The 137638-nt window shown below is 55.9% G+C and overlaps 4 protein-coding genes, 1 long non-coding RNA gene and 1 other non-coding gene across 9 annotated transcripts in view; 2 read left to right on the forward strand and 4 right to left on the reverse strand.

Annotated features, from left to right (window-relative positions):
- Window positions 1-20686: 20686 nt before the first annotated feature.
- Window positions 20687-51376, forward strand: CSF1R (colony stimulating factor 1 receptor). The gene is made up of 23 exons (XM_029051541.2): window positions 20687-20892; window positions 21191-21376; window positions 22290-22564; window positions 26766-27038; window positions 28149-28433; window positions 29509-29645; window positions 32201-32363; window positions 33560-33746; window positions 35046-35161; window positions 36255-36375; window positions 36869-37056; window positions 40897-41012; window positions 43827-43953; window positions 44421-44525; window positions 44995-45105; window positions 46074-46236; window positions 47273-47352; window positions 47455-47552; window positions 48436-48558; window positions 48756-48867; window positions 49023-49122; window positions 49421-49529; window positions 50297-51376. Exons 3-23 carry the CDS (start codon window positions 22516-22518, stop codon window positions 50438-50440), a joined length of 2907 nt encoding a protein of 968 aa, XP_028907374.1. The 5' UTR covers window positions 20687-20892; window positions 21191-21376; window positions 22290-22515; the 3' UTR covers window positions 50441-51376.
- LOC120638043 lies at window positions 37911-46139 on the reverse strand. Its single transcript, XR_005659500.1, has 3 exons — window positions 46051-46139; window positions 40353-40994; window positions 37911-38556 (listed from the first exon to the last, which is right to left on the reverse strand). It is a non-coding gene; the product is annotated as an uncharacterized LOC120638043 (long non-coding RNA).
- Window positions 51377-52115: 739 nt separating the features above from the next.
- On the reverse strand, window positions 52116-88399 carry HMGXB3 (HMG-box containing 3). Its single transcript, XM_039910230.1, has 20 exons — window positions 88165-88399; window positions 84291-84438; window positions 81258-81432; window positions 78685-79212; window positions 77685-77783; window positions 75264-75395; window positions 73443-73870; window positions 72391-72566; window positions 71785-71882; window positions 71332-71424; window positions 68429-68578; window positions 62166-62467; window positions 61115-61242; window positions 59915-60046; window positions 59045-59229; window positions 57424-57643; window positions 56530-56663; window positions 56079-56195; window positions 55451-55660; window positions 52116-53786 (listed from the first exon to the last, which is right to left on the reverse strand). The coding sequence occupies exons 2-20, from the start codon at window positions 84434-84436 to the stop codon at window positions 53292-53294; spliced, it is 3948 nt and encodes a 1315-aa protein (XP_039766164.1). The 5' UTR covers window positions 84437-84438; window positions 88165-88399; the 3' UTR covers window positions 52116-53291.
- MIR1413 (microRNA mir-1413) lies at window positions 53574-53664 on the reverse strand. The gene has a single exon (NR_034889.1). It is a non-coding gene; the product is annotated as a microRNA mir-1413 (primary transcript).
- A 16912-nt stretch (window positions 88400-105311) lies between the features above and the next one.
- LOC100087154 (neuropeptide Y receptor type 2-like) lies at window positions 105312-106484 on the reverse strand. The gene has a single exon (XM_007657670.2). It carries the CDS (start codon window positions 106482-106484, stop codon window positions 105312-105314), a length of 1173 nt encoding a protein of 390 aa, XP_007655860.2.
- Window positions 106485-129101: 22617 nt separating this feature from the next.
- Window positions 129102-137638, forward strand: part of LOC100092704 (zinc-binding protein A33-like) — an 11860-nt gene continuing 3323 nt past the window's right edge. For 2 of the 4 annotated variants that reach the window (XR_005659540.1, XM_001521207.5), the window contains exons 1-4: window positions 129102-129213; window positions 131478-131752; window positions 134372-134467; window positions 136912-137130. Coding sequence is in view for 1 of the 4 variants with exons in the window: in XM_001521207.5 (XP_001521257.2) it covers window positions 131480-131752; window positions 134372-134467; window positions 136912-137130 (588 nt within the window). In the remaining 3 variants the exon portion in view is untranslated. Of the gene's footprint in view, window positions 129214-131477; window positions 131753-132490; window positions 132714-134371; window positions 134468-136911; window positions 137131-137638 lie in introns of those variants that run through there. The other 2 variants (XR_005659541.1, XR_005659542.1) reach the window with 2 other exon arrangements.

Genomic DNA, 137638 nt, shown 5'->3' on the forward strand with positions numbered 1-137638 from the left:
GTTGGACCAATCTGGGACTCGGAGGAGTTTCAGGAAAGGCCCCGCCTCCGGGAAGTCCTGGTGCCTCCTGCCCTGGGCCTCTGGGAAAGGGACTAAAGCACTTGGGCTCCATGGACATTGTCCAGGGGTCCTGATCTTACCTCCAGCCTCCCCCTGACCCTCCAGGAGGCCCTGGAAGCAGCAGACATAGGACCCCGTCACACTGATTCGCTCACGCCGACCGCCGGCGGGCGACCCCACGGCCAACAAAGGTCTCGGCACCCCAGACGCCACCCTTCCAGGCCCTGCTAACCAGTGCTGAGCCATTGGGTGGGAGGAGCTTGGGGCCAGAACTGAGTTGTATGACACTAAGGTACCAAAGATGTACAGTTATCCTAGGTTTACGGATGTATTTTTAGGACTCACGTTAATTCGCATTTATACAACCGAGATATTATTTTTTACGCTGTAAACTTCATATACGTGTACTATTTTTTTTTAAAGGGAAAGATTTTAAAATTAAACGTGTCTCTTTTTATCCTCTGCTTTGCCTCCTCCTCAGCCCCCCGCTTCCACCCCTCCTCCCCTGGGGATTGCGGGAGGCAGGCGGGATCAGGAACGGCAGGGCCTGGAACGCCCAAGCGGCTTAGGCTCATCCTGGGCTGAGCCTGGGGATGAAGTCTAGACCCAGAGGCCTGTTTCCCGGCTCCTGCTCCAAGGGAAGGGGTCGAAGGCCACAGTCCCCTCCCGCTCCCTTGCATTCAATCAATCCTAATTATTGAGCGCTTACCGTGTGCAGAACACTACTAAGTGCTTGGGAGAGTACAACATAAGAGAGTCGAGAGACACGTTCCCCGCCCACAGCGAGCTGACGTTCCAAGAGGAATTCTCCATTCCAGGCAGGTTTGGGTAAGAAGGTGCCGCTTCCCCACATTTATTCATTCACTCGTTCATTCAGTTGCATTCTGTAAGCACTTACTGCATGCAGAGTGCAGTACTAAGCACTTGGGAGAGTACAATATAAACTGTACTCCGACAAATTCCCTGCCCACAGTGAGCTTACAGTCTAGACAGTCGGGGCAAAGACAGCAGAGATCCCATCCCTTTCTGCCCTCCGTGGCTTAGGGGGAAGGTCTTCTTTCCCCTCCCAGTACAGTCCCTTCCTCTCAGCTTCTCCCCTCCCCTGGGTCCCACAGACCATCCCTCCGGCGACCGCGTCCCGGGCCTGGCTCCCTCTGACCTCTCTGGACTGCTGCCCAGGTCCCCCTTCCAGCTGCCCTCTTGCCCCATCTGCCTGACCCCCGCCCACCAGGGTGGTTCCGGCTAACGCATCGGCCCGGTCACTCTGCCGGGGTGAAACCTCAACCTGCAATAGCCGGGCTGTCTTTGCCAAGTGGAACGGCAGCCAGCAAGGCGATCAAGGAGAGGCAGGGCCTCCTCTTCCTCCTCCTCCTCCTGGCCCTGCCCCAGCTAACCCTGCTAAGCTGGGAAGGCGCCACGGGGAGCGGTCAGCGGGCCTGACTGCGGCACCCCGTCCCCAGGGCCCCAACCGAGCGGGCAGCCCGACCAAGGAAGTGACCAGAGCTGGCCACCGCCCAAGGCTCTCCATCCTTGTGTGAGTAGGATGGGGCACGGGAGGGACCCAAGGCTCCTAGATTCGCTAGAATTTCACCAGGGGGCCGCCTGGGGAAGAGGGAGAACTGAAGGGATGAGGCGGGGCAGGAAAGGGTGGGTGAGGAGGGAGAGAACAGGAAGTAGAGGGCAAGGAGAGGGGCCAAGGTGAGCCACAGGGAGACGTGGAAGGCAATCACGGTGGTTACTGTTGGTGAGCCGTGCAGATACGGCGGGGCGAGTATCCAGAGGGGAGAGCCAGCTGGGTGGCCCCGGAGGGTGGATCCGCATGACTATATCCAAGGCGGAACCGACCCCAGAGGTCTAGGGCTGACTTGCCCGAGCCCACCGGCCTCCCCCGACCTGCAACCTGGCGGCGCGGCCAACGGTCGCCCACTGAGGGCTGGCAGGGGATGTGATCATCCAGCCAGACTGGGGAAGTGGGGCCCGGGACGTGATGCCAGGACGTGACGCTGGGCCTGCTGCTGTGCCACCGGGGATGGCCGTGTCCTCTGTGGCAGATGCGGGGAGAGCCCCGGCTCCCCTCCCTGCCAGCCCAGCAGAACCACAGCGACAGCCACAGGGCCAGCGTGGGGCTGAGCGCTTGGGGGAGGAGCGGGCACGGCTCCGGAACCTCAGCCACCGGGGTCTGTAGGCGGTGGGGTCGGCGGGAGGGGAGGGCCCAGACTAAGCTCGAGATGGTCCTGGAGGACCAGGGCCGGACGGTCCTCTAGACTGGAAGCTCGCCGCGGGCAGGGAAGGTGAATACGTACATCGTTGTATTGCACTCCCCCAAGCACTTAGTACAGCGTTCCGCTTCCGCTTCAATAAATACAACTGAATGAACGGACCCCGGGCCCACCAAGCCAGGGCTGAGGCTTCTACTGGCCCCCACAACCGCGGGAGAGAGAGCTGTTTCTTAGGGCCCATCCCAACCTGGGGGCAATGAAAGTGGAGCGGGGCCTAAGAAACAATTTCAGATCACTTGAAATGGGAAATGACTTGGAATCTCTGAGGGGCCGGGTTAGGAAATATCCAATCCGGCGGTCATAATAATACCAATAATAATACCACCACCACCTGTGGTATTTGCTAAGCACTTACTATGTGCCAGGCACTGTACTAAGTGAGGCTGCATTATTGTTGGTATTTGTTGCGCGCTTACGACGCGCCGGGGCAGATACAGGGTCAGCAGTTTGTCCCACGGGAGGCTCACGGCCTTCATCCCCATTTTACAGATGAGGTCACCGAGGCACAGAGAAGTGAAGTGACTTGCCCACAGTCACACAGCTGACAAGGGGCAGAGCCGGGATTCGAACCCATGACCTCTGACCCCCGAGCCCGGGCTCTTTCCACTGAGCCACGCCGTAAGCTCGTTGTGGGCAGGGAATGTGTCTGCTTATTGTTGTATTGTACTCTCCCAACCACCTAGTTCAGTACTCTGTACCCGGTAAACACTCAATGAATACGATTAACTGATTGGGGTGGATACAAGCAAATCAGGTTGAAAACGGTCGTTGTCCCACATGGGGCTGACAGTCTTAATCTCCATTTTACAGAAAAGGTAACTGAGCCACAGAGAAGTGAAGTGATTTGGCCAAGAACACACAGCAGACCAGTGATGATGATGACATTTGTTAAGCACTTACTGTGTGCAAAGCACTGTTCTAAGCACTGGGGGGGGGGAGGGATGCAAGGTCATCAGGTTGTCCCACGTGGGGCTCAGTCTTAATTTCCATTTTACAGATGAGGGAACTGAGGCACAGAGAGGCGACGTGACTTGCCCAAAGTCACACAGCTGACAAGCGGCGGAGCCGGAATTTGATCCCACGATCTCTGACTCCACGGCCCGGGCCCTTTCCACCGAGCCACGCCGCTTCTCCACAATACAAGTGGTGGAGCTGGGATCCGAACCCAAGTCCTTCTGACTCCAAGGCCTGTACTCTATCCACTAGTCCATGCTGCTTCTCAGCACCCCAAGGTTGCCCCCTGCCAAGCCCTGGCACAAATTAAACCGAGGTGGGGGGGGGGGGACCTTCAACGGCTCCAGCGGGGCCCGGGCCAGCGCCAACCCCAGATGGGGTCAGCAGATGGGTGTTCGTGCTGAGGGGGAGCCTCAGCTGACCGCCATCACCTAAGCAGCCCCACCGAGCGGGTGGTCCGCAGCGGGGCCTCGGCAGGGTGATGGTCGGGATGGGGACTGAGCGGCGGGCAGACCCAATCTGAGAGCTCGGAGCTTCCGACCGCGGCCCCCGAGGAGCGGGGAGCAGCTGCGTGTGAGGGGGTGTGATGATTCTGCAGAAATGCCACGGGGAAAGGGAAGTTTCCCGAGAAGGGGAGGTGTTCCTAGCCATCAGAGGAGCGGAGTGGGTCCGCGCACAACACGGGGCCCGGCACGGGGGGGGGGGGGGGGGGTACATTCCAAGGGTAATTTAAGCCAGGCCCCTGCCCTCAGACAGTTGCTAGTCCAGCTGGGGAGGCCAGTGAAATCTCCTCCTTCACTTACGGGCAGGCAAGTGAAAGGATTAGCACAGAGTGGGAGTGGTAGGAACCAAGGTGAACGTGCCGGGATGAAATATTCGACCGAAACATTATAAACAATTGAATGCCCCTTGGTAGCGGTACTGAGGTGATCAAGATGGCCGTTGGGTTGATAGGATAGAGGTGTGGGGATTTTTTTTTTAAGGGTATTTATGCGCTTACTATGTGCTGTACTAAGTGCTGGGGTAGATACAAGGTGAGGCACAGTTCACGTCCCCCATTAATAGAGTTGAGAAGACTTCCCGGCAGAGGTGGGATTTCTAAGTCTTTGAAGATGGGGAGGAAGGAGGTCCGGCCTAGGCAACGGGGGCTGGGCACATCTGTCCTAGGTGGGTTTGGATGGAGGATACAGAGAGGGAAGGGTGTGTACCTAGGGTTATTAAAACTGTGAACCCCATGTGCGACAGGGACCGTGTCCAACCTGATTTGCTCTCTTCCACCTCGGTGTTTAGCACACAAGAAGCACCTGAACACCACGGTTATCATCATCGTCATCATCGGCGTCCTAGGATTCCGTAAACCACCCACCCGGCAGGGCCGGACAGGCCTCGGGGAAGAGAGAGTGCAGGGTCGGGATTGATTTGTCATCTATAGTTGCTTGGCTGCAGCTGCCTCCCCTCCCCCTCATCCCTTTGAGCCAAAGCCTTTCCCGGAGAGTTTCAGGGTAGGGAGTGGGGTTTCGGTGGGGGCGGGGGGCTCGCCCAGACGGGGGTGTGACCCCAGGCACAGCGGGGACCTGCCGCCCACCCTGCGGCCGGGGGTCCCGGCGGACCTGGCTGGGGGAAGGGGGAGGGGGGAAGGGAGCGCAACGGTGGCATATGTGAGCGGGGGGTGCGGTGTCCAGGCCTGACTCACCGGGAGGCTTCAAACAGGGGCCGGCCGACTGAGTCAGTGACAGCTGAGCCTTCGGAGAAAAATATCCCCTTCCCGCCGCCCCCACCTCCCCCAGGAGGAAGCGAGCCAGGGAGCGGGGGGGGCGTGAGAGGAGGGATCCATCTGCCCGTGGTCTGCACCGTCTCCGGTTGCGGATTCGGTCCTCCCCCGACTCCCAAGCCCAGGGATAACTGGAAGACCACCAGGTGGGAGCCCAGCCCCAAGACCGTTCCGGGGGCCGAATCTTGGAGCCTCAACCCTTGGAGCCTCTGGCCTGGGTTGAGAGAGAACATACCTAGGAGAGGAGATGGATTCCGGGCCCAGAGTGCAGGGACGCGGGTCTGAGCCTCACCCCGCCGCCATCCTGACCAGCCCTGGAGGACTCCTTCCCAGCTCCCCGCCTCTGGAGACTCTGGCAGGGAAGATCCCTGCCCCGGGATTGAGCCCTCAACATCCCCAGCTGCAGGGCAGGAGAGAGAGACAGCTGTGGCCTAGTGGAAAGATGTCAGGCCTGGGAGGCAGAGGACCTGGGTTCGGATTCCCCCTCCGCCACGTGACCTTGGGCAAGTCACGTGGCGCTCAGTCCAGTCCCTGGCGCACAGTAAGCGCTTTACAAACACCACAGTTACTATCATCGACTTCTCTGCGTCTCGGTTACCTCATCTGCGAAACGGGATTTAAGACCGTGAGCCCCCGTGGGGTACCGGAGGGACTGTGTCTGACCTGAGCGCCCTGTATCTACCCCAGTGCTTAATACGGTGCCTGGCACACAGTAAGTGCTTAACGGATACCATTTTTTAAAAAAAGATGAGCCTGTACAGTCCCCTCTCTGACCCAGCCCTGCCCACGGCACCTCCCTCCTAGCACCTCCGGGACCGGCATCGGTCTGGGCTCTCCCCGCCCGGCCCGGAGACGGACCCCGGTGCGGCCCCGGGGAGGCGGCGGCCAGCCCTGCGGCCCGTGCGGCCAGTCGGGCGCCCCGACTCTGTCTGCCCAGATTCAGCCGCGAGGCGGCTTCCTCCCCAGTGCTGCCAGTGGCAAATGCAAACATCCTTGGAGCAGTTTTGCTACTTCCATGGCGCAGAACCGGAGAGGCGAGGGAGGGCGCGGGACCGTCCGACGGTGTCGCTTTTCCGGCGTGGGACGGCGGGGCCAGAGACAGATCGCCACTCCTGGGAAGGGTGACAGCCTTTGCGCCGGACCGCAGACACCGAGCGCCCAACCTTCGGCGCTCTGCCGCGGCCATCGTGCGGAGAACTACGGGCGCGTTTTTTTCCCTTCCCCGTGCCCCCCGGCCCCCACCTCCCCTGCCCCACCCTGACCGGTCATAGCCTCGCAGAGGCCGGGAGGGGGGGACTTCCCAAGAGCTCTTGGCCTGGGTAACAGAGCCGGCTCTCTGCTGAAATGGAGCTGGGAGAGTCCACGCCAGCCCTGCCGGCACAGACCTACCGGGGGGCACGTGGCGGGATGGCCCTGGGATCCACCCTTTCCGTCTACACAGCTTCAAATGGTGAATCAGGGTTCCCTTCCAGTCCCAAGGTGGCACCCCCTCTCTGCACCCGAGCCAGCGCCCGCTCCCCAAACCCCAGGCGGCACCCCGGGCTCCTCGGCCTAGCCTCAGACCTCGGCAACTCACCACGGAGCACTTCCTCCTGCGCTTAGTCCCCGTGGGCCTGGCCACATACCTCACCTAGCCCCCGCAGGACGAAGAGCCCCCCCCGGGGACCCGAGTCTCTTCCTGTCTCCAGCCCAGTCCCGGGGTCCTCAAGGAAGCGAGCCTTTCGGCCGGACAGGCCCCCGTCTCCCCAGGCGCCAGATCCAGGGTCCCTTGGCCCCGAGCTGACCCTCTGGGCCACCTGGCGCTCCCAGGGTGACCCCGCACATCTCAGAGAAGCCAGAGTTGGGAGATGCATCCCCTCAGAGCCACCGCAAACTCTCTGGGGCCCGGTGAAACTCCCGGCCCCGGGGAGGAGCGGTGTTGTTCTGCGGAGCTCTAGGAAAACGCGCCTTTTAAAAGGATTGAATTGTACAGCGGATTCCCCAGATGAACAGCATATTTCCATAAATGGAGGTCTTTTTCTTGCCGGAAGGAAGTTCATTTTAAAGTGGGTTGATTGTGGCGCAGTGCTGGATTCTATGCAAAACCACAGAGTCGGGCAGCAGCCTCCAGGATCTTCCAGCCAACTAAGCACCGGGACTAGGTAAAATGCCACCAGATCAGGTACAGTCCCCGTCCCTCCCGGGGCTCACAGTCAAAGCAGTAGGGAGAACAGAGATCTAATCCTCATCATACTGACGAAGAAGCTGTGCGGCGTGACCTAGTTAACAGAGTACAGGCCTGGGAGTCAGAAGGGCCTGGGTTCGAGTCCCCGCTCTGACCCCTGTCTGCTCTGTGATCTTGGGCAAGTCACTTAACTTCTCTGTGCCTCGTCTGTAAAATGGGGATTACGACTGTGAGCCCCAAGCGGGACCATGGATTGTGTCTAACTTGATTATCTTGTATCTACCCCAGCACTTAGAACAGTGCCTGGCACCTAGTAAGGGCTTAACAATAATCATAGATGATAATTTAAAAAAAAAAAGAAACTGAGACCCGGAGAAGTGAAGTGACTTGTTTGAGATCACCCGGCAGATAAGTGGAGGAGACAAGACCATAACCCAGGTCTCCTGATCCTCAGTGTCATGCGTGTTCCCCCAGACCACACTGACACGGTCAATCAGTCGTCTAGAGCGTCTGTACTGTGTGCAGAGTACAATATAACAATAAACGGGCACATTCCCTTCCCAGAACAAGCTTACAGTCTAATAATAATAATAACGTTGGTATCTGTTAAGCGCTTACTACGTGCAGAGCACTGTTCTAAGCGCTGGGGGAGACACGGGGTCATCAGGTTGTCCTACGTGAGACTCACGGTTAATCCCCATTTTACAGATGAGGGAACTGAGGCACAGAGAAGTGAAGTGACTTGCCCACAGTCACACAGCTGACGAGCGGCAGAGTCGGGATTCGAACCCATGAACTCCGACTCCCAAGCCCGGGCTCTTGGTGTTTCTTGCCGCCCCCATTTGCTTCTGGTTTCCTTCTGGGAATAGGCAGGTGTCATTCTGGACTCAGGCCTCACCTTTCCCCACTTCCATTTTGGCGGGCTCCAGGAGGGCAGCGGGAAAGCTGCCTCAGGTGGCAGAAGAGATTCCCCATAGCGCCCCCAGCCCCGGCTCCCAATTAATAATAATAATAATAATGATAATAGTGGTATTTGTTAAGCGCTTACTATGTGCAAAGCACCGTTCTAAGCACTGGGGTGATCAGGCTGTCCCATGTGGGGCTCACAGTTTGAATCCCCATTTTACAGATGAGGTAACTGAGGCACAGAGAAGTTAGGTGAGTCACCCAGAGTCACACAGCTGGCAAGGGGCTGAGCCGGGATTAGAATCTACGACCTCTGACTCCCAAGCCTGGGGTCTTTCCACTGAGCCACGCTGCTTCTCAATTCTCTCAGCAGCCCCCGGAGTGGGGGCTGGAGCTGTGAGCAGGCCCAGGGGATGGGCAGATTCTCCGAGCATCGGCCACGGTCGGGCCCGAGATGGCAGCCAGAAGGACACCCTGACCTGTACCTGACTAGCTGGGCTCCTGTCAATCAATCATATTTATTGAGCGCTCACTGTGTGCAGAGCACCGTACTTGGGAGAGTCCATTCCCTGCCCACGATGACCTTACAGTTTAGAGTGGGAGACAGACATTAATATAAATAAATTACAGATACGTAGATAAGCGCTGTGGAGCCGGGAGGGGCGGATGAATAAAGGGAACAAGTCAAGGAACGCAGAAGAGAGTGGAAGATAGGAAAGGAGGGCTTGGTCAGGGAAGGCCTCTTGGAGGATATGTGCCTTCATTAATAATAATAATAGTAATGGTATTTCTTAAGCACTTAACTACGTGCCAGGCACCGTACTAAGCGCTGGGGTGGACGCAAGCAGATCGGGTTGGACACAGTCCCTGTCCCACGTGGGGTTCACGGTCTCGATCCCCATCTTACAGATGAGGTAACTGAGGCCCAGAGAAATTAAGTGACTTGCCTAAAGTCCCACAGCTGACAAGTGGCCGAGCGGGGGTTAGAACCCACGACCTCTGACTCCCGAGCCCGGGCTCTTTCCACTAAGCCAAGCCGCTTCTCCTAAGACTTTGAAGATGGGCTCGCCAGCTGGAAGGGATCGAGTGCCCAGGGGCTACACTGCCCTGACATTACCGGCTCCCTCCCCTCCCCTGGAATGATAGGAGAGCCATTTGGAAGGCAGCTGCCCCCTCCCCGCCGGCCCCCAGCGGAAGGGTGGTTCATTTACCGGTTCTGCAGGGGAGGGGCCCAGGAGAGGAGAGAGAAGGGAAAATATCCCTTCCAGAGCGGTGCCTGTCCAACCCTTCATCTTCTAGACCGTGGGTCTCGATAACTGTTCCCTGGTCCCTCAGAGAACCCCATTTTCCCGGGCCACTTCCACTCCCCCCCGACTTTCCCAGGAGGCTTGCCCTCTAGGAAGCCAAGCAAGGAGTAGCAGCATGACCTAGTGGAAAGAGTACGGGCCTGGGAGTCAGAGAACCTGGGTTCTAATCCTGACTCCGCCACATACCTGCTGTGAGGCCTCGCCTGAGTCACTGAACTTCTCTGTGCTTCAGTTCCCCCATCCACCAAGTGGTGATTGATTCACTACCTGTCCTCCTGTGAGCCCCATGTGGGACCTGATTAACTTGAATCTACGCCAGCACTTAGTTGGGTGCTTGGCGCACAGCAAGAGCTAACGAATGCCGCAAGCGTCATCATCATTATTATCGTTACGATTCCGAAGCCATAAGGGAACGGAGCGGCCGACGGGAGGGGATTTTCCTTTTTCCAAAGATAAGCCTGAGTCAGTGCCCCCTGAGTATCCCCTGAGCGCTTGTTCCTGGAAAAAAGAATTAAAGGAGAGAAACAGAAAGGCTCAGTTAAAGGTCCCGCCAGCCTTCTCGGTACAGCCTCTGGACCTCGGGGACTGTGGGGGCGGGGGGAGAAATGGCTTCGGTCCTTACTGCTCCTGGGGACCAGGACCAAGAGTCTGACAAAGTGCCAAATATCATTTGAGGAAGAGCTCTTCCTTCCCTCCGGCTCCCACTCCCTCCAGCCCCCCCTTTTCTGTCCTTCCCTTCGGCGGGAAGTCCCACCCCCAGCTGTGGGCCTTCAGGGCTAGGCCGACCCAGGTCATCCCCAGACCGTATAGAACTCCGGCCTAGCGGGACAGGGAATGAACTCGACCCCAGATGCCTCCTGGAGCTCCTAGGTCAATCCCAGACAACATCGGCTCCCTCTTGGCATCTTAATGTTGGTATTTGGTAAGCGCTGACTACGTGCAGAGCGCTGGGGTAGATACAGGGTAATCCGGTTGACCCACGTAAGGCTCGCAGTTAATCCCCATTTTACAGATGAGGGAACTGAGGCCCAGAGAAGTGAAGTGACTTGCCCACAGTCACACAGTTGACAAGTGGCAGAGCCGGAATTTGAACCCATGGCCTCCGACTCCCAAGCCCGGGCTCTTTCCACTGAGCCGCGCTGCTTCTCCGGCGGGCATCTTGGGGCCCATCTGGACTCCCCCGGGAGAGGCTTGAGTCTCGGGGTTTATGGGGATGTTGGGGGCAGGGGGAGCTCAGGCCTGTCAGCTTCTTCCCACCGATAAGCTCTCACCCGTATAGGCTGGTTCTGGACCCTACGACTTGCAGGAGCCCGCAGCCCCTTTTTCCCAAACTGTGGAGCGTTTCCCCGGGCCCCCAGGCCTTTGCTCCTCTTCTAACTTGAGTCTCTGACTGCAGACATGGGTGTTTATTTAGTGAAGCAGCACTGCCTGGTGGTTAGATCACGGGCCCCGAGAGTCAGAAGGACCTGGGTTCTAATTCCGGCTCTGCTACTTGTCTGCTGGGTGATTTGGGCAACTCAGTCACTTCTCTGTGCCTCAGTTAACTCGTGTGTAAAATGGGGATTAGACTGTAAACCCCATGTGGGACAGGGACTGTGTCCAACCCACTCACCTTGTAGCTACCCCAGCATTTAGTACAGTGCCTGCCACCCGGTGAGTGCTTCACAAATACCACACGTTATTATTATTTAGTACAGGGCCCGGCAGAGAGTGCGCTCTTTAAAAATACAATTGTTATTGTTATTATTGTTTAGAATTGCTCATTTCTCTTTGCAATCCCATCTCTCTCCATTCTCAACTCCCCTGGCTTCACCCCAGCACCTCTTACATCCCTCCCCCCCACCACCAGAGAGACCTTCCCTGATCTCCACCCCCAAGGGGCTGGGGCCCTACAACCCAGCTGGGAGGTACTCAGTCCGGCGGTAATTTATTGAGCGCTAACTATGTGCCGAGTTTTGGATTAAGGGCAGAGATCCCAAACGACCATTAGAGCCACCTCCTGCCCTCTGACCTCGGAGGGCCAAGAAGTATATCTTCATCCAGCCAGCACATTTTGGAGCGGGCACAGAAAAAAATTCCTAACTGCTTTCTCCTGCCCTCAGAGAGTATCCGTGGCTGCAAATCAAGAATGATTTATATTTGGGAGTTGTAACCTTAGACTTATATAGCCAAAGTTTGAAGGCATCCAGGGTGTGGTGAAATCAAACAGTCCACACGACCTTGCCTGGGCTGAACAGCTCCTCTCGCGTACTTCACGCAACATCAAGAAAACATCAGCAAAGAAGCAGTTCGGTCTGGCAGAGAGAGCACGGGACCGGGACCTGGGTTCTAATCTGGGGGCACGACTCTTGGCTTCTCTATTCTTCAGTTCCCTCATCTGCAAAATGGGGATTCCAACCCCACTCCCCTCCTACTTAGACTGAAAGCCCCAGGTGGGATAGGGACTGTGTCCAATCTGATTATCTCGAATCCACCCCACCTCTTAGTACAATGCTTGACTCACCCCTTTATTCACCCCTCCCTCAGCCCCACAACACTTATCTACATAGCCATAGTTTACTTATATTAATGTCTGCCTCCCCCTCTAGACTGTAAACTTGGGGGCAGGGAATGGATCTACCAACTCCGTTACACTATAATCTTCCAATTGCTTAGTACGCTGTTCTGCACGCCGTAGGCACTCAATAAATATAATTGACTGATTGATTGAACCTGGGCTAGGAGCTTCACTGGAGATAGCAGAATGGAGGGGAGGAGAGCTATATATATTTGTTGAGCACTTATTGTGTGAAAAGGACTGTACAAAGCCCTTAGGAGAGTAAAATAGAGTTATAATAATAATCCTAATAGTGACATTTATTAAGCACATACTATGTGCCAGCCACATTACTGTGGCTAAGTTCTGGTACAGATACACAGTCCCGGTCCCACATACGGCTCACAGTCTAAAAGGGAGAGAACAGGCTTTTAACCCACAGCAGGTAAGGAGCAGAACCGGGACTAGAGCCCTGTCTCTGAATTCCACCGATGGTGGGGAGGGGAAGGGGGAGAAGTGTCCACAGCTCAAGGTGGAATTGAGTTTGGATCTATTTTTGTTCTTTCAGCAAAGTACTTATTCTACTGTACTCTCTCGATCGCTTAGTACAGTGCCTATATCGAGTAAACTCTCAGTAAATACCACTGATATTGACTGATTTCAGTCTAGAGGACTGACTGTGCACCTGACCTTCCCGATGAATAATGGGAAAGCAATTCAAACTGCAGCTGTCCTCCCTCCCCTCCGGGCCCCCCGAGGAAGGTTGATTCATTTTACCACTCACTCTGTAGAGGAGGGGGACAGGAGAACAGAGAGAAGGGAAAAAAATCCCTTCCAGAGCAATGCCTGCCCGACCCTTCAACCAACTTCTAGAGGCGGGTCCCTGATTTCAAACTGGACACAGATGAAAAACACGGCTGCAGTTTCCCTCTCCCGTAAATGAACTACTTTAATAATAATAATGTTGTTATTTAAGTGCTTACTATGTGCAGAGCACTGTTCTAAGCGCTGGGGTAGGCACAAGGGAATCAGGTTGTCCCACGTGGGGCTCACAGTCTTAATCCCCATTTTACAGATGAGGTCACCGAGGCACAGAGAAGTTAAGTGACTTGCCCAGAGTCACACAGCTGACAAGCGGCAGAGCCGGGATTCGAACCCAGGATCTCTGACTCCAAAGCCCGGGCTCTTTCCACTGAGCCACCTTTGAGACATTTCTCAGCAGGCAGAAAGCTCACTTCATATTCTCTGGTGTCTAAGGAAGTACCTGAGTGCAGGAGGACCGACTGCCTCGGATCCAGAAGACGGAGCTTCCCGGCATCCTCTGGGATCTCTGTTTGCCTTTAACACTTGGCGTTTCATCCCGGTTCTGGACTTGTTTAATCTTTCCCGCTCCCTGGTATTTTGGATTCTCTTTCCCACGTTGGAATAAAAAAAGGCATTTGTCAGGGGGAACGGGCTGCTAATTAATATATGAGAGGTCCGGGTGCCAGGAAAAGCATATTGACTAAGGCCCTACCCAGAATAACATGAAGTAAACCACAGCGAGGAGAGTTTCTTCCCTAAGGGGTCCCACCAGCTCTGCTGACCAGGTCAGCTGACGGCTCTTGATTTCAGACTCTGGTAAACAGGGTCCGGGGGCGGAGGCGGGGGCTTTTCTGCCTGGGAGGGGACAGCTCGAGGAGCTGGAGCCTTTAGAAGCAACAGGTGTAGGGTCTGTTACTCCATACCGTATCCCGCCGGTCGTGTTTTCTAAAAGTCTCTCATGGAGACTGCCTTAAGCCTTGGTTTCCCTCAGAAATGTGGGAAATGAGCTCACAGTTTACTGGAGAATCTGGTTTTGTGGACGTGAGACTTTTTATGGTTTCGGTTAAGTGTTTACTATGTGCCGAGAACTGTTCTAAGCAAAGAGAAAAGCAGCGTGGCCTAGTGGATAGAGCAGGGGCCTGGGAGTTGGGAGGATGTGGGTTCTAATCCTGGGGTCTGTAACTTGTCTGCATTGTGAACTTGGCCAAGTCATTTCATTTCTTTGTGCTTCAGTGATCTCACTTGTAAAATCGGGGTTAAGACTGTGAACCCCATGTGGGACAAGGACTGTGTCCAACCCGATTAGATTGCATCTACCACGGTGGTTGGTACAGTGCCTGGCGTATACTAAGTCCTTAGCAAATACTCGATATTTGCCTCATCCCAAACCCTACAGTACTTACGTACATATCTTTAAATTATATATTATAAATTATTTATTTATTCATATCAATGTCTGTCTCTCCCTCCAGACTGTAAGCTCATTATGGGAGGGGAACAGGTCTGCTAATTCTGTTGCGCTGTACTCTCCCAAGAGCTCAGTACAGTACTCGGCGCGTAGTAAGGGCTCGATAAATACAGTTGCTTGATCGGCTGATACAAGTTCATCACATCGGTCCCAGTCCCACTTGGGGCTCACAGTCTAAGTTGAAAGGAGAAGGATACAATCCCCGTTTTACAGATGAGGTAACTGAGGCAAGCGAAGCGAATTGCCCAAGGTCATACAGCAGACCCGTGGGGGAGTCGGGAATAGAACCCAGGTCCTCTGACTCCCAGGCGCCGTGTTCTTTCCGCTAGACCGTGCTGAGGAGACTGTCCAGAGCGGGTTCCCTGTACGCCCTTCCTTTTTGCCCTCCTCGAGGGAGGGGCAGATGCAGACAAAGCTTGAGGGGCGTTGGCTTCCAGACAGACCGGAGGCCCCTTTTGGAGGAAACACGCCCTGTGCCTCTGTTGTAGATTCTGAAGCGCTTAGTACAGTGTGCGGCCCTCAGGAGACACTTGCTCAGTAATCACCGTTACTACTAGGAGGCAAAGCGTAATTACTCCTTGGGCAACTCAATAATGATAATAACGTTATTTGTTAAGCACTTACTATGTGCAGAGCACTGTTCTAAGCGCTGGGGTAGATACAGGGTAATCAGGTTGTCCCACGTCAGGCTCGCATCTTCATCCCCATTTTACAGATGAGGTCACTGAGGCACAGAGAAGTGAAGTGGCTTGCCCACAGTCACACAGCTGACGAGCGGCGGAGCCGGGATTCGAACCCATGACCTCTGACTCCCAAGCCCGGGCTCTTAAGTTCTCTGTGCCTCACTTACCTCACCTGCAAAATGGGGATTAAGACTGGGAGCCCTAGACGGGTCAGAGGCCGTGTCCAACCTGATTAGCTTGTATCTACCCTAGTGTCTAGTACAGTGCCTGGCACATAGTACGCGTCTAACAAAAACCATTAAAGAAACAAAGACAATACCAAAAGTAAGTAAGTAAATAATTACTATAGAGCCTCCTCTCTCCAGCAGGGCTCATTTTTTAAGAGATGGTTCAGCCCCACCGGCCTGGCTAATCATAATAATCGTGGTATTTGTTAAGCACTGCCTCTGTGCCAGGCACTGGGGTAGATACAGTACAAGCAGGACAGACCCAGTCCCTAGCCCACATGGGGCTCGCAGTCTAAGGGGGAGGAAGAGCAGATATTTGGGCCGGGAGTCAAAGGACCTGGATTCTAATCCCAGCTCCACCGCTAGACTACTGCGTGACCTCGGGTGATTTATTGCTATTGCTCCCGTCTGTCCGTCTCCCCCGATGAGACTGGAAGCCCGTCAAAGGGCAGGGACTGTATCTGTTACCGATTAGTACATTCCAAGCGCTTAGTACAGTGCTCTGCACATAGTAAGCGCTCAATAAATACTATTGAATGAATGAACTTCACTTCTCTGCGCCTCAGTTACCTCACCTGTAAAATGCAGATTAAATCTAACTTAGGCTGTGAGCCCCAAATGGAACAGGGACCGTGTTCAACCTGATGTATTTGTATCTACCGCAGGGCTTAGAACAGTCTTGACGCATGATAAGTGTTTAACAAATACGATTTATAGAGATATAGCTACAGGGAGAGAGTGGGAGGGAGAGATGAGGAAACCGAGACACGGAAAAGTTAAGTAAGTTCATTCATTCATTCGGTAGTATTTATTGAGCGCTTACTATGTGCAGACCACTGGACTAAGCGCTTGGAATGAACAAGTCGGCAACAGATAGAGACGGTCCCTGCCGTCTGACGGGCTCACGGTCCGATCCGGGGAGACGGACGGACGGAGAACGATGGCGGTAAATAGAGTCGAGGGGAGGAACATCTCGTAAGAACCGACGGCGACTGAATAGAATCGAGGCGATGTACATCTCATTAACAGAATAAATAGGGTGATGAAAATGTATACGGTTGAGCGGACGAGTACGGTGCCGAGGGGATGGGAAGGGAGAGGGGGAGGAGCAGAGGGAAAGGGGGGGAAGAGAGGGTGAAGCTGCGGAGAGGTGAAGGGGGGACGGAAGAGGGAGTAGAGGGAGAGGGGGAAAAGTAAGTTGCCAGAGGTCGGAGAACAGGCAAGTGTCAGAGCCAGGATTGGAATAAATGAACGGTATTTTCTGAGCAGTTATTGTGTGCAGGGCACTGTTCTAAGCGCTGGGAGAATACAGTATACAGAGTTAGTAGATGCGTTCCCTGCCCACAAGGAACTCGGAGTCTGAGGGCCCTGTGGATACGAGGCCTTCTGTGATATCTCCCGGTGTGCGGACCTCACCTCCTCAATCAATCCTCAAGCTTCCCTACTGTGACCACGCAGCCTGGGAGTCAGAAGGACCTGCGCTCTCATCCCGGCCCTGCTTCTCGTTTGCTGTGTGACCTCAGGCAAGTCACTTCACTTCTCTATGCCTCAGTTCTCTCATCTGTAAAATTGGGATGAAAACCGTGAGCCCCCTGAGGGACATGGGCTGTGTCCAGCTTGATTAGCTCGTATCTACCCCGGCGCTCAGTACAGTGCCCGGCACGGATACCCTCAAAGAATTAATCCGCCCACGGCAGACGCTTGGGAAATATTCCCCGGAGGTGGACGGAGGCAAATCCCCGCTCCGCCTCGGCTCAGCTGAGATCACTCTGCTCTCAGTTGAAGACCCGAGATTCAGTGCAATTATCAACGGCAAGGGCAGGGCCGAGGGTCAGGTTCAAAAAGAAAAGGAAAACGACGCCATTCTACAGCCCCAAGAGGTTGGGATGGAATTGGTTTCAGACGCCACACCACACTGAATCACCAAATGTCTTTATCACAAGAGAGTTCCTCAATGTACTAACCCCTCCAGCAATGCAAGCAGTCGAACTGAAAATAACGACGACAATAATGGTATTTCTTAAGCGTTTCCTACGTGTCAAGCGCTGTTCTACGCGCTGGGGTAGATACAGGGTCATCAGTTGGTCCCACGTGGGGCTCGCAGTCTTCATCCCCATTTTACAGATGAGGTAGCTGAGGCCCGGCGAAGTTAATCAGAGAAGCAGCGTGGCTCAGTGGAAAGAGCCCGGGCTTTGGGGTCAGGGGTCATGAGTTCGAATCCCGGCTCTGCCGCTTGTCGGCTGGGTGACTGTGGGCAAGTCACTTCCCTTCCTCTGGGCCTCAGTTCCCTCATCTGTAAAATGGGGATGAAGACCGTGAGCCCCACGTGGGACAACCTGATTCCCCCGTGTCTACCCCAGCGCTTAGAACGGTGCTCTGCACATAGTAAGCGCTTAACAAATACCAACGTTATTATTATTATTATTAATCAGCTCGCCCAAGGTCACACAGCAGACGAGTGGCAGAGCCGGGATTAGAACCCGCGTCCTGAGACTCCCAAGCCCGTGTTCTTTCCACGAAGCCAGGCTGCTTCTCTACTAAGCCACGTTGCTTGAGAACGGGGTGCTCTCTGCAGTTGAAGCGGGGATGCGGGGTGAGGACTTACTACTACTAATAATAATGATGACTGTGGTATTTAAGTGCTTACTATATGCCAAACACTGTCCTGAGCCCCGGGGTCTTACGCCGTCGAGTCGTTTCCGACCCACAGCGGCACCACGGGCACGTCTCCCCCAGAACGCCCCGCTCTCCATCTGCGATCGTTCCGGCGGCGGATCCGTGGGATTTTCCTGGTGAATATCTGGAAGTGGTTTCCCACCGCCTCCTTCCGCACAGTCAACTTGAGTCTCTGCCCTCCTTCTCTCCACGCCACCGCTGCCCAGCGCGGGGAAGTTTCGACCCGTAGCCGACGGCCTTCCACTCGGTAGCCGCTGGCCAAGCTAGGAATGGAGCGGACGGGCCTCTGCTTGAGAGACTGGTAGAGGACTGGAAGCTCTCCGGGTGCGACTCTGAGAGACGAAGCACTGGGGTAGATACGAGATAATCAAGTCCCACGCGGAGCTCGCGGTTCAATTAGGAGAGAGAACAGGTGTTTAACCGCCATTTTACAGACGAGGGAACTGAGGCGCAGAGAAGTGACTTGTCCAAGGTCACTTGGGGTGGAGTGGGGATTAGAAACCAGGTCCAACTAACTGACAGCACACTAAGCGAATTAACAAGAGCGCCCCATGGAGAGGGCGAGATTGAACACATGATGATAATGATGACGACGAGCAGCGGGGCTCAGTGGAAAGAGCACGGGCTTGGGACTCAGAGGTCATGGGTTCTAATCCCGACTCTGCCACTTACCAGCCGTGTGACTTCGGGCAAGTCACTTAACTTCTCTGTGCTGCAGTTACCTCATCTGTAAAATGGGGATTAAGACCGTGAGCTCCGTGGGGGACGACCTGATTACCTTGTATCTACCCCAATGCTTAGAACAGTGCTTGGCGCATAATAGGTGCTTAACAAAAAGCATTATTATTATTTATTAAGTGCTTACTATGTGTCAAGCACTCCGCTAAGCTCTGGAATATAATAATAGTTGCGGTACTTGTTAAGTGCTACTAGGTGCCAAGCATTGAATTCAGGGCTGGGGTAGATAGAAGATAATCAGGTTGGACACAGTCCCTGGCCCACCTGGGGCTCACAGTCTAAGTTTTTCCTAACTCCTTCCCCTCACTCAGCTCTACACACAGTAAGCACTCGTTAAATACCATTGCTTGATAAAACAATCAACCAGTTGTATTGATCAGACATCCCTTATGTTCAGAACAATGTATTAAGCCCTCGGAAGAGCACAACAGAGTTGGAAGACACAAACCCCGTCCTTGAGCACGTTACTTAGCTTCTCTGTGTCTGTTTCTTCATCTGTAAAAATGAGGATTCAAAATCTGTTTAGACTGTGAGATTCAATCCGATAGATTTATATCTACCCCAGTACTTAAAACAGCGCTCGACATGTAGTAAGCACTTAATACCATAATTTTTGATTTATCTTAATCCCTGTTAGACTCACTGACGGAATCCTCCTCCCTCCCACGTAGACTGTGAGCTCCTTGTAGGACAGGGGCTGTGTCCAACTTGATTATCTTGCCTCTACCGCAGTGCTTAGTATGGTGTCTGGCACATAATGAGCACTTAAATGCCAATAAAAACGATGATGCTAATAATAATAGTATCGACCTCATCTCCTCTCAGCCTTCTCCCTGCCAAAGTGAAGAGTTTGGATTTTTTTCATTTAAATCCATGTGAAAGCTGCTTTTTTCCTCACTTGATTTTGATTACCCCTTTTCCAGTTCTGCTAGGCGTGATAATAACAGTGTTTATTAAACGCCTGCTGTACCGAACAGGTTATTCCTAAAATGTGGCGGGCAGAATTGCGCACACCTGTTCCTCCGTTTTCCGTAAGGACGGACCCGGTTTTTCCTTTTGCGTCCTCAACCCATCATCATCGTCAGGGAACGTGTCTGTTTATTGTTATATTGTATTCTGCCAAGCGCTTAGTCCAGTGCTTTGCACACAGTAAGCCCTCAATAAATATGACTGAACGAATCATCATCATGGGTCCATTTGTTATTGTATTGTACTCTCCCATATGCTTAGTCCAGTGCTCTGCGCACAGTAAGCGCTCAATAAATACGAAGGAATGAAGGAATCTTCATCACTGATGGTATTTATTGAGCGCTTACTGTGTTGAGAGCACTGTACTGAGTGTACCCCTCCTGCTGATTTTCCTCCCTGTGCCTCCCTCACTCTGGCAAAAAAAAAAGAAAGAAAAAGGTACTGGAATTGTCAACTTCTGGGGCCTCAACCACACTGGTTCCTAGAGCCTCTAGTTGGGAGGCCCCAGACAGCTGTCTTGGTAGGGGCAGGGCTAGGGCAGAGGTTTAACAAGCTTCCACCACCATTTACATTTTCTTAGCCTGGCCTCTGCCCTTCTGCCTGGGCCGGTTTTTTTTTTTAACCTCCCTCTTGAACTGTTTCTTTCACTTTAACTTTTTTTTTTAAGTGGCATTTGTTAAGTGCTTACTATGTGCTGGGGTAGATACAAGTTAATCAGGTTAGACACAGTCTCTGTCCCACATGAGGCTCCCGATCTTAATCCCCATTTTTCAGATGAGGTAACTGAGGCACAGAGACATTAAAGTATTTATCCCCATCCTCAGCTGCTCCCCACGACCAGTAGTTTATTTCAGTCTCTGCCTCCCCAGGGCAGGTCCTTGTGGGCAGGAACTTTGCACTCTCCTAAGCACTTAGTACTGTGTTCTGCACACAGTCGGTGTTCAGTAAATATAATGGACTGATTGACTGATCAACTAATTAATTGCAGGGGTGCCCTGAGGGTGGAACCTCAGATAAATTGAGATCCAGGTGGGGTCTACGGCATTGATTCCCTGGCCCCTCTTCCTACCGTGAGATTGGAGGGAAAAGCCAACCTCCTGCCTCTCCCTCAGCCCCTCCTTCCCCTCCCTCCCCTCCACCCATAAGGGAGATCTGAAGCTCTCCACTCAGGCAGGTGCTCTGCCCTTCTCTCCAACCTAGCAAACAAGCTCTCCACCTTGCTTTTTCTGCCCATTTTCCTTAATCACTCAGTCAGTAGTATTTACTGAGCACTGACAGTGTTCAGATCACTGAATCAATCGGTGAGATTTACGGAAGACTTACTCTGTGCGGGGCACCCTATCTTAAAAGGTATTTATTTATGTAATCTGTTCAAATGCTTACTATGTGCCAGGCACTGTATTCGGTCCTGGGGGAGGTATAAGATGACGAGGTTAGACACGGTCCCTGTCCCATATTGCCCTCGCAGTCTTAATCCCCATTTTACAGATGAGGTAAATGAGGCACAGAGAAGTGAAGCGATTTCCCCAAAGTCACACAGCAGACGAGTGGTGGAGCTGAGATTCAAACCCAGCTCCTTCTGACTCCCAGGCCTGTGCTACATCCAGTAGGCCACGCTGCTTCTTCACTGAGCACTTACTGTTTGCAGAGCACTCACTACGGGACGTCCGTCCTCCGCCCTCGAGCTGAGGGCCTTTTGCCACTTCCAGAGGGTGGGAGCCGGCCTTCGGTGTGGCTAATTCCCCGCGGACCCCAGTGACGCGGCCCCCACACCTTGCTGGGGAGAAGAGGAACAGTGCCGGTACGGAGGGCTTCGTACGGTGCTCTGCACACGGTAAGTGGTCGGCGAAGGCCAGTGATTGAAAAGGAAGGTTCTTGAAACAGCACTCTCAGTCCGATTCCACCCTCCTAAGTGTTGTATGCAATAGGCGCGTCTTGTTTATTGTGTAAGTGCGTTCTTTCGCTTGTTTCACTGCTCCTGAGGTGTCTATCTCCAGTCCTCCCCCACCTTCTAGAGTCACAGACCGTGAGCCCGTTGTGGGTAGGGATTGTTTCTATCTGTTACTGAATTGTACTCTCCCGAGGGTTTAGTACAGTGCTCGGCACCCAGTAAGCGCTCAATGAGAAGCAGCGTGGCACAGTGGAAAGAGCACGGGCTTTGGAGTCAGAGGTCATGGGTTCGAACCCCGGCTCTACCACTTGTCAGCTGTGTGACTTTGGGCAAGTCACTTAACTTCTCGGTGCCTCAGTTACCTCATCTGTAAAATGGGGATTAAGACTGTGAGCCCCACGTGGGACAACCTGATTCCCCTGTGTCTACCCCAGCGCTTAGAACAGTGCTCGGCACATAGTAAGCGCTTAACAAATACCAACATTATTATTAACATTATTAATAAACACGTCTGGATGAATGAATAGGTCGTGAGCCCTTCCGGAGACAAGGTCTGTGTCTAATTCCCAACCGTTTGAGCTTCCCCAGTGCTTACGTAGAAAGTCAGCACTCAGTGAACTGCTCCTGGGTTTGGGAAGGGGAGAAAGCCCTGAGGGGGAGACCGCCGTGAGGTTCTGAGCCCCCCAGTGTAGAAGGAGCCCCAGGGGCCTCCGATGGAGCAGTGGGGTCCGAGCGGCGGGCGAAGCCCCGGGACGGGGGGGACCCGCCGCCCCTTCTCCATCCCCACCCTCTCTCTTTCCCTCGTCCCCCTCCCCCGCCCTTTGAGATCTTCAAGACTGTTTCTCCCTCGATTCAGGAATTTCCAAATTCTGCGGTGACCGAATTCAGAAAAAAAAGGAGAAGTTTGTCCAGGAGTAGGCTGGCCGAGAACAGCAGAGCGCGTCGCTTGGAGCCCTGGCTTCCAGGCCCTGTGTGCGTCAACCCCCCTCACTCCGGAGGATCTGTGGGGCGGGTTGCAGCTTGACCTGGTGGTCTCTGGATCTGTGACCCGGCGCCAGCCGGGCACCACCTCATCAGAGGACATGCATCTTGGAGGCCTGACTGCCCTGGTGACCGCGGTCGTTTGGCACGGTAAGTCCGATCCAGACCAGCGTCTTGCAAATGGCAAGACTTCAGCCTGGAGCAATCGCCCCGGAGGGGCTCTGGGTAGCCGCCTGGGCCTGGGGATCCACAGTCGGGACTTAGGGCTCTGACTTCCGATTCTCCCACCGAGGGAGCCTTGGATCATGACCGCCGGGGACCCCCGGGGCCCCACGCCGCCCTCCCTCGCTGGCGGCGGCTTCGGGGAGACGGTTTCGGGTGTCAAACGGGACCGGCAACAGCCTCGTCGAGAAAGCCACGGGACCAGCCAGTACGGGGCCAACCCCGGGCAGGTGGCCGCTGGGACTCGGACCGGAGCTGGGGATGGAGGAGAATCAATCAGTCGATGGTATTTATTGAGCGCTTACTACGTGCAGAGCACCGAACCAAATGCTTGTGAGAGTACAGTGCATCAGCAGTAGCGGTCACTTTCCCTGCCCATAATGATCTCACAGTCTAGAGGGGAAGGCAGACATTAAGATAGATAAATACGTAAGATGTAATTTTAAAGATATGTACGTAAGTGCTGTGGGGTCGCGAGTAGGGTGAATATCAGATACCTGAAGATCGCAAATCCAGGCGCAAGGACGACAGCGCAGGAGGGAGAGCTCGAGTGCTTAGTAGCGTGCTCTGCACACGGTAAGATTGTTTGAGAACCATCTTCCTAGAAGGGCAGAAGATCCGAGAATGGCTCTGGGGCTGGCCTGGGGCAGCGGCTGCAGCCCGGAGGCGACGACCGCTGGGCTAGGGGAGAGGGCCGGACTGGGGTCGGAGGGCACGGCTTGGCTTCAGGGAATTGGAGAGAGCCCAAGTAGGGGTTTCTAAAGCCGGGGGGGGCCTTGGGAGTCCAACCCTGAAGACCTGGGAGGATTCTGGCCAGTTGAGCTCCCGCGGCCCCCTGAGTTTATCTTCCCTGCGAGAAAGAGACGGCATCACCCGCTCCCTTTGGGATGAGGAGTTGGGGATCGAGGGGAGGGATGGGGAGAGGAACGGCTGTTTCGTAAGCACCCTACCGGAGCCAGCTGGCCCGGGCCACCATATTGGATTCTACGGCCGCTCAGGGGAGCGGGAAGCTGTGGGGGGAGCGATTCATCCCAGAAGACTTAGTCTTAGGGACAATCACAGCCACCAGAGGCAACCAGCCCGTGTCAGGCAGAGACCACGGCCCCCGCACGTGACCCTGGGCTGAGGAGGGTCCATCCTGACGACTCGGTTGTGGCAGCTGGCCTCTGAGACCCCAGGGCTTTGCTTGCCTCAGGTCCCCACGGGCCGCCGTCGGCGGGGCCGGGGGAGGCCTGCAGCCCCGACGGGAAACAGAAACTCATCTCTTAGAGATGCTCGAGCTCTGGGACCGGTGACTTCAGCGCGGAGGGGCCGGCCGCAGAGGGCCTGGGCCGGTTAGCAGGAGCGCCACCCGGCCGGGCTCCGACTGTCCCGAGCTGACCACGCCAGGGTCGGGGGGATGGCGGGGGAGGTCTGCGGACATCCTGAGATTCTGCTAATTCTGCCGTACGATGACGATGACGGCATTCGTTAAGCCCTTACTATGCGCCACGCACTGTACTCCCAAGTGCTTAGAACAGTGCTCTGCCCATAGTAAGTGCCATCGACTGATCGATCCTGCGAGACGAGAGGGGTCGGGAAGACAGTCGGGGACTCCTAGTTCTGCCCTGGGAATGGCGGTTTCCAGATTCAAAGAGCATGTCTGTGAGGCAGAGCTAGGCTGGGAGGCCGGAGAGCCTGGGGGGAGGGCCGGGGGGGCTGGGCCGCAGCAGGGGTCAGTGTTTCACAAGCCGGCGGCCAGCAGTTCCTGACAACTCTGAGGAAGTTGGAGAGAAGCGATAGAGTGACACCCTCAAACAGCTTGTTCTGCTGGTCGGGGAAGCGAGAGGAGCTGGCTGCCTTCCAGGTTTCAGGCTCAGGGGGTGGGGGTCTGCCCCCCCCCCCGGAGCATCCTCCCCATTTCCCCCTCGTTGGCGACCGACCCAGCCTGGACCTTTCCTCCCTTCATCCACGGAGCCGTGCCACTGGGCAATCGGACGGGTGTCTCAACGCCCTGGCGCTCCGGGTCTAATCTGACTAAAAGGGGCCTCCTCCTCACCTCCAACCTCACTGACCCCCGATCCCACTGCCCCCCCAAAAGACGGTGTCCGTCTAGACTACGAGTTTGTTAGGGGGAGGGACCGTGTCTGCTAATTCTGTTGTACTCTCCCAAGCGCTCAGTACGATGCTCTGCAGGCTGAATGAATAGTAAGTGCTCAATGAATACCATCGACCGACCCAAGAGGATGACCGTGGCGGCTCCGCTCAGTCTGGTGCCTCGGGGCCCCGGACCCCCAGCCGGGACAGCTTGAGGGGAGGGGACCCGACAGCAGGGCCTCTAGGCAGCCCCGTTCACAAAGGATCGATCAATTAATGGTATTTATTGAGCGTATACCGTGTGCAGAGCACTGTATTAAACGCTTGGGAGAGTGCAACACGGCAGAGTTGGTAGACGTGATTCCTGCCCGCAGCGATGCCCTGGATCAAGGTGGGAAATCGGCGCTTCATCCCGGGCCGGTCCTCAGCTCTCCCGGAGGCTGAGTCGGGGGGAGCGGGCGGGGGAGGCCCAGAGGAAGAAAGCAGAAGTGGGAGAATAACTTTGGGAAGTAGCAGGGGGACTGAAGGGAAGCTGAGTGCCTCAAAGTGTCCCTGGCTCCGTGCAATGTGTTTCCTGCCCCACGCAGGCTCTGAGGGTTTATTCCGGCTCCTCTGGAAGGCACTGATTCAGTTCTCACTTCCTCCCCTCCTTCCCCAATTCTGGACTGGGCCGAAAAAAAAACGACAACAAAAAAAAAACCCGCTGACGAGGCAGGAAAAAAGTGCTTCTCCCTGAAGATCCCAGCCAGGGGTTTCAGGTTCTCTTTCGTGCTCCTGAAAGTTTCCTTAAAAGAGAGGGGTGGGTAACCACCAGCGAAGAACCCGGAGAGGACGGTGCGGGAGGGAGAAACGCCACCGCCACCGGTAGCCCCGGGAACCGTAGACGGGAAGCGGCCACCGTGCCAGCAAAGACACAGACCCCCCCCGCCGCGCCCCCGGCCCCCGACTCTGGGGTAGAGCTGACCGACGCGGCCCCGGAAGCACGTTGATCCGTGACCTTCACCGGGGGCGTTAACGTCACAGCCCCGGTTGCTACATCCCTGCAGGCGCCGGACCCTTCTGCGGTAGGGATGGGCGAAGGTCGAGGCCATTTGGTGAGCGGGAGCCCGGCCCCGGCGGCGCCTGCCCAACGGAGACCGACGGAGTAGGAAAGAGCTTGGGAGACGGTAGAGGGCTTGAGCGTGATTGTTACTCGTGGGTGCGGCGCAGGGTGACCCACAGTCCGGCGGCCCCGTTCGCTTTGGGGGGATTTTTTGGCAATGGGGTTCAAGAACACGTTGAAGCGGGGAGCGCGGGACGAGGCAGCTGATGTGAACAAGTCTAGGAGGTTGGGTCGACTTGTGTCCCGCATGCTCAGTAGGCGCTTAATCAATGCCATCGTTATTTCCTCGTATCCCACTCCCTGCTGCGTCTCTCGGACCTGCTGCCTTTATTCATCCCCCATCCCGGTCCCACGGCACTTTCGTCCCCATCTGCCATTTATTTGTTTCTATTGATGTCCATCTCCCCCTCTAGACTGTAAGCTCGTGGGCAGCGAACGCGTCCGTTAGGGATCTGCATCGGACTCTCCCTAGTGCTTAGTCCAGTACGTCTGAAGGATTGGTGTTTCCTTGAGAAATGAGAAATGGATCGGAGCCCTTTGATCTTAGGCCACCGTAGACTGACAAAGGAGAGAGAGAAGAATGACCATAAGCATCTAAACGAATGAGTCTAAGCAACCCGCCCTGGGTCTTGTGTCCTCATGGATGATGATGATGATGGTATCTGTTAAGCACTCGCTATGCGCCAAGCACCGTTCTCACCGGGCTAGACACAGATCAGTTAGGTCGGACACAGTCCCTCTTCCACGTGGGGCTTACGCTCTTAATCCGCATTTTACCCGTGAGGTAACTGAGGCCCAGAGAAGTTGAGTGGCTCGGCCAAAGTCACCCAACAGGCACGCGGAAGGGTCAGGATCAGAACCCAGGTCCTTCTGACTTCCGGGCCCAAGCTTCATCCACTAAGCCGGTGCTCCCTTCCCGAGACCTCCACCTTCTTTCTTCCCCACTCCCAGGTGGGGCCTCCCTGCTGTTGGAGCCGAGCTCCCCGGACCTGGTGGTGGAATCGGGGGCGGCGGTGACCCTGCGGTGCCCGGGGAACGGCAGCGTGGAGTGGTTCACGGGGCTCGGCTGGGGGGAGCCTGCCCCCGGCTGGGTCCCCGGCTTCGAGGGGGGCTCCCGGACCCTGAGCACGGCCCGGGCCACCTACCGGGACACGGGGACTTACCGGTGCGTGGACTCTGAGAGCCCGGATGGGAAGGAGGCGTCCGGCCATCTCTACGTGAAAGGTGAGAGCTTCCGGGCGAAGAGTGTGTCTGTGTTGGGGGGGGGCCGGGGGCCGCCCGGTCCCCGGAGTCGGCTTCAGTCCCGCCTTCCCCGCTCCTCTTCCTCTGCGGCCCCTTGGGCAGGGGTTGGGGTCGGGGCTGGCTTCCTCCACGTCTGTCGACCTGCACGGAGAAATGGCGGCGCGGGTGAGATCGTCAGCTCGAGGGCCCGTCTGCTGATTCTGTTGTACTGTACTCTCCCAGGAGCTTAGAACGGTGCTCTGCACACAGTAAACACTCGGTAAATACCACTGATTGAACGTGGGAAGGTTGCACCCATCTCCTTGGAAGGACAGACCCGGGCGTGCTTCTGAAAGAAAGCCCCAGCTGTCTTTCTGTGGAATACCCGGAGAGTGTTTGGAAACCAAACTCTGTTCCACCTCCACTGACTGTTTCTTGGTGTTCACCATATAGATCGTTGAGCATTCATATTGTTATTATTAACAATAGCAATAATAATGGTGGCACCTGTAAGTGCTCACTACGTGGCGCCGAGCCCCGTACTAAGCGCCGGGTTAGATACGAGATGAGCAGGTCCCACGTGCCGCTCACAGCAGTCTAAACAGGAGGAGAAGCGGGTATCGAATTCCCATCTTTGCAGCGGATGGAACTGAGGCACAGCCAAGTTAGGTGACTTGCCCGGGGTCGCAGCAGAGAAGCAGCCGAGCCGGGGTTAGAACCCAGGTTCTCTGACTCCCAGGCCCACGCTTTCCACGAGGCAATGCTGTTATATTAATAATATTATTACTGTATTTACTTACTACGTATCAAGCACCGTTTTAAGGGCTGTTGGGGGCGCAAGTTAACGGAAGATTTTTTTTTTCCACTCAATGCCATTGCTACCAACGCACAGCCTGTCCCCTTCATCTCAGTCGATCGTATTTATCTCCTCTATTTAACTCATTAGCCAAGTTGGGGGTTCGGTGGGAGAGTCCGGGTCCCAGCGGTGTTGAGCTTACCCGGTGCTCCAACCCCCCCCCCCCCCCATTTGCCGAACACTCTGTTCCTGTTGTTTTCCCCCCCTTCCCTCCTCCACTGGCCCCAACGCCATCCGGTCCCCGGTCTGATGGACAGACCCAGAGCACCCATGGAGCGTCGCGGCCCGGACGATCATGGTGACGGCGGGCAACGACGCCCTGTTCCCCTGTCGGATCACCGACCCCGCACTGGCAGCCAGAGTGTCCCTGCAGCGGGATTCCGGCAAGAACGTCCGCCGGGGCACCAGGCTTACCTTTGACCCTCGGAAGGGGGTCACCATCCATAAGGTCCAGCTCCTTGACCTGAATAGTTACCAGTGCACGGCCATCATCGGAGGCGAGAAGAAGCCATCCCCCACGATTGAGCTGAAAGTGAAAGAAGGTAATGGCCGGGGGCTGGGGCCGGGGGCTGGACCGTGGCCTGGCTGGGTCCTGAGGGATGGATGGATGGACACCGAATATCCTGGGGATTCATTCATTCATTCAACAGTATTTATTGAGCGCTTGCTTACTGTGTGCAGAGCACCGTACCAAGCGCTTGGAAGGTACAAATCGGCAACGGATAGAGACGGTCCCTGCCCTCTGACGGGCTTACGGTCCGATCGGGGGAGACGGGCAGACGAGAACAGTGGCGATAAACAGAGTCAAGGGGAAGAACATCTCGTAAAAACAATGGCAAATAAATAGATGAGGTACATCTCCTTAAACAAAATAGGGTGATGAAGATGGTGGGATGAGAGACGAGGGCAGGAACTGGAGATAGCAAGACTTCAAAAGCGGCCTTCCCCGAGGCCGGAAGTAGAGTTGTGCTGGGTCACGGCCCGAGTGTCAACCCGGGTCAAGGCATCCCTCCCGTCCATCGGGCTAGGGAAGCCCCTCCCCGCACCGTGCACTCCGGTCCAAGGCCCAGGGACAATCAGTGTGAGAAGCAGCGTGGCCTAGTGGAAAGAGCACAGGCCTGGGAGTCAGAAGGACTTGGGTTCTAGTCCTGGCTCCGCCACTTGTCTGCCGTGTGACTTTGGGTGAGTCACTTAATTCTCTGTACCTCAGTTACCTCGTTTGTAAAACGAGGATTAAGAGTGGGAGTCCCGCGTGGGATATGGACTGTGTCCACCCTGATCGGCGCTTAGTACGCTGTCTGGCACGTAGCGAGCGCTCCACAGACGCCGTGGAAGAAATGGTATTTATCGAGCACATACTGTGCGCGGAGCACTGTGCTAAGCATCTGGGAGGGAATACAGATGTGACGGACCCAATTCCTGACCTCAAGGAGCTTACGGGCTCTTGGGGATGATGTCCAAGGAGAGAGGGTTCATGGATTGCCCACCTGGGGAGCAGCTAGGCAGCTGGGAGATGTTCATGAGATGGTCTGGGGGAGGCTGGTGGGTCGGGGTGTGGGAGGGGGCTCCGGCTGAGGTCCACCCCAGGGCTCTCACCCCACCGTGCATTGGCTTCAGCCATTACAGAGCCCCCGCTGCTGTGGCTGGAGCCACGGGAGAGCGTGCGAATCCGCGGGGAACCCTTCTCCGTCACCTGTGAAGCATCCAATCCCAATGTGGATTTTGACCTGACCCTCCAGCACCAACAGGAACAGGTGAGCTCACGTCGGGGAGCGGCAGCGGGTGGGTGCGGGGCAGACCGCCGTCCGGGGTGGGGAAATGAGCATCGAAGCCCCACGGCGGACCCGGAACTGGTTCGGATGGCCAGGCCCGGTTAGGTACTTCGGGGCTGGGCAGACGGGGCTGCCGAGCCGCTTCGAGTCTTCCGTCCTCATCGGGAGGGCTAGCCTGCCTGCGCGCCCGTTCAGGCCCCCGGCGAGGCCCCGACCCTTTGGAGACACTGTCAGATGAACTTTAAACTGGGGGAGCTTTCCTGGGGCCCCTCCACCCTTGAACGGGCTGGAAGAAGGTGGAAGACCCAGCAGGTGCACCTACTATGTGCCCAAAGTACAGTGCTTTGCACACGGTAGGTGTTGAAGAAATCCAGATTCTCTTACTCTCTGCCTGAAGACGTTTCGACCCACCTTCATCAGCTCCCCAACATCCCAGTTGTGCGCACTGAGGCCCAAGGAATTCCAACGGCCAGTAATTCCCATTCTTACGGGCCCACCGCCCGGCCTCTTGTGGGTGGGTGGGATCTGACGTCCCCCAGGGTGTGGGCTGGACTCGGTGCTTAGCGGTCTCCTTCAGACACAAGAGCGGGATCCCTCTTAGATTGCCAAGGACCAATCGGAGACACTGTCGGTTTTAGAAGCAGCGTGGCTCGGTGGAAAAAGCCCGGGCTTGGGAGTCAGAGGTCACGGGTTCTAATCTCAGCCCTGCCACTTGTCAGCTGTGTGACTCTGGGCAAGTCACGTAACTTCTATGTGCCTCAAGTGGGGATTAAGACGGTGAGCCCCACGTGGGACAACCTGATCACCTTGTAGCCTCCCCAGGGCTTAGAACGGTGCTTTGCGCTATTACTATTATTAGAATCATCGAGGCAGATTCGGGTCGGTGGCGAAAGGGGCAGAAACCTTATTTGGTTCAGGGAAACAGGGATGCTTTTATTGAGAGCTCCTCATTCGACCGGCCCAAGACCTCTCCGTGGGACCGTAAGCTCCTCGGGGCAGTGGCTGACTCTTCTATTTTAACTGTGCTCTCCCAAGGGCCGAGGACAGCGCTCAGCAACGGCCGCCCCTCCATAAATACCAACGCGGGTAAATGGAGAAGTGTCCCGTCGCCATCCCTTCCTGAGTTGAGCCTTCGGGTCACCCCAGCAGTGTGGCTGACTTAAATTCCAGGCCTCCCCTCATGTTTGGGTTCTCACCCCGACTCACCCCCGGAACCCTGCCCCACTACTCGCCCCCTCCGAGCATCCGAGACTGGGCAGCCCTCGGGGCCAGGCATGAGGAGGGAAGGGGATGATGGTGACCTGGTGGGGTGCTCTCTTCTTCCGTGCCCCCCCGACTCCTCTGCCCCGACTGCCTGGTCGAAGCTTACTCCCTTTACTTCCCTTTACCCCTTGCTTCAAGGATGCCGGCACCCCTCCCTCCCCACTCGGGCATATGGTCCCCGACGACAGATCCCTCCGACTTTCCAGTGATTATTTCATCCATCCCTCAGTCGGTAGTATTGCTTGAGCGCTTTCTGCAGGCGGGGCATGACGCTAAGCACCGGGAAGAGTACAGGACGCCTCCCCTCAAGGAGATTACAGTTTAAGCGTAATCCGACCGTCTCGTCGTCTTTGGAGACGCGGCCTGGCCCAGCGGGTAGAGCCCGGGACTGGGAGTCGGCAGGACCTGGGTTCTAGTCTCCGTTCTGCCACGGGTCTGCTGTGTCACCCTGGGCAAGTCGCTTCGCTCTCCTGGGCCTCAGTTACCTCATCGGCAAAATGGGCGTTAAGACCGTAAGCCCCATGGGCAACAGGGACTGTCCAAATCGATAAGCTTGTATATATCCCAACGTTTAGTACAGTGTCCGGCACATAGTGAGCGCTTAACGAATGTCATAAAAAACAAATCCCTTAAAGGCTCTGCTATCCAAGACTATTCCCGGTCTTCCCAAATGTATGTCCTCTGGCTAATCCCGTGGGCGTCATTATCATCGTCGTCACCCCCCATCATCATCATAATAACACAACAACACGTTTTCAATGCTTAGGTGCCAACGCTGGGGTAGGTAGATAGAAGGCTATAGATTTGGACCCAATCCCTGTCCCACACGAGGGCTCCCAATTGATCTTCTCCCCATATTACAGGTAAGGAAAACTGAGACCCAGGAAAGTTAGGCGAATTGCCCAAATTCCCACCTTAGGACAAAAGCTAGGCTGGGACCCGGACCCGGGTTTCCCAACTCCCAGCCCTGTGTCGTTTCCCCTGAGCGCCGCTCTCCTGCCTGTCAGCCTTGCCCCTCTAATACAGTGGCTCCCCAGCATAATTCCATCTGGGGTTGTGGGGTCGCCTGGGAACACACGTGGAGGTAAAGAAATTAGGTGTGGGGTCACACCCCCGGCTCAGACCTCTGTCCCGCTCCGCAGAGCAATCCCCGCTCCCGGAGGGGTACGGAGAGGGCCGGGGAACGGTCAGACGGGCCCCTGACCCCGCTGAGGGTGGGTTTCTCAAGCCAGGGAAGTGAGCGTCTCCTCATCCGTGTTTCCTTCTGGCTACAGGTCCCGGGCAACCTAATTGCCGACTTCGCCCTGACCAGGGGCTACTCAAAGAACATCTCCCACAGAATCGCGCGGGTGGCGGAGGAGGACGGTGGCACCTACTCCTGCAACAGCACCAACGTGAAGGGGTCCAGCGTGGCCTCCATGGTCCTCCGGGTTGTAGGTGAGGTGGTGCCCCGAGAGCACCGGGGTTTCCTTGGGGCAGCAGGGGCTCGGGGCCTTTCGGGAGCTCCCGGGGTTCCTCTAGGGACCCTCAGGATAGGAACCCGAAAAGGAGGAAACGGAGAGAGGGAGGGACGACCGAGGCAGAAGGATTTGAGCGTCACCTGAAGGGAAAGGAGCCCAAGACTGGGGGGTAGTTTGACCTGGGGTACTGGGAAGGCGAGAGATTCCGAGAGTGGAGCACAAAAAAGGAGGGGAAGAGTTTGCTTATAGAACTTGAAGAGGAAAATCCACCAGACACCATGAACGGGAGCTAAGTACAGGATTTTGAAAGGCTGAGAACTATGCTAAGTACTGGGGTAAACACAGGATGATCAGATCAAAATTCCTGTTCCACCCAAGGCTCCTTTATGAATGCATTCGTTCAACTGTATTGCTCTAAACGCTTAGGAGAGTACAACGATAGACACCCCCCCCCCCCCGCCCACAAGCTTGCAGTCTAGAGAGGAGACACGATAATTACAAACGAATTACAGATATGTACATTAGTGCCGTGGGGCTGGGAGGGGATGAATAAAGGGAACAATCCGGGGGGATAGAGGGAGTGGAAGAAGGGGAAAGGGGGGTTTAGACGAGGAAGACCTCTTGGAGGTGTGCCCTCGATAAGGCTCTGAAGATGGGGAGAGTAATCGTCCGTGGGTAAGCTGTAGGGAGAGCAGATTTCTTAGCCCCCATTTCAGAGATGAGGAAACCAGGACCAGAGAGGTTAAGAGACTGTCCCGTGGTCACAGAGCAAGTCACGGCAGAGCTCCTAGAGCTGGGATCTTTCTGCTGGGCCAGGCTGCCAGTCCAGCGTCCCCCCCACCCCAACCCGCCCCCGTGCCCTGGTGCCCGGGCCGCCCGGGCCACGGGTGGTCCGGACCTCAAGGGGGCCTCACCTCAACTCCATCCCTCTGCTCGTCGTGAGCCGCGATTGTGTCTGTTCACTGTTGCCTCGTACTCTCCCGAGCACTTAGAGCGGTGCTCTGTACAGGGTAAGCGCTCAATAGATACGACCGAATGAATGAATGAAAGGAGTGAAGGGACCAGGCCGTGGAGGGAGGAATAGCGGCCTGACCGCTCCCGGTCAGCGGGTTGAGGGTGGGTCCTGCCGGAGGGCCGGCCCCCCGGTCACACCTCCCGTCTCTCCTCCCGCAGATCGAGCCTACGTGAATCTGTCCTCCGAACAGAGTCGCCGGCTGGAAGTGGACGTGGGCGAGAAACTGGAGCTGGGGGTCCACGTCGAGGCCTACCCCCAGCTGCTCCACTGGAACTGGACCTTCGACGGCCCGTTCCGGACCGCCGACCCCAAGTTTCCGGCCGTCCTCACGGGCGAGACCTACAGGTTTGTCGTGCTTACCGCGCCTCGGCTTGCCTCTCTGCTGGGGCGGAGGGAGACCAGTGGGCAAGGGGACGCGTCTGCCGACTCCGTTATCTCGTTATACCGTACTCTCCCAAGCGCTTAATGCGGTGCTCTGCCCAGCCAGTGCTGAATAAATACGACCGATTGCCCCTGGGGTGACGAACCCCATGTCCTGGGGTCATTTCCCCCGAGGACCTCCGGCGTGGGGGCTGGTGGGCGGGGGCCGCCGCCGGATGCCCCCATACGTAGGGGTCTGTTCCCCATCGTGTGGGTAGAAGCACTGAGGAAGAGGAGGAGGAGGCCGGGCCGGGAAGATCACAGACGGGGAGGGAGGTCAGAGGAGCCACGGGTTGAGGGTAATAAGCTGAGGTAGCGGCTGCAGAGAATTTTCCCTCGTCACCATCGCTGACATCATCGGAGAAGCAGTGTGGCTTAGTGGATAGAGCACGGGCCTGGGAGCCAGAAAGACCTGGGTTCTAACCTGCGCTCAGTCACGTCTCCGCTCCGTGACCTGGGGCGCGGCACTTCACTTCTCTGGGCCTCGGTCACCTTACGTGCGTAACGGGGATTAAGAGTGTGAGCCCCACGTGGGACCCTGATTAACTCGTATCTACCCCAGTGCTTAGAACGTAGTAAGCGCTTAACGAGTAGCATGATTAGTATCATTACCTCCAAGCAACACAGCAGTCCTCTGGTCACTCTGCTGACCGCCCTGGGCTGATGCTTCATCCTCCTTGCCCTTGCTTGCTCTCTGCCACTCGCCTAGTCCAACCTGGACCGGTGGGAGACAGCTTGGAGGATCTGCCCCAGACGGGCACCCCTATCAGCAGAGGAAGGAAATGATAATACGGGGAGCCAGAGTCACCCTTCGACTTAGGGTCCCCTGGGGCACAGGTAGGCCCCTAGGAGACCTTCGGGGATCGGGTGTCACCGGACATCCCACCGTGGAGTCGCCTGAACCGGCCCCTTACCCCCCGAGAGGGTTGTCCCGGTCCCCTAAGTGACCCCCGGGGAGTGGCCGGGATGCTGGGGAGCGGAGAACCCGTCGAGCGCCCTCTGAGTGCGCTCTCCGGGCCTGGGGTCAGGTCCTGGCCACGGCCGGGGCGGCGCCCACCTCCGGCACACGGCAGAACCCCGCGCAACCCCAGCTTCCCAACGCCGCCGGCCGAGGGCCCTGGCGCCGGCCGGGGTCCGGGAGGGGGGGCGCTCAGCCCGGGGAGGATCCGCAGGGCCAGCGTCCAGGCCGGCCCCCCGGCGAGCCGTCTCCCGTGCCTCCGACAGATACGACACCACCCTGGCCCTGCCTCGCCTGAAGGAGTCGGAGAGCGGCCGCTACACTTTCCACGCTGAGAACGCCGGCGCTGGGGCCTCCTTCACTTTCGACGTGGTTCTCCATTGTAAGTGCCCGGTGGGGGTTCCCGGGGGCAGGCGGGGAAGAAGGGGCCGCAGAGTGGGGGGATGAGAGGGACCTGGGGCAGCGGGCTCCGTGCTGTCGGGGCGGATCTGCTCCGTGCGGCTTGTCGGGAAGGACCTTCCGAGGGCCTGGGGCCGGGTGGGGTCAGAGGATCAGGCGGGCCTCACCGGCAGACATTCCCCTTGGGCCACCGGAGTGCTTGCTCCTCTCCTCTCCGGCCCTGCCGTGAGGCGGGATTCCACGGTCCCTCGGGTCCCTCCGCGCTCGGCCCCGTGGTGGGCACCGCCCCGGGTCTGGCCCATCAGGAGGCCCGTTGGGGAGGGGTTCCTGAGCAGATGCCGGCCGGGGGTGCCCCTATGAGGGGTGGGAGTCCTGGGTGGTTGTCTATCCACCTGCCCGTGAAACAGTAACTCCTTACCATTGGCTTGAAAGCATTCAATCACCTCACCTCCCTGATTTCCTACTACGACTCAACCCGCCCGCTTCGCTCGTCTCGCGGTACCTCGATTTTGTCTATGTCGCCGCTGACCCCTTTCCCGCGCCCCGTCTCTGCTCTGGGAAAGGAATTCCCTTCCCCTCCACATACACCGGACCACCACTCTCCCCACCTTCGAAGCCTTATCACACCTCCTCCGAGAGGTACTTCCCGACTAAGCCCTCATTTCCTCTCCGCCTCACCCCTCCCTCATCTTCACGGCACTCAGGTGTATATCCGTAATTTTATACTCCTCAGTCTTCCCTTCTAGACTGTAAGCTCACTGTGGGCAGGGAGCTTGTCTACCAACCGCGTTACACTGTACTCTCCCAAGCACTTAATACAGTAAGGGCTCCAATACGATCGATCGATTGAACAGAGGTTCAGAAGCTGGGGTTTTATCTCCTGCCCCAGCCCAGTGGAGTGGAGGTGGGGGCCTTCCGGTCCCTGGGTCAGAGAAGAGTTCCCCGCCCCTCCCTCCACCTCCTCTGCCCGGGACAGGAGGAGAGGGTGGTTTCCCCTGGTGAGGAAGGGGGGTTGGGAGAGGAGAGGGTGGTCTCCCCTGGCCCGGTCTCTGACGCACCTTGTGTTTCTCACTCAGACCCTGCCAGGGCTGAGCTCAACTGGGACCAATTCAACAACTCCAACTCCCTCCTCTGTGTTGCCTCTGGGTATCCAGCCCCCAAGATCGTGTGGTCCCAGTGCCCTGGGAGGAACAGGAGGTAGGTGACCAGCACGAGCCACGTGAGACCCACAACTCTCCCTCCCCCTCACCCCGCCCGCTCTCCCGGGGCACCGGATGCCCCCGGCTCAGAACTCAGAGCCCTCCCAGCCGGCCCGCCCCGAAGCCGGCCCCGGCCCAACACCGTCTGGCGTTCGGTGCCGTCGTGGAGTCGGGTGGGGAGGGAGAGAAGGTGGGGGGACCCTGCCGGGTCTGGCCCTCACCGTCCCGTCCTCCTTTGACCTCAGAGAAGGGACGGGGTGGTGGTGGGGTCCGGAGCCCCTTGTCGGACCGCTAGAGGAGACGAGGTCCACCCCGGGACAGCTGGACCGCGGCACGAGAGGTGCTGGGTCTCACAGAGGCCATGGGGACTCCCGGTCCCAGCTCTGGGGTTTCCACGGGCTCGGGAGGCGAGGGCCTTGGTCCCCGCTGGCGGGAAGGGGCCTCGAGGAGACCCCGGAGAGATGGGTCCCTCACGTGGTTGCTCTCCTCAGGTGCGATCAGGAGCAGGAACTGCTCTGGAAAGATGACTACCCGACCGTGGTGAGCGAGGTGCCCTTCGGCAAGGTGACCGTCCAAAGCATCCTCCCCATCGAGAAGCTGGAGGCCAACGTGACCTACGTCTGCACGGCCGAGAACCGGGCCGGAAACCACTCCGACGAGTACTTCCCCGTCTCCTTAGGTGAGGGCTACTCCGCCATGCTTCCCCCGGAGATGGGACGGGCCCAATACCGAGTAGAGGGCACAGACAGATGCTGTTGGCCCTTTTTAAGATCTCTAGACCCTCTTCTAACCGTGCGGGATCTCTCCGGACCGCCCCCTCACCGACCTCCCGACCCGCAGCCTATTAAACACGCCAATGGGGTCAAGGTAACCCCCTCCAGATTCCATTCAGATGAAAAGAAAGATACTGCTATCTGGAGAGCGGGTTGGGTCGGCCCATTAGGAAATGGAATCCACTTGGAGGGTCCTTCGCACGATCCAATTCAAACCACCTGCAGGTTGGACCGGAAGGAAACCTTTAAGAAAGGCAGCGGGGCTGGAAGAAAATGTCTTTCCTCTGCTTCTTTCTATCCCCCCTCAATTCGGTTTCCACGGGAATTACAGGCCCGGGTTTGCTCTTCCGTTCGGGGGGGGGCAGGAGCAGACTCTGGGGGTGGTCAGAAGAGAGCGGGTGTGGGTAAGAGGCTGGGAGGGCTGCGGGGAGAGGAGAATGGCAGGAATAGGAGTAGGAGGGCAGTTATCTCGTAGGCAATGAGAGCCTGGGACTGGACCCTGCCACTTTTTGGAACAAGGAACCCTGCCGCGAGGCTAAATTTAAAGTCTGCTGACGGATCGGGTAGGAATGGGAACGATACAGTGAAATGGCTCTCTAACGGCCACGGGGAGCCTGGGGGATCAGAAAGCACTGTGGCCCGGAGGAAAAAGCCCGGGCCCGGGAGTCAGAGATCCTGGATTCTAATCCTGGCTCCACCGCTTGCCTGCTGCGTAGCCTCGGGCGTGTCATTTCACTTTTCTCTGCTCCAGTTTCCTCATGTGAAAACGGGGAGCCAATGACCGTTCTTCCTCCTACTTAGACCGTGAGGCTCACGTGTGACAGGAACTCTATCCATCCCGATTTTTCTTTTCTCTAACCCCAGTGCTTAGTTCAGTCCCGGGCGCAAAATAAGGGCTTAGCAAACACTATTAGCGTCAATAGTAATAGCGGTAGAGGTGATTTCGGCCACAGAAGCTCATGAGGCTGCAAATCCCTGCGAAAGGAGGTAGAGGGGCAGACAGGGAGGTGAGGAGAGATGAGTTCCTCTCTGAGGAGAGCTGGGAAGTCGGGAAGGTTCCAGAACTTTGCTGTTCTCTAGGGATGCTTTTCGGCTCCAGGCTCTACCGGCCCCTTCGGAGCACTTCGGGGAGCTGAAAGTGGCTTAGAATGATCCACCTGATCCTGTATCTCACCTCTAAGCCACCCAGGAGAATCAGCTGCCCATTTTTTTTTCCCTATATATCTCCTCTAACCCCACTCCTTTGTGCCCGCCCACCGGTCCCGCTGCCCCCCAGGAAATCCGTTCCATCCCGCGGCCTGGACATTTACCGAAAGATACAGGATATCTCGCCTTTTGCCAACCACTTTCATTTTTTCCAACCAGTTTTCACATCAGTTATCCTCAAGTTTAGCCTCAGAAGATCCCTGAGAGAGAGGGAGAAGTGAGCGATATTATCCCCATTTTACTGATGAGGCAGCTGAGGTCCAGAAAGGTAAAGCGACTTGTCCAAAGTCACCCAGCGGAACTGGCAGAATCAGGCCTAGAATCCAGGTCGCCTGACTCCCAGCCCCATTTCTGTTCTTCAGATCGTGCTGCCTTTTTTTTAGTGGCACTTGTTAAGCACCTACTATGGGCCAGGCACTGTACTGAGCGCTGGGGCGGATACGAGTTAATCAGGTCGGACACAGTCCGTGTGCCACATGGGGCTCGCGGTCCTGATCCCCATTTTACAGGTGGGCTAACTGAGGCACACAGAGACGTTAAGGGACTTGCTCAAGGCCACACAGCCTATACTTCTTCTCGCTAGGCCATTCTGTCTTCCCAAAATGGCCACTCCCCACTCAGAGGCAAGTCCGTAGCAGCGTTAGAGGGGGAGGAGGTAGTGAGGGACAGTTGGAAGTGGGGTTCCGGGAATGGGGTGGTCTCGGAGAAGCAGCACGGCTTAGCGGATACAGCCCGGGCCCGGGGGTCAGAAGGACCTGGGTTCTAATCTCAGCTCCGCCGCGTCTGCTGTGTGACTTCGGGCAAGTCACTCAACTCCTCTGGGCCTCAGTTTCCTCCTCTGTAAAATGGAGGTTAAGAGGGAAGAGTCCCACCTGGGATAGGGACTGTGTCAAGTCGAAACAGCTCGCGTCCACCGCGGTGCTCAGAACAGTGCGTGGCACATAGTAAGTGCTGGACAAGTGACCTAATGGACGAATTCAAACCTAGGAATTTTATAGGCGGATTTCATAGGCGAGCGCTTTCCTTGGAGAAAGGGGAGTCTTTTTAGGGGCGGAATTTGGGCGGGGGCCAGTGCAACCACTTCAGGTTTGCTTGGAAGCAGAAGTGGGTGGTCACCCCGGCTGGGCGGGAGAGGGGCTCCGAGCCCTTCTGACTCTAGCTTGTCCGAATGAAGCCGCCGCTCTCGACCCGAGCTGTCCGAGGGCTGGTCGAGAGGGGGCCGGGTCTGCAGGGGGGCAGGGGCAGGACACCAGAGGGAGCTGGGAAGCTCAAAGAGGGGAGGAAGGGCATCTCTTACTCTGTTGCAGGTTCCCGAGGGCCTAGTAGAGCGCTCCGCACCCGGCGGGGCAAAGTCAGCGCTGCCGAGGCTAAGGAGGGCGGCGGCGGCGGGGGAGAACCGTTCCCCTCCAGTGTGGCGGCCGCTACTGCGGCCGGGGGGCACAACGTGCCCCTCGAGGACACCACACGTGTGCCCCGGCCTGGACTAGCCAGCCCATCTGCGGCCGCCCACAGCCGAGGAGGGGTGGCCCCTAGCCTTATCTCTGCCGGTGCCCGGCGGCACCCGCCTCGACGCCACCGTCCTCCGCACCTCCCGTGTCCTCGCCGGCCCCTCGGTGGCGGCCTCTCTGTGGAGACGCGCGGGGTGGGCTCGGCCCCGTGACCTGTCCCGCCACCTGCCCCTCCGCAGCGACGAGCCCAGCTGGGATCGTCCGAAGCGGCGGATCTGGCACCCGCCCAGACTCCCTGCCCTCTCCCGGTAAAGCCGCGGGGGCGAGAGCGCCGCCAGCCTCTTCTTCCCCTCCCCAGCCTGCCGGTGGCTGTGGATTTGGGCGGGGGAGATCATGCCCCGGCCAGACTGCCCTACCTCAGTCCCTGCCGGGTCCCCTCCCTCCCCCCGCTTCAATGCCTCCGGGGCTCATCTCTCCCCCGGCTCCTGACCGCCAGCCTTCCGCTCTGGGCCAGGGGGCCGCGGACTGGTTGGTTTCCGATCACTTACGGATAAGGAGCCGCTTGGCTGGTAAACTCTGCCGGGCCACTGGAACTGGTGTTTTGGTTCTCCATCCTGGGCCCTCCCTGCCGTCCCCTCTACGGAGGGTGTGAGCGGGGATGGGTCTTGTCCAACCCGGGAGGCGGCAGGCCCCTCTCAAACTGCGTCTCCCCCGGGTAACCGAGGCGGTCAGGTCCGGTGCCGGGGAAACGGGCATCCTCGTTCCTGGCCGGTTGCCCCGCCGAGGGGGCGAGGGGGAGTGGGACCCCAAAACCAGGCAGCAGTCACGCCCCTAGGGCCCTGAGGGCTCACCACACGGGACCAGTCTTCACCGTTTGGGCCGTACCCCCCCCCCCCGCCCCACGAGCAGCCCCGTGGCCTGGCCGGTCTCCCCGGCCCTGAGCCGTCCCTGTAACCTCACAAGAGCGTTAGGGGGAAGCGGGGACTCGAGCCGAGGGTCCGGGAACGGGGCAGGGCAGAGTGAGTTCCGGATCCTCAAGGGGGAGAGGGGTTCCCAGTCCCCTGCTCACCACCTCCCCTCCATCTCCTGTAGTTGAATCCTTCAAGCCCGCTGAGGACCCCTTCTTCACGCCGGTCCTCTTCACCTGCGTCGCGATCATGGTCCTCCTCTCCCTGCTGCTCCTCTTGCTCCTGTACAAGTATAAGCAGGTCAGTACCGGCTCGGGGTGGCCGGATCCCACCCTGGTGGGCCCCACTTTCCGCCGGGCGCCCGATCGAGTGCGACGAGATGGACGGAAGGGCCGCCCGGCACTGCTCCGGTGAGGGGGTTGAGACGGGCCAACCGGGAAGCGGGGCGGGGGGGAGATCTGGGCAACGGCAGGTCCGGCCGCTGTCCCCGCTGCTGCCGAAGCTGCTCCTTCTCAGATGGCTTGTCACGTGACCAGGGGGTGAGGGATCTTGGAGGGATTGCAAGATCGCTATCTCCCCTGGCACCCCACCCTCCTCACCCAGGCTCCACCAGGCAGGGTGTATGTGTGTGCGGATCCATGCACACCCAAGACTTGAGTGGCATTTTATCCCCTTAAACGGTTTAGCTTAGCACAGCTCTGGTCCCGGATACTCTCTCCACGCCTCTCATTTGCACCACCGGGTTTCCCTCCCCAGCAGACGCTTGGAGTCTGAAGCAAACTGGGATTCTCTCCCCTTTCCGCCCCCCCCCCCCCCGAAAAGTCCCCTCTGGGGATCTGAGGCCTGTAGAATTTTCAGCCTGAAAAGGGCCTTGAGAGGTCGCCTCGCCCATCTCCCTGCCTCCGGGCAGGTGCGTACCTGAGTTTCCCCCAGGTGGCCGGAAATACCGGCCCAGGACTTCTCCGTCACCAACAGCACCGATCGAGGGCTTACCGTGTGCCGTACGCTGAGCCCGGGGCCTGCGACCCTACATCCGAGTCTCCTGCCCTCAGGGAACTTACAATCTCACGAGCTGGGAACTGTAGGGAGGGGGTCCGCCTCGGGGGAGCGTAAAACTGAAGATGCTGCCCATCGGTCCCCCGCTCTCCGGGGCCTCACCGTCCCGAGCTCTACGCGTGGACCCAGACGGACCGGAAACTTACGCATAGGATAAAAAAGCCATTTCTCCTCTGGGTACGGTTTGGCTCCGGGTTGCGTAATCGTGATTCTTAGCCACTAGCAAAACCACGGAGAGGCCCAGGAGGAAGAAAAAAGCTCAAGTCAGCAGTGAGAAGAGGGGAGGAAGAAGAGGAGCAGAACCAGGAGAAGGAAGGGAATCGATAGTAGCACTTCTTGAGCTGCTACTTGGGGCCGTGCACCGTACCGGGTGCTTGGAAAACACACAGTTACCAAGAGAAGCATCCCCTGCCCCCAAGGGGCATCCACTCTAAAATGGAAGACGAACGTAGAGATGCCAACAACCAGAAGAGGAGCGAAAAGAACCACCGCTGACCACTGCAGATCCCAGAAACCCACGAGTGCTCAGAGAAGCCAAGGCCAGGAGTCCGAACCTGCCCTGTAGATTGCTTGCCAAAAACGACCGGCTGGCAGCGCTTTCTCCACCGTCACGCTGGTCAAGACCCCTCCCTTTCGCCGCCTCACTCCACCCCACCGAAGCAGGGTGGAATCTAGACCGTAAGCTCGTCGACAGATTGGAAGTTCGTTGTGGGCGGGGAGAGCGTCGGTTCATTGTCATATTGTACTCTCCCAAGCGCTCGGCACAGCACAGTGCGAACTGAACGGTGCTTCCCCGGCTGGGCCCTGAGGACGTTGGGGCTTTGACGGCCCTAAGGCCGCCGGCCTCAATCTGAGCCCAGACCAGCCAATGGGTCAACGGGTCTGCGATGGGAGGAGGCCCCGGGGAAGGATCCGGGAACCGGGACCCGCTGGAAACGGAGACCAAATGCGAGACCTTATCGCTCTGGGAGCGGAAGTGGGCGGGCAGACGCCATCCACCGTGTCTCTCCTGGACGGAAAGGTCCCTGCTTCTCATTCACTCCGCGCCCGCTTCCGGTTCCGTCAGATACACACGCCTGCCATCTGTGTCTCTCTGTGGGCCCGGGCAGTGCACCCTCGGGTTCCGTTTTGTAGTTCCAGGCTGCTGCTAGGTGCTCATGGCACCAAGCCCACCCCGCACCCTCCTCTTCAGACCCCTCACCCCGCCCCATCCCAGTCTCTCCATCACGAGGCTCAGCACCGGGTCCCCTCTGCCATCTCCCTCTTCTCTCGCCATGCCACGGGTGGGGACTCACGCTACTTTCTTCTCCAGGCCTCCAAGGTGCCGCCTCCAACTTAGGCCGTTTCATACCTTGGCTGTCGAACCTCTTCCTGGCCGGCCTGCCCGCCTCATCCTCTCTGTCCACCCTTAGCAGAGGGCAAATGACAGTTGGCTTTGTGCCCTCTGCAGCCCAGGCTTTGGGTGGAACCTTCTTCCATCTGCTGGAGAGTCTGGGGGCACGAGTGACCGTGCAATGTGTAGGGAGGAGAGGCGGGGAGCGGGTTGGGATACGGGCTTCCCTTCAGGCAGGTCCCAGCAAGGATGGGGGTCTGAGGGCCTAACTCTATGCCCATCCCTGTTCTCTTGACTTCCTGAAGCAGCCGGGAAGGACCTGGGTTCTAATTCTGCCCCCACCACTTGCCTGCTCGGGGTCCTTCGGCCAGTCGGTTCACTTTCTCGGTGCCCCAGTTACCACATCTGTAAAATGGGGAATGAGACTGCGAGTCCCATGCGGGACGGGGACCGTCTCCAACTCGATTAAACCGTGTCTGTTCTAGCGCTTAGTACGGTGCCTGACGCAGAGCGAGCGCTTAACAAATACCTTTAAAAAAAAAAAAAAAAAAAGAAACATGCACAGCTGGGATAATCTTGGGATCTGGAAAAGCATTCCCGGGATGGCGATGGAAAGATAACCCCAACACATACATACACTGGAAGTGTGTGCGCGTTGTGGGGGGGGGGGGGGGGGAAGGCCAGAGGGGTTCATCACCCCCTGCTCCTTTCCCCTCTCTTTCCAGAAGCCCAAGTACCAGGTGCGCTGGAAGATCATCGAGACCTGCGAAGGCAATAACTACATCTTCATCGACCCCGCCCAGCTGCCCTACAACGAGAAGTGGGAGTTTCCCCGCAACAACCTGCAGTTCGGTGAGCCTCTGCCCCGACACCGGCCCCGAGGGCCCACCTACCTCCACCGGCCTCCCGCCGGCCTCCGGGCCCGAGGACCGGTCCCGGCCTTCGTTCTGGGCCCCGGTTGTCCCACAGGTCGGGGCTGGGAGTCGGCAGCCCTACTTAAACCCCGTGGTGGGCTGAACTCCGCGGCACTGCCGGGGGCATCGACGGGACGCGGGCCTGGGCGACGGAAGGACCTGGGCTCTGCCACACGTCCACTGTGTGACCCCGGGCAAGTCGCTTCATTTCTCTGGGCCTCAGTCACCTCGTCCGTAAAAAGAGGATTAAGACCGAGTCCCCCACGTGAGACGCGGGCCGTGTCCGGTCCCACCGGCTTGTATCCACCCCAGCGCTTAATACGGTGCCTGGCACGGAGTAAGGGCTCAACAAATAATCATAAAAAGAAAAAGCGCGCGTTTTCACCGCGGTGACTGTTATCGCAGGGAAGACGCTGGGGGCCGGAGCCTTCGGAAAGGTGGTGGAAGCCACGGCCTTCGGGCTGGGGAAGGAGGATGCCGTGCTCAAGGTGGCCGTGAAGATGCTGAAGTGTAAGTAGAGACCGGGGGAAGCTTAGGTAGAAGCCGGGAGGGCCGAGGGCGGCAGCGGGGTCCGGCGCCCCTGCCCCGAGCGTCTCCCCCAACGCCCCCCCGCTGCCCCATCTATGGAGCGGGACCATTCTGACCGCCGCTCCCGCCGCTTCATACGGAACTGGGTCCGGGCGGGAGGTCTGCAAGGGGGCGGGGCGGGCAGCCTCCGTACTGAATCACGGGTGGCAGGTTCGGCTTCGCCACAGGTTTTCACAGTGTCTCGCGGGTTCCCACAGTGAGAAGAGTTGGGGTCCGACGGGTCCTATCGATCCCACGGTGGCCCCGAATGATCTTCTCCCCGCCTCACAGCCCCACGGAGACCCGGGGCCCCGCGAAGCCTTCTCTGTCTAGGCTGGACGTCGAGACGCCCGCTTTCTTCCCCGTTCTCATGCTCTGGTTCTCCCCCTCTCCTTCCCTCCTTTGGTCCCAGCGACGGCTCACGCCGACGAGAAGGAGGCTCTCATGTCCGAGCTGAAGATCATGAGCCACCTGGGTCACCACGAGAATATCGTCAACCTACTAGGGGCGTGCACCCACGGAGGTGAGGGGCGGGGCTGGCTGGAACACCGGCAGCGGCGGGACCCGCCCACGGTCACCCGACCTCTCTCTCTCTTTCATTCGTACATTCATTCGATAGTATTTATTGAGCGCTTACTATGTGCAGAGCACCGTACTAAGCGCTTGGAACGGACAAATCGCCAACGGATAGAGACGGTCCCTGCCCTCTGACGGGCTTACGGTCTAATCGGGGGAGACGGACCAGAACGACGGCAATAACCCCCAGCCATCAAATTCCATGCTAGGTTTGGCAGAGACCCTGAGGGGTCACATAGTCCAACCCCCCCGCCTCCAGGTAGGAGTGCCTCTGAATCATCCCAGGCAAATGAGACACCCGCCTAGGTTTCAAGACTTCCCGGCCTCTCACAATCCCCTCAACCCACCAGGAGCCCATTCTCGCGTCTAACAGCCCCCGCTGCGAGGAAGGTGGTCCTCGTATCTAACCTAAATCCTCCTTACTGGAGGAGAAGCCCGTTTCTTCTTCTTCTTCTTCTTCCGCCCTCGGTGGAGATAGAAATGGGCCAGTCAGCAATCTCCCCACGCACCGCTGTTCCCGGAGTGGGGAGAGCTGGGAACAGATCTTCCGTTCTTGCTCCTCCTCGATGGCCACGCCGGGAGGGCGGAAGAGAGCCACCTCACTTCCGAACGCCGAGACTGCACTGCTCCTCACCCACGAGGGGCAGAGCTCCCGGACTCGGGATATCCTGGTTCCTCCAGGGACCGTGTCTAATTCCCGCCTCTGATTCCTTCCATCAGTCACAGGTGAGCGCTTACTGGTGCTGAGCACCGAACTAAGCGCTTGGGAGAGTACAGTACAACAGAGTTGGTAGACACGTGTCCAGCCCAGAAGGAGCTTACGGTCTACTCTGCCAGCTCTGTGTTTGGTGCTTATTAAAAACTATTAAAGGAAGGGGAGCAATCTCCTCACCTGGCCCCGCACACGTCCTCTAGGCCCAGTCCTGGTCATCACCGAGTACTGTTGCCACGGAGACCTGCTGAACTTCCTGCGCAGGAAGGCCGAGTCCATGGTAGCCCCAAACATAATCCTGGAGTCCAGCTCGGCCAGCTCCGTGGAGTACAAGAACATCTACCTGGAGAAGAAGTACGTCCAGAGGTAAAAGCCGGAGCTAGAGCTAGAGCCCCCCGCCCCCCCGTGGGCCTGGGGCTTACGCGGCTCTGAAGTGAGGGAGGGGTGGTTGGGGCTGGGGGGTAGGGAGGGGAAGGGGGAGGAGCAGCTCCCAGAGGCAGCCCGCTACCGCAGGGAGCACCAGACCGGACACCCAAACTCCTGAATCCTTCGCCCGGCTCTCCTCTGCCTTTCCTATTTCCGGACCTCAGTTTCCCCCGGGTGCTTTCGCCGCGAGGGCCAGTTCCGGCCCCGGGGCTCATTCAACCTGATTCGGGGGAGCGGTCGTAGGGCACTTGCCCATCTGAGGCACGGGGGCTTGGACGGAGCGAGGAGAGACAATTTGTTCACTGGGCACGGGCTAAGCTGGAGGGCAGCTGGGCGGGAGGGAGTCTGAACGCCCCTCGTCCCCGCACCTCCGATCCCCTCTTGTCCTTTCCTGCTTCTGCCTGTGGCTACTCTCAGGAGATCGATGGAGCGAGGGTGGAGCCCGGGATAGGGCCCCGGACCCCCCGGCTCCATTTCCTAGAAAGTCCGATTTGAGCCTCTTCCTCGTTCTCGGGCCGCTCTACACCTTTCCCCTGCCCAAGGGGGCGAGAGGAGAAAGCGGAGGGCGAGAGAGATGGCCAGGCAAGGGATGAGAGGAAAAAATATCCAAACCGTGATACCCGCTAAGCGTTTACTATGTGCCAGGCACTGCATTAAGCCCTGGGGGTGGATATAAGCAAATCAGGTTGGACTCAGGCCCTGTCCCACACGGGGTTTACGGTCCCAATCCCCATTTTACAGACGGGGTAACTGAGGAAAAGGGGGGGCGAACGGGAAGACGGACACGGAGATAGGCCGGAAGAGGGCGAGAGTGGATTCGGGCCAGGGAGAAGGATGGGGAGAGGGGAGAGGCCGAGGAGAAAGAGGTGAGCGGGGAGGCCGAGGGGGCCGGACAGGAGAGAGGGCGGTCCTCCCGAGGCCCCCGGCTCCGCCGGCTGCTTAGGCCTCCCCTGCTGGGGGCTTCTCCCGGGAACAGTGACAGCGGCTTCTCCGGCCAGGGTCCCGACCACTACGTGGAGATGAGGCCCGTCTCCCTGGACCCCTTCCCTGACCAGGGTGAGTCCCCGAGGGCCCTCGGGAGCGGGGTCGGGGGCCACTTGTGGGGGCGGGGACGGCCGCGGGTAGTCTAACCTGACCGTCGTCCATTTTGCGCCCCAGACACGGACAAGGAGGACAGACGGTCCCTGGACCTCAACGACCTGCTGCACTTCTCCAACCAGGTGGCCCGGGGCATGGCTTTCCTCGCCTCCAAGAACGTGAGTGAACGGACCCCTGGTCCGCCGGATGACGATAACCGCGGTAGAGGTCAGGCGCTCACTACGTACCAAGCACCACGGTAGACGTTAAGGTCACCGAGACGGACCCGCTCCCCGTCCCCTCCGGAGCTTCAGCCTAAAGGGGAGAGAGGACAGGTGTCGATTCCCCATTTTACAGATGAGGAAACTGAGGTACAGGGAGGCGCCCGCCCAAGGTCACGCTCAACAGGCGAGTGGCGGATCTGGGATTCGAATCCGGGACCTCTGACCTCTAGGCCCGGGTTCGCTCCACTAGGCCACGCTACTCACTAGGACGTGAATTTCTGGTCAAGAATGGGGTCCCTCCCCACCTGGGGGGGGGGGGGGAGGCGCCACCCCCGGTCCCCCCCCCGTTGACCAGCTCCCCGACCCCCACCCAGCCCTCGGGGCCTCCCGTTGGAGCCTGCACCGACCCTGCTGGGACCACGGGGGATAGCGGGATCGCGGCCTCCTTGGGGCAGAGGTGTGAGGGAGAGGGTGCGTGGGGGAGAGAGGGAGAAGGGTTTCCTCTCCGCTCCCTCCCCGGGTTGGGGAATCCAGCTCTCAGCCCACTCTTCTCAGGAAAAAGGAACAAGAAGCGGTGGTTAGGGAGCTGCAGATTCGCTCTCCCCAGGCCCAGGATCCTCACTTGCACGTCGCCGGCTAACCTTCCCCCCGACTCCCCTAAAAGCCCCCAGGGGCAGAAGGATTGAGCGGGGAGGGAGGGAGGGCGGCGAACGGGGTCTTCAGGGGAGAGACCCGGCTCCAGGGGATTCCTCCTGGTGGGCGAGGTCAGCGGCCGTCACGTGACCCCCTCTGCCCCTCCTGTCCTTCTTTCCTCCGTGACTCTGGCCTCCTCCTCCAGTGTATACATCGCGACGTGGCAGCCAGGAACGTGCTGGTGACCAGCGGCCGCGTGGCCAAGATCTGTGACTTCGGGCTGGCCCGGGACATCATGAACGACTCCAACTACGTCGTCAAGGGCAACGTGAGTGGCGGCCACACGGAAGGGCGGGAGAGGGGACTCGGGTGAGCGCGGGGCCGCGGGGCCGGCGTCGGGGGGGGGGGGGGGCTGGCCGGGGCCCGGGGCGGGGGAGGGAAGGGAGGCGGCAGGCGGGACCGAGTCGCCGTCCACTCGCCCCCTCGTACCTGGCTGTCCCCAACTCCGCCCTCCCGCCCGCTCAGGCCCGCCTGCCCGTGAAGTGGATGGCTCCGGAGAGCATCTTCGACTGCATCTACACGGTGCAGAGTGACGTCTGGTCCTACGGAATCCTGCTCTGGGAGATCTTCTCTTTGGGTAGGCCCCGGGTCCCGGCAGTCCGCCAATCCCCGCGGCCCCTACGGCGCCGGGTCCGGGCCCGGGACCACGGCACCCCAGACGGCTCCCACCCGGCCCCGCCCCCCCCCGCCGGCTTACTACTGCTGTTCTCACTGGGTGCCCGTCCCTCGCAGGCTTGAGCCCCTATCCTGGCATCCTGGTGAACAGCAAATTCTACAGACTGGTGAAGGAAGGCTACCAGATGGCACGGCCCGTCTACGCCCCTTGGGGCATGTGAGTTCGGGGGCGGCCCGGGGAGAATCTCAGGGTGCCCGCCTCCACCCGGGGGCGGAGGGGCCCCGGCCCACCGGGGCGGCGTGAGGGCCGCTGCTCGTCCGGCGGAAGGAAGCCGGGGCCGCGGAGTCCCCGGGCCCCCCCGGCAGAGCCGACGGGGTTTGGCGGTGGGACGACCGGTCCCGCTGGCGGATCGAGCTTCCCATCCCCCCGGGTCCCTCCGGGTCTCGGACCCGGGAAGGAAGCTGGGTGGGGGCTTGGGGTTGACCGGTCGAAACCTCTCCTCTCTCGGCCACAGCTACGGCATCATGCGGGCGTGCTGGGACCTGGAGCCCACTCGGAGACCCAACTTCCAGCAGATCCGCTCCCTCATTCAGGAGCAGATGGAGGTGGGGAGCAAAGGGCAGGTGAGTTGGGGAGGAACGGGGAGGAGAAGCCGGGATGGGACCGGGCGGGGGGCCGAGGCCGGGGCCCTCCGTCCACCCAGGACGGCAAGAGTGAGCCTGGTGGGGGGCGGGGGGCGCGTACTGAGGGATCCGCCAGAAGAAAGAGCCTGTTCTAGCCCAGGAGGTGAGAGACCCGGGTTCCGGGCTCGGCTCGGCCCCTCGCCTGCCGGGTATCCCGGGGCGAGGCACCTCTCTGTGTGTCTTCCTCGTCCGTGAAAAAGGGGGTAGCGCCCGTCCCTCCTCATCTCGCGGGGCACCTCTTGGAAAATGCTTGGGGAGAATACGTGCTTTGCGAAAGCGCAAACTCCTCTGAGGGCGGGGACCGCCCCTACCGACTCCGAGAGGAGCCGCGTGGCTCCCTGGAAAGAGCCCGGGCTTGGGAGTCAGAGGTCGCGGGTTCTGATCCCGGCTCCGCCGCTCGTGGGCTGCGTGACTTCGGGCGAGCCACTTCACTTCTCTGGGCCTCGGTTCCCTCATCTGTAAAACGGGGATTAAGACACGGGGCAGGGACCGTGTCCAACCCGACCCGCCTGGACCCACTCCAGCGCTTAGTATAGCGTCTGGCACATAGGTGAGCGCTTAACCATCGCCATAATCATCACTCTTCTCGTAATCCCCCGAGTGCTTAGGACGGCGCTCTCCACCCACCGAGCGCTCGACGTATACCGCCGTCGGACCGACCGGCCGAGGCGGCGTTACAGGCTCTCCCCGCTCCCTCTCGCCCCCAGGACTACACCAACCTGCCCGGCGGCGAGGCGGATGACAGCATGAGCGAGCCCCCTCCGTGCGGCGAGGAATCGTGCGAGGAGTCCTGCGAGCAGGCGGACGGCAGCCAGCCCCTGCTGAAGAGCAACAATTATCAGTTCTGTTGAGCGGCGGGAGCGGGAGGGGCTCTCCCCCGGGGGGGCCTGGCTGGAACGGGCCCTTCCCTCCCCTCTCGGCTCTCTGGAACCCCCAAGGCGACGTCGTGCGAAGCTAGAGGACTCGGCGCTTACGTTTCACGGAAGGACCGTGAACCTCAGGGATGTAAATACGTCTCCCGGTGGCCCCGGGGGACCCGGCCCTCCGGGCACGAGGCGGTGGCCCGGGCTTCCTCACGGAGCGCCTTCCCGGACACGAGCGGGTCAGAACCGGCTCCCGCCCCCGCCGCCCGTACTCCCACGGTTAGACCGATCGATCGACGGTCACTGTGTGCGGGGGCCCGGGCTTCCGCTAAGCGCCGCACCACCTCTCGGGCCTAAACACGGCTAAGGCGGGCCCGGGGCAGACGGTCCACGCCGACGACCCCCCCCCTTCCCTCTCCTCCCCCATCCTACCGGGCAGTCGGGTTTGTGAAACGGGCATTAAGGAACGAGGCCGCGCCGGGTAGGGGCGGGAGGTCGTGCTCGGAGAGGCCGATCCTCTCCTCCCGGTGAAAGCTCGATACTAGCCAAGGGCTGAGGCCCACCCTAGCGTGTCTACTGGCAGAACGCGCTTCATCGTAGATGTTTTTGTACCGCGTAGCAGTGACGACGACAGCATCGCCGATTCTTCCCTGTCCGTGAAGGCGACCCGCCTCCCTCGGCGGTTCGCTAGCCGCTCCGGTTACTGTAAGCTTAAGGCCTGAAATGAAGTAGCATTAGTTAAATTTCCCGGCGGGAGCACTCGGGCTTGACCCCGTCACCGGGGGGGCAGATTGTCTGCCCCCCGGGTCCGGAGGGGGGAGGGATGTTCGGCACCTCCTCCCCCGCCAGGAGAGAGCGCACTGACGTTTAACGCTTTAAATCAGGGTGATGGTTTCTCCATAATAAACTAACGGCATTAACCCAGCGGCAGACTGGTTCTTGAAACGAGGGCCCCAGAGGCGGCCTCTTGCGCGTCTCGCTCCGGCCCGCGCGTGTGACTTTTGGGGGGGAGAGGCGTGGACGGGGGACGGGCGTAGATGTCGGAGCCCGCGCCGCGAAGCCGGTATCGTGTGCCTTCCGGAATCCGAGGTCACCCCCGTGGCGTCCGCCGAGCGCTTACTACGGGCCGGGCGCCGTTGGAGGCACTTAAGCAGATACGAGATGATCGGGTCGGGCACAGCGTGTGACCTCAGGCAAGTCACCACCGCTCTCCGCCTCAGTTGCCCCATCTGTATAACGGAGATTGAGACGGAGAGCCCCGCGTGGGATATCCGTCCCCACGTACCCCATCCGCTTGCATCGATCCCTGTACTTGGTACGATAACTCGCTTACTGTCAGTGCTTACACAATGATCACGGTCCCTGGCCTACCCGGGTGGCACGGCTAAGGGGAAGGGGGGACAGGTATCCAATCCCCTTTTTACAGATGAGGAAATGAGAGACGCAGAAGAGACTCGTCCAAGGGGGCAGAGCGGACCTCGCCCCTTCGAGGGGAAACCCAGGCCAAGTCTCATTTTCCGGCCCCAGGCTGTCAGGGCCACGACGGACGGCGCTCCTCCCGCGGAGGCCTGGACGGCCGTGGGCCCTAACCCGGGGGAAGAGCCTCACCCCGTCGGTCGCTGGCGTCCGCCTAGCCCCCAGTGACCTCGCGGCCGGTCCCTGCTTCGCCAAAACCAGATCGTTTATTAAATTCCACCGTCCTGGGGGAAAAAAGCCAACGCCTCAATAAATTAATCACGGGAACAGCGGAGCCCCGGCCCCCCCCGCCGGCCGTGGCCTCTGGCGCTCGGCCCGGTTCGTCCATTTTCCTCTCGGTCCAGTCCACTTCCCCTTCACAGAAGGGAACGGCGGTCGTCGCTCTACTGCTTCATCGCGGCCACCGGCCTCTCCCTGCTCCTCCCCCACCACCCCGCTTCAGCCTCGGGGGGGCCCCGGTGGGGCCAGGGGCCAGCTCAGACCCGGGGGGGAGCCTCGCCGCGGCGAGTCCCAGGCCCGGAAGGGCGGGGGCGGGGGGCGGGAGGACCGCCGGCAAGGACGGAGGGCGGCTCGTGGAGAAAGGAGACCGGACCTCTCCCCGCTTCGGTCCCCGTAGCGTCGGGGGGGGGGGGGGGGGGGGGGGGGGGGAGGAGGGCGGCAGACTCGGGCCAATATCGAGACTCGGCACCCCGAAGCGATGCCGTGATTTCAAGCGTTTCCCTGGGTCTGAAAGTCTCGGGACCTCTTGGAGTCAAAGTCAAAGGTAGCGCGGCTGGGTGACTTCCCCCGGCTTGGGGGGAGAGCCAGAGGACGCCGGGTCGAGGGGGGGGCGGGGTCACCTCCCGGGTCTCCCAGGAAGGGTGACCGGCACTCCCCCCTCCCCACCGGGAGCCCCACAGGCTGCTCCGCCGGCCCGATGACCGGCTACGGCCCCGGGCTCTGCCCCGCGGGCCCGGGGACGGTCCGGCTCGGTCGGGGCCGTCGTCGGTCCGCTTCGCGCGCCGGACGGGAAGCGGCTCGGGGCCCCGGGGAGACCCTCCGTTTCTGATTCGGTCCCCCCGCCCTAACGAGCGGATAGGCTCCGTCCACCCAGGGGCTGGCCCGCGGCCCTTCCCGTTGTTCCCGGGTGGGAACGACGCACGGCTCGAGCCCCTCTCTGAGGCTCGCGGGCGGCGACGGGGCCCGGCCTCCGGAAGCGGCCGGCTCTTTGGTCGGTCCGAACGGTCAGAGCTCATCCGAATCCCTCCCCTTCTCCTCCCCGGGGAGGGTCGCCCCGTCCGGGCGCCCCCCCCACGTCCGGGGCGTCCTGGGGCAGGAGGAGGCCCCGGGTGTCTCACTCCGGCCCGAGGCCCGGGAACCCGGCTCATTCGGCAGCGGCCGCCCCCGCCTCCTCCCCCCGTCCTTCCGCCTCCTCCTCCTCCTCCTCCTCCTCGTCCACCTCCGTCTTGATCTGAGCCACCCCCAGGCGGTAGAGCGTGTCCCGGATCACCACCTCCCCGGGCTGGCAGCTCTGCACGACGTCGTGGATCTGGCGGTTGACGATCTCGCGGCTGGTGAGGAAGTCCACGAGCCGGTTGTAGAGGAAGTAGTGGGTGGCGTTGTCGAAGGTGACGGGCCTCCGCCGGGCGTCCCCGGACTGGCCGTCGCCGGTCAGGACGGCCGCGTAAGGCTCCAGCTCGCGGCACAGGGACAGGGAGCGGTGCCGGGCGCTGGGGTCCCTCCGGCCGCCCCGCGGCTCGGTCCCGGCGTGGACGATGCGCCTGGCCGTGGTTTTGGTGACGGGGTGGAGGACCGGGTGCTCGGCCACCGTCGTGTCCACCGTGTAGTGGCGGTCCAGGAGCTCCGGGCAGGACACGTACTGAGGGGCAGACAGAGGAGAGCGTGTTCACCCGGGGAGCGGCTGAGGGGCCACACGCTGCGAATCCCGCCTGACGGGCTAGAGGAGGGGAGCCGGAACCGAGACGGCCCGGGCTGGCGAATTCCGGCCGGGCCCGGGACCCGTCGCCGAACCCGATCCCGTCGCCGAACCGTCCACTCCAAGAGCTTGGTACGGTGCTCTGCCCGTAATCGGCGCTCAACGGACGCTACCGAATGAACGAACGCGCCTCACTCAGATCAGAAAGGGCGGGGGTAGCTGTCGGGGAGAGATCCCGTTCGGCCGCCGGAATCACACCCGTCTCACCCACGGGCACCCAGGGCCCCCGGACACGTGCCCGAGCCCACCCCGTGCCCAAGAGCGGCGTGGCCTAGCGGACGGAGAACGGGCTCCGGGGTCAGAGGACCTGGGTTCTCGTACCGGCTCCGCCCCTCGCCCGCTGCCGCGTTACCGTGGACAGGTCATTTCGCTTCTCTGGGCCTCGGTTCCCTCCCCGGTAGAGCGGGGATTCCGTCGCCGTTCTCCCTCCTACTCAGACTGCGAGCCCCACGTGGGGCAGGGACTGAATCCGCCCGGATCCACTTGTTCCTACTTCGCCGCTCAGAATGGTGGCCGACACCACGTGAGCATTTAATGTAAGAATAACAGTGACGACGACAGTGACGACGACGATTAAACTCGGCTCTGCGCCGGGCCAATGCGGATCCACCCTGACACCCGCTCGTCAGACCGGACGCCACCAAGCCGGGAGAGTCAGACGAGAAGCCGGGGAACAGCCAGGCGGTTAAAGGGCCCCCGAGTTCCAACTTGATGACGGTGACATCACGGTACTCACTAAGCACCCGCCGCCCGTCGAGCGCCGTTCTAAGCGCCGCCGGGGCGGATACGAGCTAATCGGGTGGGACACGGTCCCTCTCCCGCACGGGGCTGACGCTCTCAATCCCCGTCGTACGGACGAGGCAACCGGGGCCCAGAGGCGACTCGACTCGCCCAGGGTCACGGCGCGGAAACGCGGCGGAGCCGGAATCGGAACCCGGGTCCTTCCGACTCCGAACCCCCCGCTCTATCCACCGAACCACCCCGCTCCTCACCCCGGCGGCGAGAACGCACCGGAACCTCTGCCCCGGAACGTCCGCGTCTCCCGGGGCTCTCCCGGAGCCCGGACCCCCGGGTGGGGCCGCGGGCCGGAGGCCCTCCTCACCTCCGGTGCGCCCGCTGGACTCTAAGCCCCTGGTGGGCGGGGAACGTACCGGCCGCCGCTGTGCTGCACTCTCCCGGGTGCTCGGTAGAGTGCTCGGTAAATACCACCGACCGACTGCCCGACTGAGGAAAACCTCTGGACTCCGGCATCGCTGAAAACATCAGCTGGGCTGACTCCTCCCTCCCCTCCCCTCCCGCTGATGGGGTCAGGAAGCTCAGAAATGAAGAATTCACCGCCAAGACCCGGGTTCCGCAAGGGAGCGGAGCCTACGGGAGGGAAGTGGGGAGGGCCCACCCCGGGGGCCGGCGGAGGCCACGGAGCGAACCCTGCCGCCCCCGGCGGGACGGGGCGGGGGACGGGCCCCGGCCCGGCCGCCCCGGTCGCCGGGGGGGGGGATCGCATCTTTCCGGGGGCCCGGCTCCTCCTCCTCCGCGGAGGGACTGACCATCGGGGGCTCGGTGGGGCTGGAGAAGCAGCCCTGGTTCTTCCCCCACATCTGGAGGGTCAGCTCCGGGTAGCAGAGGTCGGCGCACAGGGCGACCGGCGTGGCCAGGTCCACCACGTAAACGGGGGGCCAGTGGCGGGAGGAGGCGAGCAGGTCCACGTGGTCGCGGGCGCTCTCTCCTCGCACCAGGTACTTGGACCCGCACACCACCTGGGAGGAGCGAGCAGAGGGACGGGGGCGCGGACCCACGTGAGGAACGCGAGTCAGAAATAACCTCCCGGCCCTTCCACCTCTTCCCCGGATAAACAGTTCTCCGAACGATGACGCGGCAGGGCGGCCTCGTCCCCACGCGCAGCCGGCACCTCCCCCTCCGCAGGAGTCTTCACGGCCACCGTCTCCCGGCGAGGGCGCCCCCGGCTCGGCGCCGCTCTCTCCCCGTCACGGACCCCGGGAGAACGCCCTCTCCTCAGGGTCCCTCCCCGGCCCGGAAGCCTCCCGTCCATCCCACCCGCTCTCCCTCCCGCCCTCCGGGCCCGCCCCGTCCCCCGACGGGAGGCCCGAATCCCCAGGGGCCACCCCATTTCTCCGCCCCCGTTCCGGGGCCCTCCGCCCCGCTGGGACCTCTTACCTGGTGGGGACACACCTTGTAGATCTTACCGCCCGTGAGATGGGCTGGGGGCCGTCTGGCTCCCGCCCCGTTCCGAACGGACTCGTAGAGAGCCAAGAAGGAGTAACGCAGCCGTTCCTGAGGGCCGCCCGGAGGGGCAAAGACCAGAATGCCAGATGTCAGGATGGGGGGCAAATCTCAGCCTAAGGGGTCGGAGGCATTCCCGCTGGACAGACGCGAGGACTGAGGCTTGCGGGGAATGACCCGCTTCCTCCTCGCTCCCACCCGTCCGGCGCTAGGGCCGGAACCCCTTCCCACTCGCGGGCCCTCGCGCCAAGCGGAGGACGAAGCTGTCCGTGAGCTCCTCCCTCGCCGGGGGCCGTCCCGAGACCCGGGACGTTACGAGGCCTCGGGTCCGGGAGGGATCGGGGCTGGGGAGAAGGGACCCCGCGCCCCCGGACCCAGTTCACACCTTGGTATCCTCTGCCCGCCAGGGGACGCCACACTGGTCCAGCAGGCGCCTCAGCTCTTCTTCGCCATAAGAGCCGATCTGCTCCAGCCTGCAGACTCCCTCCTGAAGCAGTCTCACCAGGGCACTGCCGTCACCTGCACGGGAAGGGGGGGGGGAGGGCCGGAGGGCCGGAGGTCGGTGACCGGGTCGGGGACGGACGACGAGGGGGACGAGGGAACTGAAACCCGAAGTGGGACGGCGACCGTGTTCAACCCCAGGGCCCGGGACATAGTAAGCGCTTGACGAACTCCACGGTCACCATCGTCGTCTTCCAAGAGACCCGAGAAGGACAACGGGCGAAACCCGAGCGGCTTCATCTCCTCCGACCCCGGGCTCAGAGCGCGCGGGTGGTCCGCTCGGGGCAAGGCCCCCCGGCTCAAGGAGACTCCCTCATTCGGCCCTCCCCGTCTGCAAGCTGGCTCCATCCCAGCTTGGCCCCCGGGAGCTCCCAACGGGCCCAGGGGCCCGCGGGCGGGCAGGTAAAGAGGCTCATCCACTGCCCCGGGCTCCTCCGGGACCAAAGCCACCACCGACGCCGGCCTCTCTGATCCCCGAAGGGCTTCGGACTTTGAGGGTGGACCCCTTCGGACGGGCGGTTGGGGGGGGGGGGGATCCCTCCAAGTTGGAAACTCTTCGGTACTCCTTCCTCTGGCAGGGAGGGAGCGTCCGCTCTCGGCTCCCCAGATGCTCCCGTACGGACAGAAAAACCGGCCCGCGGCTCCCGACCGGCTCCGGCCCCCTACCGAGCCCCGTCAAACCCCGTTCTTTTCGGCAACGTCCGATCTCGACCGCCCGTCCTGCTCTCGGTCCCCTCCCTCTCCGCTCCGCCCCTGGGTCACTCGGAGGCTCCCGTACCGGGCACTGGCTGGACTTCCGGGTTTTTGTCCTTCTCGGTGTTCACCACCACGGCTCCCCTCATCAGCGGGGGGAAGAAGGGGGCGATGACGGAGGCGTCGAATTTGGTGATGGGGATGCCGGAGGGAAACGCCACCTGCTCGATCACCTCCGTCTCCATGGTGGACCAGAAATCCTCCACATTCACTTCACTGGAAGCCAGGAACTCTGGCCAGGTGAACTGCGGGGAGAGGGAGGAACGAGAGATCCATCAGAGCGGAGGCGGTAACCACCTTCCGGGTGACCGCACCTGGAGACGGGGCCGGACTCTGCCACCGTTCGGCCCCGGGCCCAGCTCCCACCCCTCGGACTTCCCCGGAACTTGGGGCTGCTGGTAGAGGGGAGATCCGCTGCCTCTTCCCCTCCACTCTCCTTCCGTTCTGATTTCACAGGGCAACGGGGGCGTGGGGGAAAGTGCCATCAGAGGGTGGGCGGCCAATCGGTGCCCAGCGGGTGCTAAGCAGCGAAACGCAACCCTGAGAAACAGAGACGCCACAGGGTAAGCGGGTCGGGACGCGTGCCGCAGAGCACTTCGCACAGCACACTCAGCTACTGGACACAAGTGGCCAGCTACCTGATCAAATCAGAAGAGGGAGGGTTAGTTAGAGCACGGGCCTGGGAGTCAGAAGGCCGTGGGCTCTACTCCCGGCTCCGCCACCTGTCCGCTGTGTGACCCCGGGCGGGTCACTTGTCTGGGCCCGTTACCTCGTCCGCAGAACGGGGACTGAGGCCGTGAGCCCCTTGTGGAACAGGGACCGCGTCCGCCGGGATTCGTTTCCATCCACCCCGGCGCACGGTACGGTGCCCGGCGCACGGAAGGTGCTTAACAAGTACCATTGTTATCATCATCATTGATTTCTCATCGCGCTTCCTTCCGGAAGTACCGGTGGGAAGGGGGAGGGAAGTCCTCGGCGCGGGGGGGGGGGGGGGGGGTTGGGGATCCCTCGAGGCTGGGAACTGTCCGATACTCCTCCCTCTGGCAGGGAGGGAGCTTCCGCTTGGAGAAGCAGAGTGGCTCGGTGGAAAGAGCACAGGCTTGGGAGTCAGAGGTCACGGTCAAAGGTGTCAGAGGTCGTGGGTTCGATTCCCGCCTCCGCCACTTCTCAGCTGGGTGACTCTGGGCAAGTCACTTAACTTACCTCAGTGACCACATCCGTAAAACGGGGACTGAGACTGTGAAGCCCCACGTGGGACAACCCGATGACCCCGTATCTACCCCAGCGCCGAGACCGGTGCTCTGCACGCAGTAAGCGCTTAACAGATACCAACGTCATTATTATTACTCTGCTCCTCGCTCTCCGGGGGCTCCCATCGAACAAAAAAACTAGCCCACGGCTCCTGACCGGCTCCAGACCCCCGCCGAGCCGCGCCAGGTCCCGTTTCTTCATCGTCTCTTCCCCGAGATCTGCTCCAGGGCCTAAGTCCCGTGATCCACCCATCCTTCCCCCAGGAGCAGCGCCCGCCGACGGTGCCCGTGAGGGCGACCGACCGGAAGACCTCAGAGGCCCCGAGGTGACCGGGGAAGATCGGGTAAAGGTCACCTCGAGGCCCGGCGCCACTGGGCCGCCCCAAGACCGGCTACCTCCACGTTCTTCAGCGCCAGCACGTTCGCCTCGTTCCTCTGGGCCACCTCCACCTTGGGGGCGACCCCGCAGACCCCGCAGATCATGTCGTTGTAGTCCCGGACCGTCAGGCACTCAAAAGCCCAGTAGCCGTTGCACAGCAGCTCCTGGAGCTGGCCGAGCTCCTCGGGGCTCAGGGTTTTCTCTGCAGTGACAGGAAGATTACGCAGGAGTAAACGAGGTCGGGGACCGCCACACTTCTCGCACCTCTCTGCCATCAACCAGCAACGCAGACCTGTGGAAACCTCGGGGCTCCCTCGCGCCGCCCAAACCTTTTCAGAGAATTAGCCCTGCGAGGCGGTGGGTGGCCTGCCGAGGCAATGTCCCGTCCGACCCGTCTGGCTCTACGCGGAGACGGGTATCGGAAGACGGGCGCCGTCAGGTCCGGGGGCGGCTCGCCATCTGACCCTGCGGGGAAGGCTACGGCGGAGGGGAGGCCAGGTGGGGAAATGGAAGGAATTCGGAGGCCCCTCTGATGGACTCGGGGAACGTCGGACAGGGCAGCTGCAGGGAGGGGGAGAGATGAGGCCCCGGCCACGAGAGGGGCCGACCGCCGGCCGGGGTGGGGTCGGTCCGGGCGCGCCCCGTCGAGGCCTACGCTTCGGATGAATCCGCGGCGATGAGCGTGGCCACAGTCTCACCGCCGGTCCCGAGGAGCCAGAGAGAAGCTTCTCCCTCACAAGAGCCAAAGTGTGGTGGGGACGTGAGGGGGAGGCATCGGCCGTCCCAGAGCCTAGGAAGCCTCTTCCCCTTGGCCTTCTCCGCCTGGACTTCCAGAGCCTTCGGCCAATTCTCAGACTCACCCGGGGGACCGGAAGGAAGGAACTCACCGGTCTGTTCCTGCACGGAGTCCAGGACACCGGCGATGGACACCTTGGGGTCCTCCCCCAGCTTGATGTGGTTCCGGACGGCAAAGAGCAGATCAAGACTCACCAGCAGTTTGTTCCCCACGTTGAACAGACCTGACGGGATAAAAGCCGACGGACCACTTAAGTCTCCGGGTCCCTTCGGCGATCCGGCTCTCCCTGAGCCGGCCTACCGATCGATCATCGAGTGCTCAATTCATTTATTATTTATCGGGAGCTTAACACGTACAGAGCGCCGTTCTAAGCGCTCGGGAGAGTACAACGCGATGGCCTCGGCGGACACGTTCCCTGCCCGTCATGAGCTTCCAGCCCGGAGCGGGAGACAGACGTTAATATCATCGATCATAATTTCAAGCTCCGTTCGTAAGTGCTGTGGGGCGGGGTGAATATTAAATGTCCAAAGGCCTCGTGCGAGGCGAGGCCAGGCCGAGCCCGCTCCGCTCCCCTGCCCGTACGCTGTCTTCCAGAGAAGATCCTCCCTCGGCAGCTGGGACGATGCCAGCCCCAGATAATAACGGTGCGGCTCGTTAAGCGGTCACTAAGTATCAGGCGCTATACCAAGCGCCGGGGTGGATCCGAGCCGATCAGATCGGGCAGAGTCCCCGTCCCACGTGGGGCTGAGTCTCACTCCCCATTTTACAGATGAGGGAATCGAAACCCACAGAAGTGAAATGACTTGCCCAAAGTCAAGCAGCAGACAAGCGGCCGAGTCAGAATCGGAACCCATCACCTTCCGACTCCCAGGCCCGCGCTCTAGCCACTACGCCACGCTGCTTCCCGGGGCCACCGCGGCGGCCAGCGGTCCCGGGCGCGGGCGGTGGCCCGAGGAAGGCCACCGGCTCCCCGTCCGGGGGCCCTACATAATGACAACAATCGTAACGGTGGTCTTCGTTAAGCGCTTACTACGTGCCAAGCACTACTCCCAACACCGGGGCAGATACAAGGTAATCAGGTTGGACACGGTCCCTGTCCCACATGGGGGTCGCGGTCTTAATCCCCACCTTACAGAGGAGGGAACTGAGGCCCACAGAAGTTAAGCGACTTGCCCAACGTCACCCGGCGGACACGTGGCGGGGCCGGGATCGGCACCCACGCTGCCCGACTCCCAGGCCCGGGCTCTACCCGCCAGACCGTGCCGCTTCCCCGAGCCGGTTACCTGCTTACCTGTGTAGATGTCCGTGAAGCTGTGCAGGGCCAGACAGCGGGGGTTCAGGCACATCTTCACCTGGGCCGTGACCAGCTGCAGCCGGCTCGCCGTCAGCAACCAGCACTCCTGCGGCCCCGCCGGGGAGCTGGAACGAACCCAAACCGGCGCCGTGGGGACGATCCTCTCGGGGCCGACCAGGCGCCGGGCTCGGCAAGACGCACCGGACCGCGGGGTCGGACGCGGTCCCCGGCCCACGTGGGGGCTCACGATCCGAGTGGGGAGACGGCGGGGGTGGAACCCCCCCGTTTGGCCGAGGTCCCCGAGGCCCGGGGGAGCTACGCGTCGTACCCGAGGTACGACGACCGGCGGACAGCCGACGGAGCCGGCATCGGAATCCGGGCCCTCAGACCTCCAGGTCTCCGCACTCCCCGCCGGGCCCCGCCGCCCCCCTCGCACCACCGGGCCGCTGGGGCCGTCGGCCCGCGTGAGCGGGTTTCGCTCCCGCCATCCCTGGAAACCCGAGGATGTTGCGGGGGTGGGCTCGGGCAGGCCCCAAGACCGGAACCGGGAATCTAAAAGGATGCTTCGCGTTTCCCGGGTTGGCGACTCTCCACCCACGGCTCACAGACCCGTCTTCTTTCATCAGTACCGAGTTCACTCAACCCGCCCCCGTCCCTCGCGCCCCTCGGATACCGCCCCCCCCCCCCCGCCCCCCCCGCAAAGCGGGCCGGGGCGGACCGGTGCACGGGGCATCCCGACGGGTCAAGCGGCAACGTGATCGGGGACGGGATGGGGAGGCAGAAGTTCAGCTAAGCGCCGGTGCAAAACGGGTGCCACCTGGGGACGCCGGTTTATCGACGGGATTCCCGGAGAGAGCGAGAGCGGGGTGGGTGGGAGCGAAGGGGACACTCGGTAGGTGGCGAAACCCGCCCCCCCCCCGCCCCCCGCCCAAGTCAGAAGGGTGCCGGGGATGCGGGCGCGGGGAGGCGGGGCGGAACGGCCCCGGGGTCGGAGTTCTGGGGAGAGGGGGCAACCCCGGGGCAGGGAAAAGCTGAAGCGGGCTCTTACTTTTGTCCCCCTTTGAATAACGGGCTGCTACAGAGGAGGCACTGCGTGGACGGAGACTCGTAATAGTTCGACCAAGAGGTCTGCTCGATGGTGACCGTCTCCTCACTCACGTTGGACAGGACGAGGCGGGAGCTGTTGAGTTCGTGGATCAGGGCGAAGACCTCGGCCAGCTCGGACTCGTTCTCCGGGATCTGCAGGACCTTGCGCAGCAGCTGCAGGGTGGACCGGTGCTGGATCTCCTTCTGGGCTCGGCTCAGCGGCTCGGCCGCGTTCAGGGCGTCGCCGGGAGCCAGGCTCACCTCCTGGGTCGGGGAGAGGGACACGGGACGGGTCAGAGAGCCGTCGGGGGGGACGGGGGGGGGGGGGGACGGGGCCTTCCTCCCTCGCCTCAGCCTCGGAGGGCCCCGTCTAGAGAACCCTCTTCGGAAGAGCTTCGGGGAGCGGGACCGGTACGGTCTCCCCGCCTCTGGGGGCTTAAGGCCGAACGCTAACGCGCGGGAGGAAGAAGGGGGCAGGGCAGCCCCGCCGACCGATCGGAGAGGCAGCGTGGCTTAGCTGACAGAGCAGGAGGCCCGGGGGGTCTGAAGGACCTGGGGTCCGATCCCGGCTCCGCCACCCCGGGCAAGTCGCTTCACTTCTCTGGGCCTCCGTTACCTCTTCCGCGAAAGGGGGATCGAGACCGTGAGCCCCATGTGGGACTACCCGATTACCTCGTACCTACCCCGGCGCTCAGTACGGTGCCTGGCACGTAGTAAGCGCTTAACAGATACCCCGGTTACCATCAGGTGGGTCAGGTCCACCGGGGGACCGGGGGGGGGGGGGGGGGCGCCGCATCTGGCCCGTCGGGGTTACCCGGGGTGTCCCGGGTTTCTCCTCCAGCTGCTTCCGGTGGCCTCGGTTCCCGGCGTCCAGAACAACTTACAAATAAGGCCAGAAGCCTGCGCGGGTCCCGCTCTCTGGCCCGGCGGGGAGGAAGCGAGAGGGACGGGGGCCGGCTTCCGGCACCGGACCCGAACCCAGCTCCTCACCGGGAGTCGGGGCTGGGCGGAGGGGCGGTGGAGGCGGGGTGAGTGTGGGTGCCGCCGCCCTCGGGACTGCGGGGAAGGAAACGTGGGGAGATCCCGGACTGCAAAACGGCCCGGAGGGGCCCCTCCTGGGCTCCCGGAGGTGAGATGGAGAGCCAAGGATCGGCCTCCGTCTCCGTGCCTGGCTGAGGGGCGGCCACCCAGCCGACAGGTTGGGCCTCGCTAAATTACGTCGTGACGACCCGGGTTCCATTCCCGGCTCCGCCACTTGTCTGCTGTGTGACCTCGGGTGAGTCACTTCACTTCTCTGTGCTTCGGTTACCTCATCTGTAAAATGAGGATTGAGACCGTGAGCCCCAAGTGGGACGTGGACTGTGTCCAATCGGATCAGACTGTGAGCCCATCGTTGGGCAGGGGTTGTCTCTACCTGTTGCCGAACTGTGATGATAATAACGATGTTGGTATTCGTTAGGCGGTTACCATGTGCAGAGCACCGTTCTAATTGCTGGGGGAGATACGGGGCCATCAGGTCGTCCCTCATGAGGCTCGCAGTCTTCATCCCCATCTGACAGATGAGGGCCCAGAGAAGTGAAGTGACTTGCCCACAGTCACACAGCTGACAAGTGGCAGAGCGGGGATCTGAACCCATGACCTCGGACTCCCAAGCCCGCGCTCTTTCCACTGAACCAAGCTGCTTCTCTACACTGAATGGAACTGTACATTCCAAGCGCTTAGTACAGTGCTCTGCACATAGTAAGAGCTCAATAAATACCACTGAATGAATCTGCCCGTATCCAGCCTGGTCCTAGGACCTGGTGCATAACAATAATCAATCGACTGTACCTCCTGGGTGCTTACTATGTGCACAACACTGTACTGAGCTCTTGGGAGAACAATCCAAGAGAATCAGCAGACCTGTTCCCTGCCTATAACGAACAGTCTAGCCCTTAATAAATACCATTTAAAAAAAAAAAAATATAAGGACTCTCCGCTGCATGGAGACTCTCAAGAGCCGGATACACGAGGCTGCCAGTTGAGGAGGGAGCTCTGGCCCAACGGGGGGAGAACGATCAGATCGGCAAGAGCCCCAAAACACCCGAGGGCCACGAGGGCCAACCGGGAAATGAGCTAAAACCAGAACCTAGGCCTGACCGCCGTGCCGGTGTGTCCTCCTCCCGGAAAGTAGGAGAGAAAAGTTGAAGCCGGAAGAGGGACGTAGTCGGCGTGGGATCTACACGGCGACGAGCGACTCCTCCTTCGATATGCTGGTTAAAAGGGGGTGGGGTTACCGGGGAAAGTTGCCTCTGCGGGGGCACCGTGAGTGGAATTCACTGAGCATTTACCGTGTGCAGAGCAACGTACTTAAGGCTCGCGAGAGTACGGTATAACAGAGTCGGTAGACACATTCCCTACCCGCGGTGATTTACGGTCTAGAGGGGGAGACGGGCATTAGTACGAGGTCAGCCGACGATCGACTCGGAAGAGACGAGGGCTTTCGGTAATGCCCTTCGCTTCTGGCTTTACAGAAGACGGCAAGAGCTGCCGGTTGATCAGCGCTAGCTCTGCCCCAGACGGGAGGCCGGAGAGCCAAACCGGGCCAGTGAAATGGTTGAAAGGATTGGAAAAAGCAGAAGGCATCTGTCGTGGCCTGCACCCCAAGCTTCTCGAGGAACCGGTGGACGTACTGGCAGAGCCCTAGCTGCAATTCTGGATGCGCGCTGAATGCTGTAAGAGGGCGGACCGGGGAGCCGTAAGCTAGACGGTGAGCTCACCGAGGCGGGGAATGTGCCCTCTGTTGGATTCTCCCGAGGGCTTAATACACTCCTCTGCACAGTGTAGGCGCTCAAAAAATGGCTGATTGATTTCCTCGGGGAAATCATTCATTTCCTTTGTCGTTCCAGACCTCTCCGCCTCAAACCGAAACCCGGGAAGACCTCGGAGTAAATGGAGTTCCGTTAACCTAGTCAAGTAGGAGACACTAGGAAACCGGCAATGTGGTTTGGCTCAGGCCAAATCAGGCCCATCAAAAAGGGCATCTCCTTCCACAGAGGAGTGACGGCGCAGAGAGGAGAGACAAGCCGTCGACGTGATCTATCAAGACTTCAATTAAGATTCCGGATGCCGCCTCCCAGGACTTCCTCGATGGCCAGCTGGGAAAGGATGGCCTTTTGAGGTCCATACCCCGCTACCTCTGAGGTGACCCCAGAGAGCACTACAGACTGGGGCAGGCCGATCCAAGGGGACCCCTTCGGGATCCCGCCACGGACCGGTGCTAATCAATAACTTTACTGATGGCCTGCATGAAGGATTGGAGAACACGCCGAAATCTCACGGGGCGATAGGGACTTGGGTGGGCAGCTCCCTCTGGGAGGCGGGGGTAGAATTAAGAGGCTTAGACCTATCAGGGAGATTGGCCCTGAAGAAAAACACGCAGCCGGGGATGAGAGTGAACACCACAGACGAAGGATGGGGAAGGATGATCGGCCAGGGGTCACGACAGCAGAAAAAGCCCCGAATGAGTCAGCAGCGAAAAGCCACTGGACAAGGAGGAGTCATTTTGCTATTCTCAGCTCTGGTCAGATCCTTATTGATGTTTTCGGTTTGGGACCGGGTACTTAACGCCCAAACCCAGAAAAGGCCATAAAAAGCGACAGAAGGGACAGAACGGTTGGGGGAAATAGTCTTATGGAAAAAAATCATAAACGAATTAGGGCTTCCTTTTAAGAAAGGAGAAGAATTTCTGTGGGGAAATGTGGACACCCACCGCCGCCTGGACAAAGACCAATGCACTGAAGTTTGGGTCTGATAAAAAGAGAAGAATTCCTCAACCATTTGGCGGGCCCCTTCTAGGATTTTATCACCCAGAGAACGATCGACCCTCCGAGATCGCACCTGACCTGAAACGCTTAGATAGTCTTTTAGGCTTGGGAGTTGAGCAATCCATAGCATTCACTGAGTACCTACGGGCAAACACTGTACATACTGAGCACACGGAAGACTAGAACAGGATTATATGATCCCTGCCCTCAAAGTGCTGACGATGTACTGGAGGTGACAGAAATGACAGATGGAAGTAATGGAGTATAAAGATATATAATTAAGTCCTACCTGGCTGGATGGGGGTGGGAAGGGTTGAGTATGAAGGTGGTCAGGTGGAATTGCTGAAGTGGTGGTTATAGGGGAAAGAAGCTAGGCCTACTATTACTAATTACAATAATATAGTAATAATTACTACTATTAGGGTGGAGAGATGAGCCAGTCAAGCTTGTTATGGGCTGGGAACGTGTCCCCCAACTGTCCTGAACTTTCCCTACAGCTCCGAAGAGTGCTCTGCCCGTAGGTGCACAATAAATAGGACCGATTGACTGAGCAAGGAAAGTCCCCTGGAGGAGATGCGATTTCAGAAGGGCTCCGACGGCGGGAAGAGCGGTGGTCTGTCAAAACACGAATGAGGAGAGAGCTCCAAGGAAGACAGAGGACGTGAGCAAAACCCTGGGGGTGGGAAAGAGGAGAACCAGATACAGTGAGAAGTTTGGCTTGAGAGAAACAAAGAGTGCAAGTTAGGGCGGAGTGGGAGACGAGAGAGGAGGAGGAGGGTAGAGGAGGGGAGATGCGCAGAAGAATGATTTAGAAAACTGAGCCGGGCAGCAGAGTGAAACGTGAACTGGGGAGGGGAGAGGCCGACGCGGTAGTCGGGCCGGGATATGACACGGGTCAATGGTACTTACTGAGTGCGCACTGTGTGTCGAGTGCTGCACGTAGGGCTCGGGAGAGTACAGTGCAAAGGAGTTGACAGACAGTGTTCCCTTCCCACAAGGGAAGGAGAGACATTAAAAGAATTACGGACACACCCAAAAGTACCGAGGGGCTGAGGATGGCGCGAAGATCAAGGTACAGATCCAAACTGCACAGACAACACGGGGTAGGGGAAAAGCCGGCTTCGTCGGGGAAGACCTCGGAGGAGACGCGAGATCGCGCGCTCCCAGAAGACAGGGACGGGACGGAGAAAAGAGCATAAGAATCCTACTTATCACATGATTTTCCCGGCCCCTCGCCTAATATCTGGAGTCGGTGAAAATCAGCAACTAAAGACAAATTGCACTGGCAAAGAGTAACGGGAAGGGGGCTCGAAAGGCCCGAGAAGCTTTAAGCGGCCGAAGCCGCTTCATCCATCACACTCAACTATCCTGGCAAGGAAACGAGTCATTCGTTCATTCGATCCTATTTACTGAGCGCTCACTGTGCGCAGGGCACTGTACTAAGCGCTTGGAAAGTACACTTCGGCAACACAGAGAGACCATCCCTGCCCACAACGGGCTCACGGTCTAGGAGTCATCGGTCCAAGGACTCTCAGCCGCCAAAACGTCGGGGAGTTGGAATCGGTCGGGAACACCGGACCGGAGGGAGAAAGATGTCCTTAGCCATATGCCTCTCAGGCCTGGCAAGAGGTGTGAGGAAGGAGTAAGGGATGTCGATCGAGCAACAGCTTTTTCTGAGCGCTTGCTGTGTGCAGAGCTCTGTACTAAGTACTTGGGTGACTACCGTAAAATAAAGCTGGTAAACATGAGCCCCCTTCCTCAGCTCCTGGGGAGAGATGGGGATCTCAAAGCTAAACCAACGCGGACTCTCTGATTTCACTCATCCCTCTGCCTCTGGGTAAAACCGAATCCCGCACAGGGCAAGCTCGTTCGTCCAACCGGTCAGCCAGTCGGTCACGCTACATCATGAGTGAGGCCACCTAAAAGGCAGCAACTTTCCACAACAGTCGCGGAAACCAAGCAGGCTGCACGACGATCAAGAAGCCGCCTGAGACCCTCACCGCGGCTTCTTTTCAACCATATGCGCACACCTAGATCCACGGAGGATCTGGGTTCCCCAAAAAGATGGCCCGCCTTTTGAGAAGAGGGCTGCCGAAGGCCACTGGCAGAGCCAACCCCCCGCCCTGGAGACAGGTGATGCATACACCGTTCCCCTGGAGTATACGGGAAGGCCACGGGCAAATTCCCAGATGCCATCCGGTTCCGGATTTCAGATCAAGACCGGTGTTCCCCGAGCAGTAAAATGTGTGGGGCTGACCATTTAAATCCAGTTACACCTCCTTCTCCTTCAAAACTCCCCCCAACCCCTCCACACACATGCGACCCAACTCCAGGCACACCATCTGAAAGGCATGACAGGCTCAAATGCACCCTTTTCTCCCCCCTAAGCCCAGATCCCGAAGCAGCTGTCATCACTCACGAGAGGCTTGGCTGTTTTCTCAGGTCGGTCTTTGGCCAGGTTGTAGCCACAGCTGGGACAGATGCGCGGTTTGTGCCTGTTGGTGTAGACGTAGCTGCAGGAGGGATTCTTACACTTTCCCCGGCCTCTTGATGTTGCCAAGCCCAGGTCCTGGGGGGAATCAAACCAACATCAGGCCAGGCAACAGACGGCCACCGGAGCGGCCAAACCAGATCTTCCGGAAGCGGCGGGACACTGGGGAGATGCCGCCGGGTCCGGAGGCTCAGCATCCAGAAACCGGAAGCCCACGGATCCCGCCCTCTTCCCTACCGCAGCCCCCGGTGCCTCCCGTCTAGGAGCCGGAGCCGGCACCCCGGGGTGATTCCTGGTGGAGCGTGACGCCAAGGCCCAGCCTCGTCGTGGGGGCGGTGAAAAGAGCACTGGGGTCTGTTGGTGGGGAATGGCTGCAGACCGGTCAATCAAATTCAGTGAGCGCTTACTGTGTGCAGGGCACCGTACTAAGCGTTTGGGAGAGTCCAATATAACAGACACATTCTAAAGGGGGAGACAAACATTCATCTAAATAAATCAATTACGGATAGATACGTAAGTGCTGTGGGGCCGGGGGTGGTGAATAAAGGAACTAGTCAGGGCGACTCAGAACGGAGAGAGAGAAGAGGAAAGGAGGGTTAAGTCATCGAAGGCCTCTTGGAGGAGACGTACGCTAGAGGCGGGCTCACTGTGGGCACGGAGATCGTCCGTCTATTGTTAAACTGTACTCTCCTAAGCGCTTAGTACAGTGCTCTGCACACAGTAAGCGTTCAGTGAATACGACAACGGACGCCGTGCCTTCAATAAGGCTTTGAAGGTGGGGAGATTAACTGTCGAACATGAAAAGGTAAGGGATTCCGGGCCAGGGGCAGGACACGGACGAGAGGTCGGCGAGATGGACGGCATCGAGGTACAGTGGGCAGATTGGCACCGGAGGAGCAAAGTGCGCGGGCTGGGTTGTAGTAGGAGGGTAGCTACGTGAGGTAGGAGGGGGCAAGGTGAACTGACTGCTTGAAAGCCAACGGTAAGGAGTTTCTGTCTGAAGCAGAGGTGGACGGGCAACCGCTGGAGGTTCTTGAGGAGTGGGGACAGGTGGCCTGAACCTCTCTGTAGGAAAATAATCTGGGAAGCAGAGTGAAGTATGGACTGGAGAGGGGACAGACATGAGGCAGGAAGGTCGGCAAGGAAGCTGATACAGCAATCGGGGCGACAGCGGATAAGTGCCTGGATTAACATGGTGGCCACAGTCCGGGTGGAGAGGAAAGGATGGATTTTAGCGACGTGGTGAAGGCTGAACCGACAAGAATTAGCGATAGATTGAATATGTGGGGTGAATGAGAGAGCGGAGCCGTGGATAACGCCAAAATTACGGGCTTGTGAGGCAGAAGGGATGGTGGTGCTGTCCACAGTGACGGGAAAGTCAGGGGAAGGGCGGGATTTGAGTGGGAAGAAAAGGAGTTCTGTTTCGGACGTGTTAGGTTTGAGGTGACGGCAGGACATCCAAGTAGAGATGTCTTGAAGGCAGGAGGAAAAGTGAGACTGCAGAGAGGGAGGGAGATCAGGGCTGGAGATGCAGATTTGAGAATCATCCGCATAGAAGTGGTACTTGAAGCCATGGGAGCGAATGAGTTCTCCGATAATTATTACGGTATTTGTTAAGCGCTTACTTTGTGCCAAGCACCGTTCTAAGTGCTGGAGTAGATACAAGGAAATCAGGTTGTCCTACATGGAGCTCACAGTTTTAATCCCCATTTTACAGATGAGGTAACTGAGGCACAGAGAAGTTAAGCTGCTTGCCCAAGGTCGCAGAGCAGACAAGTGGCGGAGCCAGCATCAGAACCCATGTCCTCTGACTCCCAAGCCCGTTCTTCTTCCGCTAAGCCACGTTGATTTCCCAAGAGAGTGGGCGTAAGCGGGGAACAGGAGGAGACCCAGAAGTGAATCTTGAGGGACACCCAGGGTTAGGGGGTGGGAGGCAGAGGAGGAACCCACAAAAGGGACCGAGAATGAGCGGCCAGAGAGAAAGGAGAACCAGGAGAGGTCAGTGTTAGTGAAGCTGAGGTTGGATAACGTCTCCAGGAGCAGGAGATGGCTGACAGTGTCGAAGGCAGCTGAGAGATCAAGGAAGATCAGGACGGAGTAGAGGCCGTTGGATGTGGCAAGGAGGAGACGGCTGGAGGCCTCTGAGAGGGCGGTTCCCGTGAAGCGATGGGGACGGAAGCCTGACCGGAGGGGGTCGGGGAGAGAATCGGAGGAGAGGAACCTGAGCGTCGGGTCCCTCCGGCCCCTCCGCCAGCCCTCGTCCCTGGGTGATGAAGTCACTTCGCTTTGCTGGCGACCCGAGCCCCGGGACGGGGGAGGAGTTGGGGAAGCCATCTGGACTCGCCAGGATGTGGCGTAAACAGTCCTGGGGCTCACCTGCCTCCTGAAACGGGCACCCGCAGACCGCGAGTGACCTCCCGAAACCCTAGGGAAGGAGGGCAGGCAGGACGGGCCAAACCGAGGCGAAGATTAAACAAGCGGCCACTGCGGCAGGCCAGGCTTTCGGCTGGCGTAGCGCCTTGGGGACGTAAGGCAAAGCGTCTCCAACTTGGAGGGAGAATTAAATCCCCTTCCCCAGGCTGCCCCCAGTACCCGATTTGAGCTCAGCTGGCTGGCGCCTCACCTTGCCCACAAAGAGCCGACTCAGATTTCCTTTACAACCAACCCTGTGTCCGGCGGCTCGGCAACCGTCCGGCTGCGTCGGCGACGGCCTCCGAGAGCGAATTCGGCCGGCCCGCCAAGCCAGACGTCCCCGGTACGAGGATTCAGGAGCGCCTGGCATCGTTTCAACCGCCTCCCCCCCGCCGCCCGAGTGGGCGAGAAACACTCACCAGCGTGACGGTGCAGCTGTACTTGTACGAAGGGAATACATCGGGTTTGACCTCCACGACCTTCACCTGAGACGCCTTGTTGGAAGGGCTGCCCTGCGATCGCAGATCGGACCCCATCAAACCGCCGGAAAGGGCACCCCGGGGATCGCGCCGGCTTCCGACCTGCCCCCGGGCTCCTTCGCTTGGTGCTTTCGGCTAAGCCAAAATACAACCCCGAGGATTCTTCCCCAGGGGCCCTCAAAGCGGTCGACCGGAGGGGCTGTAAAATCTCTCCGGGCCCAACTAGCAACTCCCCACTGTCGGCACGGTGGGGGAAACCCTTCGGCCCTAAACCCCGGGGCTTCTCCGGGCCGTAGCTTCAAGAAGGGTCACGGATCCCCCCCGCCGCGTGAGCGGATCACGATCACCACCCGAGAGCGGCTTTTCCACCGAGGAGGGAAAGGGCAAACTCACCTTCTGGTCGGTGGTACCGGCTACCTGCTGGCTAGACTGGCCCAACTGCTTCAGGGTGCTCGGCTTCAGGCCGGAGGGCCTGACGGGGGAAGCTTTATCTGTAGGAAGAGCGGCAGGCGTGACCTGTGCGGTACCCACCAGGACTCCTTCCTCTCTTCCGTCGGATTAACGGCACTATAATCCACCTAGTTTAGAGCCGCAACTACCGGCATCCGCCACCTCAGGCCGGGACCCCTCTCCCCACCGTAAGCCCCGGCAACCTCGGCCACCTCTGCGCTTTCCCGCCAGAGCGGTCTTCGGTGGCGGGCGGGGTGGTTAAGGAGAACCCCTGCCGATCAGGAGAAGCCGCGAATGCCCTCTGCGCCCAACGGCAGCTGCATTTAAACCCCCGGAGGGTTTATCCAACAATTCGCAGCGGTCTGGGCTTTCTGGGGCAAGGGGAGGGGCAGGTGGCCAGCCGGCTACCGAAGGGGGGGGCGGCGACTGCCGGCAACAGCAGAGGCTGGGGCCCTCCCGCACACCGGAGGGAACGGCAAATGGGAAAAAAAACCAGTGAATGCCAAGGGACCCCCCCCAAAACATTCTGGGCCCCTCTGGGTCTTTTACCATTTAGGGGAAAGGCCTGGCTGCAGTTGGGAGCTTCTGGGCCACTGTCTCTCCCCAAGCCCGCTGGGGCGGGAAGGATCGCTCGCATAGGTCTCGCCGCGGCCAACAGGGAGGGCTTGCCCCGTGCCTTGCTCTTCAGCTCCTGGGCTCTGGGCCCGACAGGAGGACCGTCCGCCCTGGAAGACGAGAGGCGTGGTTTCGGGTTTGCGTTCGGAACCGCCGGGGGCCCGGAGCGGGCCGGGCCAGCCCCCGGGGAGGCCGCGCGGATCGGGAAGGGGAGGAGACCCACAGGCGGCCAACGGCAGCTATTGCTCTTCGGCGCCGATTAAAAAAAGGACGACGGAAAAGGCCGTCTTGTTTTCGCAGATGACCTACTTGGAACCGGAGGGCTCAAGCCCAGGGCTTCTCGACACGGCTCACGGTCCCGGGTCACCAGAGTCCCACCCGCCCGCCCCCGCGAGGGGAACGGCTCCGCTTCTGCCGTCTCGGCACCATTCACGCTGCCACTACCCAGCAGGGGCGGGTCGGAGGGAAACCCGAGGTTCCGACGCTGCGTCATGAGATCTGAAGAAATAAGGCCGGAAGGCCATCGAGCCACAAGGAAGAGAGTGACGGGACTGCTGAATGGGTCACCTGATTCTCCAGAGTGAAGTCACGTTAGCTACAGGTGGAGGCCGGGATAGCCCAACCCTACCGTATTATCATACTTGCTCATCCCCGAGCGACCGGAGGAAGGAACCGCTCTCCCCAACTGAAGAGGACAATAAGGCCTCACTCCCCCTGCTAAGAGAGGTCCGATCCAGAGCGGGGAATGTGTCCGGTTTTTGTTATACTGTACTCTCCCAAGCGCTTAATGCAGTGCAGCGCGCAAGGTAAGCGCTCAACGAATATGACCGAGGGAATGAAGGAATGAATGCTCGAATGACTGAGTGCGGGGAAAGGCGTCTCGGGAGCCCCCGGGTCCATCCCGGGGACGGAGGTTCCAGAGCTCTCGGAGAGAGCAGCTCCCCAGAAAGCCCCTGGGCCGATCCCGAGCCTCGCCGCCGACTCACCCGGGGGTTCTTTTAGCTGAGGTAAGCGGAGAGGGGTTGGGGGCGGGGGTCCCCTCGGCCAGTGGCGACGGCTTTGGGCCCTTGCTCTCTCTCTCGGCTGGCCGGGGAGCAGCGTCGCGAGGCCCGCCGCCCTCGCCGGCCAGGGTCGCCCCGGTCGCGCTCTTGCAACGGTCAGAGGTCAGCGTGCTGGCGAGGATATGGGCCTCGGAGATGATCACCTCCTCCCATTCTGCTTCCTGGACCGGCTCTCCCACGGGTATGACACTCAGGAGCTGGCTGACCGCTTCCGAGTTCTCCAGGGTCAGCCCGGAGGAGTTTTCTTGGGGTGCCCCCTGGTCCGGCACGCCAGGATGCTGGCCTCTCTTCGCCACCGGGGTTCTCGGGGAGACGCCGGGGCCCGATTCCACTTTCACTTTGGCTGATTTTTCCTAGAGGGAACACGGCAAATGTTAAACGGCAACGAGCCTTGGGGGCACGAAGGAGTGGGAGCGGAGGGGTCCAGAGGGCTTGGCTCCTGAAGATACCGGAAAGCCGGCCGTCGGGGCAATCCACACAATAAGCACGAAAACGCGAGATTCCCAGAAAGGGAACGAGGAGGGGATGACAACCCCTGCCCAGAAAAACAAACATCTCTTTCACAAACAACAAAACCCTCACTGCTACGCTGACCTGCTCGTTCTCTTTCAGGCGCCTCGGTGCATGATTTATTATTGAGTTTGCCCTTCCGAACTTTCGAAACACTCAAGTTTTCCCCGGGGTCGTAAGGGAGCTGACACGGTCCTCAGACGCACATGTGGGACCCAGAGATTGATCTGCCCAAGGTGGGAGGGGATGAGAGGGGCGGGTGCAATTTTCTAGTTTCGACCAGTTTCAACCCTGCCACAAATGGAGCAAACTGGCTTGCATCACCTTACGGCGGGAATCCGCATCCTAGTGACCTTTCAGAGACCTGGGACCAACTAAACTGAGCCCAACTCAATCCCCTCCACTGGCTCGGCTTAGTTCTCTTGTTCAGGTCCAAGCTGGGGTTTAAGAACTGTTTTAAAAACAACTGTGTGAAACACCTTTAACGTTTTTTCCTCAATAAAATTGCTTTCCTCAATCAATCAAGACACATCCCCTCCAAGAGGCCTTCTCGGATTAAGCCCTCTTTCCCCAGCCCCCTCTCCCTTCTGTGTCATCTGTGCGCTCAGATCTGTGCTTTTGGGGCATTTGACATTTACCCCATCCCCAGCCCCACAGCGTATCTATACGCTATCTAAAAATTATATATTATAATTGATTTATAGTCCCGTCTGGCTCCCCGTCTAGACTGTGAGCTCATTGTGGGCAGGGCACAGGCCTGCCAACTCTGTTGTACTGTATTCTCCCAAACGTTTAGTACAGTGCTTTGCAACCAGTAAGCACTCAATAAACAGCACTGCGATAAACACAATAACTGGAAACGGAATCAAAACCCAGGGCACGGCAGAGACAATAAACAGCATGGGCAGAACTGTTCCTGCCCATGAGCTTACAGTCTACAGGGGGTGGTAACTGTGGAATTTGTTAAGCGCTTACTATGTGCCAAGCACTGGATGGAGTGTCGAAGTACCTCCTCTTTCGGTTCTAGCACCCTAAGAAGATTTCAGAGACCTTCTAAAGAATCTGAGCCAGGAGCATAATCAAGGGTTTCCTCATGACGGGGAATGGATGGTAAATCCGAGCTACTGAGCCTCCGGAGCGGGAAGACCCGACGGTCTGTCCGTCTCTCCGTCTCTCTCTCACACACCATCACAGAATCACACACACACAGCTGCCGCACTTCCGCGTGAACGGTACCTTTGGGATCCATTTCCCTCCCAGAAAGTTGCCGCACGTCGGACACTTGGGGGGTTTGTGCCTGGTGACGTAGGTGAAGGAGCAGCCCGGGTTGGTGCAGTTCCCGTGGCCCCGGCGGGTGTAGGTGGTGGTCTGCAGGGGGGAGACAAGGGGTGAAGATGAGCCAGCTAGGCCCAACACCGTCGGCTGTCCCCTCGACACAACGCACCGCTCAGCTGCGAGCCGCTCACGGAAATGGTCTTGCTCCTTCTCTCTGTCTCCTCGCAAGAGGGAAGAGATCGAGAGGAGGGGTTGCCAACTCCCGGCACAGGGGACGGTGGCACCTCCGTGCCAGGCAGCCTGGCCTGCCAGCCTGAGACTCGTCACTGCCCGTGGCTTCGGGGATTTCTCGGGCTTCCAACGCCACCACGTCCAGGACTCCGACACCATCTCGAGTCCTGTGTCACTCTCCCCCGTCCACGCTCCCTTAGCAGGAGCAGAGATTCTACGGCTGAAGCAGCGGAAATGGAATCAAAGCACAGGACACGGCAGAGATACTTCACAGAACGTGGATCCAAGGAGCAGATGCCACTCAGAAACAACAAGTATCCCGTTCCCTCGCCTGCCAAACTCCCAGGGGAAGACATCTGTGGTGCCTGACGACTGGATTCCCAGTCCTAATCTAGAGTGGACAAAACAGACAAAACAGCGACCGAGAGACCCAAGGCCACAGTCAGTGAAAAGTAAGATCCAGATTAACACCGCAAGGCCCTCTTCCTCCCCTAACGCTCGGTCACATCTCTCATTACTGCTGAACATTGAGACCACCGGTGAATCACATCCTCTAGCCCTTCCTACCCCTTATATATCCAGCTCCCTTTGAACCCCAACTTCGATAAGAGGCAACGCGTTCAAACGGCTTCGCTCTGGACAACTTCCCCGTTCTATTCTCAGACCGAGATGTGGCAGACGCTCTTTCTAATTCTAAAGAGGATTCTTCCACTACAGTAAGCGCTTAAATACCATTTTAAAAAAGAGAAAATCGCTCACTTGCATGACACCGAAGCCACCGATCCCAAATCCAGGCCTCACAACCCCTTCCGCTGCCAATTTCTGGCAAGAACTGAAAGCCTGTCCGAGTGAACCGCCATGCCGCTTCCTCTCATTTTGGAGGGCCGGGGAAAAACATAGACCTGGGTGAGCCACTGTGGTCAAGGATATGTTGGATTCAAGTCATCAGTGGCTCTGACCAGTTTCTAAGAAAGAAACCCATCTAAAAGTACCCGGATGTTTAATTTACTTTACACAGTGACCTGCCCATCATCGCAAGCTCAACGAATTTCACGTGATTTGGATGCCATTACAGCCCAAAAAGCTGGAACCACGGACGTATCCAAGGCCGTAAACGCAGCCTGCTCCTGTGCAGGTCTGAGAGGTGTCCGAGGAGCTCTCACGTTCTAGGCTACTGGAGAGCTACCAGGGCCACTAGACAGCTTCTCGGGCAAATATCTCCACGTGCGTTACAACGAGGTAACTTAGTCAAAAGATGGAAAAGCAGGGTTGCAGATCCACTGCTTCGGCATCTGCGGCCTTCGGAAATGATTCGTCAATGATCTAGGATCCTCTCTGTGCTAGAAAATCACACGTTTATCTCAACAGGAAGGGAGTAAAGCCCAAGTGGTAATAAGCCCGGGTAGTAACCGGCACTGAAAATTGCAATGGATTTATTACCGACTTACAAAAGAGCCGGCCCCTTTTCTTTTTTATTCCTGTCAACGGCGCCCCGATATTTCCCATCCTGCAGCACGCTAAAGCCCCCTAAAATCACATCTCCTCCAAGAGGGCTTCCCCAACTAAGGCCTCATTTCCCCTACTCCCTCTTTAATCGATATTTTTTGAGCGCTGTGCCCTCCGGTCTGCATCACCCTAGCAACTGGATCGGTTCCCTTTAAGTATCCGATACTCCCCCTGCCCCCAAGCAATTACGTACGTATCTACAATTTAACATCCGTTTCTCCTTCTGGACTCTAAGCTCCCTGTGGGCAGGGAAAGTGTGTCGACTCAGCCGTACTGCATTCTCCCAAACGCTCAGTACAGTGCTCTGCACACAGTGAGGACTCCCTAAATAATACCGACTGACTGATACTCAGATCTACCCACAACAGTTGTTCTCGCTGTCGATTCAGGAAAAGACAGCGACAGCAGCTAAGGGATGGCCGCGCCGAGGACGTGAGCCTTTCGGGATACGGCACGGGACGCGGGCGGACACGTGGTGAGTGGCGTGCAGCCCGAGCTTTCTTAACCGTGGGAAGAATGGAACCCCAGCGTTAACCGGGTGTCTTAGGAGGGGAGAGAAGATAAAGTTGATCTCCCCCGCTCTGGCTGAGCGCAGGAGTTCCCCACCGAGGATGGGTCCCGCCCCCCGCTCCGGCCGGAACTGACCAGTTTGATAGAGGCCGGGTTCTCCGCCGCGGAGTGGGTGGGTAGAGGCAACACGATGAACTGCGTGGCAGGTACTGAGGCACTGCTCTCCTCCGAGTCCTGGAAAACACACAGATCTGAGAGGCGAGGATACACATCTGGCTCAAGGGGCTGAACTCACACCCCTCCTGGGGCATAACGTGGAAGGAGTGTGACCTAGTGGGAAGAGCACGGGCTGGGGGGGGGATCAGAGGACCTGAGTTCTAATCCCGGCTCTGCTGCTTGTCTGGGTGAGTCACTTCACTTCACTGTGCCTCGGTTACCTCATCTGTAAAATGGGGATTAGGACCGTGAGCCCCTTGTGGGACACGGACTGCGTCCCACCTTGTACCTACCCTGGCGCATAGTAAGTGCTTAACAAATACCGTTTTAAAAATAAATAAAAAGGAAAACACCTGGAGAGCAAGTGGACCATGGATGCATGCCCTCCTCTCTCCCCTCCCCACACCTCCCTGGCAGTGACGGCGGTGGCTGAGAAGGCAAGCGCCCGTCCCAGGTTTAACGTTAATTTCAGCCGGCAGGAATTCGTTCCTTCATTCAATCGTATTTGTCGAGCGCTTACCGTGTGCACGGCACTGTACTCAGCGCTTGGAACGTACAATCCGGCAACAGAGAGAGACAATCCCCGCCCGACAACGGGCTCACGGTCTACAGGTGATGCGAAGGATGCTGAAGTCCAGAACGGTCTGGGGCTAAACCCCGGGTCGTAAGAAGCCGACGTGACAACGGGCACGCCGGCCCTCTTCCGCTTCCGCCGCTCAAGCCTGGATCTGGCCGCGGGACGGAAATTCCGGCCGGGAGGAGGTGGCGAAGGGGCAGGCTCCCAGAGGGCTGCGCACACGCCCGTGCTTCCGCCGCAGGGGGTAGCAGGTGACGGTGCCACGCCGCCGGCCGGGAGGAAAGTCTGGCCCGAAGAAGCGGAAGCCGCCGGCGCCGACCCAACGGCGCCGGCTCCACTTACCCTGACCACGGCCACTACGGACACGTCGTCCCGCGGATGAGCCGAGGCCGGGCTGCTGTCGGGGCGGTCCGGGGTGCCGCCGCTGCTCACCAGGGTCTCTTCGATGACCAGGCTGGTCTGGTACGGGTGGTTCTCCCCTATCTCCAGGGTGGCCTCGTCCAGCAGGACGTCCCCGCTCACCGTCTCGGCCCCGGCGTAGTGAGGCAGGATCTCCGAAGCGACCGCCTCCCGGACGCCGTCCGCCCGGGAGAAGGAGCCCCCCTCCTCCGCCGGCCCCTCCGTGGGGACGCCCGGCTCCGCCGCCGCGACGCCCGGGCCGCTCGCGCCCGCCTCCCGGGGCCGGGCGGGGGTGGCCGGGGGGCCCTTGGGACCCCCCGGGCCCCGCGCCCCCCGCGGTTCCAGCGGCTGTCGGCTCCAGTCCTCCTGAAGGGTCGCCTTGGGGATGACGATGTAGTCGGAGCGGGGCAGGATCTTCCGGAAACCGGGGATGTCCGGGACCACGGCAGTCAGAGCGGACAGTTTAGTATTCTAAGGATCGACGTGGGAGCGGGGAGAGGGGGTGAGACGCACAATGTGAGAGGGGAGCTGGTTGAGGGAACTTCCCGTTAACTTCCTGGCGGGATTAGGGAGAATCCCACCCCCCTCGGACTCCGTCCCTGCCAGAACCCGCCAGACCTCCGCATTTCCCAGAAGCAGCATGGCTCGGCGGAAAGAGCCCGGGCTTGGGAGTCAGAGATCGTGGGTTCTAAACCCAGCTCCGCTGCCTGTCAGCTGTGTGACCGTGGCCAAGTCACTTCACTTCTCTGTGCCTCGGTGACCTCACCTGTAAAATGGGGATTAAGACCGTGAGCCTCACGTGGGACAACCTAATTACCCTCTACCTACCCCAGCGCTTAGAACAGTGCTCTGCACCTAGTAAGCGCTTAACAGATACCAACATTATTATTTCCCATCTTCAAAGCCTTCCTAAAATCCCACCTCCTCGGCCAGATTTGGCTGATTAATTCCTAACCTCTCTAATTTCGGCCCCCAAACGGCCACCTCTGGCACTTTGATATCTATTCCGGCCTTCGCGTATACATGTGTAGAACTGTACGCTCAGTTATATTTATCCTGATATTTCATCGCGGCACACTCTTCTAACTCATCTGCTGTTTATCCCTCCTACTGTCGCCATTATCTGTAAATATTCTGGACGCCTGAGGCCCCATTGGATTGTGAGCACCCCGTATTCTGCCGTCTCTGCCGTCTTCCCTAGCACTGCGTCCGGTGCGTTGCGCTCGGCAGATGCTCAATAAAGAGCATCGCCAGGGTCTCCCGACAATGACTTTCTCACTATTACCATTCTTCCGATCAAAACGGGCTGGAGGACGCACACTCTGGAACCCGGGGCGCTAACAGAACAAAGTTCCCCACGTTTTGGGCTGCACGTGCTGCTGAATGCAGGTCCAGGGGGTATACGATTAGAGTCCGAATGGAACACGATTTTCCTCCCAACTGATGAGGAAAGGGCTAATACCAGTCTCCGTGACACCCTTCGTTGGGCATCTGGACACTGTACTAAGCATTTGGGAACTACCACGGAAGCACAAGACCTCTTTCCTGCCCACAAGGATTTGACACCCTATTGGGGGTGATGGCCAGAGAAACAGGCACAGGCACTGGAATCGGAATGAATAAAAATAAATGTTCAATCGCATATCCATAATAATAATAATAATGGTACCCATTAAGCGCTCACTACATGCTAAGAACTGTTCTAAGCACTGGGGTAGATACCAGTTAATCAGGTTGGACACGGTCCCTGTCCCACAAGGGGCTCACCGTCTTAATTCCCATTTTACAGATGAGGTAACTGAGGCCCAGAGAAGTGAAGTGACTTGCCCGAGATCACACCGCAGACATGTAGCGGAGCCGGGATTAGAACCCAGGTGTCCTTCTGACTCCCAGGCCCGGGCCCTGGCCACTAAGCCAAGACACATACTCCAGGGGGTTCTAATTTAATGGGTGATCCGGACCAAAATTATTTGTAGTGAAAGCAGGAAGGAGACGAAGAAGAAGGCAATAACACCGCAGGACAAAATAATGTACAGGAAAGCAAATAACGTTTCGCTAATTATCATGACAATTCTATATTATCACATTTTCCCTCTAAAAGGAATACAAAAGAGCTCACGCTTCTTACGGCAGCACTAAAATTACATCTAATAAACAACCTCTTAGGCTGGTCTTTCAGGAAGGATCAGATGTCACGGGTTCTCAAGCTCAGGCCAAAGGAACCAGGGCCCGGGACAGCATTCTGCCCACGGTGGACAGCTGACCAATTCGTGACTACAACATCACCCGCTGCCCAAACTCCGGATCACCATCGGGCTCAGATGGCAGGGATCACTCCAGAACCACCGTCTGCTGGAGCCCCAAAACAGGGCCGGGGAGGGGCCCTGTTTGGTTGGTCTTTTCTTCCCCCTCCAGGAAAGCAAAAATCAGCAGAGGGACTACGATGGCGGATATCATCGCAGTCCCACCTGGGGGGCAGGGAGAGAGGAGCGGGGAGGGAAAAAAAAATGACTTACTGGATCCAGACCTTCCTTCTCCAGCTTTGCCTTCTCCAAATAGTAGCTCTTCTCGGCCACGCTGAGGAGCCTCCAGCTCTCGCTGATCTTCTTGTTGATCTCGGACTGCGGGAGGTGCGGGAGCTCCTGCTGCACTTTCAGGTAGATGTCGTAATAGTACAGCAGGTAAGCAGATCTGAAAGCCAAGCAAACCAGGACTCTTACGGCTTCGTCCTTGACCGGTTCCTCGTGCGCTTCGGTGGCACTACGCCTCGAAGGTCGCTTTCCCCAATGAAGAATTTGGCGCGACTGACAGGGGGCCGTATCGGGGAACGACCACGGTCCCAGAGGATGGCAGAGTTGGGCCCTAAGAAGGTCATCTTGGCTGGACCTCGTGGCTACAGCACAGGTCTGAGAGTCAGAAGGACCTGGGTTCTAATCCTGGTTCTACCACCTGTCTGTTGTGTGACCCTGGGCGAGTCACTTCACTTCTCTGGGCCTCAGTTACCTCTGTAAAATGGGGATTAAGACTGTGAGCCTCAAGTGGGACGTGGACTGGGTCCAACCTAATTAGCTTTTATCCACCCCAGCTCTCCGTAGTGTCTGGAACATAGTAAGCACTTAATACCATAAAACACAGAAATACAGAGCTCTGCACGCAGTAAGCGCTCAATAAATACCACTGATAGACTGAGTGACTAAGCTGCCCAGAGCAGATAGACACATAACTGCTTAAAGACCTCCTGGAAGACTCCAAAATTCCCTTCAAGGACTTGTTCCAGGGTTTGTTCACCTGGATAATTCCTTCTCTCTCACTGAAACCACCCCTGCTTGTTAAAGCCCGTTTCCTCTCATCTGGTTCTCTATGGACACGGAGAACAACTGGGCAGCTTCCGAGATAAAACCGGGTTGAATATTTGAAGTCGGTTCTTTAGTCACTAGCGGGGGGAGGGAATTCCACATAGACAGGGAGGCGTGGACAAGGGGCTGGAGGGAGGGGAGAGAACGAGGGACCGTGAGAAGGGGTGCGTGGAAGAGTGAAGGGGACAAATAAGTAGGAAGAAAAAAGCCAGTGGAAAGCCTTGAAGCCGATGGTCAAGAATTTTTACTTAAGGAGATGGGAAAAGCCTAGTCTTTGGAGGCTTTTTGAGGGGATCGACATGAGCAAGAGAAAGTTGGAATCGATCAATGGTATTTACTGAGGGCTTACAGCATGCCGAGCGCTGAACGGCGTGCTGAGCGCCGTACTACGCACTTGGGCAAGTAGAAAACAACGGAGTCGGTAGGCACGATCCCTGCTCTCAACAATGATTCGGTCTTCTGAACGCGGTGAGGGCCGAAGCGGGGAGAGGCTGAGGGGCAGTGAGAAGAAGGCTTAAAAAGCAATCTAACCAGGAGCTGAGAAGAGCTTAAGCCAGGGAAGCGGCCATTTGGGTGGATCCGACAAAGAGCTCCGAGAAGGAAGCGGTATGATTTAACGACAGACTGCCCTAGTGAGGGGGCAACGGACTGTGAGGAGTCTAAGATGGCACCAAGCGGGTGGATTCTGGGCCAGAGAAGGGTGGGGGTGTTGTCGACAGAGGAGGAGGAAAGATGAATTTGGTTTTTAACCCGTTCATTTTAACGTGCTGGCCTGACATCCACTTGAATGTGTCCTGGAAGGGTGAGATTACTGTACCATCTCAGCAGAGCAGCAGCCGAATAATAATAATTATTATTATTATGGTATTGGTTCAGCATTTACTATGTGCCCCGGCAATGGACTAAGGTTGGACACAGTTCCTGTCCCAGTTGAGGCACAGAGAAGTGAAGTGATTTGCCTAAGGACCCACAGAAGACAAGTGGCAGAGCCGGAATCAGAACCTAGGTCCTTCTGACTTCCAGGCCCGAGCTCTATCCGCTAGCCCACACTGCTTCTCTAAGAAACAACAGCAGAGGCAGACACCACTGACTGAAATCTGCCTGGTTCTGTTTGGCTTGGCCACAGATTCAACCCCGGAACCAGTCCCAACTATACTCTCGGTCACCTGAAAAAATAGAAACTCGACCCTGTATCCAAACGCTCAATCATTCAGGCATTTATTACGCGTTCGCTACGTACACGTTGCTGTCTTCCTGTCGCCTGCTTTCCAGTCATCGAGCCCTTACTGCGTGCAGATCATCGAACCGAGTGTTTGGGAGAGAATGATACAACGGGGAGTGCCTGACACACAGCAAGGGCTTAACAAATACCATTTTTTTAAAAATAGCCTTCATCCGAAAGGGGAGACAGACCGTTCGTTAGCGGCTCCACAGAGGGTGGGAGAAAGAGGTATGAAGCTTCACTGCTCGACTCCAGGGTTTGGTGGAATGAGGAGTGGAAGAGGTCAAAGTGTTCTGGTAATAGGAGACTTGAGGCTATCGTTTACCCATGCTATTCTCCTGCTCCAGGGATAAAAAAGTGCTTAGCACAGTGTCTGCACGTAGTAAACGCCCAATAGCTACCTCTTATGGACTGAGGAGACATCAAATCAGAGCTAAAAAATGTGGCCAGTTAGAGTGAGGAATCAGTGCTAGGATGGCCTTGGGCAGATACTAATGGGGGGAGTGGAATGGGTGGGCAGCACTCAGGTTCCAGCTCAAGGCGAAAATTGAGGGACTAATGTGTCTGGCGTTGCCACGTCCAGACGACGCAAATCCACCATCTTAAGAGTCTGAGACCAAGAATCTCCTGAAATAACTATTTTTTTTGAAATGGTATTTGTCAGGCACTTACCGTGTCGTGCAATGTTCTGAGCGCTGGGGTAGATACAAGTTTATCGGGTTGGACCCGGTCCCCGTCTCACATGGGACTCAGAGACTGCATAGGAGGGAGTAAGATCGAAGTCCCATTTTACGGTTGAAGAGGCAGAGAAGTGACTCGCCCAAGGTGACACATGAAGCAACTGGCGGAGCCAGGATCAGGAGCCAGGTCCTCCGACTCCCAGGGCCAGGCTCTTTCCACTGGGCCGCTTCCCAGAGTTACTGGCCGGGGTGTTCGGGAAACGCGTCTCAAGGAGAGAGGGAGCGGCTCACCTGGGTTTCTTGGCTTTTTCTCCGTGGTCTCCGGCATTTTTGTATTTCTTCTTCTTCTTGGGTGGCCCGGGGGAGGTGTAGGCGTAGCCCTCCTCAACCTCCTCCATCACCACGGTTACCTCGGTGCCATCGTAGGGAGCATCCATAGCTAACGAGTCAAAAGACACGATGCGAAGTCGGAACAGCACTCCCCGTACGAGGAAGGCAGACCCGACCCTACGACACGGCGGAGCGAGGAAACCGGACGGTCAGATAATCCGAATGCCAAGCTGGTGCCAACCTATTCAAGTTTCAGAAGCTGCCAGCCATGTTTTATGGACACACAGGGGCCCAGGAACTGCTGTGGCACATCTGACAGACCTTGGAATCGGCACCTAAATCTCCTTCCAGTTTAGTCCTTTAAAGTAATAATAATGTTGGTATCTGTTAAGCGCCTACTATGTGCAGAACACTGTTCTAAGCGCTGGGGGGGGGGGACACAGGGTAATCAGGTTGTCCCATGTGGGCCTCTGAGTTAATCCCCATTTTACAGATGAGGTAACTGAGGCACAGAAAAGTGAAGTGACTTGCCCACATTCACACAGCTGACAAGCGGCAGAGCCGGAATTCGAACCCATGACCTCTGACTCCCAAGCCCGGGCTCTTTCCACGGAACCACGCTGCTTCTCTATCTACTCTCTGCTTCTTTATCTACTTCCGCTTCATTCTAAAAACTTTCCAGTTCTATAAAATATATCCTGGATCGTGTTAAAAGAACCGCCGCTTACGTTACGGAAGAAAACGCATCCCCGGAGAGCAAAGCATTACGGCTCTCTGGAAATTTATCCCGAGAGAGGAATGAGAGGTCTTGGTTGGCAGCCGTGGAGCCGCGACTGAGGTGTTGCAGGAAGTGAAGCAGCCTGGCTCAGTGGAAAGAGCATGGGCTTTGGAGTCAGAGGTCATGGGTTCAAATCCCGGCTCTGCCACTTGTCAGCTGTGTGACTCCGGGCAAGTCACTTAACTTCTCGGTGCCTCAGTTACCTCATCTGTAAACTGGGGATTAAGACTGTGAGCCCCACGTGGGACAACCTGATTCCCTTGTGTCTATCCCGGCGCTTAGAACAGTGCTCGGCACATAGTGAGAGCTTAACAGATACCAACATTATTATTAAGTGAAACCTCGATGTGGAGAACAAGCGAAGGCTTATTCTTTAGAGAAAAAGGGGTTTGGGAAACTTGCGGGGTGGGATCTCGGACATTCTCGGGTCGCGAAAAAGGCATACAAGATAGCCGGGGATAACGGGAGGGAGTTGGGCGGGGAGAAGCTGAGGTATTAGAATGACTTCAAATATTTCTCAAAAATACAAAAAGCAAAACAAAAGGGCAGCTTCCTCTTCACGAGATGGATCTTCTTTTAACCTCGACTCACCTGCCCTTCGAGCTCTTCGCAGGCCCAAGTCAATTAAGGCAAGTTTTGGTGAGAGGAAGACATCACCGGCCCGGATTTGGCGGGCGCGGGGGGCCGCAAGAACGCCGCTCCCTCTGAAGAAGCAACCTCTCCCCGGGCCCGGCGGGGAGAGCGGGCAGACTGACGCCACGGCTCCCACCTTGAGACGGCCGTGGTGGCGAGAGCAAGGTCGGTCCAGCCTGAAGCAGTAACAAACTGCCGATTTTACGGCTGTAGTTGGTGTTTTTACTTACCCTGTTTTTCTTTCCCTGTGAATGTCAGTCTGACCCGATCCCCGCTTTGGATTATGAGCCTTCTGTGGGGCCGTGTCTAAATCATTACCCTTATATTCCTCCTCGGGGCTCGGTACATCACTCCACACAATAACAAACACCATTACTATCGCTGCTCTAAATCTCCCACGCCAGAATCCCCACAGTCCATCACTGCTGGGGATCCGGGCTGATGAACTCCAAATTTCTCAAGATGCTGATAACAGTAATCACCAAAATAATAATTTTTATTACTGCTTACTATGTGCTACGTGATGGGGTGAATAAAATGCATTTAAGAGTAGTGTGACCTAGCGGAAAGAGCACAGGGCTGGGAATCAGAAGGACCCGGGTACTAATTTTGACTCCGCCACTCGTTTTCTGTGCCCCAGGTTCCCTCATCAGGAAAAGGGGGATTAAGACCGTAAGCCTCATGTGGGACATGGGCTGTGTCCAACCTAATTAGCTTGCAACTAACTACCCCAGAGCTTAGTAAAGTGCCGGGCACCAAATAAGTGCCTAACAAATACCTCTGAAAAAAGACGAGAAACAATACCCCACTTTGGGCTCACAGTCTAAGAGGAGTAGAGAACAGGGAATTCAAGCCCCATTTTTATAGATGAGGCACCTGAGGCCTTAGAGAAGCGACTTGTCCAAGGTCACACAGGAGCAAGTAAACAGCGGAGCAGGATTTATAAACCAGGGCTCCTAGTTCCCAGGCCCAGCTCTTTTCCACTAGGCCATGCTGCTTCTCACTTGTTTCACTTCTAAAAAAGTGCTGTTTTCTGATGATTGGGAACGCCCAAGGACGCAATTGACGGTGCAGCCCCAAGAGATAAAGGTATCCCCGGGCGACTAATTCTGCCAGAACACCGTCTAAAAGTTTGAGCCTTTAGGCCCACTCGGGTAATCTGGCTATCCTGATCAAATCACTTAATAATGACAGTATTTGTTAAGCCCTCCCTCCTCACATCTGCCAAACTCACTCTCTTCCCCCCTTCAAAGTCTTACTGAGAGCTTACCTCCTCCAGGAGGCCTTCCCAGACTGAGCCCCCCTTCTCCCTCTGCTCCTCCTCCCCATCGCCCCGACTCCCTCCCCTCTGCTCTTCCCCCTTCCCCTCCCCACGGCACTTGTGTGTATATAAGTATTCAGTACTCTATATTAATGAGGCACACATATTTATTTATATCGCTGCTACTGATGCCCGGTGACTTGTTCTGATGCCTGTCTCCCCCCTTCCATTCATTCATTCAGTAGTATTAACTGAGCGCTTACTATGTGCAGAACACTGTACTAAACCCTCGGAATGTACAATTCGGCAACAGATAGAGACAATCCCTGCCCAATGACGGGCTCACAGTCTAGACTGAGCCCACTGTGGGCAAGGCCTGTCTCTCTCTGCTGCTGCACTGTCCTCTCCCAAGCGCTTAGTCCAGTGCTCTGCCCCCAGTAAGCCCTCAATCAATCCGACTGAATAAATATATCTATAATTCTATTTATTTATGTTGGTGCTATTGGTGCCTGTCTCCCCCTTCTAGACTGAGAGCTCGCTGTGGGCAAGGACTGTCTCTGTTGCTACACTGTCCTCTCCCAAGCGCTTAGTCCAGTGCTCTGCCCCCAGTAAGCCCTCAATCAATCCGACTGAATGAATATATCTCTAATTCTATTTATTTATGTCGGTGCTATTGGTGCCTGTCTCCCCCCTTCTAGACTGAGAGCCCGCTGTGGGCAAGGACTGTCTCTGTTGCTACACTGTCCTCTCCCAAGCGCTTAGTCCAGTGCTCTGCCCCCAGTAAGCCCTCAATCAATCCGACTGAATGAATATATCTATAATTCTATTTATTTATGTCGGTGCTATTGGTGCCTGTCTCCCCCCTTCTAGACTGAGAGCCCGCTGTGGGCAAGGACTGTCTCTGTTGCTACACTGTCCTCTCCCAAGCGCTTAGTCCACTTCTCTGCCCCCAGTAAGCCCTCAATCAATCCGACTGAACGAATATATCTCTAATTCTATTTATTTATGTCGATGCTATTGGTGCCTGTCTCCCCCTTTCTAGACTGAAAGCCCGCTGCGGGCAAGGCACCAACAGCATCAACGTAAATAATCATAATCTTAAAAATAAGTGACTTTCAACGAATAATAATAATAATAATAATAATGCGGGGGATGGGTCTTACTTGGCAGGGTCCGGCGGAGGCGTGGGTCGAGGGGGGACCCGGCGGGCGGCGGAGGGCGACCATAAGCTCCTCCGACTGTCGGCGACGACGGCGGGCTGTCGCGACAGGCGGGGCGGCGGCCGGAGGTCGCCCCCGCATCCCGGGGTCGAAGCGGGGCCCCCGCGCCGCCGCTCCGACGTCCCCCGACCGGCCGGTCGACGGGCTCCCGGCGCCCAGTCGCCGACAGGTCGCGATAGGGAGGGGGGAGGAGCGACGAGGGGGGGGGGCCCGCCCTGCCCCCTCCCCGCCCGGGGGGGGGGGGTCCACACACGGACGGAGAGAGACGGAGCTCCCGGCGGCCCCCGCGCACCACCGGAAGTCACCGCCCGCCGCGCTCGCGCGCTCGCGCGCCCGCAGACTGCGCAGGCGCGGAGGCCCGCGCGCCTCCTCCCCCCCCACGGCCACTTCCGGTAGCCGCCCCGCCCCTCGCTCTGTCACTCCCTCCCTCCCTCGTTGGCATTCAGTCAGTCAGTCCTTGTCATTCATTCATTCAGCCAGTCAGTCACTGTCATTCGGCCGGTCATTCGGTCAGTCCCGCAGTGTCATTCATTTATTCAGTCAGTCGTCATCATTCGTTCCTCGTCATTCATTCCTCCAGGCAGCCAGTCATTCAGTCAGTCAGCCAGTCCTTGTCATTCATTCATTCAGTCAGCCAGTCAGTCAGTCCTTGTCATTCAATCAGCCAGCCAGTCAGTCCTTGTCATTCATTCATTCAGTCAGCCCATCATTCAGTCAGTCAGTCATTCAGTCATTGTCATTCGGCCGGTCATTCGGTCAGTCAGGCATCATCATTCATTCCTCGTCATTCATTCCTCCAGGCAGCCAGTCATTCAGTCAGTCAGTCAGTCAGTCCTTGTCATTCATTCATTCAGTCAGCCAGTCATTCAGTCAGTCCTTGTCATTCAATCAGCCAGCCAGTCAGTCCTTGTCATTCATTCATTCATTCAGTCAGCCCATCATTCAGTCAGTCAGTCAGTCATTCAGTCATTGTCATTCGGCCGGTCATTCGGTCAGTCAGGCATCATCATTCATTCCTCGTCATTCATTCCTCCAGGCAGCCAGTCATTCAGTCAGTCAGTCAGTCAGTCCTTGTCATTCATTCATTCAGTCAGCCAGTCAGTCAGTCAGTCAGTCAGTCCTTGTCATTCAATCAGCCAGCCAGTCATTCCTTGTCATTCATTCATTCAGTCAGCCCATCATTCAGTCAGTCATTGTCATTCGGCCGGTCATTCGATCAGTCAGTCATCATCATTCATTCCTCGTCATTCATTCCTCCAGGCAGCCAGTCATTCAGTCAGTCAGCCAGTCCTTGTCATTCATTCATTCAGTCAGCCAGTCATTCAGTCAGTCAGTCATTCAGTGGAAAGAGCCCGGGCTTTGGAGTCAGGGCTCATGAGTTCGAATCCCAGCTCTGCCACTTGTCAGCTGGGTGACTGTGGGCAAGTCACTTCACTTCTCTGGGCCCCAGTTCCCTCATCTGTAAAATGGGGATGAAGACCGTGAGCCCCACGTGGGACAACCTGATTCCCCTGTGTCTCCCCCAGCGCTTGGAACAGTGCTCTGCACATAGTAAGTGCTTAATAAATACCAACATTATTATTATTATTGTCATTCGGCCAGTCATTCAGTCAGTCCTTCATTGTCATTCATTCATTATCATTCATTCATCCAGTCATTTATTCAGTCAGTCAGTCATTCTTCCTTGTCATTCAGTCAGTCAATCATTCATTCATTATCATTCATTCATTCATCCAGTCAGCCAGTCATTCATTCATTCAGTCAGTCAGTCAGTCAGTCATTCTTCCTTGTCATTCATTCAGTCAGTCAGTCAGCCAGTCAGCTAGTCAGCCAGTCATTCAGTCATTGAGTCATTGTCATTCATTCATTCAGTCAGTCAGCCAGTAATTCATTCAGTTATTCATTCAGTCAGTCAGCCATTCATTCATTCAATCATTCATTCAATCATTCATTGTCAGTCAGTCAGCCATTCATTCATTCAATCATTCATTCAATCATTCATTGTCAGTCAGTCATTCAGTCAGCCATTCATTCATTCACTGTCATTCATTCATTGTCATTCATTCATTCATTCATTGGCATTAATTTATTCAGTCAGCCAGTCATTCATTCATTCATACATTCATCGTCATTCATTCAGTCAGTCAGCCAGTCATTCATTCATTCAGTCAATCAGTCAGCCAGTCATTCATTCAGTCAGTCAGTCAGTCATTGTCATTCATTCGGTCGGTCAGTCAGTCAGTCAGCCATTCGGTCAGCCACTCATTCCTTCCTTCCTTCCTTCATTCAGTTGTATTGATTTGAGCGCTTACTAGGGCCGGGGGACTGGACTAAGCACTTGAGCGATTACAACGCAGCAACAGAGAGAGAGAGAGACCTTGTCCACAGCGGGCTCACAGGCTAGAAGGGAGGAGGCAGGAAGCAGAACAAGTCAACAGGCACCAGTTGCATCAATATAAATAAGTAGAAATAGAGATATATTCATCCAGTCGTATCGACTGAGGGCTTACTGGGGGCAGAGCACTGGACTAAGCGCTCGGGAGAGGACAGTGCAGCAACAGAGAGAGATCGTCCCTGCCCACAGCGGGCTCACAGTCTAGAAGGAGGGATAAAGGCATCAAAACTAGTCAACAGACATCGATAGCATCAGTATAAATAAATAGAATTAGAGATATAGGCATCCAATTGTATTTATTGAGCATTTACTGGGAGCAGAGCATTCGACTAAGCGCTTGGAAAGTACAATTCAGCAACAGATGGAGACAATCCCTCCCCAGCAGCGGGCTCACAGTCTAGAAGGGGGAGACAGACAACAAAACAAAACAAGTGGACAAGCATTCACTCAATCTTAATAATAATAATAACAACAACAATGGCATTTGTTAAGCATTTCCTATGCGCCAAGCACTGTTCTAAGCATTGGGGGGCGGGGGGCGGATACAAGGTGATCAGGTTGTCCCGCATGGGGCTCACAGTCTTCATCCCCATTTTACAGATGAGGTAACAGAGGCACCAACAAGTGAAGTGGCTTGTCCTAAGTCACACAGCTGACGAGTGGCGGAGCCGGAATTAGAACCCGTGACCTCTGACTCCCAAGCCCGTCCTCTTTCCACTGAGCCACGCTGTTTCTCATAGCCGCGCTACTTACTGCGTGCAGAGCACTGTCCTAAGCGCTTGGGGGAGAACGATACAACCGTAAACAGACACATTCCCTGCCCACAGCGAACATACAGTCTAGGGCAGTCGATCGTATTTCATTCAGTCGTATTTATTGAGCGCTTAACAGTGCTTGGCACATAGTAAATGCTTAAGCGGCGTGGCTCAGTGGAAAGAGCCCGGGCTTGGGAGTCAGAGGTCATGGGTTCTAATCCCGGCTCTGCCACTTGTCAGCTGTGTGACTGTGGGCAAGTCACTTCACTTCTCTGGGCCTCAGTGACCTCATCTGTAAAATGGGGATGAAGACGGTGAGCCTCACGTGGGGCAACCTGATGACCTTGTATCTCCCCCAGTGCTTAGAACAGTGCTCTGCACATAGTAAGCGCTCAACAAATACCAACATCATTATTAAGAAAGACCACCGTTATTATTACTAAGCCCTTGGGAGGGAACAGTATAACAATAAGCAGACACATTCCCTGCCCACTACGAGCTTATAGTCTGGGGCAGTCAATCGTATTTCATTCATTCGTATTTTCGAATTAGAACACTGTACTAAGCGCTTGGACAGTACAATTCAGCAATAAAGCGAGACAATCCCTGCCCATATCGAGCTTACAATCTAGAAGGGGGGGGGGACCTCTGTCGCGCTGTACTCTCCCAAGAGTTAAGAACAGTGCTCCGCACATAGTAAATAGTCCGGAAACAGCACTGATGATGAGGCATTTTCACAGTTGTATTTACTGAGTATTTACTGTGTGCAGAGCGCTGCGCTAAGCACTTGGGAAAGTATAATACGGTGGAGATGGCAGGTGTGACCCATGCTCGAGAAGCATTGTGGCTCAGTGAAAAGAGCGTGGGCTTCGGAATCAGAGGTCATGGGTTCGACTCCCGGCTCTGCCACTTGTCAGCTGTGTGACCGTGGGCAAGTCACTTCACTTCTCTGGGCCTCAGTGACCTCATCTGGAAAATGGGGATGAAGACTGTGAGCCCCACGTGGGACAAACTGACGACCCTGTATCTGCCCCGGCGCTTAGAACAGTGCTCTGCACATAGTAAGCGCTTAACAAATACCAACATTATTACAAGGAGTTTACAGTCTCGTGGGGAAAACGGACATTAAAATAAATCATAGATAGGGGCAATGGCAGAGAGTAAAGAAAAGTGTTGTGGGGTTGAGGGTAGAGCGATTATCAGGTGCTTAAGGATACAGATTCAAGGCGACTCAGAAGGGAAAGTGTCTAGAGAAGCAGCGTGGCTCAGTGGAAAGATGGCTCAGTGGAAAGAGCCCGGGCTTGGGAGTCAAAGGTCATGGGTTCGAATCTCGGCTCTGCCACTTGTCAGCTGTGTGACGGTGGGCAAGTCACTTCACTTCTCTGGGCCTCAGTTCGCTCATCTGTAAATCGATTAGACTGTAAGCCCATCATAGGGCAGGGACTGTCTCTATCTGTTACCGATTTGTCCATTCCAAGCGCTTAGTACAGCGCTCTGCACATAGTAAGCGCTCAGTAAATACTATTGAATGAATAAATAAAATGGGGATTAACTGTGAGCCCCACGTGGGACGACCTGATTACCCTGTATCTACCCCCAGCGCTTAGAAAAGTGCTCTGTGTGTAGTAAGCGCTTAACAATTACCAACATTATTATTATTATTATTATTAGGGGAAATGAGGGCTTAGTCAGGGAAGGCCTCTTGGAGGAGGTGTGATTTTAGGAGGGCTTTGAAGGTGGGGAGAGTAGAGAAGCAACGCGGCTCAGTGGAAAGAGCAGGGGCTTGGGAGTCAGAGGTCATGGGTTCAAATCCCGGCTCAGCCGCTTGTCAGCTGTGTGACTTTGGGCAAGTCACTTCACTTCTCTGTGCCTCAGTTCCCTCATCTGTAAAATGGGGCTGAAGACTGTGAGCCCCACGTGGGACACCCTGATCACCTCGTATCCTCTCCAGCGCTTAGAACAGTGCTCTGCACATAGTAAGCGCTTAACAAATGCCATCACTTGTCCATTAGATTTGAAGAGGGAGGGAGTTTCAGGCCAGGGAGAGGACGCGGGCAAAGAGATAGACGAGATCGAGATAAAGCGAGCAGGTTGGCCTTTGGGGAGAGAAGTGTGCGGATCGGATTGTCGTAAGAGATCGTGAGGTAAAGTAATAATAATGATGATGGCATTTGTTGAGCGCTCTCTACGTACCGAGCACTGTTCTGAGCGCCGGAGGGAGGGAGCTAAACGGAGGGATTATCTCTCAAGTGCAACCAAGGACAGGGAAGCTCTAAGGAGCCGAACCTGCCAGTTTATTACCGCACCGAAGGAGATCGGAATAAACGGCTCGAAGACCTAGGCCGTAAGCTCCTTAAAGCGAACCGTAAGTCCGCGCAGGAAACGCGGCCTCCTCTGGCTCCTTGAGTCCGCGGGGCGCTCTGCAGTCGAAGCCGTTTCCCAGAAGACGGACAGGTCTGTTGGATTTTAATGTGTGGGCCTCAGAGCAAACCCAGGGCGGAATCCATCAAGCCGGCTGGATGAATGATAACGTTTACGGTCCTGGAAGGCTAAGGAGAGAGTCGGCGCAATAACTCAGTTTGGGTTGGGATAGAGCAGGCAGAGAGAGTTTTCCCCTCAATAATCCGCTTGAATTAAATGAGCCCCTCTGTCCTTCCCCCATCTTCATCCCATAAACCCGGCTACCTCTCTGGCCAAGAAGTTACCAGGTGGTAGAGGGATGAGATCCCTCGCTTTGAGTTTCACTGAGGCACAGAAAAGGGTATGGAGTCATTCGGAGGTTCTCTGTGGGAGAATTCCTATATATGGCTGTGCCCACCCGTCGGCCCGGGAGAGATTCCCGTCGGGCAGCGTATCTGGCAAGATTTGCAGCACGAGATCTCTCCAGAACCTATTTTGGCCCTCTCCCGGGGTGAGAGCGGAAAGAATGGCCGAGAACTCCCTCACTTCTATCCTTTCTTCTCTCTCCTGCTTCTTTTCCCTGACTCATTCCCTTTGGCACCTCAAAAGGCTTCATTAAAGCTCAAGGAGAAAAGGTTTTGTTTCGATTTGTCCTTTCGACTCGATCCTCTGCGAGCGGCCGTGACGTTCCGGACCATACGGAGGCACCGTCACTGCCCTCGAGGAGCTCATGTTTGAAAGAGATAAAGAGAAGAAAAAGCTGTCCTTTGGTTTGTGTGATGATTTACCTCTCTTAGTTTCAGGGCGTTTCTTTTTACTTGATTTCTTGTGTGTTTACAATCTTGAGTTCTCTGATTTTTTTTTAAATTATTATTTTAGTTAGGGAAATACCAGTGTTCTGTCTTCCTTCCTAGTACTATTTTAAAATAGTAACATCCTTCTGTAGGACAGATTCCCCTCAGGCAAAAAAGCACTGGAGAAGCAGCGTGGCTCAATGGAAAGAGTCCGGGCTTGAATCCCGTCTCTGCCGCTTGTCAGCTGTGTGACTTTGGGCAAGTCACCTAACTTCTCTGTGCCTCAGTTCCCTCATCTGTACAATGGGGATGAAGACCGTGAGCCCCACGTGGGACAACCTGCTCACCTCGTATCCTCTCCAGCGCTTAGAACAGTGCTCTGCACATAGTAAGCGCTGAACAAATGCCATCATCATCGTCGTCATTTCAGCCACCTTCCCCAGGCAGACCAGATGAGGAGACCGGGACACAGAGAGGTGAAGTGGCATGGCCCTAGGTCACCCGGCAGATAAATGACAGAGCAGTGATTAGAACACAGGGCCTTCTGACTCCCGGGCCTCTCTTCTTTCCACTAGGCCAAGCTGCTTCTCACTTGGGAAACCAGTTCAGTTAGAGGCCTGGGAATGGAAGTTGTCTTTATTTAATGCTATTTATAGCCTCTATAAGTTAGTATGGTAAGGAAGAAAGGAATGTACCAATCCCACTTGACTCCGTCTTTTCATCCATTCATTCATTCGTATTTATTGAGCGCTTACTATGCGCAGAGCACCGTACTAAGCGCTTGGAGTGTACAAATCGGTAACAGATAGAGACAGTCCCCGCCCTCTGAGGGGCTTAGTCTAACTGGGGGAGACAGACAGACAAGAACAATGGCAATAAATAGGATCAAGGGGATGAACATCTCCTTGAAACAATAGCAAATTAATAGAATCGAGGCGATGTACATCTCATTAACAGAATAAATAGGGTGATGAAAATATATACGGTTGAACCATCGCCCCTGCCCTCCTCCCTTCCTTAACTTCTATTTTTAACCACTCAATCTCCAAGGGCTCCTTCCCCTCTGCCTTCAAACACGCCCACGTCTCCCCCCATCCTAAAAAAACCCGCTCTTGACCCCACTTCCCCCTCCAGTTATCGTCCTATCTCCCTACTACCCTTCCTTTCCAAAATCTTAGAACGAGTCGTCTACAATCGATGCCTAGAATTCCTTAACTCCCATTCTCTCCTAGACCCCCTCCAATCTGGCTTCCGTCCCCTCCACTCTACCGAGACTGCTCTCTCTAAGGTCACCCATGACCTCCTTCTTGCCAAATCCAATGGCTCCTACTCCATTCTGATCCTCCTTGACCTCTCTGCTGCCTTTGACACTGTCGACCATCCCCTCCTCCTCCGTACCTTATCTCACCTTGGCTTCACGGACTCTGTCCTCTCCCGGTTCTCCTCTTACCTCTCTGGCCGATCATTCTCGGTCTCCTAAGCTGGAGCCTCCTCCCCCTCCCATCCTTTAACTGTTGGAGTTCCTCAAGGGTCAGTTCTTGGCCCTCTTCTGTTCTCCATTTACACTCACTCCCTCGGTGAACTCATCCGCTCTCACGGCTTTGACTACCATCTCTACACAGATGACACGCAGATCTACATCTCCGCCCCTGTCCTCTCCCCCTCCCTTCAGGCTCGCATCTCCTCCTGCCTCCGGGACGTCTCCACCTGGATGTCTGCCCGCCAGCTAAAACTCAACATGAGCAAGACTGAGCTCCTCATCTTCCCTCCCAAGCCCGGTCCGCTCCCAGACTTCTCCATCACCGTGGATGGCACGACCATCCTTCCCGTCCCGCAGGCCCGCAATCTCGGTGTCATCCTTGACTCGTCCCTCTCGTTCACCCCACACATCCTATCCGTTACCAAGACCTGCCGGTTTCACCTCTACGATATCGCCAAGATCCGCCCTTTCCTCTCCACCCAGACGGCTACCTTACTATTACGGGCTCTCGTTATATCCCGGCTAGACTACCGTGTCAGCCTTCTCTCTGACCTCCCTTCCTCCTCTCTCGCCCCGCTCCGGTCTATTCTTCACTCCGCTGCCCGGCTCATCTTCCCGCAGAAACGATCTGGGCGTGTCACTCCCCTTCTTAAACAACTCCAGTGGTTGCCTATCGACCTCCGCTCCAAACAAAAAACTCCTCACTCTAGGCTTCAAGGCTCTCCATCACCTTGCCCCTTCCTACCTCTCCTCCCTTCTCTCTTTCTACCGCCCACCCCGCACGCTCCGCTCCTCTGCCGCCCACCTCCTCGCCGTCCCTCGGTCTCGCCTATCCCGCCGTCGACCCCCGGGTCGCGTCCTCCCGCGGTCCCGGAACGCCCTCCCTCCTCACCTCCGCCAAACCGATTCTCTTTCCCTCTTCAAAACCTTACTTAAAAATCACCTCCTCCAAGAGGCGTTCCCAGACTGAGCTCCTCTTCCCCCTCTACTCCCTCTGCCATCCCCCCTTTACCTCTCCGCAGCTAAAGCCTCATTTTCCCCTTTTCCCTCTGCTCCTCCACCTCTCCCTTCCCATCCCCACGGCACTGTACCCGTCCGCTCAACTGTATATATTTTCGTTACCCTATTTATTTTGTTAATGAATTGTACATCGCCTCGATTCTATTTAGTTGCCATTGTTTTTACGAGATGTTCTTCCCCTTGACGCTGTTTAGTGCCATTGTTCTTGTCTGTCCGTCTCCCCCGATTAGACTGTAAGCCCGTCAAACGGCAGGGACTGTCTCTATCTGTTGCCGACTTGTTCATCCCAAGCGCTTAGTACAGTGCTCTGCACATAGTAAGCGCTCAATAAATACTATTGAATGAATGAATGAATGAGTACGGCGCCGAGGGGATGGGAAGGGAGAGGGGGAGGAGCAGAGGGAAAGGGGGGAAAAGAGGGCTTAGCTGAGGAGAGGTGAAGGGGGGCGTAGAGGGAGCAGAGGGAAAAGGGGAGCTCAGTCTGGGAAGACCTAAATAATGTTGGTATTTGTTAAGCGCTCACTATGCGCACAGCACTGTTCTAAGCGCTGGGGGAGATACAGGGTCATCAGGTTGTCCCACGTGAGGCTCACGGTCTTAATCCTCATTTTACAGATGAGGTAACTGAGGCACAGAGAAGTGAAGTGACTTGTCACACAGCTGACAAGTGGCAGAGTCGGGATACGAACCCGTGACCTCCGAGTCCCAAGCCCGGGCTCTTTCCACCGAGCCACGCTGCCTCTCTTCCCTTCTTCCTTCTTTTCTTCTCTTCTCCTTCTTCCCCCCACCCTGTTGGTTCACCAGTGTTCTCCAGGCCTGTGGCCCAGGGTTCGGTTTCACGCCCCTGCCAGAAACTTGCAGTGTCGCCAGAGGGCATGGGAGGAGGTAAATTGTTGAGGAGTGCCAGGGAGATGACGGTACCTTAGCGGGTGGCGTGAGCAGTCTTTCCTTCCTCTATCCCAACCTCCTACTCCACCGCTTAATGGAGGGGGGTCTGCATTCAGCTGCCACAGGCCTGGGAGTCAGCAGGTCATGGGTTCTAATCCCGGCTCCACCACATGTCCGCTGTGTGACCGTGGGCAAGTCACTTTGCTGCTCTGGGCCTCGGTTCCCTCTTCGGTAAAATGGGGATTAAGACTGTGAGCCCTATGTGGGACAGGGAGTGTATCTGGCCTGACTTGTTCGTGTCCACACCAGCGCTTAGAACCGTGCTCGGCACACAGTAAGCACTTAATCAATGCCATAATTATTATTTAAGCACAGGCCCAGGAGCTAGAGGACCTAGATACTATTCCCACTCATCTAATAATTCGTTCATTCCGCTCCTGCCACTTGTCAGCTGTGCGACTGTGGGCAAGTCACAGAGAAGCGGCGTGGCTCAGTGGAAAGAGCACGGGCTTTGGAGTCAGAGATCATGGGTTCGAATCCCGGCTCTGCCACTTGTCAGCTGTGTGACTTTGGGCAAGTCACTTCACTCCTCTGTGCCTCAGTGACCTCATCTGTAAAATGGGGATTAAGATCGTGAGCCTCACGCGGGACAACCTGACGACCCTGTATCTACCCTGGCGCTCAGAACAGTGCTCTGCACATAGTGAGCGCTTAACAAATACCAACGTTATTATTATTCTTCATTCGGTCGTAGAGCTTACTGTGTGCTGAGCTTACTCTACTAAGCATTTGGGAGAGTACAGTACAATAATAAACAGACACATTCCCCGCCCCCGAGCTCGTCAGCTGTGTGACCTTAGGCAGGTCACCTAACTTTTCTGTGCCTCAGTTACCTCATCTGTAAAATGGGGATTAAGTCAGGGAGCCCCAGGGGGAACATGGACCGTGTCCAAGCTAATTAGCTTGTATCTATCCCAGTGCTTACTGCAGGCCCCGGCACATAGTAAGCGGTTAAGAAATATCATAAAAAATCAAAGGGCATCATTAATTAATTTATATTAATATCTGTCTGTCTCCCCCTCTAGGCTTTAAGCTCACTGTGGGCAGGGAACGTGTCTACCCACTCTGTTTTATTGCACTCCCCCAGAGGCCTAGTACAGTGTTCTGCACGCAGGAAACACTCAATAAATACCATTAATTGATTGATTAGGTTTGCTTGGTCTGTTGGGCAGACGTAGTCCAACCTGGTACTCTCCCAAGACCTTAGTAGAGTGCTGTACACGCCATAAGTGCTCAATAAATACCATTGATTGATTGATTTATATAAATACCATTCATCGATCGATCGATTGATTGATGCTTCACCTGGCTCCTCTCCCTTTCCTCCTCTCTGCAGGCAGCTTAGTTGCCCGATCAACCTCAGCCTTCACTGTGCCGATAAACGACCTTAAAAGTGGCTGGAATGGACCCAGTAATTACGATCCCATCGTCCGATAGGGATACGATAGGGAATACTTCCATTATTTTTGTTTTGGAGGGGTGGGAGGTGAGGGGGTAGGTGGCAATTGATTTTCTCAGATATACTCAACTCGACTCTGACACATTTTGCTTTCTCTAGGAATTCTGCACAGGTACCTTTCTGAGAAACATCCCGGCAGCAGCTCTTTAAATCTCTGATGGCAGCCGAAACCTCTTGAGACCACTATTTCAGGTCACAGATTGAAAGAGAAGGCTAATATTTGTAGGTAGGGAGATGAGAGGTGAGGGAGAAGTTCCTGGTGTGAGCTTTCAGGCACTATCAGACAGTGAAATGAGTGTTGGCTTGTTTATTCCATTTATGTTGTAGAGGCTGGCTGAGAGCCAGGCAAGATCTCTCTCTGGATCTCACTAGAAAGGTATACAAACTTCTTCCCCTGAAGGAGTTCAAAGAGGTTTTCTATTAAGCCCGTCTCCTCCGAGAACTCCTTCTCACATCAAAGATAAAGATTTCTGGGTTTGGGGGTCTTTCCCTTGAGTTTGTTGTGGGCAGGGAAAGTGTCTACCAACTCAGTTGAATTGTATTCCCCCAAGGGCTTAGTACAGTGGTCTGCACACAATAAGAGTTGAATAAATACCATTGATTGATTGATTTAATGCTTTTTCAGTCCCTCCTCAGTGATGAGGGTGAGGTTATCTCAGACCCAGAGGAAGAGGTAATAATAATAATAATGATGATGGCACTGGTTAAGCATTTACCATGTACCAAAGCACTGTTCTAAGCGCTGGGGGTGGTTCTAGGTAATCAGGTTGTCCCACGTGGGGCTCACAGTCTTCATCCCCATTTTACAGATGAGGTGACTGAGGCCCAGAGAAGTGAAGTGACTTGTCCAAAGTCACACAGCTGACAAGTGGCAGAGCTGGGATTGGCACCCTGCTGCTGACCAAGAGAAAGGGAAGACGAATGACTGACCCAGGTTTGTTGATGCAAAATTTAGTTTAGACTTTCCCACCCATAAACTCTTACCTCTTAGCCCTCTTAGCCCTTCCCCCGAACCATACCATCTTTCTCATCATCATCATCATGAGAAACAGCGTGGCTCAGTGGAAAGAGCATGAGATTGAAAGTCAGAGGTGGGGGGTTCTAATCCTGATCTCACTTGTCAGCTGTGAGACTTTGGACAAGTCACTTCACTTCTCTGGGCCTCAATTACCTCAACTGGAAATAGGGGATGAAGACTGTGAGCCCCACGTGGAACAACCTGATTACCTTGTATCTCCCCCAGTGCTTAGAACAGTGCTTGACACATAGTAAGTGCTTAACAAAGAGCATCATTATTATTATCATCATCATCGATGGCATTTTTTTGTTTGCTTTTAATGGTATTTGTTAAGCGCTCACTCTGTGTGAGGCACCGTACTGAGAGCTGGCACGGATACAAGCAAATGGGGTTGGACACAGTCCCTGGTCCCACATGGGGCTCACGGTCTCAGTCCCCATTTTACAGATGTGGTAAGTAAGGCACAGGGAAGTTAAGTGATTGCTCAAGGTCACCCAGCAGACAAATGGAGGAGCTGGGATTAGAACCCATGACCTTCTGACTCCCAGACCCCTGCTCTATCCACTATGCCAGTTATTGTTCCTCTCTTAAGACATGCAGCAGCAGCACTCCGCATCCCCTAAGCAGGCACCGACTGGAGACTGTGCTTCCGCAGAGGCGACCACAGCCTCTTCCAAGAGGAAGCGCTCTCCAGCCCCTTGCCCCCAGAAATCTGGGAATATCCCCCACTCCGGCACATCCAGGTCTCTGGACGTGGCCGGGCCAGAGATAAACAAACCTTTTCTTCTCCTCCTGATCTCCATCTCGGTAGGGAGCCCTGCAAGCCAAGTGGAAACAATAATCTACAAATGAGGATCGAAAGCTAACGATTTCCGACGGTGAGCGGTGGGGGATGTCCGCTCAGCTCCTATTTTGTTTGTTTCCCCGGCTATCTCCAGATCAGAAACTAGCATGCAAAGCAGGGCGAGTATAAATCACGAGGGACCCAAAGCCTGGTTATTAAGAGATGCAAAAGACAGTCCAGCTTCCCGAATTACAGCCCCATTCAATCATTTATGCACCTAGCCTTCTTCCAGGCAGTGGACTGATGCCTGGGGAGAAAATTAAACCTGTGAGTTTGTCTGAAGATAAATCAGTGCCTTCCTCAATGCACCTCCACTCCCCACCCTCTCGTCCCTATCTTTCTCTTTTTCCTTCACTTTTATCTTTCAAATGACAGAAGACAAAAGAAAGTGGAAACTTTATTCCTTTCCAAAAAAAGCACTTCTTCACCCCACATCCCTCCTTCCACTGCTTGGAAAAAGAGTTCCCCGCGTTGGAGACCGGATCGCGTCCCCGGGCCCAACTCCCGAACCCCAGATGGGCTTGGCTGAGATGGAGGCACCCTGCAGTCACCTCTTTCAAGGAGGGCAGCAACCACAGAGGGGTCTGGAGCCCCCCAAACCAGAAGTGTCTCAGTCTCACTTACGGAGGACACCGCGGTCACACACCAGAATCGGCCCCCCCTGGGACTGTAACTCTCAGCCACCAAATGGACACCTTCACATGCCCAGCAGTTCTCTTGTCCCCATCTCTGCCCAGCCCCCCACCTCTACCCAGAATTGAATTCTGGCTGTTGGGATAGTAGAACTCCAGTCAGTGGGTCAACCAATCAATTGTTTTATTAAATGCTTCCTGTGTGCAGAGCACTCTACTGAGTTTGGGAGAGTACATTATAACACTATATTAGATCCATTCCCTGCCCACAACCAGCTTACAGTCTAGAGGGGGAAACGGACATGAATAGAAATCAATAAATCACGGATATGTGCAGAAATGCTGTGGGGCTCGGGAGGGAGGATAATAATAATAGTAATAATGGCATTTGTTAAGCACTTACTATGGGCAAAGCACTGTTCTAAGCGCTGGAGAGGATACAAGGTGATCAGGGTGTCTCACGTGGGGTTCGCGGTCTTAATCCCCATTTTACAGATGAGGTCACTGAGGCCCAGAGGAGTGAAGTGACTTGCCCAAAGTCACACAGCTGACAAGTGGCAGAGCTGGGATTCGAACCCATGACCTCAGACTCCCCAGCCCGGCCTCTTTCCACTGAGCCACGGTGCCTCCCTGGATGAATAAAGGGAGCAAGTCAGGGTGACACAGAAGGGAGAGGGGAAAGAGGAAAGGAGGGTTGCCATCATTATTATTATTATTATTATTATTGTTATTAGAGGTCTGAGCTCTCCTGAAAGTAGAGTAGGTCACCAGGTGGAACAATGCTCACCCATTCCTAGATTGTGAACCCCCAAGGGGCAAGGACCATATATAAATTCCCACCTGTGAATTCTCTCCCCGTGGAGTGCTCTGCACACGGTAATCGCTTAATATTCATTCATTCAATCGTGTTTATTGAGCGCTTACCGTGTGCAGAGCACTGTACTAAGCGCTTGGGAAGTACAATTCGACAGCAGAGACAGACAATCCCTACCCAACAACGGGCTCACAGACTAGAAGGGGGAGACAGACAACAAAACGTAACAAATAGATAGGCATCACTACCATCGAAAGAGATAAATAGAACCATAGATAGATGCACATCATGAATAAAATAAATAGAGCAATAAATACGTACAACTATATACAAGTGCTGTGGGGAGGGGCGGGGGTAGAGCAGAGGGAGGGAGTCGGGGCGATGGGGAGGGGAGGAGGAGCAGAGGGAAAGGAAGGGTTCAGTGTGGGAAGGCCTCCTGGAGGAGGTGAGCTCTCAGTAGGGCTTTGAAGAGGGGAGGAGAGTGAGTTTGGCGGAGGTGCGGAGGGAGGGCGTTCCAAATCAGAGGGAGGACGTGGGCCAGGGGTCGACGGCGGGACAGGCGAGAACAAGGCACGGTGAGGAGGCTGGTGGCAGAGAAGCAGAGAGGACGGGGTGAGCTGTAGAAGGAGAGAAGGGAGGTGAGGGCAAGGGAATGGAGAGCTTTGAAGCCAAGAGTCAGGAGTTTCAGCTCCGTGCGAAGGTTGAAAGGCAACCGCGGGAGGTTTTTGAGGAGGGGAGTGACATGCCCACAGCATTTCTGCAGAAAGAGAATCCGGGCAGCGGAGTGAAGTATAGACTGAAGCGGGGAGAGACAGGAGGATGGGAGAGCAGAAAGGAGGCCGATGCATTAGGCCGGTCGGGATATGATGAGAGCTGGCACCAGCAAGGTAGCAGTTTGGGTGGCGAGGAAAGGGCGGATCTTGGCGATGTCGTGAAGGTGAGACCGGCAGGTTTTACGACTGCTCCCTTCCTTCCAGCTCCCTCTGAACTCGGGCACCGCTCCTGAGCTAGAGAACTCGGCAGCAAGTGTCAAGGGAGAGGGAAGCCACGTGCTTCAGAGAAACCTGGTGCTTGAGGTGAAAGTCTGGACGTAAAGGTGTCAGGTGCCATCCTTCTTTTATGGTATTTCTCAAGCGCTTATTATGTGGCAAAAACTGTTCTAAGCGCCGTCCCGAAGGGGGAATCACTGACTAAGGAGGAGGGAGGACGTTCTTGGCAAGCCACCCCTGCTTGCGTGTCGATAAACCTCTCCCCCTCCTAAGCACAAAAGGCAAGAGCCGGAGAACGTGCGCTGTCGTGGTTTCTCGGGCACGGGGCGCAAGCGTGCCAGAGATTCTCTCTTCACGGCACACAAGCCGGCGATCCATCGATCGATCGATCACACCGATTGATCTCATCGACTGACCGATCACGTTACCGGATGCCACCTCACCACCGGCAGCTTCATCTTCGAAGTGAAAGGCAACTTGACTACGGACTTCACGCGGTGATTTTTTTCAGCTAGGAAGTGTACGAATGCAATTGCAGTAAACTAAGTTGCTCGACCGCATCTAACGTGCTAAGGCCGACGGGCCGCAACGTGCAAATGTTTGCGAGACAATATGCAAACCCGCAGGCCCAGGACACCTCCTAGAATAGCATAGCCTGCAATAGCCCAATTGGCAAAGCTGGCACAGGGAAAGTAATAATAATAATGATAATAATAATTATAGTAGTCGTTAAGTGCTTACTGTGTACTAAGTGCTGGGGTAGATAACATGTTAATCAGGCTGGACACAGTCCCTATCCCCCATGGGGCTCACAGTCAAAGGAGGAGGGTGTAGGATTGAATCCCCATTTTCCAGATGAGGATCTTCTGTAAGACGTAAGATGACGTGGAAGAGGGTATAGAGAAGCTTACACTCGGGAGCGGCCACCACCGAGTCCAGGTCGATGACCAGCAGGAACATACGGAAGGGGAGCCAGCTGACGGCAAAGACGACCACCACCGTGACCGACATCTTCATTTTACAGTGAAGTGAGTTGTCCGAGGTCCCACAGTAGACATGTGGCAGAGCCGGGATTAGAACCCAGATCCTACCAGGCCCCCCAGCTCCTCTGACGGTAATCTTAGGTTACAGCACAACTCTGAAAAGCACATGGCAGACGATTAAAACCAAGCAACTCCCCTCCCTCGGCTTGTCCTCTTCACCCAGCTGGGCTGGTCCTCATTGTTCAAGAAGCGTATGGGAGAAAAGTAAAACATCAGCAGGGTCTGGGCCAAGTCCGCTCTCTAAATCTCATATCCTCGGCGCAGACGGCCAGGGCGGGCTTCATTCAGTAGCCGGTCCTCCGATGAGTTACCTCTTCTGCTCAGGAAGGAAATATTAAACAGAACTCAGCCAGCGTACCCGGCTGCCGGCACAGGAGAGCGTCATGCGTGTCAAGTCAGGACCGCGGGGGGACCCCCTTCGGCTGCAGGCAGACACCCGCCCTCGGCATCGCGTCTTCTTCTAAGTCCAGTTGGTTGACACCTCCTGCCCTCCTCCCTTCTACGCCTCAGTGGGCAGCTGCACCATGGGGTGGGACGACTTGACGCTCTCATTAAAAGCGGTGGTCCGGAAGGTGTAGGAGCGGCCCCGGACGGAGCCCCCTTCCGTCGGGAGGCCCTCCGGCTTCTCCCGGCAGCGGAAGAACGTGAGGAAACCGCTGCGGTAGTTCTTGTTCATCCAGCCGTACAGCAAGGGGTTGGCGAAGGTGGAGCACATGGCGACGACGTGGAAGAGGGTGTAGAGGAGCTTGTACTCGGGGATGACCGCCGCCAAGTCCAGGTCGACGACCAGCTGGAACGTATGGAAGGGGAGCCAGCTGACGGCAAACACGACCACCACCGTGACCAGCATCTTCGTGGTCTTCCGCCGCCGGCCCCGGCCCTCGCTCCGGGCCGCGGAGATCGGGCCGACGTGGCTCTTGAGCTTGAGCCAGATGCGGGCGTAGGCGTAGCAGATGACGCCCAGCGGCAGGGCGTACTGCAGGATGAGCATAGAGAGGCTGTAGATGGTGGCATCTCGATTGGAGGGGGAGGGCCACTTTTCGGTGCAGACCGTCATCTTGAGGCCGACGGAGGGGATCTCTTCGTGGCGATACTCCCGGAAGACGGCCAGGGGCCCGGCCAGCACCGCGGCCGCCAGCCACATGACCCCGATGATGGCGAGGCTCAGTCGCTTAGAAATCCGGCTGTCCAGATGGAAGATGATGCAGCGATATCTGTCCAGGGCAATGGCGGTCAGGGTCAGGATGGACACGTGAACGCTCAGGGCCTGGGCGTAGGGGACCAGGTGGCAGAGGACAGCCCCAAATTTCCACTCGTCCAGCAGGGTGTAAGCGAGCGTGAAGGGCAAGCAGAGGGAGTCTACCATGAGGTCTGCCAGGGCTAGGTTGGCAATGAAAAAGTTGGTGACCGTCCTCATGGCCTTGTACTTGACAATCATGTAGACCACCAGAGAGTTCCCCACCAGGCCCAAGAGGATAATCAGGGAATAGGCCATTATCAGGATGACCCTCACCCCCAAGATCTTGGTGCTGTCCATCATCACTGAGCCGGACCCGGGGAGGCCCCGGCTGGAGGTAGCCAGGCCTTGGCGGGGCCAATCCTGGGGGTGTCTCTCAGGGGGACCGGGCCTCCCCAGGGTGATGGTGCCGTTGGTTCCTTCCAGAAAACCCATGCTCTGGGAAGTCCACCGGTCCAGCGTTTCAGTTTAGCGATCCTGCGATGGGGAAATGGCACCAGAATGAATCTCCTGAGTAGCCGGGAGCCCGGAGGGCAGATCCAGGCTGACATTTTCCAACACGACCACAAGCCCTTTCCTTTCTCCGGGGTTACCGCTACGAGAGCCACCCAGAGTTTCGTGTGAAAGAGCAGGACCGGCCCCTGAGGGAACTAAGGTTCCTCTGATTCAAGACTAAGTACCAGAAAGGCGGGCGGATTCGACTTCAGCAGTCCGGTCTGAGTTCTCCACCCTCGCCGAGGGAACCCCGGCTTCCAACCTCAGCTTTGCCTCTTAGCTTCCAGCCCCGTCTTGCCGAAGGGCACGCTTTTCAGGCTTCTCGGGTCCCCTTTCTGCTTTTCTCCATGGTAAACTGAGGGCTAGGAGGAGGCCTAGAGCCACCAGTGGCAGCCACAACATTAGCAGCTCCTCGAAGGCAGGGATCGAATTTAACTACCCTACTGCTCTGTCCCGAGTGCTCAATACGATGTTCTGTACACAAGAAGCACTCAGTAAATACCATTAATTTGTTGAGCGTCGATTTATAATAATAATGTTGGTATCGGTTAAGCGCTTACTATGTGCAGAGCACTGTTCTAACTGCTGGGGCAGATACAGGGTAATCAGGTCGTCCCACGTGAGGCTCACGGTTAATCCCCATTTTACAGATGAGGTAACTGAGGCACCGAGAAGTGAAGTGACTTGCCCACAGTCACACAGCTGACGAGTGGCAGAGCCGGGATTCGAACCCATGACCTCTGACTTCCAAGCCCGGGCTCTTTCCACTTAGCCACGCTGCTTCTCTATTTATGAGTACTTTAGCCTGTTTCCATATCCACCCCCACCACAGCAGGCTCCGTCAGGAAGCATATGACATGGCAAGGGCAGGGCGGGAAGTCTGGGGTGTGAGGGACCCAACGCTCCCCCGCCACGCCCGGGTCATGAGGTGGGGATTTGTACTGGATGGGACCGATCCCCTACTCTGCCTGGGGGAGCCTGAGGGAACACCCCGAGAGGGTAGGGACTGGAGAAAATGGGCAAAGGAGGCAGCCAGAAGGCGGCACCTTCTCTCCATTCATAGATTCCCAGTGGGTGAAAGGGACTCGGAAAAGGCACCTAATCCCCCCACCCTGCCTCCAGGCAGAACCACAGGAAACAGCCTGCACAGCTGATCCTGCACTTAGGGAACCCCAGAAAGAGATCTCTCAGCCGCACATTTCTCTCCTTCAACACCTACCTACTCACTGTGTCTCGGTCTCAGCTCTCTCTCCATCAACCCCTTGCTCACATCCGCCCTCCAGTCTGCAGCGCTCTCCCCCTTCATATCTGACAGACATCCATTCTCCCCCTCTTCAAACCACATCTCCTCCAGGCAGCCTTCCCTGACTAACCCCTCATCTCCCCACCTTATGCTCCCTCCCTCGCCTGTGCACTTGGATCCGTACCCTCTAGGCACTTCAGTGCTCACCTCACCCCCAAATCCACTATGCACATACTCTTATGTTCTAGCTGTAATTCTTTTTAACATCCATCTCCACCGATACACTGTAAGCTTATAGAGGGATCATGCCTACCAACTGAGCCCGTCACTGGGCAGGGACTGTCTCTCTCTGTTGCCGAATTGTACACTCCAAGTGCTTAGTACAGTGCCCTGCACATAGTAAGCGCTCAATAAATACTACTGAACGAACAAACTTCACTGTAATGCACTCTCCCCAGCGCACAAGATGTGCCCAATAAATATCACTGATTGATTGATTGATTGACTGATCTGTGGCCACCCGTTCCAACATCTGATGCCCCTCTCTCATAGAGACGTCTAACCTAAGTCTTTCCTACTGCAATTTAACCCCGTCTCCGGTTCAGGGCTGGGCTTGTGACCTTCCATCCCCCACAGCCCTCTTTCAACAGGCAATCGGGGCAGGTCACGGAAGAATCCAAAATGAATTAGCTTTCCCCTGGAGCGGGAGAGGAAACGATCACCATCATCCGAGGGTTCTGTTCTGTTCCCTCCGCCTGGTTTCCTGGCTCAACGGTCAGATTCCTCTTGCTCCTGGCAGCGGGCTCAGCTTCTGGAGGACAGGGGTGGAGAAGGAGTGAGAGGAGAGGCCAGGGGATGTGGCCGAGGTAGCCCTTGGCCCTGACAAGCCCATGATGAATTACGACCATTAGCTTCGGCGGAGAGTACTCGGGGAGCCGGGACCGGCAAAAGCCTCCCCAACTCTGTCCGGGGTCCCGTTCTGTTGGATTCACAGGTACGTCGTCTCTGGGCTCCAGGGATGGTGTTTACTGACTCCACTGTATTGTCCTCTCCCGAGCACTTAGTACTGTGCTCTAAACGCAGTGAGCTCTCAATAAATTCCAGTGACTGATGGATTGATGAGAGTCAGAGTCTTGTACAGAATCACAGGAGAAGGAGCGATTTGGGTCCTCCAAGAGTGGATGAAACCCAGACTGGCATAAAAGACCTTCTGTCATCTCATTTTAGTCAGTCAGTCAATCGTAGTTATTGAGCACTTACGATGTGCAGAGCCCTGACCTAAACACTTGGAAGAGTACAGTATAACAGTCACATTCCCTGGCCACAATGAGTCTACGGTTTAAAGTGTTTCTCCATGGCAGGAACCTTTTTTTCTGCCCGTGTTTCTCCCAGATCTCAAGAAATGTTCTGCACACAGTAAGTGCTCAATAAGTAGGACTGAATGAATGAAACAGGATTTTAAAAATGGTATTCGATAGGCTCCTGTCCCTAATGCCAGAGGACTGGATGACCAGGGGACTACCCCAGAAAGCCTTCAGGGGTTAGATATAAAGCAGAGGCGGCTGGGATGAGCAACTGTAGGGGAGCAAAGAGTTTTCCAAGCAAGCTGGTGTTATTCCTGCCTTTGCAAGCCCTTTGGCCTCCCTCCTCTAGCCCCGGCCCATCCCTCTGGCTACTGAGGTGCTCTGCTCCCAAACCTTTCTTTCTCCCAGCAGGCTCCCGCCTCTCTCCTTCTCCCCCACCCTTGGGCTCTGGTGTTCATCCCAGATGGATCGCTGTTTAAACAGTAACTCGGTGGACGTGGTAGCCCTCTGGCTCCCTGAACCTTTCCCTCCAGCCCTCCGTCCCGCTCCTCTTTGGCACAGAAGCGGTGAACAAGAAGCTGCCCTTCCACTCACCCAAGTTTCCGCCTCGCTGCTCCTCCAAGTCTGCCGGCCGGGATCTGGTCCTCTGCAATTTCCCCCGGGGAAGCCCGGATCAGTTCGGACCACGGCACTTTTCGAGGAACGCCTCTTCCCCGGGATCCCTCTGCCGGGGAGTCCCGGCTTGCCGAATCCTCAAGGAACGCGGCTTGGTCCTTGGCTTGAGTCAGGTAGTAGCTTCCCTTCGGGGAGGGACAGAGAGAAGCCGCCTGGAGCAACTGGATGCTCCATGAGAGGGAGAGCAAAAGAGAGCGAAAGAGGGTGTGCGTGTCTGTAAGCTGCTGCTTGCCTCCTGTGCATTGTTTAGCCACTGAGGGGTAGTCTCTCGGGAGGAGGGGAAGGAGCTGGAAAGCTCTCTTCTTTTTCATTCATTCATTCAATCGTATTTATCAAGAGCTTAATGTGGGCAGAGCACTGGATTAAGCACTTGGGAAAGTACGGTACAACGATAAGCAATAACATTCCCTGCCCACAAAGAGCTCGCAGTCTGGCGGGGGGAGGTAGACATCGTTACGAATAATTACTATTACAGACACGTACGTAAGTAATAATGTTGGTATTTAAGTGCTCACTACGTGCGGAGCACTGTTCTAAGCACTGGGCTAGATACAGGGGAATGAGGTTGTCTCACGTGAGGCTCACAGTCTTCACCCCCACTTTACAGATGAGGGAGATGAGGCACAGAGAAGTGAAGTGACTTGCCCACAGTCACACAGCCGTGAAAAGCAAAGGGAGCAAATCAGGGTGATGCAGCAGGGAGTGGGAGATGAGGAAAAACGGGGCTTAGTGACTGTGAAGGTGGGGAGGGTAATTGTTGGTCGGATATGAGGAGGGAGGGCATTCCAGGCCAGAGGTAGGAGGTGGGCAAGGGGTTGGTAACGAGGCAAGGGAGAGCGAGGCACAGTGAGAAGGTTAGCACTAGAGGAGCGAAGTATGTGGGCTGGTTGTAGAAGGAAAAAAGCAAATTGAGGTAGAAGAGGGTAAGGTGAGGGAGCGCTTTAAAGCCAGTGGTGAGGAATTTTTGTTTGATACAGAGGTGGATGGGCAACCGCCGGAGACTTTTGAGGAAGGGGGTGAAATATCCTGAATGTTTTTGTAGAAAGACAACCCTGCCTGGTAGTTTCCTGAGCCACCTGCCCCCAGCCGGGATGATTCCCACTGACCCAGAGACTGCCTTCAGGAGACCCCGATGCCCTTTGGACAACTCTCAACCCTCAAGAGGCGGGGCAGGGGTGCCTCAGCTGGGTTTCCTGTGTCAAGGTGGAGACTCATGGGAAGACTCCGACCTCTAGTAGTTCAACTTTAACCTCTCAGCCCCTCACTGCTCCCCGCACCCAGGTGGAGAGGACAACCTGCCTCTGCCTTAACTGGGGAAATGGCAGCCCCAGACCCTGGAGAAGAAGCACAGCAGGGGAAGGAGTGCAGCAGGGGCAGGAAAGCAGCAAGGACAGGCGCACAAAAGAAGAGGGGAACAGTCCTGAAATGCAACCGGCCCCCAAGTCCCGTTTGGGATTGCCAGTTGAAAGGGCACAGACTATCGCTACTCTTCAGATTCCGAAACGAGACAGTGCTCCCTTTTGAGGAACGAGAATATCCTGGTGTGGAGAAATCCCTTTACTAAGTGGTCTGAGCTGCTGGTCAGGTCTTTCTGCCAGGCAACAGAGCCAACGGCAGGTGGCTGTGCCCTCTTCTTCCCTTCCAGGCCAGCCTGCCAGTGCCACCACGTAATCACCCCTCAAGCTCTCATCCTGCACCCAGGGTCTCCTGCCCACACAGAAATAGCCAAGGCGTCAATCTGCTCTGGGGTCTGTGGCCCACCACACAAATCACTAGCCCCCAAAAAGGCATAGGTTATCATTTGGCCAGTGGTTAGGGAGAGGCTACGGGGGCTACCCCTGCCCTGGGCACCTGGGATATGAGCTCCAGAGCAGCTTGTAACACCATATGCTCCTTGAGGGCAGTTCCTTTAGTACAGTGCTCTGCAGACGGTAGGTACTCAGTAAATCCTACTGATACTCTCCCCTAAAGCACTTCCATACATATCCTTTTACTCAGTTGCTTCCTTTGCCTGTAATTGATTGTTACATGCTTCCCCATTAGCCTGTAAGCTCCTTGAGAGCAGGATTGATGTCTACCAACTGAACTGTACTCTTCCAAGCACTTAGTACAGGGCTCCATATAGAGAAAATGCTCAATAACTAATTAGTCAATCAATCAGTGGTATTTATTGAGCACATAGTGGGTTCAGAGAAATATAATTGACTGACTGATCGATTGATTGGACAATGTCCATCGCCTCAAGGAGCTTACATTGTGAATCCGGTTTAGTGAGTGAGCAGAATGGGACAGTCCCATTCTAGGGACAGTTAACTTCCCTGGGTGGATCGACTATTGTTTCCCTGACACCTAAGCTCCCTGCCCGCTAAAAACCAAACACAATCCCCCCTCACCCCCTATGCTAACAGCTGCTCCTTCCTAAAGAAGTGCCTGCCCAGCCTCAGTTAACTAGCTGTTTGGGTCAGGTGGTCCATCTCCTTTGGCTTGCCCAGCTGGTGGCCAGACCCAACCCAGTGCTCTGGGCAGAAAAAAAAATCCTGTGAAGACATATTAGAGCCCCACTTGACCCTGGAAAAGGCCTCCACTCTGTCTCACTCTTGGAGCCCAACATTGGGCAGGGATTGTCTCTATCTGTTGCCCAATTGTACATTCCAAGTGCTGAGTACTTGCTCTGCACATAGTAAGCACTCAAAAAATACTACTGAATGAATAGTAAAAGACCCATTTAAAGAGCGGGATGGAAATCAATTGAAATGGAAATCCACTGCTAAGGAGCCAATTTATCATTTGTTTTGGTCCCAGCTAAGCCCCGATGTGAGACCCCAGAATCAGTCTCTAAGGTGGAAAGAGGAAGGAGGGAGACCGAGGGAAGGACGAGAGTGGAGAGGAGTTTTTGATTCCATTCCCGTTTTTGGGGTGGCGGAGAAGTAGCTCTTGTCCCCGGCCCAAGCTCCTCCCCCCCGCCTGTGCTATCTGTGGGAGATGAAACAGTAAGACAGGTGAAGACAGGAGAGGAGAGGCGTGGAGAGGAGCACTTTGCCGGGAAGTTAAGTGGTTCTTGAAGTTCCTGTCACGGAGGCTCCAGCCCTCATGCTGAGGAGCTCTGGCTGAGTCAATGAGGTAATTACTAGATCCTTAGCTGTCCCTTTGGAGATAATGAGACTGCTCATTTCCTTTCCCAGAAGGGTGTTGGAGGAGGAGGAAGAGGCAGAGGAGGAGCTAGAGGAGGCGGAAGAAGAGGAGAGGAGGAGGAAATGGAGGAGGAACAGAAAGAAGAGGAGGAGGAATGGAAAGAGGAGGAGAGGGAGGAGAAGGAGGTTGGGCAAGCCTGGAGCCTGCTGAGGAGCTGGACGCCCGCTGGTCTTCCTGGATTTGGGGGCCTTCCTGGCCTGCGAGTCCTTTCCTTGCAGGAGGGGGTTGGGAACAGCTCCTGTGGCTCTTCCACTGTTGGGAGCCCAGGGGAGCTGGGGAAGAGACAGAGTGTGGAACGAGCACGGGACTGGAAGTCAGAAGGGTTTGGGTTCTAATTTCCAGCTCTGCCACTCGTCTGCCGTGCGACAAGCTGCCCAAGACATCAGGGGCTCCGACACTGCCCCTGCCTTCCAGGAGCTTACATAGTAATAGGAGAATAAACGCCCGCCAAAAAGTGGATCATTATTGCCATCACTGGATTGATTCATTGAATGCCTACTGGTCTAGGAGTTTGGGAGACTCAAAGACCTTGGTGCAATATCTACTTTTGGAGAGCTTGTAGTCTGATGGATGAGTCTGTAAATTCAGCAATTAAACAAAAACGTTTGGAAGGGAATGGCTCATGAGTCGCTGCTGGTGGGCTGGAGAAGGGATGGGAAAGATCACAGAAGGCTTCCTGGAGGAGGTGACTTTATGCTAGGGATGTGCCAAACCGGTTTTTGTCCGGCAGTTAGATGAATTTGGAACCTCCATCCTTTGAGTGAAGTGACTCCACAGGCTCTGAGTAACAGGAAGTGCACATATGGACCAGAGCTTCCACCTGCCCTCACAGGCCGCACATCTGGAATCACTTGCTAATCCTCTAGATGGAAAACAGCTTCTTTCTGCTCCCTCTCCCCTTCCCCGCCCACCTGGGTTCCTCTTCACGCAGCTGCAGAGAGCAGAGAGGGGAAGCATTGGCATCCCGTAGCTAAGAGACGGGCTCTGGGTAGCAGGGCACCTGCTTGAACGCAGGCAGCCTGCGCCTGCAATATCCAACCCACTCATTAGTGTGGTTGAAACCTCCGCTATGTGAACCGGAAGGGGGTTGGGGGAACTGAAGCAATGGAGAAGCTCCTGGAGTCAACATCCCCTTCCCAACCCAACAGCTCCTCATCGTGATGGGCTTGTGATGAGGGGGGGACCCTCGGCTGAGCAGGTGAGTGATCCAGAGCTTGGCCTTGCTCCTGAAATCTCGCTCGCTGTAAAAGGATGGGGTTGGGGGCAATAGAGGATTGTCTCTGTTTCTCCCCACCTGGGTGGGACATGGCCTTCCCTAATGCATTAGCACAGGATGCAGAAGGTCAGTCAGTACTAAGCTCTTGAAAGAGTTCAGTACAACAATATGACAGATTCATTCTCTACTCATGATGAGTCTAGAGGAGGAGACAGACATTAATATAAATTACAGATATGAACATAAGTATCGTGTGGAGGGGGGAATGAATAAAGGGAGCAAGTCGGGACATTGCAGAAGGGAAGTGGAAAGGGGGGCTTAGTCAGGGAAGGTCTCTTGGAGATGGGCCTTCAGTAACGCTTTGAAGGAGGGGAAAATAATTGCCTGTTGGACAAGATGAGAGTGGGCTTTCCAGGCCAGAGGAGGGATGTGGCCGATGAGATAGACAAGGTGGAGGTAGGGTGAGAAGGTTAGCATTAGAAGAGTGAAGTGTGCGGACTGAGTTGTAGTAGGAGAGTAGTGAGGTGAGCTAGGAGGGGGCAAGGGGATCGAGTGCTTTAAAACCAATAGTAAGGAGTTCCTGTTTGATGCGGAAGTAGTTGGGTAACCCCTGGAGGTTCTTAAGGAGAGGGGAAAACATGGCCCATGGTGACCATTGGTGAGATGCCCAGGGCTCTCTGGGCTAAAGCTGGAGCTCGACTGAGCTCCCAACTCACTCCTAAGACCCAGACTCAGATGTGCATAGAGCTCTGAGATCCCGTCCAGGGCCACAGAAAGAAAATGAGAAAACCATACAGCCGGCACTGCTGTAGGGTTTTTTTGCAAGCCAGAGTTGTAAACTCACTGTGGGCAGGGAACATGTCTACCAACTCTGCTATATTGTACTCTCTCAAGCGCTTAGTTCAGTGGTCTGCACACAGTGAGTGCTCAATAAATACAACCGATTGATTGAGTCACAGAGGTGATATTACAACAGGGCATCAACTCCTTGTGTTTCGAGTTCCAGTGAGGCTCCATTTGAGCCCAGATGGGCTCGGGCTTCCCTCTGGGCCTACGACAGTCTATGGTCATTCAGGTCTAGCAATTTTCTGGGCAAAAGCTACCTAAAAGTTTTCCCTCCCGAATTCATTCATTCATTCATTCAATAGTATTTATTGAGCGCTTGGAATGTACAAATCGGTAACAGAGACAGTCCCTGCCCTTTGACGGGCTTACAGTCTAATCGGCGGAGACGGACAGACAAGAACGATAGCAATAAATAGAACCCTTCTTTGGGAAACCTGTACCTGCTAGAACTCCCCAGAATTACCCAGGTAAATTACCACCCCAGTCACCCCCATGACTTGAAGTTTTAGCCTCTTGAGCAGGAACAGGAGCCAGGCAGAGGTCATGCTGCCATCCTGCCCTTTGACCAGGCAGATGGCAGCTCTCTGAGGGGTTTTTTGTGCTCTTGATTGGTTGTCAGTGTCCCCTGGGAAAGTGGGCACTCAGAACTCAAGAGCTTTCCACTTTACCTTAAGAAAAGAGAAGAAAATATTTTACTAAAGCTAAAAATAGGTTCCAGCAGTTTGTAAAATCCTAAAGAGTGAATTGGTTCAAACAAGATTGTAACCCTACTGGTTCAAAGAACATAAAGTAAAATCCAGTCACAAAATGTAAATCCTTCCCTTATCTCTACTTCTCCCCGAGCTCCGCTTAATGTTCTCGAATGTCTTCAGAGGCTACTTAACTTGTCCATGGGCCAGTTGGACTTCTCTCTCTCTTTAGCCAGGGGGTTTCCTCTCAGTCTGGGCTTCTTCCTGGTTCGATGGTGGGAGTCTCCCACTGAGGGCGATGGGTGGACATCAGTTCTAAGACTTCAGGACCGAGAACTGCGCTCCGTACCGTGCTCTGCGCAGTGTACGCGCTTAATAAATATGATTAAATGAACTATGGTGATGGTGGTTTGTGCAGCTGGTCCTGATCCCAGTGGGGCACAGATTAATAAATAATAACAATGGGGTTTGTGTAGTTCAGTCCAGGAGCCAACCAGAAACCCCTAAGCCTAAAGACCAATCATTTGGAAGATTATTGCGTGACTTGGTTGTTGTTGGGAGTTGGGCTGGCCTCTCTGGAGAGTGAAGGCTTCTTTATGTCTGTGGTAGGAGTCATGGGTGACTACATTCCCCCAGAGCTCAACTGCCCCCTGGTTCTCTCCCCCAGTGATCACCTGCCCTGTGTTACGGGGGGGCGGAGGTTGTACTCTGGGCGGGGCTGGACTATCTCTTGGGGTAAATGGAAGAAACGCCAGCCTGCTTAAGCCCCCAGCTGTCTCAGTTTCCCCTTTCATTGCTCTGTCCTATTCTGCAGAGAAGCAGCGTGGCTCAGTGGAAAGAGCACGGGCTTGGGAGTCAGAGAACATGGGTTCTAATCCCGGTTCCATCGCTTGTCAGCTGTGTGACTTTGGGCAAGTCACTTCACTTCTCTGGGTCTCAGCTACCTCATCTGTAAAATGGGGATTAAGACTGTGAGCCCACGAGGGACAACCTGATCACCTTGTAACCCCTCCAGTGTTTAGAATGGTGCTTGGCACATAGTAAGTGCTTAACAAATGCTATTATTATTATTATTCCCTTTTTTTCATCTTAGAAAAGCAGCTGTGTTTAAATTAGAGATAGGCAAGAGGTTGATTCTCCTCAGAATCCTGTCCAGGATCAGCAAAAGTCATGAGTCTTCCCTTTCTGCAAAAGATGGTGGCCTGTGGATTGACTCCACCCTTTGCCCCTTCCAGTAGCCCCACAGCACATTCTCGGAAAGGCTTTCTTCCCTCTCGCTAATCTGTATTTACCCTCCCTGGATAAGGACAAGACCGTGGATTGACACTGCCCCTTGACTCGAACTTAAAATCGCTGCCCATCCCTGGAAGGAGGAAGGGTTAGGCCCATTTTACAGATGGGGGCACTGATGTCCAAGGACCCACAGTGAGGCAGAGCAGAGATGGGCCTTTTTTTTTCAATGGCATTTGTTAAGCGCTTACTATGTGCCAGACACTGTTCTGAATGCTGGGGTAGATACAAGCTAATCAGGTTAGACACAGTCCATGTGCCACATGGGGCTCGCAGTCTTAATGCACATTTTATGGATGGGATAACCGAAGCCCAGAGAAGTGAAGTAACTTGCCCAAGGTCACACAGCAGACAAGGGGCAGAGCCAGGATTAGCGCTCAGGTCTTTTGACTTCCAGGCCATGCTCTATCCACTAGGCAAAACTGCCTTGAACCCCAATCTCCTGATTCTCAGGGCAGTAACGAACTATTAGCGAGTCTCTCCCTCTCTCCCTCTCTCATATTTGGCAAGCAACTCCCATCCCCAATGGAGAACTCTGCACCCAGAGGGGCTCCATAAATACTGTGGACTGACTAACTGAGCCTCTAAGAGAGATAATAAAAAGTCTAATTAATTAATTTCCCATCAAATTTAATTCTCTTTTGAATTTGGGAAGGGAAAAGGCCAATTCTCTGCAGAAAGAGCAGCCAGGGGAAAACTGATGAATTAAATGGCTGCCATCCTCACTCCTGCCCCTCCCTTTCCCCTTTTTCCTCCTTCCCCACCACAACTCCTTCCCTGGACCCCCAGGCCAGGGCTGCTCCAGGACCCCGCCCCGGCCCCAGCCCCCCTTCGGGCTCTGGTTTCAGAACTGCCGTCACTGCCGATGAGCAGAGTCTCCTTAATGGAAGACAGATGTCGGGGGGATGGTCTCGGGGGACCGGCTCCGATTGCCTCGATGGGATTTTGCTGGTGTCCGCCCGGGTCCCAGGGGAATAATTTATTCCATTAAGCAAGAAAGGTGCGGTGCCCTGGAGAAGACGAAACTCATTTAGCGCCCCTGAAACCGAAATAGAGGAGAGGAAAATCAGGTCTCCGCATCAGGAAATGTCCTCCTTCTTGGGCCTTATGTGACACCCGAGATGGGAGATGGAGGCCGGACACCACTGATGTGGCAGAAACCCTGGGCCTGCTGTGCCGCCCGCGGGCTCGGCCAGCGGCGCCCTACGGAGCCCGGGACGCGTCTTCCCGCCACAGCCAGCACGGGCCTTCCGCTTCACACCTCCCCCAGCCCTGTCCGCCCTGTTTCTTCCCTGTCCTCGGGAAGCGCAAGAACCCGGCTGGGCCCGCACACCCAGATCCCTGGCTGGGAGCAGAGGAGCGGGGATGGGAAATCTCAGTCATTAAAACGTCAGGACCCCTGACAGGCCCACTGAGGATGGTTTAGATAAGACTGTCTCTCGGGGACCAGGCTGAAGTCAGCGTAAAATGTGAGCGGAGCGTGCACTGTGGGCCACAGTGCTGAAAGGACCACGAGCCTGGGAGACCTTCCGCTCCATCCCTTCTCACCGCCCCCCTACCGCCACATCCCCTCCTCCCCTCCCGACTTCCTTCTCACCTCTCTGATTACCCCCTATGCGTTAGGCTCATTTGCAGTACACTTTGTCTTTGCCAAGTGCTTGGCTTTTTATTAATTTACTAATCTTTCCCACCTCCCTAGGAGGCAGAGCGCACAATCATAACATTTTACAGCCAAAGAAATTTATCTCCCCCATTTTCCTTCCTTCCCCACTATTCGCTCTCTTCTTTCTGGCTTTCTCATTTATCTCTTTCTATCTGGCTTCCCGTCTTCCCACCTCCATTTCTGGAAACACATCAGTGCACCACAGTGCAGCTCGTCCACAATCACCCAGTAATCATAAGGAATGGGAGAGGCTCCATTATCTTGACATTTTAAAGGGAGAAGTAAAAGCAGGAGATGGGGACCGTTAATTACCTGTCATTTGACAGAGGCAGGCAGGGTCCTCGAGTGCTAAATTTCTCTTCTCAATGATTCCTTGTAGCCCAGTAATGTGAAACAGTGTTAATCAACAACAGTACCCAGAAAGCTACTGCTGAGGGAAACAAATATTTTACACATACAAATCCCCAAATAATGATAATAATAATAATTATTAGTAATTACCCACATGAGGGCCTGAGCTGGAGGTCAGGGTTCATCTCTTGAACTCCCGGTTAGACTGTGAGTCCCAAGCGAGACACGGACCGTCTGATCTGATTGCATTGTATTGCATCTACCCCAACATTTAGTACAGTGCTTGGCCTATAGTAAGCATTTAACAAATGACACGTTTTTAATTTATTTTTTATTATTGTTGTTGTGGTTGCTACTGTACTTAATTGTTTTCAAACCATGTACCCTGGTTTGGAATGGATGAACTGAGCTGGCTGTAATGACATTCGCCCACATTCACATCCACTGCAAGGTGAGCTTACGGTAGACCAGAAATCCAACTCGTGGCCTCTGAAATGAATTCATCATCTGAGGAACAATTGTTGTGAGCAGGAAACTATTTTGTTAATGAGATGTACATCACCTTGATCCTATTTATTTACTATTGTTTTAATGAGATGTTCATCCCCTCGATTCTATTTATTGCTATTGTTTTTGTCTGTCTCCCCTAATTAGACTGTAAGCCTGTCAAAGGGCAGGGACTGTCTCTATCTGTTACCGATTTGTACATTCCAAGCGCTTAATACAGTGCTCTGCACATAGTAAGCGTTCAATAAATACTATTGAATGAATGAAATGTGTCTACCAACTCTGATATAGTGTACACTCCCAAGTGGTTAGTACAGTGCTCTGCACACAGAAAGTGCTCAGTAAATATGGTTGATTGAGCGATGAGAACAATGTGCAGTTCAAGGCACAGTGAATAGGCTAGCTTGAGAGGAATGAAGAGAGTGAGCTGGGATGCAGTGGGAGAAGAGAGTGGGTAAGTAGGAGGCAGAGAGCTGAATGAATGCCTTAAAACCTACGGTGTGTTTGGACAGGAATGAGAGGAGGGAAACGAGGTGCAGTGGAATCCAGAGGGGGTTTTTAATAGGATAGGGGTGATGTGGAAATTTTTGACAGCAGAGAGGAAGGAGCCAGCAGAGATTGAGGGGTTGAAGATGGTGGCCAGGGAGGGAAGAAGAGTGGGTGCAAAGTGTTTTTAGAAGATGAGGAGGGAGAGGGCTGAAGGGGCAGGTGGAGGGGGTAGATTTTTAAAGCAGGCAGAAAAGCCCCCTTCTGAAGAGATTTAAAAGGGATTCCAAGGTGCTCACACTTGATGGGTTCAATTTGCCAACAAAATAGTCGGCCAGGTCATCGGGGAGAGAACCATTAAACGGCTGCTTTTTTACTTTTTCCCATTCTCGCTTTCCTCATCTCTCCCTCTCCTCCATTCCTATTGCCCTCAACACAGCCAAAGGGGGAAAAAAGGAGTTAGAGGAAAAACCCAACTACCCTCCTGCCTCCATGGCCAGAAACACCTTAGTGCCGCATCCTGTAAAGACCCACAAACCCCCAGTAACAGGCAGAACATTTAGGAGAACCAAACCCTGACTGCTCCTTCCTCTTGGCTGAGCAACTGTTCCTGCCTGCTGGTTTCCTCCTGCAATATTTGGACAGAGCTGTCCCCCAGTGAAACCCAACCCAGTGCCCTCCAGTTTTGCCCCCTGTGTATGTATGGTCAGTAAAGATGCGTTGACTGACCGGCTGATAGAATCCGGAGCCACGGTCTCGAGTGGGACCCAGCCAGTTTGGCGTGGCGTTCCAGGCCCCTTCTTTCCCCGCTTAAATAAATACCATCATCATTATTATTACTATTATTAAATCTCAGGCATGAGGGTGTCCAGAAGGCTTGGTTATCTCTGGATTGCAAACCCAGTTTTGGACCTGGCATTCATTCATTCATTCAATTAGTCAATCATATTAAGCGCTTCCTGTGTGCAGAGCACTGTACTAAGCACTTGAGAAAGTACAATACTACAATAAAGAGTGACGATCCCCGCCCAGAATGAGCTCACCTTCCTGTGGGGGACAGGGGAGAGACGCCTCTGACACAGGAGCCTCTCCTCCAGGAGGCCTTCCCTGACTGGGCCCTCCTATCCTTTCATTCATTTATATTTATTGAGCACTTACTGTGTGCAGGGTACTGTACTAAGCACTTGGGAGAGTGTGATATACCAATAAACAGACATTCCCTGCCCACAGTGATCTTACAATCTAAGGCTTCGCCAGAATTAGGGGACTGGAAAGGCACTTCTGGATGCTCAACTCTAGCCACCCCTTCCGTCTCGCCTGAGACTCAGTCCTTCCTCTGGTCCCCACTACCCTATTACACTCCCCCCTCCTCCTCCTTCCCCTCATCCTCCTCCTTGTCCCCCGACCCAACCTGACCAGACCCAACCCTCCCACTCCCTTCTGCCTTGACTTGCTCCCTTTATACATCCCCCCTCCCAGTCCCACAGCCCTTAAGTCCATATCTATAATTTTATTTATTTCTATTAATGTCTGCCTCCACCTCTAGAGTGTAAACTCACAGTGGGCCTGAAATGTATGTTATATTGTTATACTGTACTCTCCCAAGCACTTAGTACAGTGCTCTGCACACAGTAAGCGCTCAGTAAATACAATTGATGGGATGCCTGAAGATTAAAGATTGTGCGGAGACACTGGGGGGTAATTTGTTAATCCCTAACGACCAGACAGGGTATTTCCAGGGGCAGATTCAGACATTTGGCCTCTCTGCGACGGGGAAAAATTCACCGCTCCCTTCTGTTTAGGACTGCGTTCACACGGCATAATGAGAAGACATCATACAGAAAGCCCTCCTTTCCTCTTCTCCCTCTCCCTTCTGCATCACCTTGCCTTCTTTATTCATCCCCGCTCCCAGCCCCACAACAAATTTGTACATATCTGTAATTTATCTATTTATATTAGTGTCTGTCTCCCCCTCTAGACCGTAAGGTCTCTGCGGGCAGGGAATGTATCTGTTTATTGTTATATTGTACTCTAGCAAGCATTTAGTACAGTGCTCTGCAGACAGGAAGCACTCAATACGTACAATTGAATGATTGAATAAGTAGGTGGGTTGGAAAAGGTAGTGAATTCCCATTTTACAGGTGAAGAAACTCCAACTTCACAACTGACAGACCACCGTTCTCCCCATCTTTAAAGCTCTATGAAAATCCCATCTCCTCCAGAAAGCCTTCCCTGACTTATCTCTCACCTCCCCATCCTGTTTCTCCCCTTTACACCATCACCCACTCACAGGAGTCCGTACCCCCTAAGCATTCATTTGCTCATTCAATCGTATTTATTGAGCGCTTACTGTGCTACATGCTTGGGAGAGTACATTGTAACTCTCCGACCTCCACGGCACTTATGTCCACATCTTTATACGAGGTTGCTTCCCCTACCTGCATTCTATTTTATTGTCTGTCTCTCTGGATAGATGGAAAGCTCCTTAAAGGTAGGGGCCATGCCTAATTACTCTTTGGAGCCCCCCAAAGTGTTCAGCACAGTGCTCTCTGCACAGTAAGTGCTCACTAAATAGGGCTGGTTGAATTCCCAAACCTAGGGCTTCTCTCCAGGGTCTTCATGACCACCTCCCCGTCATTGCTCCAGAGGCACTGAATAAGAAGTCACCACATCTCCGCTTCCATTGTGAGGGTCCTTAGAGAAGCAGCGTGGCCTAGTGGCAAGAGCACAGGGTTGGGAGTCAGAGGTTGTGGGTTCTAATCCCTGCTCTGCCATTTGTCTGCTGTGTGACCTGGGGCAAACCACTTAACTTCTCTGGGCCTCAGTTATCTCATCTGTAAAATGGGAATTAAAAACGTGAGCCCCACGTGGGACACCCTGATGACCCCAGCGCTTAGAACACTGCTTGGCCTCCCTTCAAAGCCCTACTGAGAGCTCCCCTTCTCCAGGAGGCCTTCCCAGACTGAGCCCCCCTTCCCTCTGCTCTTCCCCCTTCCCCTCCCCTCAGCACTGTGCTCATTTGTATATATTATTTATTACCCTATTTATTTTGTTAATGAGGTGTCTAGCTCCTTGATTCTATTTCTCTTGATGATGTTGTTTTGTTTTTGTCTTGTTCTATTTTACTCTGCCGTCTGTCTCCTCCGTTTAGACCGTGAGCCCGTCACTGGGCAGGGATTATCTCTATCTGTTGCCAAATTGTCCATTCCAAGCGCTTAGTACAGTGCTCTGCACATAGTAAGCGCTCAATAAATACTATTGAATGAATGACTATAGTAAGCACTTAAAAATACCATCATTATTAGCATACTGTTATACTGTACTCTCCGAATTGCTTAGTACAGGGCTCTACACGGAGTAAGCGCTCAATAAATTCGATTGACCGATTGATTGACATTACCCTGAAGACACTAACTGTCCTATTTCCTGGGCAGAGCCCTAGAGAGGCAGCGTGGCTCAGTGGAAAGAGCCCGGGCTTGGGAGCCAGAGGTCATGGATTCGAATTCCAGCTCTGCCACTTGTCAGCTGTGGGACTGTGGGCAAGTCACTTCACTTCTTTGTGCCTCAGTTCCCTCATCTGTAAAATGGGGATGAAGACTGTGAGCCTCACGTGGGGCAACCTGATTACCCTGTATCTCCCCCAGCGCTTAGAACAGTGCTCTGCACAGAGTAAGCGCTTAGCAAATACCAACATTATTATTAGAGCTTTTAGGTCGATGGAATCTGACGGTGGGTTCACTGCCATCTCATGGAAGACCTTGGTTTTACAGTCCGTGGAAGATGAATCCAAATATTCATGTTTTTCAGGGATTTCAGTTAACTCTTCTTAGTTGATGCCAAGGCACCCCGTCTTACTCGATCGTTTTCCAAGAGCTACTTCTCCCTTAAGGCAGTGCAGCTCCTGGATTCTGACCCAGAACGGAGAATGCGGAGCAAAACACTACGGCCAAACTGGCCTAGCTGAGTTGGAGCCCCAGAACAGGGACCAGAGTTGCAATTTATCAATAACAATAATAATAATATTTGGTAAGTGCTTACTTCGTGCCAAGCACTGTACTAATTAGGCATTTAGTCTAATTTTAACTCTTCTTAGTTGATGCCAAGGCACCCCATCTTACTCGATCATTTTGCAAAAGCTACTTCTCCCTTAAGCAGTGCAGCTCCCGGATTCTGACCCAGAACAGAAAATGCAGAGCAGAACACTACGGCCAAACTGGCCTAGCTGAGTTGGAGCCCCAGAACAGGGACCGGAGTTGCAATTTATCCATAACAGTAATAATAATATTTCATTCGTTCATTCAATAGTATTTATTGAGCACTTACTATGTGCAGAGCACTGTACTAAGCACTTGGAATGTACAAATCGGCAACAGATAGAGACAGTCCCTGCCCATTGATGGGCTTACAGTCTAATCGGGGGAGACAGACAAAAACAATAGCAGTAAAGATTTGGTAAGTGCTTACTGCCTGCCAAGCACTGTACTAAGCCCTGGGGTAGATACAAGATAATCAGGACCCACGTGGGGTTCACATTCTAAGTAGGTGGGTGGAGAGGTATCGAACCCCACTGAACCTCAGCAGGAGCTCTGTGTCTCCCAAACTTTTCTGAGATTACAGGATAAGCCACAGAAGTTCCTGGAGACTTTGGAAATGTGTCCCAAATCTCCCAACCTCTTCCCCCTAGGAGTGGCTTCCGGTCCTCCCGGCACCTTAGGGTTCAAAGATCTCTTCCCCAAGGACACAATGACTCCTTCTGTGCTTCCCACTTGAAGATTACAAACACACACACACAGAGGCACACGTTTGCTGATGTGCACTTATGCACCACCACGCGCATTTCCAGTCTTGGTGGACCTGGGGGTTTAATTTGGTTTCACTCTTGTCTCTGACGGCTCAATCCCAGGTTCGATAAGTAAAAAGAGACATCTCTGGTCTGATCTGACCCCTTTCCCATGTGTTCCTCCTATCCTGGAGCTTCCTCCCCCTCCACATATACCAGACCACCACTCTCCTCACCTTCAAAGCATTATTAAGGATACAGCTCCAAGACGAGGTCCCCAATTAAGCCCTCTTTTCCCTGGTTTGCTGTCCCTTCTGCCTCATCTATGCACTTAGCTCTGTGACCTTTGGACTTCTGATATTTGCCCCACCCCCTGCCCCGCAGCACTTATTGAATTCTCTTTATATATTATAAATCACTTATTTATTCGTATTAATGTCTGTCTCCCCCTCTGGACTTTAAGAGCATTATGAGCAGGGAACATATCTGACAATTCTGTTACATGTTATGTTATATTACACTGCTCTGCACATAAGTGCTCAATAAATAGCATTGATTGATTGATTGATCCGAGATAACTCCTTTTCTCGATCATGGAGGAATACCAAAAAGGGTTATCCGTCTAGTCCAGGAGCACAGAGAATGGCTTCCCGGAGACACGGAACAACTCTGACTCGGGTCACGGCTGAGGGGAGTCCAGAGGAAGACCGCCACACATCGATGGCTTCATTTTCCGCTTGAGGTGACGGAGCAGCTCACAGCCTTGAGAGAGAGAAAAATGCAAACTGAGATGGTGCTTGAAAGAATATTTTAATTTCATGCTGAAAGAAAGCCGGGAGGGAAGCTGAATTTGTCTATCAACTGTATCAGGTAGCTCCGGCTCCCCTGTGGAGAAAGAAAGATGATCAGACTCCTGGAACAGGTTTGATGGGATTTCATTGTTTTGAAAAATAGCATCGTACTCGGTGAGGGAGCAAGCTCAAAGTCAAGCTGGGACTTTCAGGTCGAGAAACTGAGGTCGGCCCAAATCCCCCCCCCCCCCCCCAGGAAGCCCTCCACGATCAATTCACAACATTTCAGGCACGTCAGTGCAACACTACTGTGAGCACTTATACTTTTCATCACTGTTCTAGGCACTTATGTATCTGTGCTTATGTTTATATTCGATTATTTATATATCATTATTTTTTGCCATATTCAATTATCTATTCCCCTACTTCATTCTGATACATTCGTATTACTTCTGGCTATATCTGTAATTTTCCTCCGGCTCCCACTATTTGTAAGCGATTTTTGCCTGCCTCGTCATCCCATTAGATTGCATGTTTCTGGGAGGTCGAGGGGGGGAGTGGTAATAATAATAATAGTGATAATAGTGGTATTTGTTAAGCACTTACTGTGTGCGAGGCACTGTACTAAGCAATGGGGTGGATACAGGCCTACTGGGTTGGATACAGTCCCTATCCCATGTGAGGCTCACAGTCTCAATCCCTATTTTACAGATGAGGTAACTGAACCGCAGAGAAGTGCCCAAGGTCACACAGGCAAGTGGCAGAGCGGGATTAGAACCCATGACCTTCTGATCCCCAGGCCCATGCTCTATCCGCTATGCCACACTGCTCACGTGTCTTGTTTCTGTTGTGTTCCCCCCGTTCTCTGTGACTCAGTTACCTCACCTGTAAAATGGGGATTAACTGTGAGCCTCACGTGGGACAACCTGATTACCCTGTATCTACCCCAGCACTTAGAACAGTGCTCTGCACATAGTAAGCGCTTAACAAACACCATCATCATCATCATCATCAAATGGCAGGACAAGTTCACAAGCGCTTAAGTGCTGGGACAGAGTTAGTCTCCTAGCACTGAAGCAAAGTTCACCCCAACACAACTGTGTGGGATGGGACACTCGAGGAGAATGGACAACAGCAGAATAATAACAATAGTAATGTCGGTATTTGCTAAGCACTTACTATGTGCAGAGCACTGTTCTAAGTGCTGGGGTAGATACAGGGTAATCAGGTTGTCCCACGTGAGGCTCACTGTCTTCATCCCCGTTTTACAGATGAGGTCACTGAGGCCCAGAGAAGTGAAGTGACTTGCCCACAGTCACACAGCTGACACGTGATGGAGCGGAATTTGAACCCATGACCTCTGACTCCCAAGCCCGGGCTCTTTCCCCTGAGCCACGCTGCTTCTCTACCTAAGCAGCTGCTGAATGGTGACCTCCAAGGAGACCAGAAGGAAAGACTTAAGGTTCCAATAAACCAGAGCCTAAGCCTCCCTCGCAGAAAATGCTGCATCCCAGCTGAAATCTGGGGATCAACTGCTGCATATGGACCAGCAGGAAGTACTGAAATCAATCAATCAATAAATCAATCAATCAGTAGTATTTACTGAGCATTGTGTGTGGAGTGCTATGCGCGAACCTGGAAGAACAAAATAGAGTAAGTAGCCACAAAGCCTGTGGAGAAGGCGCTCATTAAAATAAACACGGTTATAGGGAGCAACCCTAAGGTGAAAAGTTGGAGGTTTTTTTGTTTTTTTAATAGTATTTGTTAAGCACTTACTATGTGCCAGGGACTGTACTGAGTACCGGGGTAGATACAAAGTTGTCAGGTCAGACACAGTCCCTATCCCGAATGGGGCTTACAGTTGTACAGAAGAGGTAACTGAAGCCCAGAGAAGTGAAGTGACTTGCTCAGGGTCACACGGCAGACAAGTGATGGCGTCGGGAATTAGAACCCACGTCCTTCTGACTCCCAGGCCTGCGGTTTGTCCACGAGGCCAAGCTGTTCCTCTATAATAATAATAATAATGTTGGTATTTGTTAAGCGCTTACTATGTGCAGAGCACTGTTCTAAGCGCTGGGGGAGATACAGGGCAATCAGGTCGTTCCACGTGAGGCTCACAGTCTTAATCCCCATTTTACAGATGAGGGAACTGAGGCACAGAGAAGTTAAGTGACTAGCCCACAGTCACACAGTTGGCAAGTGGCAGAACCGGAATTCGAATCCATGACCATCTCTGTTAGATATTCACTGGTCCAACCCTAACATTAGGAAAGATGAATGTCAAGGAGACCAGCCATACTCTAATCATCCCGTTGCCACTGTCTGAGAACGATTCCTGGATCACTGGTTTAGCTCAGGATTTTAAAAATGGTATTTAGGTGCTTACTTTGGCCGGGCACTGATTGGCTCTTACTTAAGCAGAACTGAAAGGGACCCTGTTGGACAGAACTGCATTTAATATCATTATTATATTATATATTTATACATACACTATATAATACAACACCATATATAATATATATATATATATATACTATATATAATATATCAGCTTGGCTCAGTGGAAAGAGCCCGGGCTTGGGAGTCAAAGGTCACGGGTTCGACTCCCAGCTCTGCCACTTGTCAGCTGTGTGACTGTGGGCAAGTCACTTCACTTCTCTGTGCCTCAATGACCTCATCTGTAAAATGGGGATTGAGACTGTGAGCCCCACGAGGGACATCCTGATTCCCCTGTGTCTACCCCAGCGCTTAGAACAGTGCTCGGGGGCAGCTGTGTGACTGTGGGCAAGTCACTTAACTTCTCGGTGCCTCAGTTCCCTCATCTGTAAAATGGGGATTAAGACTGTGAGCCCCACGTGGGACGACCTGATTCCCCTATGTCTACCCCAGCGCTTAGAACAGTGCTCGGCACATAGTAAGCGCTTAACAAATACCAACATTATTATAGTAAGCGCTTAACAAATACCAACATTATTATTATTATTATTACTTCACTTCTCTGTGCCTCAGTTCCCTCATCTGTAAAAATGGGGATTAACTGCGAGCCTCACGTTGGACGACCTGATCCCCCCGTATCTACCCCAGCGCTCAGAACAGTGCTCCGCACGTAGCAAGCGGTTAACAAATACCAACATTATTGTTATATATTTTTATGACCCTATTTATTTGGTTAATGAGGTGTCCATCCCCTTCATTCTATTTATTGCGATTAAGCTGTCTTGTTTTTGTCCGTCTGTCTCTCCCCCCATTAGACTGTGAGGCTAATGGGCAGGGATGGTCTCTCTCTGTTGCCAACTTGTCCATTCCAAGCGCTTAGGACAGTGCTCTGCACCTAGTAAGCGCTCAATCAATACGATTGAATGACTGATGGCCAAGAGGCTGACAGTGCGGAAGAAGGGGAGGATGCGGGCGCCCCGCCCCCAGAGGGGTGACCAGCCAATCACCTCGGGGGGGCTGGGCGGGATCCGCGCTCTGATTGGACGGGACTGCTGCCCGTTATGGGGGCGGTAGGGGGGCCAGAGGAGGCCAGGGGAGAGGGCGTCAATAGGAGAGTTGGGGGGCCATTGTGTGGCCTGGTTTCGGGCCCACTTCCGGTGGAGGCCGGGGTCGTGGCTTGCCCAAGAGCCACAGACCGAGGTCTGTATCAGCGCAGGGAAGGCTGGGAGGCCGGGGGATGGGGACCCGGGGGGTGGGAGTTAGGTGGGGTGGGGTAGTCCTGGGGGGCAGGGCTGGTCCCCTGGATGGGCTGGGGGTCAAAGGTGGGACAGCCCTGGGGGGGGGGGGAGGGCTGGTCTTTTGGGTGGACTGGGGGGTAGGGGTGGGATAGTCCTGGGGGGGGGGGGTAGGGCTGGACCCCTGGATGGGCTGGGGGGCGGGAGTGGGGTAGGCCTGGGGGGCAGGGAGGTGGTAGTCCTTGGTAGGGAGGGCTGGTCTTCTGGATGGGTTGGGGGTCAAAGCTGGGACAGTCCTTGGGGGAGGGCTGGTCTGCTGGGTGGGCTGGGGGGCAGGGGTGGGACGGTCCCGGTGGGGAGGACTGGTTCCCTGGATGGGCTGGGGGGGCGGGAGTGGGGTAGTCCTGGTGGGGAGGGCTGGTCCCCGGCATGGGTGGGGGGCAGGGATGGTAGTAATAGTGGGGAGGGCTGGTCCGCTGGGTGGGCTGGGAGGGCAGGGATGGTAGTCCCGGTGGAGAGGGCCGGACCCCTGGATGGGCTGGGGGGCAGGGGTAGGGTAGTCATGGTGAGGAGGGCTGGTCCGCTGGATGGGCTGGGGGGCAGAGAGGCAGGGATGGTAGTTCTAGTGGGGAGGGCTGGTCTTCCGGATGGGTTGGGGGTCGAAGGTGGGACAGTCCCGGTGGGGAGGGCTGGTCTGCTGCGTGGGTTAAGGGGCAGGGGTGGGACAGTCCCGGTGGAGAGGGCTGGTCCCCAGGATGGGCTGGGGGGCGGGAGTGGGGTAGTCCGGGTGGGGAGGGCTGGTCCCCTGGATGGGCTGGAAGGCAGGGAGGCTGGGGTGGTAGTTCTGGTGGGGAGGGCCGGTCTTCTGGGTGGGTTGGGGTTCGAGGGTCGGACTGTCCTGGTGGGGAGGGCTGGTGGGAGGGCTCGGTCTGCTGGGTGGGCTGGGGGGGGGGGCAGGGATGGGACAGTCCTGATGAAGAGGGCTGGTCCCCTAGATGGGTTGGGTTTCAGTCATGGTGAGGAGGGCTGGTTCCCTAGGTGAGCTGGGTTCAGCTGAGAAGGGAGCAGGATTCAGTCCTGCTGGGGAGGACTGGCCCCCCGGGCCAGCCGACTTCAGGGTTGGGGGGACAGCCCTGATGGGGGGGGGGGGGGGCTGGGGCTGGGCGAATGGGGGACAGGGGTCAGTCCTGGTGGAGGGGGCTAGTCTTCTGGGTGGGCTAAGGTGGGCTTGGACTTTCCTGGTGGGGAGGGCTGGTCTGCTGGGTGGCTTGGGGGGCAGGAGTGGGGTGGGCTGAGTTCGGGGGTGGGGTAGTCCTGGAGGGGAGGGCTGGTCCCCTGAGTGGGCTGGGGGTCAGCCCAGGTGGGGAGGGCTGGTCCCCGGGGTGAGCTGACTTCAGGATGAGGGAGGGCTGACCTCCCTGGGTGGGCTGGGTCTGGGATGAATAGGGCAGGGGGATCAGTCTCGCGGGGAGGGCCGGTCCCCCGAATGGGCTGGGCCCCCAAGTGAGCTGAGTTTGTGGGGGGCGGTCCTGGTCCCCTGGGTGAGCTGGCTTCAGGGGACAACTGGGTATGGGGTGAAGGGGGGCGGGGGTCAGTTCTCTGGGGAGCGCTGGCCTTTTAGGTGGAATCAGGACCCCATCCTTTGATTCACAGACCTGTGCTCTTTCCACTAGGCCACGCCGCTTTTCTGGCTGTCAGGTTCAGAGAGGTATAGATTCAGTTCCGGGGAAGTGGGTGGAGCCTCCTTCTGTGGAGACTTTTAAAAATAGGGGCAGTTCTCATTTGGGGGTATTTAAAGGCCGGCTTGACTGAAGGCAGGGAAAACCGAGACCCGGGGAAATGGGGGAGAGCTCAAGATGCAGGACCAGGGGCCGGGCAGGAGAGGCCTAGGGGGTCCAGGACTAGGGCATTTAGGGGAGGGGGTGATAGTTGGGCGTAAGAAGTGCTGGGCAAGTGGGTCAGTGCGCATTCTGCCTCTCCCTCCCTGGGTCTCCGAGGCCGATCTTGTCCCCTTTCGGTCCTGGCTGGGAGCCTCCGAACCAGCTGAAGGAGGCCACGAGGGAGGAGGGCAGCCGGGCCATCAGCCTCAACTCCCCTCGTGCCTTCATTTCCGCTGGGTTCAGGGTAGCCCATCTCCAGGGCCCTGCCCTCTGTGGGGGCAGAGCAAGGGGCCCAGACGGGCTGGGGGTCGGGCCGGCCTGACTTCCTCTGCGCGCCTCTCTCCGACAGGGATGGCAGGTGTGAGGGAGGAGGCGAGCCTCCGCGAAGAACTGACCTGTGCCATTTGCTGTGACCTGTTCACCGAACCGGTGATGCTGGAGTGTCTGCACCACTTCTGCAAGGAGTGCATCCAGCGCTACTGGGCCTCCTGCCCCCGTGTCACCTCCTGCCCCCAGTGCCGCCGGGAGCTCCCCAGCAGGGCCTTTCGCAGGGATCTCTTGGTGTCTGGGGTCGTGGAGAAGGTAAAGAAATGCAGTGTGGAAGAACGCAAGAGGGAGAGTCAGGTAAGCATCCCCAGGCGGCTGCGGCAGACGGAGGTTAGGCGTTATTATTGTGATGATGATGCTATTCAGGCGCTTACTCTGTGTGAAGCACTGGGAGAGATACCCATTAATCCGGTTGGACGTAGTCGCTGTCCCACATAGAGCTGACCGTCCAGGCGGGAGAACGGTCACTGAATCCTCATTTTACAGATGAGGAAACCGAGCCACAGAGAAGTTAAGCGACTTGCCCAATATCACCCCGCAGGCGATTTCAGAGCAGGAATTAGGACCCCGTCCTTTGACTCGCAGACCTGTGCTCTTTCCACTAGGCCACGCTGCTTTTCTGGCTGTCAGGTTCAGAGAGGTATAGATTCAGTTCCGGGGAAGTGGGTGGAGTCTCCTTCTGTGGAGATTCTTAAAAATAGGGGCAGTTCTCATTTGGGGGTATTTAAAGGCCGGCTTGGCTGAAGGCAGGGAAAACCGAGACCCGGGGAAACGAGGGCCTCTTTGGCCTCTTAATCCAGTGTACTGGTCACCAGTTTTTGAACAGAATCCTGCCCGTTTCCTAGCCTAGACGGATCCCTGCCCACCACAGGGCAGGGGGCGGGTGTCTCTCCTCTCCGCCATCTCGCCCCCCCCCTTATGCCCGACCCTAGAGGGTCTGCAGACTGGGGCCTTCATCCCCCTTTGGCCCTTTGCCTAAGGTTATCAGAAAATGTAACCTCTAGGGAGTTTCCAAGTTCCCACAGCTTCTGTCTGCATCAAGAAAGCTTTCAATCCCTTCCGTGAACTTGGAGCAGGCCACTCAGGGTGACTCCTCTATCTCTACAGCGTTTTTTGTTTGTAAGTTTTCCCAACAGTGAAGGATTTGAGGAACCACTCAGTCGGGGATTTCCCACGTGGACGTGTCCTTCGGAATTAGGGGAAGAGGATCTTTTCCAAACACACTTGAGACGTGCAGTTTGGCCTGACGTTTTGGATGGTAAAGCTTCAAGGAGAAATACTTTGGAACTCTTCTGGGCGAGTCTCAGACAGGGGCAGAGAGAACTTAGAAATCGCTCTGCACCCTACATCCTAGGGTCATCTGACCGGTCCTTGGGGAGGATGGAAAAGGATGTCAAGCTGGGGACAGAGTTTTGGGGTCCATTAGTGGACGGGCTACGTTGGAGAAAAGGCTTCCGGGAGTGGTTTGAGTGTACCTGGGAAGTCGTGCCTAGGGCTGATCAGGCACAATATCCCTGAGAAGTAGCTGGAAAAGTGGAGAGCAGTGGGCAGGGAAAGGTCTGGATGAGGGGAAGCTAAGGAAGGTCATGAAAGGTGAAGAATAGAAAAGGTTTTTTCAGCTGAAAGTTAAGCTTTATTTTGCTTTGCTTCTACAAAGTTGGGATTAAGATGGGCACCGCACAGTGCTCATTCATTCATTCAATAGTATTTATTGAGCGCTTACTATGTGCAGAGCACTGTACTAAGCGCTTGGGATGAACAAGTCGGCAACAGATAGAGACAGTCCCTGCCGTTTGACGGGCTTACAGTCTAATCGGGCTGTCTACTGAGTATCATGATCGTGTGCCCCCATAACCTCTTTCTGAATCTAGGGCTGCTCTAACCAGTGGACAGTCTGGCTAAACCCAGGGCTCCAATAACCGTGGAGTAATTTTTGTGGCCGACGACACTGTGTAGAATCACCCTCCACCCGACCTTACTTCTGCTGCGGCTAGTGCTGGTCCTACTTGAAAAATAGCATTGGCAGGACTGGGAAAGTAGGACTTCATTTGTCCTGGGGATCCTCCCTCTCTCTTCATTACCCTGAGATTGTCAGAGTCTTAAAATGGCCCTACCTGAACCCCGGTAAAGACGAATCATTTAGGGTTAATTCCCTGTCGTCTTGGGCAGCCGAGACGTAGGGCGTAAAATCCCTACTCCTTTGAAGCAGTGTGGCTTCGTGGGTAGAGCACAGGTCTGGGAGGCAGAAGAACCTGGGTTCTAATCCCGGCTCTGCCACGTGTCTGCTCTGTGACCTTGGACAGGTCACTTAACTTCTCTGGGCCTCAGTTTCCTCATTTGTAAAAATGGGGATTAAAAGTGTGAGCCCCATGAGGGACAGGGACTGTATCTAACCTGATTGACTTTTATCTACTGAAGCGCTTAGAGCCGTGCTGGGCAAATAGCGCTTAACAAGTAACATAATTATTGTATATCAAGAGCAGTCAATCCCCAGTTGCCATGTTTGTAAGCCAACCGTGACCTTGGTGGTTTATGTAGAAAAGATACCCACCCCCGGGAGAGATGCAGATCACACATAAGGTCAGGGGCTTTTCAAATTCAAGGAAGCCTATGACTCTCTGATGTATTCAGACAAAGCCAAAGAGATGAATAACCCTTGGTTATTCATAGTAAGCGCTCAATAAATACCATTAATTGGGTGATTGGTTCCCGGAGAGAGGAGTGCGAGAAATAGGCTTTTGTTGGCATCTACTATATTTGAAAATGTACATCTTTTAGGATGGGGGAAAAGAACTCTCTCGAGGAAAGGTTCTGCCCCTTATCTCCCTGGGAGTCTTTAGGCTTGTAGATGTGGTGAAACCTAAGTCCTATCTAGGCTGTTTCTGGAGTTGTTTGTCCCGCTGTGATTCTCTTTAGAAACAGCTGGAAGAAGCCCTACAGTTCCACCAGAGAGAGAAGGAGAATTGCCTGAAGATGAAGCACAAAGCTGAGCAGGATCTCTGCCAGATCACCGTAAGCCTCTCCCCCCTCGCCATGCTTTTCAGAAGACTCAGTTCTTGAGAGATTTGGAAAGTAGGAATAATAATAATAGTAATAATAGATACCATAAATACCATGAGTATAACTGTAATAATACACTTATATACTATTTTTTATTTTCCAAAGTGCTTTTTTTAGAATGGTGTTTGTTAGGCGCTTACTCTGTGCCAGGCACTTTACTAAGTGTTGGGGTAAATAGAAGGTATTCAAGTTCGACACAGTCCCTTCCCATATGGGGTTCACGATCATAATCTCCATTTTACAGATGAGGTAACCGCGGTACAGAGAAGTGAAGTGACTTTCCCAAAGTCACACAGCAGACAAGTAGCAGACCCGTGATTAGAACCTAGGTCTTCTGACTCCCAGGCCCATGATTTTTCTATTAAGCCACACTGCTTCCCCATCCTTTCACATTACTTATCTCAGTTTGGTCTTCACAAAGGTCCCGTGAAGCAAGGAGAGGCAGGTATTACTTTTATCCCCATTTTACACGTAAGAAATCGGGCCCTGAGAGGTTCTTGTTCAAAGTTATGTAGCAGGCCAAGACTGGCAGACCTGGGATTAGAATTCAGGTCCTGTGACTCCCAGATCCACTGTATGAAATCACCTGCTTGCCATTCAGGTTTCGGGACCTCAAGAAGGACAGCGATATCAAACTCTGGGAGGCTTGGAGAAAAACAGCTGGGCTGTTAGAATGGAGAAACTACTTTTTGAGGCTAAATTGAAAGATTTAGGATTCTTCAGACAGGAGGAATGCAGGGAGGGCGAGAGGGTGTAGGCAAGGTGTTAGTGGATTCGTTCTTACCAAATTCCACAACACCGATGACGTGCTTTAATGGATTCGTTCTTACCAAATTCCACAACACCGATGACGTGCTTTAAAAGCCATCTCTCAAACCCACAGCTACATCCAGCTAACTCCCCGGCCCCATCTCCCTGCCCAACCTTCCAACCTGGGTGATGGACACCCGCTGCCTGCATTTCGCCTCCACCAATGCTCTTTCCTGGCCCAGGTGTCCCTTTTCCCTTTGGGTAGATGAATCAATCAATGATATTTATGGAGCGCTTACTATGTGCGGACTACTTTCGAGAGTACAAATACAACAGAATTAGCCGACGCAGGAGAGAGAAGGGAGAGAAGGACTGCACCCTGCCTGAGACACTTTATCCCCTCAAGAAAGGAGCCAGCAAGAGACACTGAGAAGGAGCGGTTAGAGAAGTAGGAGGAGAACCCACTTAGCACAGCGTCAGCAAAACCGAAGCCGGACCATGTTTGGAGGAGGAGGAGGAAGAGGGAGTGGGCCGCAGCGTTGAAAGCAGAAGAGAGTCTGAGGAGGATCAGGATGGGGTGGAGTTCTTTGGACTTGACCATAGACAGGTCAGGGGATGGGCCAAAGCCTGACTGTAATGGGCAAGTGTCCATCTGGAGTCACACCAGGCCAGCTGGGCTGCTCATCTTATTCTTTGCAAACTCCACGAGGCACCCAATGCCTGACAAAATATCAGCAGCTCAGGGGACACAGCGCGGCTTAATCAAAAGTCTGGGCCTGAGAGTCAGGGGACCTGGGTCCTAATCCCGGTTCTGCCACTTGCCTGCTCTGTGACCTGGGCCCAGTCATTTAGCTTCTCTGTGCCTCAGTCTCCTCATCTGGATAAACCGGAGATTCAATACCTGTTCTCCCTTCCCACGTGGAACAAGGACTGGGTCCGATCTTGTATATCCCTCGGCGCTTTTTACAGGGCTGGGCAAGTAGTAAGCACATAACAGATATCCCCATTGTTATTGTGATTAGCTCATGTTCCTGTCCTGAAAAATCCTACATTCCAAAAGTTAAGATGAGAGAGGCCAAAAGGCAGCTGCGGATGGGCACCGGGCTAGAAAGTAGGCCAACCTTCATGCCCTTCCTGCCATGGAACCAGCATGGCATAAGGGCCAGAACACAGGCCTGGGAGTCAGAAGGTCGTGCGTTCTGATCCCAGCTCCGCCACTTGTCTGCTGGGTGACCTGGGGCGTGTCGTTCTCTTCTCTGTGCCTCAGTTACCTCATTTGGAAAATGGGGATTGAGACTGGAAGCCTCACATGGAACAGGGACTGTGTTCAACCCGATTTGCTTGCATCCACCCCAACGCTTAGCACAGTGCCCGGCACATAGTAAGCCCTTAACGAATATCACAGTTATTATTATTATTCGTTTCCTTCTCCCCCTTGCCCACTCAACAAGCCTCCTTTGCTGCAGTCTGTGGGGGAAATCCTCCCTGCCCCAACCTGGTAGCGTTCTCTGAAGAGTCTTCGCCCCACCTCTGAGTTAGGTAGGTTGACCGCCTCCTATCTCGCCACCTGCCACCTGTTCTTTAAGGCCGTCCTTCACCCGCACGATCCGGTCCCCTGCCAAAATTGATTTCCTTCCTTGAACCAGAAAAGCTCTGGAGAGCTGACCTCGAAGGTGCGGGCAGCGTTCGAGCGCCTGCATCGCATCCTGGAGGCCCAAGAGAAAGAAGTGTTGCTGGAGCTGAGCAGGGAGGAGGAGGAGGCCGTAATGAGGCTGCAGGGCCACATCCGGGAGTTGGAGCGGGACGTGTGGGAGCTGGAGAGGAAGATACAGGAGATGCACCAGGCCCTGAAATGGCCACAGGAGGTGAGGTGACCTGGGTCCGCGACGGGGCGTGGGGGTGGAACCGGCCGGGGTTCCTGCAGGACCACTGTCCCGGCGGAGGGAACAGGAGGCAAATGCTGGCCAAGGGCAGAGTGCCCAGGGCCTGGCCTTGCCTGGTTTCACCTTTGGGACCCTTCCAGGTCTTTGTACCATTCATTCAGTCGTATTTATTGAGCACTTACTGTGTGCAAAGCACTGTACTAAGCAATTGGAAGAGTACCGTTCAATAGCAAACTGACACATCCTCTACCCTCAGTGAGCTCACAGCCTAGAGGGGGGAGACAGACATTAATATATATAAATACATTACGGATATTGGTACAAATATCTGAAATACGTAAATACATAGAAATAAATTACATCGTTAATCAGCTGGTCAGTGCCACACGGGTAATAGTTTGCTGAGCTTTATGGGGAGGGGAGAGGAGGCTGCAGGAGCCCTAACCGTGTCCCAGCTCACAGGCACTGAACAAGCCCAAGGGGGGAAGTT

Source organism: Ornithorhynchus anatinus, chromosome X1 (assembly GCF_004115215.2).
Source record: "Ornithorhynchus anatinus isolate Pmale09 chromosome X1, mOrnAna1.pri.v4, whole genome shotgun sequence".
NCBI lineage: Eukaryota > Metazoa > Chordata > Mammalia > Monotremata > Ornithorhynchidae > Ornithorhynchus > Ornithorhynchus anatinus.

What these genes read in the sequence shown, in the direction of transcription:
- CSF1R (XM_029051541.2), top strand. Translation starts at nt 22,516, where the DNA reads ATGCATCTTGGAGGCCTGACTGCCCTGGTGACCGCGGTCGTTTGGCAC. An exon ending in TTTCGACGTGGTTCTCCATT is followed by an intron (nt 35,162 to 36,254) that starts GTAAGTGCCCGG and finishes TTTCTCACTCAG; the next exon opens with ACCCTGCCAGGGCTGAGCTC. An exon ending in GGACCCCTTCCCTGACCAGG is followed by an intron (nt 47,353 to 47,454) that starts GTGAGTCCCCGA and finishes TTTGCGCCCCAG; the next exon opens with ACACGGACAAGGAGGACAGA.
- HMGXB3 (XM_039910230.1), bottom strand. Translation starts at nt 84,436, where the DNA reads ATGGATGCTCCCTACGATGGCACCGAGGTAACCGTGGTGATGGAGGAG. An exon ending in CCGGTACCACCGACCAGAAG is followed by an intron (nt 71,425 to 71,784) that starts GTGAGTTTGCCC and finishes CTGCGATCGCAG; the next exon opens with GGCAGCCCTTCCAACAAGGC. An exon ending in TTATTCAAAGGGGGACAAAA is followed by an intron (nt 61,243 to 62,165) that starts GTAAGAGCCCGC and finishes GGTTCGTTCCAG; the next exon opens with CTCCCCGGCGGGGCCGCAGG.
- LOC100087154 (XM_007657670.2), bottom strand. Translation starts at nt 106,484, where the DNA reads ATGGGTTTTCTGGAAGGAACCAACGGCACCATCACCCTGGGGAGGCCC.